Source organism: Chenopodium album, chromosome 1, assembly GCF_948465745.1.
Source record: "Chenopodium album chromosome 1, dcCheAlbu1.1, whole genome shotgun sequence".
Classification (NCBI taxonomy): domain Eukaryota; kingdom Viridiplantae; phylum Streptophyta; class Magnoliopsida; order Caryophyllales; family Amaranthaceae; genus Chenopodium; species Chenopodium album.
The window spans coordinates 83120212-83223987 of NC_137834.1; the positions used below are offsets into that span (position 1 = coordinate 83120212).

The 103776-nt window shown below is 34.4% G+C and overlaps 9 protein-coding genes and 1 non-coding gene across 17 annotated transcripts; 3 read left to right on the plus strand and 7 right to left on the minus strand.

Moving 5' to 3' along the window:
• Positions 1–868: 868 nt before the first annotated feature.
• On the minus strand, positions 869–5725 carry LOC145558857 (putative 6-phosphogluconolactonase 2). Of its 4 annotated transcripts, none has more exons than XM_081620216.1 (4): positions 5504–5725; positions 4296–4503; positions 4069–4204; positions 869–1668 (listed from the first exon to the last, which is right to left on the minus strand). In XM_081620216.1, the coding sequence occupies exons 2-4, from the start codon at positions 4466–4468 to the stop codon at positions 1174–1176; spliced, it is 804 nt and encodes a 267-aa protein (XP_081476342.1). In that variant the 5' UTR covers positions 4469–4503; positions 5504–5725; the 3' UTR covers positions 869–1173. The 4 variants fall into 4 exon arrangements, with proteins under 4 accessions (XP_081476342.1, XP_081476357.1, XP_081476333.1 ...); XM_081620231.1 differs by lacking the exon at positions 5504–5725 and adding an exon at positions 5258–5274; XM_081620207.1 differs by lacking the exon at positions 5504–5725 and adding an exon at positions 4877–4982.
• An 11702-nt stretch (positions 5726–17427) lies between these two features.
• LOC145637022 (uncharacterized) lies at positions 17428–22885 on the minus strand. The gene is made up of 5 exons (XM_081688541.1): positions 22630–22885; positions 19212–19273; positions 18956–19131; positions 18400–18508; positions 17428–17982 (listed from the first exon to the last, which is right to left on the minus strand). The coding sequence occupies exons 1-5, from the start codon at positions 22883–22885 to the stop codon at positions 17677–17679; spliced, it is 909 nt and encodes a 302-aa protein (XP_081544667.1). The 3' UTR covers positions 17428–17676.
• A 2171-nt stretch (positions 22886–25056) lies between these two features.
• On the minus strand, positions 25057–46475 carry LOC145558881 (serine/threonine-protein kinase 1-like). Of its 2 annotated transcripts, none has more exons than XM_081620251.1 (18): positions 45618–46475; positions 45051–45139; positions 44825–44932; positions 44631–44738; positions 44279–44369; positions 42123–42175; positions 40492–40554; positions 38686–38730; positions 37401–37436; positions 36268–36323; positions 30816–30897; positions 29925–30053; positions 29526–29676; positions 27855–27969; positions 27136–27352; positions 25836–26033; positions 25631–25719; positions 25057–25470 (listed from the first exon to the last, which is right to left on the minus strand). In XM_081620251.1, the coding sequence occupies exons 1-18, from the start codon at positions 46420–46422 to the stop codon at positions 25371–25373; spliced, it is 2535 nt and encodes an 844-aa protein (XP_081476377.1). In that variant the 5' UTR covers positions 46423–46475; the 3' UTR covers positions 25057–25370. The 2 variants fall into 2 exon arrangements, with proteins under 2 accessions (XP_081476377.1, XP_081476370.1); XM_081620244.1 differs by having other exon boundaries at positions 29526–29679.
• Positions 46476–55792: 9317 nt separating this feature from the next.
• On the plus strand, positions 55793–59199 carry LOC145558896 (ubiquinone biosynthesis protein COQ4 homolog, mitochondrial-like). The gene is made up of 4 exons (XM_081620264.1): positions 55793–55917; positions 56422–56642; positions 57664–58158; positions 58702–59199. The coding sequence occupies exons 2-4, from the start codon at positions 56460–56462 to the stop codon at positions 58726–58728; spliced, it is 705 nt and encodes a 234-aa protein (XP_081476390.1). The 5' UTR covers positions 55793–55917; positions 56422–56459; the 3' UTR covers positions 58729–59199.
• Positions 59200–59842: 643 nt separating this feature from the next.
• On the minus strand, positions 59843–62675 carry LOC145558906 (protein SPIRAL1-like 2). The gene is made up of 3 exons (XM_081620275.1): positions 62543–62675; positions 60799–61069; positions 59843–60175 (listed from the first exon to the last, which is right to left on the minus strand). Exons 2-3 carry the CDS (start codon positions 61054–61056, stop codon positions 60086–60088), a joined length of 348 nt encoding a protein of 115 aa, XP_081476401.1. The 5' UTR covers positions 61057–61069; positions 62543–62675; the 3' UTR covers positions 59843–60085.
• A 2289-nt stretch (positions 62676–64964) lies between these two features.
• Positions 64965–76030, minus strand: LOC145558914 (pre-mRNA-splicing factor ATP-dependent RNA helicase DEAH10-like). 2 transcript variants are annotated; one of them, XM_081620295.1, is made up of 13 exons: positions 75514–76028; positions 75391–75437; positions 75208–75288; positions 74612–74828; positions 72958–73369; positions 72496–72699; positions 71480–71640; positions 70335–70520; positions 68830–69061; positions 67747–67946; positions 67229–67363; positions 66087–66293; positions 64965–65434 (listed from the first exon to the last, which is right to left on the minus strand). In XM_081620295.1, the coding sequence occupies exons 1-12, from the start codon at positions 75576–75578 to the stop codon at positions 66110–66112; spliced, it is 2124 nt and encodes a 707-aa protein (XP_081476421.1). In that variant the 5' UTR covers positions 75579–76028; the 3' UTR covers positions 64965–65434; positions 66087–66109. The 2 variants fall into 2 exon arrangements, with proteins under 2 accessions (XP_081476421.1, XP_081476414.1); XM_081620288.1 differs by having other exon boundaries at positions 75391–76030.
• Positions 76031–77289: 1259 nt separating this feature from the next.
• On the minus strand, positions 77290–85153 carry LOC145558940 (cell division control protein 48 homolog B-like). Its single transcript, XM_081620321.1, has 12 exons — positions 84899–85153; positions 84760–84804; positions 83744–83799; positions 83514–83663; positions 82854–82958; positions 81625–81724; positions 81202–81486; positions 80292–80461; positions 79973–80101; positions 78984–79071; positions 78736–78813; positions 77290–77863 (listed from the first exon to the last, which is right to left on the minus strand). Exons 1-12 carry the CDS (start codon positions 85055–85057, stop codon positions 77387–77389), a joined length of 1842 nt encoding a protein of 613 aa, XP_081476447.1. The 5' UTR covers positions 85058–85153; the 3' UTR covers positions 77290–77386.
• Positions 85154–86832: 1679 nt separating this feature from the next.
• Positions 86833–96727, minus strand: LOC145558927 (uncharacterized). Of its 2 annotated transcripts, none has more exons than XM_081620310.1 (14): positions 96590–96727; positions 95682–96000; positions 94841–95019; positions 94605–94737; positions 93084–93344; positions 92805–92902; positions 90818–90929; positions 90597–90702; positions 89011–89104; positions 88346–88542; positions 87786–87885; positions 87568–87684; positions 87324–87380; positions 86833–87208 (listed from the first exon to the last, which is right to left on the minus strand). In XM_081620310.1, exons 1-14 carry the CDS (start codon positions 96683–96685, stop codon positions 87101–87103), a joined length of 1977 nt encoding a protein of 658 aa, XP_081476436.1. In that variant the 5' UTR covers positions 96686–96727; the 3' UTR covers positions 86833–87100. The 2 variants fall into 2 exon arrangements, with proteins under 2 accessions (XP_081476436.1, XP_081476428.1); XM_081620302.1 differs by having other exon boundaries at positions 90818–90932.
• Positions 96728–96833: 106 nt separating this feature from the next.
• TRNAT-CGU (transfer RNA threonine (anticodon CGU)) lies at positions 96834–96905 on the plus strand. The gene has a single exon. It is a non-coding gene; the product is annotated as a tRNA-Thr (tRNA).
• Positions 96906–98179: 1274 nt separating this feature from the next.
• Positions 98180–102311, plus strand: LOC145558951 (nuclear transport factor 2-like). Of its 2 annotated transcripts, none has more exons than XM_081620331.1 (9): positions 98180–98334; positions 98882–99069; positions 99393–99699; positions 99801–100012; positions 100093–100300; positions 100440–100561; positions 100681–100740; positions 101562–101625; positions 101747–102311. In XM_081620331.1, exons 2-9 carry the CDS (start codon positions 98884–98886, stop codon positions 101971–101973), a joined length of 1386 nt encoding a protein of 461 aa, XP_081476457.1. In that variant the 5' UTR covers positions 98180–98334; positions 98882–98883; the 3' UTR covers positions 101974–102311. The 2 variants fall into 2 exon arrangements, with proteins under 2 accessions (XP_081476457.1, XP_081476464.1); XM_081620338.1 differs by having other exon boundaries at positions 100093–100276.
• The last annotated feature ends 1465 nt before the right edge of the window (positions 102312–103776 follow it).

A 103776-nucleotide genomic window follows, 5' to 3' on the forward strand; every position in this document is an offset into this window, starting at 1 on the left:
GATTAAGATGCTAATTATTATGTAAGGTTCTTGGGGAGAAAAAGGGTAATGATATACAACCTCTGGTTATTATAACTCGCAACAAATGAATATTTTATGTCTCATAAATAATACCCCTTTGTTGCAAATAATAAGAACCGGAGGTAATAAAAAGGGTTAGAAATTGGAGTTTTCTTGTCATATGTGAGTATGTGTGATCATATGCGTACGAAGTAGGTACATGGAATGCGCACCTTATGAACTTGTGTAAACATAATCCTTATGTTTATGTTATTTGTTCTTGAGTACCTATGCAAGAGACTATTAAGTCTAAGAGTCGGAACTCTTTCATTCGCAACAACTTTCCAAGTTCTCAAATCTGAAAGAAGTGTGAATTAACCATACCTTTATGGTCATTCTTAGTATCAATTTTGTCAAAAGTCTTCCATAGACACTTAAAGTGAAATGAAGAGTCCGAGTAACATAGTTATCAAGCACACCTAATATGTATTGCTTGATAGATTTAGCTTTCACATATGCAATTAACGATGATTGCAAAATTAATGTGACACATATTATCTTTAACTTTTACACGTTAAAGGAATCTGAGATGCCTTTTGGTCAAGTGTTCTTAATCATAATGCATAAACTTCAATGGTAGGTTGGAATCTTCATCTTAAAAACAATCATTACTGGCTAAAAACAATCAACAAGGATATATTTGATTCCTTTTAATTTTTTTAAATCATTTTCTTAGGACTAACAAAGTTACAAAACAACCACCAAAAACTAGATTTTAGCATAGTTTTCGCATTGGTGTGACAGCAGAAGAATTCTGTAGGCTAAGGTTACCAGTTCATGTAAGATGACACTATAACAGATTAACAGCTGACAGTAAGAAACTAAATTTCTTGACAAAACTAAATTTGCTCCTCTTTGCTGCAAAAATATACACCAATGTCGAGGAAAGAGATGATGATGGTGACGATAAGTCGATAATGAGTGCAATTATACACTGTAAACCATCTAAAAGCTGCCTATTCACAAAACAACCAATCCTACCACTTGAGAAGCACAAAAAGAATTAAGAAACCAATCTGCAAGCCTCCAGTTATTACGCTCTTCTCAGCCAAAAAACAACTATCCAAAATGAGGGGTCGAAAGCATAGGTTAATCACACGAATGAGTTGATCACTACTTGGAAACTCCAACTCCGTCAAGTTTCAGGGCAGCTTGTTGATCCAAAAACCATACCAGCTTCCCTGTTGTTGGCTCCACCATCCTTGCTGGCAATACGGAGTTGGGTCCCACATCAGCCGCATTGATTGCCTGGCGTACAGCCTCTGCTTTCTGACCACCAGTCACCACCACAGCCACATTGGATGCTGAGTTGATGACAGGCAATGTAAAAGTGATCCTCTCAGGTGGAGGCTTGGGAGAGTCAGTGATGAAGGTAACCCATTCGTCCTTCACACCCAACACAGAGTGATCAGGGAAGAGAGAAGCCACATGTCCATCAGGTCCCATTCCAAGAAGAATGAGATCAAACTTAGGGCAATCATTGATATCAGAAACGCTAATCAACCGAGTTTTTACTAGCTGCCGGATACCGAATTCATACTCACTTGCAGCATCCTCTGCAGATAGAGAATCATTGATGGAGTGCACATGGCTAGGAATAACAGGCACCTGAATTTTACAAGGAAGAACAAATCATTAATTAAAAAGAAGAAAATTTCAGTACATATTATAGCCAGCTTAGATCATTTTTAGGTCATGATTTTCAACAAAGTATATGTCTCATCATGTAAAGAATTTTGATCCTTCAGGAGCTTTATAATCTTCATTTTCACAACCAAATGTATCGAGACTACGAGATTATGATACTAATTAAAACAATATCATCATCTATTCATCTACGATTATATTTAGATGTCACGAATACATATGTAACAAGCATTCAATTAGGATGATTCACTGTCAACAATTTTGCTCAGAAATATCAGCAAAGCCCTTGGAAGGATAGGTTTGGCAGCATATGGGAAACTGAACGAATGCAATGGAGAAATGTAGTAAATTCAAGAGGTCTCTCAGCTCCATTTCTAGAGTAACTCATAAAAATGAGGATAAGATCTGAAGACATGAAAGGGTCCAAGACTTAAACACTAATCTAAGCTTAAACTTCAGTCCCGTCATCTCAATATCCCATCAAGCGAGAGTAGTATGGACTGTGGTGTTTTGACAACATTTCGAAGACTTGACATATGATTTACAATAATCATATAATAATTTACTTAGTCTAACAATTGTTCAATTAATGTCACCATCTTCACTTAACCTAACCACTGTTCAAATTTCTCACCTAACATGTAGACCCATGATAGGAATCAAGTATACAAGTGGCTTACATGTTGCTGATGCAAGCATAGTACATTCTATAAATGATCTAGGTTAATTGGAATTCCTCTAATTAAGAAGGATTCAATAATCCTAAAGTCATCGATCATAGGAGCATCTAGCCAACCACCAGATCAGTGAATAAATTTAACTAAATGAAAACAATAAACAAACCACCTAAGGAATCTCATTTTTAGTGACCTTAAAACTAGTAATATAATAGGCCATCATTTTTTCTAAAGACGGATCAGGAGGCTTAAAAGAAAAGTAATAAAGAGTAAAAGACCCTCGAAAAAGCACATTCAGAAATAAATACAAGTAATTTAAAGGAGAGCGGGAAGGGAAAAAGTCACCTGCAAATGAAATGCCCTTTGAATTAGCAGAAACTATAACAAAACATACCTCATGACAACCAAAATCAGCCACATACAAGAGTAATGCAACAGTATACACTTTTACCAAAAAAATTGTAGCATATAAATTCATACATGGCCTTTTCCTTACCCTTTCATCTATTAAAGCGAACTATACCCAGATGGGTGTCATCGGGTCAAGCAATTAGTATTGTCTCATCTCATAAATTAAAAGTCAGAAAACAGCATCTACACATTAACTTGATAGGGGATACAAAACAAAATCTGTATTGACTAACAAGTAAAAATGTTGTTAATAACCTAAATGACAAGCTAACAAAGTACACAGAGTACAAGATAGTAAAGGAACCACAAATTAAGATAGGAAGTAATGGACAAGATAGGTATGCAGCAAGAACTTCAACTCAAAAACATAATTGTAAGTTTGTAACCAACAATAAACATTACATGCTCACGAAAGTAAACATGTCTGATGGGAACTTCCACTCGGGTGAAGTATAAAAACAGAAAATGGAAAACAAGTTTGACCTAAGAAGATTCACATGCTCAAAACATAATGCATACAAAAGAAAACACCCAATCAACTGTGTTTCAAAGAAGGCATTTTTTCCTGAGTCACAAGCTCGTATCCTTTCCTCTTTTAATCACTAATTTTGTTTGCAAGTTATTTGGATGTTTTGAATTACATATTTGGGTATAGCTAAATCAACAAAAGCACTGCCCACAAGGCCACAATCCCACAAACATAAAATAGGGAGAAATCACATCTATGAACAAAAGGCTCGTATAAAACAAACTTGTCACTAAGTTGACAGATAAAAGTCATAAAACCTACAGATCAGGGAACTTACAGTAACATTTTCCTAACTATATGTTAAAAATGCTTATAAATGAATAAAGGTGCCGAATCTGACATTTTTGTCAAGAATCATATAACCTTTCAGCATCAAGGAACTATAGATGTGAATAAGAACTGCAAATGACATCATAAGAAACCATCCTCTTCCTTTCTTGCCCCACCTTTCTTTTCTGATTTCAATCACATGCTAGCTAGCTGTTCTCTTCTTACCGCGAATATACTAAAATCAAGATATGTTAGGAGCATTCAATAACTTGCACAATTACTAGACACGAACGTAGAAATCATACAGGCAGGCTTCAAAATTCAAAATGAAGCTCCAAGGTCATAAAACAGATACAATAACAATAAAAGAAGACACCAAGGAAATTCATGAATCTGCTTCAAAACAGGGCAAAACACATTCAATTCAGAAAGTATAGAAGCTATAGACGAAAGTTAAGAGGCCGAAAAACGGACCTTGGTCAAGAGACCATCCTTTGCTAGCTTGTAATTACTGTCAGGATGGCTCTTTGCTACCACACGCTCATCAGTCCAAAAAATATACCACTTAACCCAATCAATAGTTTTGTTATAAGGTGCTTCAGAGAGCTTTCTGTTTTGACACAATGATACAAGTCAAGACACAAATCATTAACCAAAAGGCATGAATAATGTAAAAAATGAGCAATAAATAGATTGAATACCCCAATAAGCCAATGAGAGAACCACCAGATAAAGCAATGGTAAAAACGCCTCGCTCCTTTACTGATGCATCTGATAATTCAGATATATACTCTACCAAGTCAGTGCTTAGATCATCTAAACTCTCATGAATCCTTAACTCTCCTCTACTTGTCTGAACTCGAGGAAACGCCATGCTTTCCTTTACACAACAAATTTGATGAACAAGTTCTGTTTCAACAAGAAGATATACTCTTAAGTTTTAATCAACACCAATAAAGACTCAAGTAATACACCCAATATACAACAATGCAACTATACATGAAAAACAATAATCTCACAAACAAAAGTCCTACATTCAAAATTATAATATCAAACTTCTTCCCTACAGAATATACAACCGCGAGAAAGTCCAAGTTAACATACGATATTAATCAATCTCGCACACATGAACAGTAAAACCGCAAGTGAAGCATGAGATAACAACAAAAACCACCATGATTCTACCTTATAACATTTACACAGTAGACAAACAACATTAAGTCAACATTTCAGAATTCTACAAAACCAGAACACACCAAACATTCAGAAGTAAGAAAATTACCCAACATTTCATACAACATACATGCAACAAAGAAACAATGAATTCAAGTCAAAGAATCATCATCTCAACCATCCAAAAATAAAATAATAAACAAAAATACTTTAACAAAGATCAAAATAAGAGGACCCAATTGCAAAAAAAAAGCAAAATTATACAGTTATCCAAGTAATCTCCAATGTACACATGGCAAAAACCCAGATCATTCAACAACCCATAAACCCATTTATCATCATAACCAACAACAAAAGTCCAAGAACCCCAAGACATCTGGGTTCGACCCTGTGCAAGAATTTTTCGAAAGCGAAACCAAGAACTAAAAAATAAAATACAATTACTAACAAAAAAAAAAACATTTTTTATAGAGAAAGAAGAAATTCTTACAATAAAAAAAAAACCCAGAAGTTGAAGAGAGAGAAACAAGAAGAAGGGTGGCAATGGAAGCCGAAATAGACAAAGGTAGAAGATGGGTATCATAAGAAAATGATCAATTTATAATGGGTGAGTTCCAAAATTTCAATTTTTAAAGATTTTTTTTTTTTAATTTTTTTTATTTACTGATTATAATTATTTATAATAATAAATAAATAAAATGGTTCAAAACATTTTAACCATTGAGAGAGAAATTACCCTTTACACGTGCATTAATCGATCCACAAGAAAGTAGAAACGTCTTCTTTAAATTGATTTGTTAACTCTAAAATGTCGACATCTCCATTTTTATCTGTTTCTGAAATTCTTGGATAAACCCAAACAGATGAAATAAATACTGTAAAAAAAAAAAATGAAAATGAAATGGAGGTAGTCGTACTTATGGATAATTGCTAATTTATTGATAATAAATCATAGCACAAGACTGCCACAAGTCAAGTACACTCTTTGTCTTTATCCTGAATCTCCTGCTATTCCTTTTCTATCTGAAAAGGATTCATTGTTTATTTTATTTTGTTATAGGATGACAAACTTTTAAATAAGACGGGTGTACAATAATACGATAATAAAGCTCTGAGGGCATCTAATGTACAAACGGATACTTCCTCTCTTATTTTAGATGAAAAGTTTCTCTCAATTTAAAATAAATAAGGAGAGTATTTATAATTATTACAACACTGAGTAGGACACCCAATCTTGATGCAAATTAAAAGTCGCCTACTAGACTTAGACTTAAGGAATGTGGGAGTGAGAAGCAATATTAGTTATACACCATTACCTTAACCTCTATAAACTTTGTCATATTATCATGTGAAATATTAATCATCGGTATAAGACAGAGTATGTTATTTTATTTTTATCTATGTGCTCCTTTTATCTAGAAATGTATGTTCTTTTCTAGAGTGTTCATTATGTACCACCTTGTATGCGATTATATATTTAATGAAATATATATAAGACATAAACCCTACAGTAATGAGTACACAGTCTGCAAAATAATTTTTTAGGATGGTCTATGTATTTATTACTAGAATATGGTTTTTATTACTAGCATGTTTTGATTCAAAGAAGTTGGGAAAAACTATTCATGACTTTATAAATTATAGCATAAGGATCAAACTTCATTAGAGACACTTTGAGGTGATGATTCCTTTATCCTCCTTCCCCCCCCCCCCCCCCCCCCATTTTCAAAGGGTGTAACTCGCTAATTCGAGTCGGATTAACTTGTGAGAGGTTTCAACTCGATAGATATAATTTTTACCTGTTTATTTATCTTAACTTAACTAAACTAATATATTTTATTGAAGTCATACATTTACGAGTTTGAAGAAAAAAACATGTCAATCAATAAAGCGGAAAACATCATTCCTTAAACAATATTTCCTGTCAAACATTATGTGCTTGTTTTAGAACTTAATTTTCAAAAGAAGTTATATTTCAAATGTATTTGCATTTCTTGCCTAATTTTGTTTGGTTTAGTCATAGTAACTTAAACTTCCCACGAGAATTTTCACTTACCTTGATATCTAATTGTATATTTAGGCAACTTATTAACTTTTCTGTTTTGTGAGTGGTAGAGTTTCACATGAATACAGAGTTAATTTCAAATTTGGACCAAATTTTGAACAACTCCAATACTATTGTGAATTTGTGATATAGTTATCATCACTAACTTAGACTAGACAACAAATCAAGGCACTAAGATAGCAAAATTAGTAATGGCAGTAAGAGGTGCTTCTGCACCACTAGCCTCTCATTAGTCACTAATGTTGCATAATCACACCATTTAATTTTTAATACTAATTGAAATAGTATCAAACATTAATTAACAAAATCCATTGGATATGATAATGGTAGGGATCTTGTTCATTGTACACTTTGTTTATTTTCAATTTTTATTTTTTATTTTTTTACTTGTAGATTTTTTTGACACATACTTCAAAAAAGATAGAGTCAACATACATCTCTATAAATGATCCACAAGACATGTTTAGTAACTTAAATTGTCATCAATTGTATATATATAGCTATTACACTTTTTTAACTCGAGCAGCCGATCTAATTATTTATAACACACTATAATATAATATTTTCGAGATCAACCCTTTTTTCACTGTACGATTATATATTCGGCTATTTCACCAAATACTAGTGAGCAATTTAAAAATTCACCAAATGCCATCGGACTTTTCAGAATTCACCAAATGCCACCGAGTTTTTTAAAAATTCACAATGTGCCATTAATGACTAACGGCAGTTAACTACGTTAGTCATTTAGGCTAATTATGACTAACGGCAGTTAACTACGTTAGTCAATTTTGGGGTTTAAGTGAGGTGGTTCAGGGGGTGGAGATGGGAAGGGGAGGGGGGCGATTTGGGTTCGCCGGAGCGAGGATGGTTTATTGGTCACTAGCAATGGGGAGTGGAGGGGGCTTTGGTCGTCCGGCGGTGGGGAGGGGAACTGAGGGATTTTCGATGGAGAAAGAGAAGGTTGCGAATTGCAGGAAGGGTGGCTGGGTTGCGTCGTCGGCGCGGGCCGGCTAAGCTGGGTCGCCGGCGTGGTTGTTCAGGGCTGGGTCGCCGCGGTGGGGATAGGGTGGTGGCATTGTGGCAGTGACAGACGGTGGTTGGGGCTGGGTCATGGTAGGTGTTTTTTTTTTTAAGTAATTAATTTACTAATTTAATAATCAACCAATCATAAGCCACCACGTGGCATAATTAGCCTAAATGACTAACGGAGTTAACTGCCGTTAGTCATTAATGGCACTCGGTGAATTTTTTAAAAACTCGGTGGCATTTGGTGAATTCTGAAAAGTCCGATGACATTTGGTGAATTTTTAAATTGCTCAGTGGCATTTGATGAAATAATAGCCGTTATATATTTATCATTTAGTTAATGGGTTAATCACGTGATTGATAAGTAATGAGACTTTTTGACATGATATTTGAAAGGCTAATTTCTTTGCAAATCAACATCAAAAAAATGGCAAGAAAAAAGTAGACAAAAACAAAAAAGCAATGCTATTCTTAAAACTAATCAACACTTCCCCTTCAATCATGACAAATCAAGACTCTTTAGTCTTTACCCCCAATTTTCATGGTATCTTGAAACTACACTAATCAAAACATGACGCAATTGATTAGATTCCTTTTTTTTTTTTTTTAATTTTTTTATTATTATTATTTTGTTTTCTTAGTGCTATTTAGTACTAGGGTTAACCCTTAGCGCATAGCTCCTATTGATTTAGCAAATATATACGATAAAAATTGCACTATTACATGCATAATGAGTGACAGGTGATAAGTATTTTGGGGGGAAATATTCAACCAATAGGATGGTAAAAAGTAACACGACATGCGTAATAGTATATAAAAAGTATTATTCAGACAACTTATACTTTAATGGTACATTATACATGCATAAATGCATAATGGTACGTTATAATGTACCACTTTAGATTTGTTTTTTTCCAAAAGCTTGCCAAATTTACAATTTTGCCCTCTATATGTTTTGTAAATACATAGGAGCTTTGCACTGAGATACACTCTAGTACTGGTACCTCCTTTTGCTTTGTAAAACTTGCGGGAAGCATAAAAATCTTTTTTTCTTACTTTTGCTAAAAGACTATTGTGTTATTTGGTTGGTTAACTCAAACATAGAAGCTAGGTAAGAAGAATTATTTTCCATAAACAAGCTAAGACCAAGTTCTTTTGAACTTCTTTCCCATTACTTATAAAAATGTTACTGTACATTATACTTGAAGTTGATGAAGCGATAAACTCACATGTGTGGAAATTGCACCCTAAGTGTTGGGCCATGGCCCAAAAGGCAATTAGCCCAAAGGCTTGAAGCCCATTTTTATACACTTATATTAGGGGAGTGTTTTCTAATAACCCTCATTGATCATTGGCCAAGCAAAAGTGATCAAGTGGTTGGAAATAATTGGGTGTTTGGTAGGAGGGATGAGATTACGTACGATAAAAATGTGAAATTAATACGTGGAATAAGGATACAAATAATACTATTCTATTGTTTGATATAGATTGGGATTAGATTGTAATAACTAATAAAAGTATATAACTACTTTTACTATCCTTTCTTTACCTTCTCTTCTTTCATTAGGATATAAATGTCTTTTACCCATTTAATTTACAGAGGTTTTTCAGTGCGGCAAGCCACATGGTGTGGCACAGTTACTTGTATTTTAGGGTTACTTGTATTATGTGGTTATTTGTATGGGTTACTTGTAGGGTGTTACTTGTATTATGAGGTTACTTATATGGGTTACTTGTATCGTGGGGTATTGTGGGGTTACTTGTATGTGTTACTTGTATTCTGAGTAACTCCAGACTAAAATCCTATAACAAACCAGTAACACCCTACAAGTAACCCCTGATCAAAACCAATAACAGCCATACAAGTAACCCTAGAATACAAGTAACACCTGATAAAACCAGTAACACCCTACAAGTAACCCCGACCAAAACCAGTAACTCCCATACAAGTAACCCCAGAATACAAGTAACACCTACAAGTAACCCCGACCAAAACCAGTAACACCCTATAAGTAACCCCGACCAAAACCAGTAACACCCTATAAGTAACCCCGACCAAAACCAGTAACACCCATACAAGTAACCCCAGAATACAAGTAACGCCTATAAGTAACCCCTGATAAAACCAATAACACCCTACAAGTAACCCTTGCCACACCATGTGGCCAGTCACATACAAAAATTTGTATTTAACTTAATATCCATCCCTTATACCACCACCTTAGTTATTATTTTAGAGGTATAAAACCCTTTAATATCCCCTTCACAACCCTCATTCTTATCCTCATCCCTCTAAACAAAAGGAAAGACTAATCATATCCCTCCTCTTCCATCCCTCTAAACAAGCTATTAGGTTACATAAAGAATTGTTAAATCTCGGATGACCTATTACGGGGCGTTTGGCAACAGGGATAGGGATAGGGATAGTGAGGATAAGAAGGTAGGATAAGGATAGGGAATTAATAGGTGGGATAACTCTATTTTTTATCCCTATCCCTTTCATATGGGATAAAACAATTCCCATTAAACAAACAAGGGATTATTAATCCCTATCCCACCTATAATCCCTACAAACAAACAACCCCTTATTACTTTATAAATCTCAATTTTTTTAAGTCATACATACATTTTAATTTTTAACGTACATATAATTTTTATTAATTTTGCCAACCAAACAATATCAGATTTTTTTTTTTTGAATAGACCAAACAATATCAGATGATGTGCTTCTATTTCTTAAAAGTTAAACTTTTCACGATTCTTATAAAAGCAAGTAATGTTGTATTAACGTGTGATTAGTATCACCCCACTCTATATAAGTAGTATTTCCTAAATTCAACTACAACTACTCTTATTAGCTTTCATGACTCGACTCCATGTTCTTTATGAAAGGTACACCTTTTCCTTATTACTTCTATCATCAAATTTCCTTGATTTTCCTTTTCGTGATGAAACTAATTTATTCATTCCGAGTAACCTAATAAACTATATTTAGCAGGAATTTGCTCAGGTAAACTAAAGATTTGGCATCTATTTAATGTTGACGTAAATTCATTCTATGGGCTAATCCGGATTCCGGGATCAGTTTTGTCGTTTTGATTAGTTAGGTTTCAATCCTATCCCAAGTGTTATTACGGGGGATCGAACACACAGTCTTCCCTAACAAGTGTAGTCTCAATTACCACTACACTAATAACCAATTGGTATCCGATGTGAAGATTATAACGAGTGAATAGAATCGTTTAAGAATAATGTTGAATATAACACTACTTATAAAATAAGATTCTCGCATCTTTTCGTAAGGGTACGTTAGATGCTGTATTTGATAATCATTGGATATTCCACATTTAACCATATTGAAAAGGAAAAAAAAATAACAATTGTAAATACGTAAGTATAATCAGTAATGAGCTCTATATTACTTGTGAAAAATTCAATGACATTGATATATTTTCTTGTTTTGTTTTCCTTTTTTAACTTATTCAAATTTATCTTTATAAAAAAAAAAAAAAACCAAACAAATGATTGTAAGCGACTCATAACCATACGTCCTTACGGTAATGTTCTTTTCAGGATTACATTAACATAAAAAATTGTCATTTTCTATAATCCACAGATTAAATATAATAGTGTCAACAAATTTTTTAAAAAGTGCCTAAACATGCTTGTTCTAAAACAACTCTTAAAATAATTGCTACTCAGATTTTAGTATTTTACTTGGAAAAGTGCATGCATACTTGAGTAATTCTAGAATTTTTTACCATGTCCTGTAATAATATTTTATGATTTTTTTTTTTTTTTTTTTGACAAAATAGAATATATTGTTTGCAAGAGAGAGAAATTTGAGTCCAGTATATTCTTATCATCTTGCTAAATTCGTCTGGATTTGTTGTTTTTCAAGAATTAAACTTGTCTTTAATACTATCTCCGATTTTTTTTAGTTACAACATGCAAGTTTGAGATATTATTTGTGAAATATAAAGTATTGCAAAGTTGCAACTAAAAAAAATCGGAGGTAGTAGAAGTAATCCCTCTATACCTTTTTTTTTTTTACCCCATTTGGCTTTTCACGGTATTTTAGGTGCATCTTCAAACGTATATGTCTTCAACTCTATGCTGGTAAAAATTATAAAAGCTTGATATTAATAAATTATACAATAAGACGATTTTAACAAGATTCCACTTGAATATTTTAGCACTTATATATTAACAAGAATTAATAGTCAAAGTTGTAAAAGTTTGACCCATATATTTGCAATGGGGCAAAATATAAGGGACGAAGGGAGTATATATTTTCCTCTCAAATTCGTGATCATTTACTCTACTATTTGTCATGCATGATGCTGTTTACTTGTTTAATTTAATTCTCCCTTCTAACTTAGGGTAACTAAGCACATGTGTTGACTATATCACATGGAAATATGAAATTACGAGTCTGTTCTGAACTTCTGATTGACTAATTGAGCTGAATTGAACTGAGCTAAACTTACTAAATTGAATTGAACTGAATTTATTGAAGCCGAGCTGAACTAAACTGAACTAAAAATAATCTAGAGAACATGCCCTAAGTTACTAACAAGCTAAGTAAAGATGATTGCGTAAGCATGTGCCTTTATGCAGGTTGTTTAGAATGAGGGGTAGAGATACAAGGATTAAAAACGAATGATGATTGGTAATAATAGTAGGACGGTTCCATTCAAATAAATAAATAAAAAATTAATAAATAAATAAAAAAAATAAATAAATAAAATTAGTAAGATGGCTATTGGCAGCAAAGTTACTACGGAGTAACATTTCTGTATTAAGATTCCTATTCCTTCTTTAATCTCCTCCCCTCCATCGCCCAACCAAGGGTTAATGCCCTAATAACACCCCTCTCTAGATATAGAATTATAGGATAATTAAGGGGAGATTTTATCTCTATCTATACCCCCTCTAAAAGTCTAGTCAATTTCGCGCTCTTATCTCTATCCCTTCCTCCTTTTTCCCCTAGCCTAAACAAACACTTCATAAGTGGAATGATTTTCATGATTGGATGAAAATGGGCCTTGGCCTACTAGTAGTAAATTATGTAAAATGGTCTTGCATATCAAATTTACCTTACATTTTTTTAGCTAAAGAAACACGCACATACGTTTGAATAGTCTTCTATATATCAATATAATTAAAGCTAAAGCTATCGTACTGCCTTTACTTTTATCTATCATATAGACTAAATCTTTATATAATTTGCTAATTCTCAATATACTTTCTATTTAATTAAAACTATTACATTTATGTCTATTTATTGTCATCTTGTTATACAAAATTCTCTACTATGTAATTTGTCAACTTCTATTCTTGTGATTTGCTCAAAAATATGTGATGTAGATAAGATTTGCTCAAAATAGATATTGACTTCAAAACTTTACCAAAGTTGATATCCAACATCTATTCTATGACATGGCAAAGAGCCAATGTATTCTAGTATTAGAAATTGTAGTAACATAAAACTTGAACCTTGACTTTAAAAGGGCAACTAGTCAACTACTTATCTATTTGAATAATTAAATGTCTTAAAATATGTCACGAAGCTATAATAAGGCTGTATTGATTTCGTGCGGGACACATAACTTTCACCCAACTTTCCCATTTTCCAGATTCTAAGCCAAGCAATATTGCACCCCCAAAAAAATTTAAAACTTTAATTTATTATGAGTTTCAATGCTATTATTCAAAAACTCTGTGTCATGGTTGAAAATTGGAGATGTTTTAACATCTAACACGCCATATTTGATACATTTTTTTTTATTTGTTTGCAATTACATCATAGCTTGCATCATATCACTTGCTTTTCACTGTATTCCCCATTTAGAGCGGTCAATACGGGTATTCATATAGGTTTTCAGGTCGATTCAAATCAAGACTCTAGTCAAAGTTCGATTAATAATTTCAGTTCGTTCAATTTAACCTCTAAATTAGTTTTCGGTGTTTGATTTGATGGATGGTAAAAGTGTGAAGATAACAATTGAGTTGAATGATTGTATATCAAGTTATTTGACAATATTAGCTCATAATTAATAGTGTAGTATTTTAAAAAGTTGACTAAGAGATAATCCATAAAAAGTTACTCGTAGTTAATTGAGAAGTTATAGTCACTAGTTGAAATTGATAAATTAATTGATATTTGAAGCTAAAAAGTTAGTGAAAGCTGAAAAGTTTGCTCACCAAAATTTTCTAACTTGAAAAACTAGTTGTGTTTTTGCTTAGAAAACAAATCAAAATGCAAAGATCTAGCTTAATTAAATAAGGTGACTTGCTAAATCAAATCAACAATTCTATACAATATCATTTCAAGTTACAAGTCAACACACTTTGAAAAGTTCATCGTTAGAATATAATTGCAAGAAATTTTATTTATTTATTTAGCTCACATTACAAGTACCACACATTAATACAAGTACAAATCACCTCAAAACTAAGTACATCGCAGATTCGATCAACGATCACCTTAATAATAAACTTCATCTGAAGCAATACAATATGTGAGTTAGCACTAATTCGGCTTGAGATCCACGAATGAGTAGTTGTTTGGGTGAAGAAACTCATATGGCCTTCTAGATACGTTCGAACACGATGAAACTCTAAATCTTCAATCTTTAGCACACGAACAAAAAAAAAAAAAAAAAAAAGACTAATTGAATAAACCCCATCATAAAGATGGGATCCATATATTAAAAGCAATTAAAAAGTTTTTTTAGGGTTTATCACCGGTGAAAGTCCCTACAAAAATTTACAATTGAGATCAGAAGAAAAGAGATGAAAGAGAAGAGAAAAAAGAAGAGTAAAACCTTAAAAAAAAGTAGAAAAAAATCTAGCAACGGATGCTAGAAAAACCCTCCTAAGGGAAACACTAAAGGGAAAAAAAAAAAAAAACCCTCCTAATGAGAAAACCTACCGTTACAACACATTAGACTTTTTAAATACGTTTATCTTCTCTTCACAATAAACCAAAATTAGAAAATATCATCCCATCACTTCCACATAATTATCATTACTCATTATTTTGGGAGGTTGGAGGATTGGGTCATGTAAAGATAGAACCTAATGATGATTTAGTGAACCAATCTTATCATAAAATTACTATTCATATGCTCCTAAAATTGTTCAATTCATCTATCTAAAGGAAGAATGTATCCAATTGTAAATAAAACTAAACTATAAGTGGACCAAAATAAGTAGGAATTAGTAATGAATAGTATCTTAAAATGGTAGGACCTTTCCTACATAGCACATGTTAACCAATAATTAGAAGCATAAAGAGAGGAGGTTGTGAGTTGTGATTGTGCATTTGTGCCCATAGCTTTGTGGGCGCTACTTTCTTTTTTTTTGGCTTTTCTTAGAACTAGAAATTCAAGTACAATTTGAATAGCCTCTTTGTTTTTGCCCTTTATTTTCCTTATCAATTGCAACAAAATTTAGGTGTGGAGGAAAATTGGATAAATCAATATAATACTACATATATAAAAGAGGCAACAAAAGTAGGCAAAAACTAATCAACATGTTTGGTTTCTTATACAAATGAATAATTAGGATAATACTATAGAAGTAAAGAACCTACCATATTAGTAACTTGCTTAGACAAGTAATATAGTCTTAAGTATTTGATAATGATGTGTATACTACTAAGAGCTAAGGGCTTGTTTAACATTGCTTTTTTTTTTTTTTTTTTTTTTTTTTAATAAAAAACCAAAAATAGAAAACAAGAAAAAAAAAAATATATGTTTTCATTTCTATTTGTCAATTTTCAAAATTATTATGATTTTAATAAGTTTGACTAACTTTTTATTCTTTATATGATGTATATCATATGATTTTGAAAAACAAAAAACCAAAAAAAAAAAAAAAAACTGGGCTTATTTGGCATCGTTAATTTTTTTTTTTATTTTAAAAAAAAAACAAAAATAGGAAATAAGAAAAAGGTATTTTCACTTTTCTGTTGTCAGTTTTCAAAATTATCGTGATTTTAATAAATTTGACTAATTTTAAAATAAAAAACCGAAAAACAAAAAATTACAGCAATGACAAACAAACCCTTTAAATTAATGCTTAACGGATCATATTTAATTTTTGCCAAAGTGTCCTACGCATTAGAATCCCTTTGTTCATGATTTATTATGCAAAAGATTTTTTTAAAACAATATCGTGAAAAAAATAAGGACCAATTTATGAGTCAATTGAAACAGTTGTAATGAGTAGTTATGACGACAATGAGCAATAAGCAAAAGGCTACTAAAGCAACACCATGGAAAAACTTGTGCCAATCTCAATGAGTGTGATGATAATGAAGTTGCATATAGTTTTACAAGAAAGAATTTGTGCCAATCTCTATCGTATTGCAAATTTGCAATGCAATGTCCTCAAGTATCCCCTAAGAATTTTTATATTTTTTCCCTTTACCACTCTCATTCGGGCGGGCACAAAATCAAAATATGTCATTCTTTCTCTACCCACTTTCTCACTCCACTTTCATTTTTCTTCATGGACATTTTATTTTAACAACTCTTTAGTTTTCACACACTCATGGGCTAAAAAAAACCCACACCATTCTCTCCCCTCTATATTTCTTTCTCCTACACTAACTAATTATCTGATTTTAGAGCTAAGACCCATAGGTACTGTAGCGTTTTATTTTTGTCATTTCCAATGGGCACACTATCTCCTCATGGACATTTTCTTTTTTTTGGTCATGATTAGGATGTCATTTTTACCACTTTTATCATTATATTCTCCTTATGGACATTTTTTTGCCCATAAGTTAGAGTGCTCTTACCACCAATCCACCTCTAGAAGTGGTAAGAATGAAATGAATATTTGTAACTTATATCAAGAAAGAACTATCATTTTTTTACATCTAAATAACTTGCAAAAATATTGCCTACATCCCTAAAAAATGCATTGAACCTTCAATTTTACTCTTTTTTTTTCCTTCTTTTTATAAACTTATTGTACATGGATAAACACAATTATTGATGGGAAAAGAGATAAAAAAAAAAAAAAAAAGTGAAGTTGCAAGTGCAAAAAGTTATTAATTACAATATCAAGCAATCTTTTAGGGGCATTTATTTTTAGCGTATGAGACAATCTTTTAGGAATGGAGGGAGTACATATAAAAAGGGGAACACAAACATTGTCACACGACTTTCCATAAATATTCCATGTAAAGATTATAAACTCATTAACATTGAACAATCTTACAAGGGCATTCATTTTTAGTATGAGACAATATTTTTACTAATAAAGGGAGTACAAAAAGAAAGGGAAACATGAACATCGACATATTGATTTTCCATAAAATTTACGGAGTACATATAAAATCATTAACATTGTAATTATGTACCAAACGTGTTGTTTAGCCCATAGCCGTAGGTTATCAAATACACCAAGAAATGGCAATGCTTCAAGTCTTCAACACTGAAACTGCCTAATACAGTTGCAGTTGGGAAAAAAAAAAAAAAAAAACAAAACCTGCATAATATAGAAAAACGGAGAAATGTTGCAAAAAAGTTTACAATTTTACACGATATACCTATGATTCTATGAATAATTCTATCAAATAGATGTTTACATGAATCAAGTGAATTTAATCATCCACATTGACTATCAGGAAACTAGTGATATCTCATTTTTTTTAGCCTCAAAATTAACTATAGCAACATATCCTGAAATTTTTTCATCTACGACATAACTAAACTAAGTGTGCCATACTGCCATACATAATTTTAGGGTCAGAAAAAACTAGGCTACACTGCAAATATAATATTATGTTTCAGCAATTAATACTCAATGTATAATGTTACTCTATTCAGCTTTGAATATGGAAGCTTCAGTCTCCAATCCTTCCTTTTACGACTCATTGGCCTTCCTTTACTTGCAGGATCCCTATTTGCTCTAACGTCAGCCAGTTTCCAGACACAATGCTCTGTTTCTGTCTCGATAGAATCAAGCAAGAAAACCCCACTCTTCTCCTGAGATTTGGCTTCAGTACCTTCTTCAACATAAGATACCACCATAGGAAAATCTTTGAACCTAAGTAAGTCCTCCGGTATTCTTAGTAGGCGCTCTGCACCTGGAGAAGATACCTACAACATACAACAAAATGTACCATTAGATCTAAATTGTCATTCTCATACAGCACCTTATTTTGTTTAAAAATAATATGGACATGAATAATCCAAGTTTTTCCAATCTCAAATACTACTAAATCCAACACAATTTTTGAGGTTAATTTTTCAAGATATTCTTAAGTATTATTTTTTTGTTTTTCTTGTGTCTTTTTGATTGAGTACATCTACAGTATATACATCGGACTATATTGAGAAGATAAATAGATAACCCAAATAGTTGGGGTTATTTTTAAACTATCAAAAGGTGGAATTAAGATCAAACTTGCGATTGTTCATGTTTGCTTTTTTTTTTTTTTCCCTTCACAAGGGTAATTCTTGGACAAATGTTACTATAAAGAATCTTGTGTCATCAATTGGACAGCATTGATTTACCTCCAGAGCAAGATCATTTGGTATCTCTCCCTTAAATCCATCTTCCTCCAAACGTTTCTTGTATTCTCGGCTATAACTTTCAATTAGCTCTATGCTGGGGCAGCCATACCTATATGAATCACACCACAAATTGATACATGCAGCAAACTCAGACAAGCCAACATACAAAGATGCATATGGTAAAAAAGAATGTATGAGGGGTTTTTTTTTTAAAAAAAAATTACGAATCAAAATTCAAAGAAGCTAAGCTTCATGCAATTCATGCATACAATGATACAAGAGCTCAAAGGCCTCAAACTAACAAACTTGTTCTCAGTTCTCATATGCATAAGATACTTAAACTGACCCAAGCCTACAGTTAGTAGCCAGTTACAGCCTTACAGATCTCCTGGGGATATGTGATTCCATCATAATTACTATTTACCAGTAACAGGTTAAGTCATATTCATGACAAAATACTGTGTATAATTCTTTCGTAGGTGAAATATTGATATGGTATAGCCCGTACAGGATTCAAAAACAATTTAGATAAAATCCCACAACACAGAAAACATACTCATTGGAGAGTTTGTCGAGTCTGACATAAATATAGCCGCGAGGAGTAGTCTTGAAAGAGTACAACTTTACGTCATCGTCAAATTGTAGCAAAACTTCACGTGCTATAGATAGTACTTTTTCACCCCAGGGGACATTTTGGAGCACAATTCCACCTCCAGCCCCTCCATCACCGATCTGAAATTAATGGCATACGTACAAAAGGAATCAGCTGATTAAAAAAGTGGCATAAAAAATCTTAATAATGTTAAGAGCACCTCAGGATCAGTGTCATCCTCTTCCTCCCATTCCTCAATAACCAAATCTTGATCAGTTTCATCTGCAAAGAAGCAAAAATATAAGTTACAAGCAATCCTCAAAGAACTACGTAGATCCAAGCAAAGCACTCAAGTCTCCTAGTACACCTTAGTACCTTACAACAAGCACCATGAGAGCCCCATGAGAACATACAAAGATGCTAAAAACTCCACGGTAAACTGCTAGGAGACGCCCAATTAGGGAAGATTCAATCATTTTTTTCAACCAGATCAACCTACATAACTGTATAAACCGCTTAATACTACAGTATCTTGCTCCTGATTTGTCCAGGAAGCCACACAAGAAATTTACAAACATCCCAAATTAAAAGTGAAGCACGCTAGCCACACCCAACATACTCTAGCCAATATGTGCTCCGTACCATCAGCTCATCACAATTATTGATTGTTTTCAATAAACTTACATACAAAATCTTCTTCAACTAACTTTGGGACCTTATTACTCAAAGAAAAATTAGAGATAGTAAAAGGCTGTGGATTTGAAAATCTTCTTGGGTGACCATAAAAATTTTACAAGAAAAAGCTTCTCTAAATCATCCAACGAGTCTCGGTTATAACCAAAATTCATAATAGAAACTGGCTCAATATCAGTCAACACTCAACAGGTTACTAAGCTATCCCAGTTCCCAATTTAGGTGACCCCACCCCCACCCCCCCAAATCTTAAAGTGAAGTTTCACGAAAGAGATCCAACCCTTCCCACACTAACAATAGAGATATGAGCATTATCAACAGATTAAAGAAGGTTATACAGAACTACAGACATGAGACAAGAATTAGAACAGGCTGCTCCCCTGTCCAAGATATCTCCTAGAATGCAACAAAATACCAATATCAACCCAATGTTTGAAAAAGCGCGCCTAGGCTTAGAAGCATAAGGCGTCAGGGGTCATGCGCTTTGTGGCCTAGGCGAAGCTATTTTAATGACACGCAGCCAAAGGTGCACGGCAGATTTTTTAGGTTTTTTATAGTTTATTATATGTGCCTAGCTTCAACAAGGCGCGCGGAGGCACGACTTAGGCGCACGAAACTCTGAAACGCCTTGGTGCGCCTTGAGCATTTAATACGTTGTAAGGAAAATAAAGTTATGAAAGTACATTGGGAAAGATAAAACCCCAATAATTTGTAAGGAAAGTAGAGAGAGAAAGTAAGAATAAGTACATTGGGAAAGATTAAACCCCAATCATTATTGCAAAAATGAGGGTAAAGTAAGAACGAAGAACGAAAAACGAAAACTGAAGATTGAAGCTACGTATGTAGTCGCTAAGCCACGCTTTCGAAAAAATGGTGATCTTCTAAGAAAGAAAAAAAAAGAAAAAAGATAGAAAACCCTATATTAATAAAGCAACCAAAGAAAACTTAATAATGGGTTGTGATGATGCCAAATGTGAATCCTCAGTGTCAATCCGTATAAGCAAAGAAAATGAATGAAGAAGGTTTGAAGAAGTTAGTATAGTATATGCTAAGGAAGAACATTGAACCTTCGTTCTTCCACCATGTCGTACCAGGTAGTTGCAAGACTAAGGGTTGATAGAGACAATGCGGCGTCTCGTACTATAGAAGAGTTGTGTGTGGCTATCTTTGCCTTCCTAACTTTTATTGGGATAAACCCTATAAGGTTTTTCTTTGATAGCTACATATGACTCCTATAGTTTCTCTACTAAAATCCCTTAGTGAGGTTGTTCTTGTTGGATTAATTACCCTTTTTGAGTTAGAGCTACCTAGTATTAGCTCTTTATACCAAAATGTGCCTGAGCATAAAGTGTCTTGTTGTCTACTGCAGAGGTAGGAGCATTCTATATGTAGGATTTCCAATGGGGAAGGGCTAAAGGGGAGGGGGAGGTAGGAATAAGGCAGACACCTATGACGGCTATGAGACAAACTTCCGTGGGTTTTCACGGCCATGTTTGTAATTACAGCCTTCCTAAAAATTTATGTGGTTTTTTTTTTTTACTGTCATTTACAAACTGCATACTTAAAACAAAATTTTGCTGCAAAACTGTAAAAAGAAACAGCATATACTAACCTTTGTCAAATCCCATCTTAAAAAGTAATCTATTGTGAAAGCATTTAATAGGAATGATATTTTGTTTAGCTTAATATTAGAGATATAGATTTAGCTTTTAGGTGTAATACAGGAAATATAAACACTTGGGAGTTCAAGTGAGTTTTGGAATATAGGAAAACACAAAAAGACACACTAATATTGCAAACGACAATAGAGTATCATTTTTCTATATATATTCAACATATCAAAGCTAACAACAACTTTTCTGTGTAATTGGCCACACCGTATGACAGGGGTTACTTTTAGGGTTGGGTTACTAGTATGAGTTACTTATTCAGGGGATACTTGTACGGGTTATTTATTCAGGGGTACTTGTATGGGCCAATAGGGGTTACTTACTTAGTCAATTGAGTAACTCTGACCGACTAAGTAACCCTTGAATAAGTAACCCCTATAATTTACCCCTGATCAAATAACCCCTAAATAAGTAACCCATATAAATAACCCCTGAATAAGTATCCCCTAGAAGTAACCTCTGCCACACGATGTGACAATGTGACCAGCCACATATAAAAATTTGTCTAAAGCTAATAAGAACATATGCAAATCATGAACTTAGGAGTATATTACTCGAAAATATGCAACAAAGGATCTAAATAGCCATATACATTCTGTAAACAAAGAGGATTATGTATGATCTTCTAGTAAAGCTTTACATATCCACAATTCCACATGTCATGTCTTGTCAAAAAGAAGTCTTCAGTGGTGAAACTATTGCCTACTAATTAATCAGCATTCGAATTGGAGTTATAAACATGATAACCATGATTGCCATAATCATGAAGCTATTTCCATAATTATTGCGACAGCAAATCAACAAGTTTCATCATTATAAAAACAATTCAGAGTCAAAAATGGGAAACTGTCAATGCATATAGTACATTATACATATGAACTTACTTTTCTTAAAGCAAGCAAAATTATCTGAACACAACATATTACAAATGTACATGGAAGTTTTTACAAAGGAGTAATAAAGTCAGATGCTTCATAATTTGGTACTCAATTACCATCAAATTTAGTCAATCGTCCAATTCACACTAACATAGGCACATAGCAGTTATCTCTCTTAGACCTTTCATCAAACACCTGGAAGAGGTAATTCATAACTCACGAAATTTATCACACTAGGCATGAAAAATTATAACAAAAAAAACCCAGACATTCCAACAAAACATTGTAAGATTCAACAAATGTAATCAGTAAACCAATCATTCAAATGGGTATTTCAAAAAACATGAAGATAAACAAAACCCAGAATGATCACTAAAAAAGGAGAAACTTTGCTTACATGGGTCTTCTCCATTGTGATCAGAAGCTCCAGAAATGCTGAAAAAACGAAGAATTTGAGAAGAAAATGCGGAAACTTTGTGTTGTGATGACAGAAAAGGCAAATGTGGAGTAAAAATGGTGGAGGGTTTAAGGTAAGGGTTTAAGAGATTTAGGGGTTTAGGAGAGAGAAATGTTGAAGGGGAAAACAATGGTTTTTGAGAAGAAGGGAGTTGAGATTTTCTTGATAATTTTAGCAGAGTTTGAAGATTCCTCATCCTTTTTTTCTCAGAGACACTTTATACTCCTACTTTGCTACATAACAATATAACAGTATAACACCATGGATGACTTGATGTACAGAAATAGGCTTTTTTTTTTTTTTTTTTTTTTTATGGAATTTAAATTAATTGATGAAATAGTGAAGTTTTTTTTTTATTTTTTTATTTTATTTTTTTTAAACAAAATAGTGAAGTTTAATTTTATACAAAGAACTAAGGTAATTACTCCATCCGTTGGTCCGTTCGAGACAGGAGACTATAATAATTAGCTGGTTTTTTTTAAAAAAAAAAATTAGACGTGAGGTCAGAGGTCGAATCTCACCAAGCTCATTATAGGAGGGATTTTCTTAAAATCGTCCTTTCGTTACAAGAATGCTCCGAATTCTTTTCTCATCTCATTTCATCCTTTTGACGCATTAGTGCATTATTTTCTTTTATCTCACTTCCTATTAAGTATCAACTATTTTCTCTCTGCAAGTATTTGGCCTTGTTTGACAATTTGTTGTTGGCTACCAGGTGTTTAATTCGGTTGGTTGGAGTGACTGTTAACAAAAGCGGTTTATATTGGTTATTAATTTTTTTTTTATATTTATCAATTTTTTTTTTTATTCAAATGAAGATGGGATACATCCAGGATTATATTTATCATTGGTTGTATGTAAATAGATTTAGTTAAATTAGTGGTTGACAAACTGTTGTAATTATGCAAAACGACCTTAAAGGACATGATAATGTGTGTTTACTTATTAATCTATTAAGAGTACTAGTAACTTAATATAAAATATTACATTTAACCGCTACATTGATAGCTAACCTCAACCTACTACTAATTGACCGTTACTCGTTATTTTAACAGCTATTTGCTATTGGACCACTAATAGTAAATTAAATAGATTGTGCATATAAAGAACTTTAAATGATTTTATAGATGTCTTGGGTTGAATAAAGATTATTTTCAATATGAATAGAACTTGAAATTGGTTCCTACTTGATCCTTTTTTTTTTTACTACTCCTAATTGATTCTAAGAAACTAGAGTAGCATTACAATGTTAATTTTTGAAGTGTTTTTCACTACTTTTTCCTTTCCAAAACTATCATCCTATTTTGCCTTTTATGAGTGTTTTATCAATACTGTAACAACCTTAATTTTTAAGAGTAAATTTAAAACCAATTAAACCTAATTAAAAATTTGATTAAGTAATACTAACAATAAGTGTAGTAATTAAGATATTTTCGTTATGTGTTGATATATATGAATCAAATGTAATGCGTTAGGTAAGATTATGTGCTACACCCAAAAAAAAAAAAAAAATCATGTGAAATTCTTATTAAGCTTTGTGTAAGAATATCCAAGTTACTATTACTGAGTTTGTATCATGTGCACCATTAATTGATAATTCATCCTTCATTTGCAACGTCTAACCAGTAAGCACGGATCAAAATTTCTTTTTTTTTTTTTTTTTTGTGCAGCCAAAAAAGGCTGCCCAGTTACAAATTTCACACATCAACTGGTCTTCTTGTAATATTGAGCAACTTTTTTCAAAAATAATAATTTCAATGCCTTACAAGCTAACTCATCATCTTCTATTTCCTCACGTTTACTTCCATCTTCTTCAACCTTCTTTAACCTCCCTTCTTCCTATCTCACCATTATTTGCAGACAAACCTAAACCACCGCAACAAACACCATGCCTAACACCACCAACACCACAACAAACCCCAACCCCAACATTTCCGAAGTTAACGAAAAACATTAAGAAAAATATAAAAAAATTAAGGGCATAGTGAACCCCAAATGATAGGTTTTTGCTTCTACCATTGATTTCCTCGACCTCCATTGAAAAATTCAAGCTCCATTGTTGAGGAGAGAGATAGCGCCCGGTTAACGTCTTCCAAGACAAGTAAAAGACGTTTGTATCCCCAGCAGAGTGTACAAAAATACTAATATACCCCCTTGAGAAACAGATTGGTTGAGAAACTTGGATTTTCTCCAGCCAAAATACTCTCCAGTATCATAAAACACTTCCATCAAAGTAACTTTTTTGTGACAAATCAAATCAAGCAATAAAGACTCGTGTACATTTTGAAGTTCTCAACCAGGATTCGCAAAAAAAACATGCTGCCATAGTGCCATGCACAAAACCAGCAATAACCACAAAAACAAAGACGAAACAAAGAACATAAATCCAGGCTTTCATCAGCTGCATCTACTTCTTCTGTAAACAAAAGTTTCATATCTACATGTTTGTGTTCAGAAATAAATTTGATTGTTCCTGCACTAATAATAGCAAGCCAGAGCCTGTTCATCAGCAGTTCGAGAACAGAACCACCTCCAGTACTTGCTGGCATAAAAGTTTTCTTAATTGAAATAAAAGGCATCATAAATACAAAATGATGCACAGTATAGAAGCAGAGAAAGTTAAGGCAAAAGAAAGAGAGACACGCAAGTACGCAACTAAGGAATCATTTTGAGCTACTAGCCTACAAGCGCAGAATGGTTCTCAGAGTATCACTTAGATTTTGAATAGTCTGTTGTTCTTGTGCTACTTGCAGATCTTGAAGTGGCATCTCTTCATAGCACCTGTTTCAAATTAGACAATCCAGATGAAACCTTTCACAATTTGATTCACTGAAACAAAACCATTCTAGTATAGGGACGACACAATCAACATATCACAGAAAGCAAAAGGCTTTGTATATGCGGTATCAAAAGAAGTGACAACATACAAATAGTAACTTACATTTTGTGATAAGCCAGAGCTTGAGCCAGATTCATAAGTGTGGGACTTGAGGTAAGTCTTTGATAAACGCTTGGTGGAAGGGCCATCGGCTGCTTATGCAAAGAGAAAGGCAAAAGGAAGGGAAAAAAAGAGTTAAAAACATACTGAACCTAAAGGAAAATAAACCACATAACCCTAATCATAAAAACAGACTAAGCAATGAAACCTCATTTTGTCCCCGCCTCTTTTTTGATTGAGCATCCCCAGCAAAAAGTTCTTGCAATGCTTCCGCAGCCACCATCCCACTATTTTCTTTTTGCTTCCCCCCAAATACATTATCAGATAAGAGTGCAATAGGTGATATGTCAGTTGCCCTCAGAAAAGGAATAGGCACCGTATTTCCAGCTGCATATATTGACCAAAGCTACAACGACAATGCAATTCAGATAAGTGAATGCTATAAAATACCCAAAAAAAGATAAATGTAAAACAACATTCCAAAAAAATATTAATTTAAAACAACACTGATGTGATTCACTAACAATGTGCAAGTTACCTCAAAGAATGTGTAAGTTACCTCCATAAGCAGGCGGGTAAATGTTATTGATCTTGAGGAAATAGATCATGGAATTAGGCTAGATAATGACCTAGGGATCTTATATACAACCCCGTTACAAAAAAGGGAACATGTCCCATACATAGGCCCAAACAGAAAAATCATAACCCAAGATAACAGATACCATCATTTTGTTGGGGCAAACAGATTCAAGTATATTCAAATAATGAACAACATAAATATATTTGGTAACAGATAGAAAGATTGTCGATAAGGGGTCAAAGTATCTGATCTCATGGACCAACTTATGCAAAGTAACCATTCTAAACCTGTAATATCTTTGTTTGAGGCACTTCAGCAATGGTAATAGGTACAAAAGCAAATGAAAAAAAAGTGTAAATTGACATTATTGTTTCGTATAACTACATATCTGATTTCAGAGAAAAGTGTGCATGATATATATATTCAACTACTACAAGCAATAGACAATTTTAGCATAAGCTCTGTTCATTTTTTCGTTTGATGATTAATCTCAAGCAACTTTTACTTTTTCATCCCTAAGATTCTACGAAACTTAACCATTCCCCTCCAAATTTTTTGTGAATTTTAGTTCAAGTTAACAGAATACCTTGCCTCTACTGTGAATTTACTAATGTGCATAGATAGTTAAAACAAGTAAAATGAATAATTTGCAACAACTTCACTTTAAGCATAAGCCATGGGAGCTAGAAGATGACATCCTGTAGCTAATTTACCGGGACACACAATAATCATGGGTCAAAGTACTTAATACATAACAAGACATCCACAAAATCAGCTAAAATGACAATTTGTGGAGCAAATAGCAAAGCTTTGAGCACATCATTCCTGTTAAGAACCTACAATAGATCGAAGAACAAGAAATTGTACACCTAAAAAGTATCATTGTAATGATCACATCAAGAAGAGAGTCAAAATAAAAAAAAATAACCTTGTCTTGCGCTGAAAATGTTTTTCGACTGACAGTTTCACTCCTAGATTGGTCACCCAAACCACCACTGCCTCCAACCTTTGTCTGACATGTTTTGCTTGCCATACGGTTCTGTAAAGGAACGGTTGCTGCAATGGATTCTCGATTGACTCCACTAGCAACAAGCAATTCTTTCTCATGTATATTTGTGGCAGCACTGGTAAATGCTTTATTCCCCCTGAAAAAAATATACAACAAACTAGTCAACCTCCAAAACTACGTGAAGCATATAAACACCTAAAGTTAACCGCCGCAAAAGGTGAATAATTGAATAAAGCCATACTTCTAATGTTCAGGAGCTTATCAGTGCACAAAATGTAAGCAAAAGCAAATAAAAAATGGAGTACGAAAATTAGTTTATTTCTCATTTTCTCGTACAGATGATGGTTATAATTAATACGCTGATGAAAGATTTAGAGACTGATTCCAAATTTGAACCATGTTCTAATACTAAGCTAAAAACATCAGTTTCTCACGAGACATTTTAATTTTTCAAAAGTTTTAAAAGAGAATAAAGTGCAGGTCAGGTACTTAACGTTACTATTACCTAGATGACTTTAACATGATCGGTTCTCTCTTTAAGGCCTGGCTCAACCCATAAACATGATTTTGGAAATTTTCTTTCCAAAAGATACCATGGCACAAGAAAAGTATCAATTTGCTTGGGAAAAAACAAATACCTTTGATCAAATATTACATCTGATTTAACACTCAGTGAGGAAACTTCAGGACTGCCATAAAATGATGATGTCTTCTCTTCGTCCCCACCATGAACTACAAAAGTTCCAAAATCACCTGCACAGAGAAAAGACCACAAATGTTGTTTGCCAAAACATCACAATCCACAGCTAAAAAGAAAAGTTTCAAAAGGACCAGTTAAACCAGAAGACAGCAATCACAGGTAATTCCATCAAGTGTTGTTTCAGAGCACAAGGCTTGCACCAAAGAGGTTTCAGTGCCCTTATGATATTATTTGTGTGGTTTCAACAGCAACAAAGACCAAACATTAGTCTTGGTACAGGGAGGACGAATAGAGGCAGGCAGAGAAGAGAGAAAGAAGAGCTGTGTTTGGTTAGGCATCAGCAAGGGGTTGTCAATGGCCAGCAGTATAGAGGAGGCATTGTGATAGGTGAGTCTGGACGGTAGGGAGGGAGGTGCTTGCGGCGGTTCACTTAAGGGGGAGAAAGAGTTGTGAGAGGGAATGCGACAGAGTGGGTGAGGGAAGGGAATGAGCCAATGAGGTAAGCGTGGTGGTGGAAGACGAATGTTCTAGGCAGGGGGGTTTGAGGCGGTGGAATAATTGTGGTGCTCACAGTAGGTGAGAAAAACAGGAGGTTTATGGGCCGTGAAGATGCTGGGATTTGGTGCAGCGGTGGACGGTGAGTGATGGTGAGTTGAAATAGAGGAGAGAAAAAAGGGATAAAGAGGGTTAACCGTACAAATATTAACCATGGTCCATAGTAAATTATACCAAATAATATTTTTTATGTTTTAACCTTCATTAATGCCAACATCACCAATGCTATTAGTCAATAGAAAAGGGTTAACCGAGATAATAGCTTTTTTTTCATTTACCAAATAAAAAGTGCAGCTACATAGGACCAATGAGGATCCCCCCCCCCCCCCCCCCACCCCACCCCACCCCAAAAAAAAAAAAAAAAAAATGTTATTAACTAGTGCTCAAATGTCAAAATGTTTGATTGATACTAGACGAGTAGACAACAAGTACAGCTTCCTACAAGGGGACCTACCAGTATAATCTGTACCACATAGCAAGCTATGATGGAAGCTTACCAATTAGTGAATAACAGTTGGAAACTTTCATTACCTCCTCTGTTCTTTTAATGCTAACAACTGATGTTTCATGCATCCTAAACCATTACTTTAGCCATTAATATCTTCAATTATGTATGTGTAGAAATTATACTCCCTCTGTCCTCAAATAAAAGTCTCATTTCACCCAAAACTCTTGTCGCAAAAAATTCTCATTTAACCTTTATCAATTTATATTCATTTTCAAACAACCAAAGCCCACTATCTTGTGTTTAATATACATCTTTAATCAACCAAACCCCACTATCTTCTTATTTTTTTACCTTCCTAAAAAGTTGTGCAAAAGCCAAATGGGACTTCTATTTGGGGACAAAGGGAATAAAATGTCGATATTTTGAAAGTTTACACGTCGAGGCAAATCTAAAAAGACACCAAATTATTATTTATGTGAATAGTGTTGAATCCCAGTTGTTCTAATAAAAGAATGAAGTATATAGAGGATTATAAGAATAAAAAATTAATGTTATACTCAAAAGGAATAAGAAACCAGAGTTCAAACCATGAATGTAACAGAGTACCTTCTCCAATCAGTTCCGCATCCTGCAGAGCCTGCTGCTTTGCTGAGCCTGCAACCTTGGGTATCTCATTTTTATTTGTCAGCGCAACATTGATAGGTTTTGATGGAACAGTGTCACCAAAATCCTGATTCACTTTTGGCACCTCCACCTGCTGCTATTTTGCAAATTAAAAAAAAATAGGGATGAGTATGTCCAATTTTATCTTCCAAAAAAATTTGTGCCTATTTCTATTGATTTTGAAACATCATCAACACAAAATAGGACCATTTAATTTATTAGTGGATAAATTTTATACACAGAAAAGATACGTTGCAAAACAAACATTGAATGATACAAAGGATCTTCATCAGATCGAAGACAGACAAAACTATACAAAACAAATGAGTTCTACGCACATACCCCTGCCAACAAGGTTCCATCGGTAAGACTTTGAGCTTGAAGTACCATAGATTCCCTGGCTTTTTTAGCCTTCTCAATCTTTGGCAACATTGCAAATGCTCCTCCTTTGCACTTATCAATGAATTTATGCTGCGATTGGTAAATGGAGGCGACAAAGATATAAGTCGCCCAAAAGACTTGTAGGCTAGCCCTGCAATAACCTAACAATTCTTTCTAGCCTAAATATCTATCCTCCTTTGCATCTATAAATGAATTTTATGAATATTGATTTCCCATCAAGGGCTATATCTTATACGTAGTATGTAAATAAAAAGCAAAGCGTGATACACAATTTTTAAACTTTAAATAAAAAAAATAGATGGACAACAATCTTTTTAGTCTCTTTTCTTAAACAATAATTTAATATAAGCTTTCGTTAATTTAGTTTAAAAATTAAAAAAATCTACTAAACAAAAATATGAAGTCTGTCGAAAAAAATGCATTTAAAAGCAGAGACAACCAACGGAAAGTTGCAAAATTACGAAAATGTCAATAATGACAGGTAAGATCTTGAGCGTCATTTATGAAGATTTAAGGACCCAGATTGACTCTTTGTGCTCATAATAGGCTATGGTATTTGTGCTATACATAATTTCAAAATTTTTTTATTTATAAAAAAAAAAAAAAAAAAAAAAAAAAAAAAAAAAAAAAAAGGTGTGCACCTGATCAAAAGCCAGACATGAATAAATATTGAATTGAAACAAGAAGCTTACACTAGCTGTTTTTATGGTGGGAAAAAAAATTAACAAAAACATAGCAGGCACCCGGCAGAAGATATCGAAAGAAGTTTAAGGAGAAAATAAGACACCACCCACATTTCTGGCTGCTTTCAGCAAGCACATACTTAACTACCTTCAACATTTCAGGAGCAGTAGGACGCAAACGTGGATCCTTGGTTAGACATTTAGCTACGAAGTCATGAAATATAAGAGACCTGTGAAAAGTTAAAAATTTATGTCAAATATTTTAACGTTAACAATATGTACCAGTCCAATTATTGTTGTCTACACACTAAACTATCCGTATATCATCCCTATTATAAAAGCCGACTGTTAGGGACTCAATATCCAAATTTTGAACTACCTATAAATATAATGCCCTTCGAGTTGCTATCTTACAATTGAACAGCAATTAAATCAATAGGCTATGGAAACGATTATCAGTCAGCCAACTCACTAAAATTGATCATATAAATTTAATTATTATCAAATCTCAAAAAACAACTTCATATACGAAAAAAATATGATTATTTCCTTTTAAAAAAAGATTTTGCTACTTTACACTACCTTTGTTCCTTTTTGTTTGTCCCATCTAGAATATTCCATTGAAAAAGAAAAACTTTCACTATGAGTATTCATAATGATATACATAGAAAAAACATACTCATGTAAAATCTTGTTAGATTCATCTCAATGAGTAATTACAAAATATATTAATTTATAAAAAAAAAAAATTAAACTTGAAGTTGAAGAAAATATTGCGCACGGGTGTGCATTTAAAATTGATGCAAAATGTCAAATGGGACAAGGAAAAAGGAACAGAGGTAATACTATACTATCTTTGTTAAATGGTATACAAGATCAATCTTGCAAATACACAAGCAATCTTTATAATCTATACTAAAAGCGAATCCTTTCACGGCACTTGTCATTACCTTGTGAAAAATTTTCCCCGCCTTTTACGCTTCTTTCTTTACTTTCTTTTTTTTTTTTTTTTTTTCAAAATCTATAAGTAAACTATTTATACCTTATGATTTTATTTTTTTTCCAGTTTGACAATCATATTTCATATATACCCAAAAAAAATATTTCTAAATATCTTTTATGGCCTGTTTGGTTGGCCCAATTACATTGTTTGGATTTACTTTAAATTTGGGAATTGGATTTGACCCAATTCCAAGATTTTTAAAACATAAGTTAACTATGATTGAATTGAAATTCCAAACCTAAAGCTTTCATTTCAAATTCAACATTCAGTTAAAAAAAAAAAAAAAAAAAAAAAAAAAAAAAAAAAAAAAAGAGGCCCAACTTTCTCTCCTATGCCTAATTAGCCAAATTCTCTCTCCTAGGGCTGGGCTCCCTATCTCTCTCCTCCATTGAAGAAGATTGTGAGTTCTCTACTATAAAGCAGCGTGTTCTTCTCCATTAAAGGAACTAGTGAGATTTCTCTCCTCTCTCAAAGTGTATTGTCGAATCTCCGTTTAAGCGATATGTGAGCTTTCATGAGTACCTTAATCCTCCATTGTAGTGGCTTTCGAGATTTCTATTCACCATTAAAGAAGACCTTGAATCTTCCATTAAAGTGTACCTTAATCGTTCTTTGTAGTGGCTTTTGAATTTCTCTACTCTTCAAACCTCCTCATTTTTTTTTTATCAATTTTTAAGCAATTTTTAAGATGGAGGTTACGGAAATGCGCATGTTAAGGTGGATGTGTGGAAACACTTTAAGAGATAGAATCAGAAATGAGGTTATTCGCAAGAAAGTAGGTGTGGCGGGCATTGTAGATAAATTAAGGGAAAATCGTCTGCGTTGGTTTGGACATGTAAGACGGAGACCCGAGGGTGCACCGGTGCGAAGAGTGGAAGAGTGGGACCATGGAGGGATTAAACGAGGAAGAGGGAGACCAAAGATGACTTGGTTGGAAGGAGTGAGGAAGGATATGAAGTGCATGGATTTACGTGAGGATGAAGTTTTGGATCGTAAGGGATGGAGGAGAAAGATTTATGTTGATGACTACACGGAATAATCAAATTTGGTTCATGTTAGCCGACCCCACTTTTGGGATTAAGGCTTTGATTGATTGATTGATTGATTGATTCTGACCGATTATTGAAGCAATAACATTTGCAAAAACTAATTTGATTTTTTTTTTTAACCTTTCCCAAACTATACAGAATAAACGTGATCGGAGGTATCCAAGACTATAGTGAATTTGAAATGATTTATTTTGAAATCCTAAGTTTACCCAAATAGGAAATTTGTATTTGAAAGTCCGTATTTGAAATTCCGAATTTGAAATTCCAAATTTGAAATGAAATGTTCGTATCCAAACACTACACTATATACTTTATGTAGTATTTTGTAATATTATTGTCAAAAATATTTAAAAACCGTGCATTGCACAGGATTTTAACCTAGTGGTTGCATATATGACTAGTATCTCATGTTCCAAAGTATATAGCTAGATACATGCACCCTAATATCCGGTGTTTAAAAGAGTAAAAAAATTACAAATTTTGAACATGTTAGAACAAATGCTAAAGAACTAGACCTCTCAAACAAAAAGAGTAACAAGTTAGATTCTCTTATTAATGCAAAGTGTTGATTTATTTCTTTATGCCTTGTATGTTATATTCTCTTCCTTTTACATTATTACAGCAATGTAAAAGGAAAAAATTGAAGTTAAAAAATAAATAAATAAATAAATTAAATAAAATAAAAAAAAACTCGAATCACTAGAAAATAGTTTCGGTGGGGAAAAGGTTACCAAAAACTTCCATGGGGCCTGCATCTAAGTGATCCACTCCCCTCCCCACCCCCCCACCCCCCTCACTCCCTCCCTCCCTCCCTTTTTAGGAGTCACACTTTGACCGGCACATAGTTTTAGGCAATTAAATTGACTTAGATATAATAAGAGGTAAGTAAGGTAGTAGGAGTATTAAAAGATATTGTAAAACAAAGAATAGTGGACTTAATAATTTATTGAAAAGTAAATGATAAGAGAGGAAAGGAAAAAAAAAAAAAAAAAAAAAGTAGTAGTAGTGGGTTAGGGTGGGGACTAAACCTGTCAAAAGCTGATCCGACTCGAATAATTTACTCAAACCCGATTATTAAACAATCTGTTTGAACCAGGGAAAATTGTGACCCGACCTGAAACCAACCCTAGACCCGAGTTAACCCGAGTATTTGAGACCCAAATCCAAACATGAACTTACCTGAAGATGACGCAACCTGGATGTAACCCGTAAATTATTGACATGAACCAAACTCGACCTGAACCGAGATTAACCCAAATCCGTTTTAACCCGCCAAAACAGGAAATTTAACTCAACCTATTACTAACCCGACTCAAATTCAACCTGACCTATTACCTGTTACTTGACCCAACCCAAATTCAACCCGAAGTTCCTAACCCATTTTGTACTCAACGTAACCTGCTATTGACTTGACCCGATTTCAAATCACCTAAAATTCAATTTAGACCACCTTATCAATTTATAGTTCTATAGCTACGTAATCATTTCTAAATTATTTCTACTAAAAATATGATGTTCACCACGCAAAAAAGAATATAAGATTATATTATATGAAATTGATGACATCTTGTGTGTGTCACTTGTGTAGTTGTGTGCTTGTGCAAACGAGTTAGTTTGAGAAGTTCAATAGTCAGTAGTTCAATACATATGACTCCTTACATAAACTAATTATAGCTATTTGCTCATTTCTAAGTGTTAGCATATATTCACTAAATATTCTATATTTCTTTATTATTGTAAAAATAAAGTAGCTAAATAAAGATATATACAATAAATAGAGAATACATACTAAACACTTCCTCCGTTTTTTTTAGATGACATGTTTCTTTAGTCACATTTGTCAATGCACAAATTCAACCATTAATATCATTTATTACCAATAAGTAAAAATTATTAAAAGGTGATGTATTGAAAATATATATCATCACGAATCTAATAAGATCCCACATGACTATATTTTTCAATACATATAAAGCACAAAATACGGTGAAATAGGAGTGTGTGAATAGTGCTAAAGTCAAAACGTGACAACTTAAAAAAACGAAGGTAGTATGTTCTAAGTCGTTACTCATAAAGTCGTAACTTTGTAAGGCTAAAGCTACTCTATGTACCCGGACCCGATATGACCCTGAAATCAACCCAAGACATAAATTAACCCAATTTAACACCCGAACATGACCCGACTTGGAAATGACACGACCTGATTATAACCCACAAATTATTGACTCGAATTGAACCTAAGACAAACCTGATAATGACCTGACCTAATTATAATTCACAAATATTGACTTGAACCGAACCCGACTCGAACCCGAGAATGCCCCTAACTCATTTTAACCCGTTAAAACCCGAATTAAACCCGACCTGTTGTTGACTCGACCCAAACCCGAACCAAACTCGATAACTCGATAAGATGTTTGACCCGACGTGCCCCAACTCAAGCATGACCCAACTAGAACCCAACCCGCATAAGTTACGACATTAAACCAAATTAAACCCGACCCGAGTTGACCTGACCCACGCTAACCCAACCCGTTTACCCGAATTGGCAACTCTATTGGGGACCATGAGAGGAAAGAGATATAGTATTAAAATGCAGTTTTTAGTAGCAGCTTTACCTTGAGGGGCATTTGGTTCAAATAATTCAATATCTCTAATGTTTTAAGATATTTCAGACCCAAAAACTTATACCTAATATTATATGTTTATTTATATTCCGTAATAAAAGTCAAATCCATACTTTGCATTAAAAAAATTAGATCTTCCGCTCATTGTCTAGTATCCCTTTTCCTCATACATTCCACGGATACCATTTCTATTTCCTGATCTAATATGTTCCTCATAGGCTCCCTCTTCTGCTATGATGCTATATCTGCCACTCTCTGCTTAAATAATTAGCATAAGGCAGATGATCAATTTGGATATTAAATTGATAATCTTCACTAGCCGGAAGAAGAAGCCATAGAATAGACATCCCCAAGCTGACGAGCTGTATGAATCACCAAAATTCAACATCATCATCATCATATCATGCAGAAACATTTTTATGAATGCTAAAGTGTGTTGCCTCCACCTTCAAAACAGTAACTGTAACTAAATTAATCACAATTGATGATGACAGCCTTGGACAGGGGATAGAATTGACTGATTATATATATATATCTTTTTTGGGTTGACTCCAAGGGTGAGAATTTTGGCTGAAACCCTCCTCCTAGGGGTATGATAATCCCATACCCAGTTTCCCAGACATCAAGCATGGGAGTTGTTGATTGTAAACCCTTACCTGATTCCAAAATTGTTTCCCCTTCAAAGAGACTTACTTTGTAATAGAGAAGATAGGACTTGGGTAGTTTAGAAATTACTTCTCCGTTTAGCAACACTTTGACTTTAGCACTATTCACATATATAGTATTTTAACTACCTTTAATGATTTATAATTAAGAAAGAATATAGTCATGTGAGATGTTAAATTCGTCATGCAACTGCTATATGACAAGTCCAAAAACAAAATTGGGTAAACAGAATGCTACAGAAAAACAATATGATACCATTTTTCTTTGTCTTCGAGCATTGGAGCAGGTTCAATAGATATCATGAACAGAACCTACTAGAGCAAAGAGGAAAAATTAGAGAAATAATACAAAATTACAATACATATATAGCAAATTTTGGCACCACAAGGGTGGGAAGATCTGATGATAACTACTTTACACAGATAGCAAACTCAGGAATTAGACAAGTTGGAAGCTTTTGAAAGTTGTTGACCAATGTGTCCATAATCTCTCTCCCTTCTTAGAAGGGTAGCACTTAAAGTTTCTTGCAAAAGATATGTAAGCTCTTCAAGCTACTACATTAAATATACACTAGAATGTACCCGTGCTAATGCACGGGATATAAAATGTAGGGTTTTTTTTAAATAAAAAAGAAAATTAGGTGAGGATGTTACTGGTTTTTTTTTTTTTTTAAAAAAAAAAAGAACAAAAAAGAATACATATAAAGTAAGTATGATATTTTGGAGTGCTGTGGTGAAAAAACATTTTTATTATAATATAGATGTGAGACTGCTCAACATGGCAATATATATGTATATTCTTCAAACTACTACACTAAAGCTATGAACAGCATAATGCAATTCCATAGTCCACAGCTAACTTGAAAAGATGAGTAGTACCTAATCTAATTTCAATGCGGACAGAAATGATATTTGCATCAACCAAAATGCTGGATTCAGATATATCCTTTGCTTGGACCAAAGGGAGGCAGAAAATTTCCTTATCTAGCCATTCCAACATGTGCTTTTGCTATCAAGCTTTTGATAGAAACAAGACATCTATTATCTGGTGTTCCATTGTTTTAATTTCCAATTCCACATTGGTATCAAATTTTATAACTAAATAATGACATAATACTCTATATACACATGAAAGCAAAAACATATAATTGGGGGTTACTAAGCAACAAAAAAAGTCATTAGAGGTCAGAACTTGAGAGTGTAATATGCAATGGCCCCATACAATGCTATAACTAAAAAGGTAAAATAAATAAATAATTATTTCAAGAAAAATAAATAAATAATTAAAACTCTTTTTCTTAGAAAAAGTCATTAAACAGGAATGAAGCAAATACCCACACAAAAACAAAAAAAAAATAACACCACTGAGGAACTAATGATTGCACTAACCCGCATTGGATGCACCGATGATCTAGGAGGAAGCCCCTGTAACAAATTAAATAATTGAGTGTGTAAATTTGATAATTCCATAACTCCATATAGTGCAGGTAATCATAATTGAACAGAGGGGGTTTCTCAAGCTTAATACAAGTACTCTATTCTTCTCAGAAACATACAAAAAAATAATGTACCCTATTAAACTTTTGTCCTCCAATCTGCTATGCATTTCAACAAATATTAGATAGTGACAGCAGAATAACACATGTGAATATAAGATAGTGATGTAGCAACTGTTTCTTCTCTTTATCTATACTTATATATTTTTAGGCGTTCCTAAAGCAGAATATGTGCCACATGTCACCTTTTCAGAGCTCTATGAACACAACATGTCAGCAATATGTGTCACGACGTGACACATCTTTAAACACAATAAAGATGATATGTCACCTTCACAACATGTATTAGATTTGAACCATTTGACAGCTAAAAAATGCTTATACAAGGAATTGAACTTGAGACCAACAAGTATTTAGTTACAAGTCCTACCATCTTAGCTATTTATTAATTGTGCTTTTCTATCCAACATTACAGTTAACTTAAATAAGATAATTAGTGTTTAATTGTACTATTTGATTCCATTAGGTAAGATCATAAGACAATTTCACAACTTTAATTTTGAAGTTTGAAAAACTCTGTATTGTTTTCAATATGATGAAAAATAATAATTTTATTTTTCTGTTAAATATAACATATCAAATATTGAATATGATTTTCAATACTAATCTTATTGTAAGTTTTGAAATTTCAAGATAATTATGAAAACGCTAATAAAAAACAGTCGAACATGACTAGCAAATTAAACAAGTACAAACTAGTAACTTGGGGCATCACCCGGGCCACACACTAGTTCTATTATATAAAGCTGTTGATTCTCCCTATTCCCCCCACCCCCCACGTGAAAATAAATCACCGCCTCTGGCCTAAATTTTTTTTAAAAAAATCCAGCATAATTTTCATTTTTCAAGATCTGGTTTCAATATCTATGCATCACAGTGTCATTTACATAAACAATATCAATATATGTTGAATGCAACTGTGTAAGCCAATGCACTTTAATCAAATTTAATCTTTCGTATAATGTGTGAAAATGGCTAAAACAACATATTTTGGACCAGAGTGTTATTTTTCTCCTTTTCCTTCTTCACGTCTAGATAAACAGAATAGTAAAAATATGGAGGTTTCCAACTTTCCATCAAGGAGAGGAGATACAATTGTCAGAGACAAAGGATGTTACCTCTGCCATCTCAATAGCAGACACTCCAAGAGCCCAGACATCCACCTAAGAGGCAAAAGAGTAGAATATATATGTTAATTTTAACCACTTCTGCATATATATTGACTGCAAAGGATACAGTACAGAACTTAGAAAAATTATACCTTGCAAACTTGTAGATCTATATCATACATTATTGCCTTAAAGTTTATCTATTTCAGTTTATCAATATTAACATACTGCTTGGCCCTTAACTCACAAATAAATTGCAATGACAGTTGCCCCATTTTAACAGAAAAGTGACAATAAGATTAACATAGTCAATTTGAAAATAAAAGCCATAATAAAGATAATAGAACAAAAAAAATCAGCGACAGCAGATAATTTTTTTTTTTTTTTTTTTTTTTGATAACAAAAATAAATAACCAAACAAATTAGACATAAACATATCATTCGATCCACAAAACAAACATATGACCCATTAAGCTCTAAGACACAAGCAATAAGATTAATTCATTAAACTTCCACACAGTCCCACGGATAATTTTTCAAGGCAATCCTCCACAAAAAAGCTACAAAGCTGAACATCAGGCTGATATTGTACTTCCAAGATTTTCCATTTGAGTGCAGCCATGTGCTTCATTGTGAGCACTAGTCTTTCTACATATGTAGATAAGATTATTTTCACAAAATTAATAATTAATAAAAGCCTGAGGTTCTAGCCTGTCTCAACTGGTTCTATAAAATCTAAGAGATGAAAATATTTCTAAGCCCCTTTGTGCTTTCAGTATAAAGCATTCGATCATATCCCAACATCCTTTTCATCTTCTATTCTTTATGATACTCTCATAGTGAGTTAGTTTCCAGATAATGAAATCCTTAGCAGGAATTTCTATTTAAAAATCAAGATCATAAGATCATGAATCGAGGAAGCTAAAGAAATTTCTTGATTTGCGAGGAGCCTTTTTGTCTGTAACATGATATCTAAGAGTTAAATTGAGCAAGACTTTTCTTTCGCTAGCTTTTCATAAGTGCCTGAGCAATCCGATTTAGGTTATACTTAAAATTGGAAGAGAGAGAGAGGAGGAGCTTATAAATCATTCAATTAAAAAGAAAAAGAAAAAGGTGAAAATCATGTTTACATAGCATTGGACAAAGTAGAAGCCATCAAAGTTTTCACAAACTTTGGTAATACATAACTCATGTATCTTAAGAACTATAAAAATACAATACATGTCACACTTTCGTATATAACTAATATAACATTTGGAAACAGGCTCAAACACTGTACCAAGGTTGCTGCAATACAAGTATACAGCCCATAAGTAAGGATAACAAACTCAGGTAATATGAAAGTGAGAACTAACAATTCTCAACGGAAAAAAAAAAAAACCTCCTTCTGTATCTCAATGTCAGCATGAATTGCATATAAGGAATTATACTTGCAATCCAACACAAAAGCGTTCTAAATCAAAAAATAAATAAATAAATAAATAAAAAATAAAAACAGCCTAGGTAAATGACAAAACAGAACATGGAATAGATAATTACAGGATATTAAAGAGCAGATCCAGGATGAGGTATGAACTTGATATTAATGAAGACAGCTCAACACTTCAACACATAGTATATACAAGTATACAAAAGTTGCCTTAAGCAAATCAAAAACATATTCTGAAAATTTTTAAAAAGGAGTTGAGAAATTCATCAAACTAAATGTGATTTTGAATTACACGGAGTGTATGGCCATGACAATAATACATTTATAAGATAGAAGTAGCAGTATAAACATAAAGGAACAAAATCTGAAGAACACATCTTAAGTACCTTTCCATCATATCGACTTTCTTGAATAACTTCTGGAGCCATCCAATGTGGAGTACCAATGAACTGAAGAAATTTTTTTTTTAAAAAAAAAAAAAAAAAGGGAGAGAGAATATACACACATCAGCATATGAGATCCATTACAAAAAAATTATTAGAATCAAAGACTGTATCAAACATGAGGGCATGGTGTTAATCACACTGATGATACCATGGTAGTATATATCACTAAAAATATATCAATTTGCTTTTGTTAGGATAATCACACTTTCAAGTATCATTTTCTTACCTTCAGCAAAGGCCAGGAAATCACAACAATAAAGATATCTAATCTCAGATGAGATTATGAGAAAAATTAATAGCATGGAAAATTCATCCCTACCACATTGTTAAGCATCTTGGTTCATCAATTCAAGGACAAATGGAAATTACAGATCTCATTTTTAACGCAAGATATATAAATTGGAAGAAAAATCCTCCAATTCCACAATAGACAAGAGATACCAATAAATGCATACAGCTCTAGATATTTGGCCTGAATGGATCGCACTAAAAAAATCATAATGACATTACAAATAAGTTCAAACATAACTCAGTCACCCTTGTCAAAAATGTAAAAATGAAAAGCAGAGTGACTCTTTCATAAAATACTAAAGTGTAAATGACTAATTGATTGTTCTGTACCATACAATTTAAACTAGAAGTAATCATCCAATATAATCAAGCCATATAAAGAGATCGTCATAGAGGAGTTATCTTATAAAATCACACTAGCTTTCAAAACCATGCAATGAACAGGGTGAAAAATAAAGAGATAATAGAAGGGGGTCATTTCATAAAACTTAAATTTTATAGTGTTATAAAGAGAAATTATGATATTGTATTCAGAAACAATGAACTACCCACCTATAAACTGATCAAAACATATCGTGTAATAGTTTAAGTCCTCATTTTAAGGGGATGAATTAATCTACTAAGTTTATTCTTACTTCCTCCGTTCTTTTAATATTGCACCATAAGGGTTTGGCACAAATTTTTTGGTAGTGAAAAAAAGGAGGAGAGAGAAAGATAAAAGTACAAATTTGTCCATGCGATTGTAGACATAAACCATAGAATCAATTGTTAAAAAGTAAGGGTATGTAAGGTATTCGTAGTGTGAACACAAATACTTGTTTTCCAAAAATGGATATGGTGCAATATTTGTGAAACTTCATTAAAAGGAAAGTGGTGTAATATTTAGAAAACGGAGGAAGTATAAACTTCTATGGATCTTAAGTATTCTAATGTTCAAGCTAATTCTAATAGTACAAAAATAGTGAATTTTGAATTGTCTATCCATGACTATACGGGTAATCAATTTACTTAACTTAATCATCTCAGGTGGATTAACAAAAATTAATTCTGTTTTTCTTTTTTTCATAAAGCTTTTTTATTATAATTTTTTATTATTTTCTTGATTTAATTCATTTACCGTGACATGCAATGCTTATGTGGAACCCCGTATCCTCTTGAAATTTAAAAAGATCCTCAATTTATTACATTTGACTTGATGCCTCATATATCTCCAGTTGAAACATTGAAGTTGAAAAAACAAAGGAACAAATTAAAGACAGAGAAAAAAATGTAAGCTATACCGTATTGCGTTTGGACATGGTTCTTGTCAGCTGTGCTGCGACACCAAAATCACCTACACAAGATAAAGAGAACACATTAGCTAATAAATCCATAAGGGTCAACTATCTTTATTAATGTAAAAGTAATTTCATTCAACAGTAGAAAACACCAGCCAATATTCTTAGGTCATGCATAGGCCATGAAAATGTATACTACGTAGTACGTACAAGTGATGGGATCATGGGAACAGACAACCACATATGGTTTAAGGCTCATTAAAGTCTACTTTCTTTTTGGTCCACTATGGCCCCAACCTTGAGTCACAGCAGAACAGACAGACCAAGGAGCAAAGAGCAAATCTGAGAACAATTAATTCCAAGTTCAAATAAGAAGCTCTTGCCTAAAAGTAAAAGAGAGGACTTCAAGCCTAAACCTTGGCCACTTTGCTTCATTGCATATTAAACCAGACTGATAAGTGTTCAAGGATTGCACAATCATTCACATCAAAAATCTGTAAAGTACGTACAGATATAAATTCCTACAGCTAAATAGCAGGGATTTTGAGGCATGCCCTATTTCCAGCATATACTATCTAAGCACGTTAATAAATCCAGAAATCTTTTGTGGTTGCATTTTTTTTTTTTTTTTTACCTAACATGCTGGTAGCAGGACTTTAATTGCATAGGCTTGTGTTTGACGGAAAATCTTATCCCCTGGCATTTCTGATAACATTTCAGTTTACAGAAATTGATTAAAGAGTCAGGGGAGAAGGACGGTGACCTTTATGATAAGATCACAGGGAGCTTTAATCAAAACATATTCTACTTGGAAAAGAGATGGAAATAAATGGTTCCTGCAATCTTTAGCAAAAACAAGGCTTTCGGGTGAATCCTAACAAGGTTCAGTAGCAAATTGGGGCCAAGCATCTCAAGTTTCCTACCAGACTACCCCTCACCCTCCCACCCTCAAGATCACAAGTAAATATCTTGCCACTTTGCAGTCATGCCCCTTCAAGCAGCACAATATACAAAATTCTAAACCACGTACATGTCATATAAAAGCTAAGTGCCTAACAGAAACACGGTATGCGACGTGCCATAAAAGGAATAAAAGTAAGCTAGCTAGCAATTTGTTTTTGTTAAATTCCTTTAGTTAGAAGGGGTTGGGAAAAAAGGGGGGATGGGGTTTGGTAAATGTAGTAGTTACTTCTCATTGATTGCTACAGCTTGCTCATAAGGGAAACAAGATGAAATAGACAGTGAAGCAAAGTTATCATCAAGATATTACGTTGAAACATTCTAGATTCTGTTTCTTCGTAAAACGTTTGTGAGGCATTTCAACTAACTTCAATATATAGTAACATTGTATAACCCATAAGATGCATTAATCACTTATCAAGACTATGCGGACAAGGGATAAGACTTCTTCTCAGCAGAAACACTGCAGGTAAAACTTGTGCATTGTTATGGTTATACGAAATGAATTACCAAAAGATCAAATATAAATAGCAATATAAAAGCTTTAGATCGTAAAACAGTAAGAATGCTGAGAGGCGTGGTCTTAAAGCAAGATTTAGGAAGGGGCAAGCAACAGAGTGAAAAGAAACAAATCTTCCGTATTATCTCAATAAATTCTAGATGAGCACCCATTTTTTTTCCATCCAAAAGTGGAAGTCTCCACAATAACTAAACCGGCAGAACTGCCAAATCAGCAGGTAGTTAAAACAAACATATATATGAAAAATAAAGATTCATGAATTGTCCAAATAATGCAGCTTATAGGTAAAAATAGGAGAGCCAAACAATAAGTAAAGGAATTAAAGGCAACTGATATAGCTCCAGCATGTGTTTCAGACTAATTGCCAAATTATACAGAAATATGTCAGCCTGGGACCTAATGGAAAGCTGGAAACAATCTCTTATTTTTCTAGTAAGGTTGAATATAATTATAACCCAACCCCACCCTGACCAAGGCTGGGAGTTCATATAGAGGCATTGAGATATTGTTATTATTAAATCAGCTTGGTAGCTAGTTTGTGACAGAATAATGAAAAGAAAGGGAAGAAACAGAGCGAGAGGAAAGAGATCAAGCCAGCACGCTACAGAGGATGCTAGACAGTCATTTAACGTGGTGGTACATAAGAAATCGACAATTAAGTGAAAGGAAAGGTTTATACCCAACTTCACTTCTCCTTGTTCTGTCAATAGTATATTACCACCCTTAATATCTCGATGAACCTTGAAGATTGAATGCAAATAAGCTAAACCCTACAACCAATGAGGCAATAACCTTAGTCAATAAGCAAACAATAGGGTTCACAAAATAATATATGAAAATCTAGAAATGCTGAAATTATCTTTCGTTAAGTCATTTAATTCCTTGGAAAAGATCATATGACACTAAACACAGTTCTTAAAATCCACTAAACTTCTTTCCAAAGCCTTCAGCTATAAATTATATGCCCATTCGCCCAAATCTTTCACAGAGCCTTCAAATAGAAAGTCACGCCAATTTTGATGTCATGATACCTTCAATGCCTCCCTACAAGTGTAAGCAATTTGATTTTCATCTAGAGGTTCTTCAGTAACATTCATCAAGTCAGCAACACTTCCACCCCCACAGTACTCCATCACTATCTGCCACAATATGACGATATCAACAATCACAGATACAATTCAAAAGTTATTTGATATTACTAAATGAAATCGAAATCAAAATTTACCCAGAGATACTCTTCTCCTTGGTAGCTACCAAGGTAACGGACAACATTAGGATGACTACACTGCTGTAACATTTCAATCTCACCACGAATCTCCTCATAACCCTCCTCCTACACACCAAACACATGGACAATCAAACGCAGCAGCTCAAAAAAAACAACTCTCAAAATAAAAGACTGAATCTCAAAAAAAAAAAAAAAAAAAAAAAAAAAAAAAAAATAAACGCACCCCTTCACTCAATGATATAACTTTAATAGCAACTAACTCTGAAGTCTTTAAATCTCTAGCTTTATAAACTGCCCCATAAGAACCTTTCCCTGATTTCACAAAGACATAATGAAAACATCAGCACCAATAAATTCAACATACTATTAATCAAAATCATTTCAAATACACAAAAGCTCAGCTACTGTCGCAAAGTACGCATCTATGTTTCCATCTCCATTCCATCATTCTTAACTTCATTTCATAGCTCTATAACATGATTTTCGTAGATACGGAGTATATCTCTACATATCATAGTGTCAAGTTGTCAACTATATCTATCATCAATTCACCAAAGCTTCTGATAAACATACTCAAACCAATCGATGATCAAATCAAAAATCAATATTCATGTAATTACTGCATTCATCATTTACAAAGTTAAACTCACATGTTTCAACAAATCAAACCAAGTTCAATCCAAATAGTTTTCTCTACTTTTCTAACATATGATCAACATCTCCTAAGTTCTCAAAACTAAAACATGATCATCAATAACAAATACTGAATACCTAAAGTCAAAGAATTCACCTAATTCATGAAGCAACTCATACTTTGTACTAGGATCTTCCCTAGCAATACAATCTGGAATTGAACTGGATGACATTTTACTCTGCAACTGTCTCATTTGTCCAGCAACATCATCCGATTGACTGGAACCGCCACCGCCTCGCTTACTCCTCCCACCAAACCCTAACTCCCCTGCTGCCTGCATACTCGCAACCGCCCTACTCATCGCCGAACCACCACCACCACCACTCTTCCTCACTACTGTCCCAGAAACATCATCACTCTCCTTCTCCCTCTTCTTTTTCCCCGGCTTTCGCACCACGAATGTCCCGAACTCTTCCTCATCCTCATCATCCTCCTCCTCATCATCATCATCCTCCTCCTCATCATCATCATCATCATCATAATCATCATTTCTCCCTTTCTTCACCACAAAAGTACCAAAATCACCTTCACCATCATCATCCTCATCTTCTTCATCATCATCATTCAATTCGACTGTTCTCGGGACAAATTTAGGTTTCGAAGGAGACATAAATGTCGGATTGCGTGATTTTCTGACAGAATGCGGAGCTTCCGAATGACGTTGATCGGGCTTGACGATGAAAGTGCCGGAAATGTCGTCGGAAGTTTCGGCGTCGAAATCGAAGGAGCCGGCGCCGCCGAAGTCCTTAGGAAGACGCTTGAGAAGAGGAGGGAGAGAGTCGTCGTCCATTTCGTCGTCGGTGGTGTTGTGGACGACGAAGGTGGAGAAAGTGTTGTCGGAGGGTTTCGCCGGAATTGATGGTGTTGGAGGTTTCCGACCACGTCCAGGGGAGAATTCCATGGATTTACAAGTAACACAATGGGGAAGAGAAAAGTGTAATGTATGGTTGGTGCACCCGGTGCACCATGCGCATGGTGCACCCGAAAAGAACATAAGGTATATTTAAAAGAATATGGGCAAAAAAAGAACATTATATATTTATATATATTTATAAAAAAATGAGCATAATATGTTCTTTAAGTTTGATGATTATGTTCTTTGAGTTTGAACTATATGTTCTTTATATTATACAATATGTTCTTTATATTATACAATATATTCTTTAATGTATGTACATTAAAAAAAAAAAAAAAAATCAATCACTCGAGTAACCAGAAAAAAGAACATGTTCTTTAATGTATTATCATGTTCTTTTTGTAAAGACTTTATGTTCTTTGGCTAGAGGTGATCAAAGTTAGAACGGCCCGACCCGATTTTGGACGGGTTTTGGGCAGAATTTTTTCGCCCCCAAAATCAGGTCGGACCCGACCCTTAAATTTAATTTATTGGGCGGGTTTGGGAATGCGTTTTATGCATTTTAGTTGATTTTTTTACTCGACCCGAAAAGCCCGCATGGCCGGACAATTTTGGGCACGAAAACTTCGGCCCAAAATTTGGCCCGACCCGAAAAGTGAGCTAATTTTTTAACCTTGGCCCGGCCCACCCAATGATCACCTACATCTTTGTCAAACACGAACATGTTCTTTTTTGTCAAATATAATGTTCTTTTTCAAACACGTTCAACACCTAAATAACCATGAAAAATAACATGTTTTTTTTTTAAAGACTTTATGTTCTTTGTAATGTCATGTTCTTGTCAAACAGAAACATGTTCTTTTATCAAACATAGGGAGTATGTTCTTTTTCTAACACTAGCATGTTCTTTTTTTTGCCCATGTTCTTAAATAACCATGAAAAATAACATGTTTTTTTTGTAAAGACTTTATGTTCTTTGTAATGTCATGTTCTTGTCAAACAGAAACATGTTCTTTTATCAAACATAGGGAGTATGTTCTTTTTCTAACACTAGCATGTTCTTTTTTTCCCATGTTCTTTAAAATATGTCTAATGTTCTTTCCGGGTGCACCATGCGCATGGTGCACCCGGGTGCACTATACTATTTTCAAGAAAAGTGTATCAGTTATTTATTGATGGTAATGTTACATGTAGTCCTAACGGAAATTAGTAATTCAGGACAAAACACATGCGTAAATTAGTGGTATTAGTGTTTATATTTTGATAATTTCTTAACTTTTTACGATTTTAAGTATAAATTTAATGCTTGTAGCCCTAAGGACTATCTATAATATTTTCCTTTATTCAGTTATGTTTTTTTAATACCAAGGTGCTCCAATTACTCTTCGAGTCTCTCTAATAATCAAATTTTGTTTATCACAAATCAAAATTACTACTCGAATTTCGGTTTTGGAATAAATGGCAAGACCGCTACTTAAAGTAGCAGTTTAACGGTTCAAAATAATAGAGTAATGAAAATTAAATTCAACATACTAGGTGATAACGAATACATTTAATTTATTACGGATTACTCCCTCCGTTTTTAAATACTTGCTCCACTTTCCTTTTCCGGCCGTTTTTAAATACTTGCTCCATTTCCTTTTTTAGAAAGCTTTTACAATATTTAATTCATTTCTCACACTTAATGGACCCAACATAATACACTCTCTCCTCTTATTCTTCCACTACTTTTGCTTTTTACAATTTTTTATTTTCTCAACTACCCCACTACCTCCATATTTTATTACCTTCTCCAAAATCTCCTAAAACTCCGCGCATGGAGAAATGAAGCAAGTATTTAAAAACGGAGGGGGTATCAAATAATAAATGTGAATTTATTATAATACGGAGTAATTATCGAAAAAAAAAACTGACATATACTATCAAAAGATCTTATTACACCAGTAAATGTGAATTTATTGTAATACGGAGTAGGCAACAAATCAAATAATTCATAGGTATCAAATCAAATTATTGTAATATAGAGTAGGCAACAAATCAAATAATTAATAGGTAATCAAAACAAAATTATTGTAATAAATTATTTATTAATACCTACTAGCCCTAATAATTTTGAGATAATAATTGTGAGTTAATATTAATTAGTCATAATTAATTATTAGAATAATATTTTTAGACTTTATTAGTCCGAATAATTAAAATACTCGTAATATTTAGCGTGAGATGATTTGACCAAAATCTAATATTTGTAATGATTTGTACAATAATCTCATTCATCCATTCTAGTTTGTATTTCATGTAGGAGTGCTAATCAAGATAAGTAGGGCATCTAGAGCACTCATCAAGAAATTCAACTAGTATAAATAAGTCGGGGATTTACAAAAGTATTATTGTTCATTCAATGCTTATTTACCATTTTCTCGTGGAGTGGAACTTTAAAGGATGTGGAATATGATAAAATTGCTAATCTAAGTTCACTTTACTAAAAAAAAATATCTAACAAGTAAAACTTTTACAGTGTAAAATTAATTTCAATTTAGTAAAAATAATAATTTTAGTTAACTAACAATAAGATAAAGATAATTGGGCTAAGACTATGTTTGGTTCACCTTTATTTTTTTTATAGGATACTTATTTCAAATCAGATCAGAATTACTCAGTAATAATTGTTAAATATCTATAATTTTACTAACACTATAATGATTAAATAAAAATATTGTTTTTACATAAATAAGTTTTGATTTTTAAGGAGTCTAATATTTTTTAAATCGCACACGTGTTGATTAGAGTTTATAGCTTTGTGGTTTATTTATTTTATTTGTGAGCTTTTCATTCAAGATCGTGATAAAAAACTGATGGTGCTATGATTTCCATGAACAAGGTTTTTATTAAAAAATTGTATATACTCGGTGACAGCCCAACGGTATAATCTTTTTTTTTTTTTTTTTTTGCTCATTTTAAATTTTTTTTAAATGAGCAAAAACCTACTCTTAGATGCACCTATAAATACCTTGATCACATTAATCAAAAGACTATCAATCTTTTATCATGATCTTGAATAAAATATAGAAATATAATAACCTCAATTTATTTAAAGTTACCAAATAAAATACAAAGCTATGAACCCTAATCTACATGTGCATTATTTATAATTATATTAGTTTTCTTAAAAATCAAAATTTTATTTTTTAAAAACAATAATTTTATTTCATCATAAATGTTAACTTCAAATCATAAGAATAATAGTAGCAATACACATACACACACACACACACACTGGCACACACAAGCTTGCAGTAGCAAAGAGGAGGAAAGAGAAGTGGTGCATGGCACCTTGGCTAGTGGTAGACTGTGGAAGGAGGTGATGACGGTGGTGGCAGACGCGAGAGAGAAGAAGGAATTTGGGTGGCTTTAAGAGGAGAGAAGAGAGAATATTTTGGTGCAAATGATTTGTGAAGAGGGGAGGGTTATTTATAGTGGTTAAAGAGTAAAAAGAAAAATTTAAGGTGGACTAGGATTATTAGAAAATAAGATAGAATTAAAAGTAATTAAATTAATTGAATGGGAATATGTCTAGATTAATTTGTGTTGAAAATTTTAATGAAAAGATGTATAGATTAACAACAATTTCATTGGAGGAGGAATGACATAAATTAATTGGGATAGGTTAGAAGAAGGTTCTTAAAACTAAATAACTAGCCTTTCTAACAAGTATGCCTTGGCTCATTTTCGTGTAATATGTGACATTAAGAATAAAATTGATACCATGCATGTTTTCAAGTTATCAAATACTCATTTCTTGTGTCTATATATAAGTTCTAACGTGATATTATTAATTGATGATTGTGTAAATTGGGTTGTATCTTGTATGGCTTTGCCCCAGTTCAAATAATGGCTCAAAGACTTGGATTCACAAGAGAAAAGGATTGAACATGCATGCATGCAATCAACTTGGTATCATTATTGTCATAGTAATTTTTTACATGTGATTAAAACAAAGTCTCTTTTTACCTAAAAGTTGTATAGCCATTTGAACCTTGAGAATTCTTCAGTTAACAAATTTTTTGCTCTTAACCGTAAGGAAAGTGATGAATTTCTGAGTTAGGACCAAGTGAATACCTTATCAGACGTATGTATAATGCTCATTGAACTTTTATGTTCACTAGATGAAGGTGATGGAAACAAGGAGACTTTTTAATTAAGACCAATTTTTAGTTATGAATGATGTATATGAAATGTGCACTTTGATCATGTGTTTACTTTATTACAAGATATCAATTACGGAGTGCCAATTATACTTATCTGCGAAAAGGGGCGAATACAAGGGTTTTTTTTTTTTTTTTTTTTTTTTTTTTTTTTTTTTTTTGTGAGTTCATTGAACTCACAGATTTTTCGAAAATCATATTGATTGTGGCTAGCATAGAGGGTAATAGATGTATTCAATTCAATTTATTTTTTCTTTCTTTATTTATTTATTATATTATTGCATTTATATATGTAGGTTTGGAAACAAGTTTTTAAGAAATCAAATAAGTGCATAAAGGGAATGAGCATCAATGTATTGTCATTTTGAGCCTTTATATTTCCTTGTCGCACATAACATTATGTTTATTCATTTAATCTAAACAAACAGTGAATTTTGGTGTTGTGTAAGGGGTTCTTATGCCTATAGTAACTCATGCTATTTCACTTTCCTTTTGTTTGTTGAAAACTTATTATTTTTTTTTTTTTAGTTATTTGGAACCTTAATTTAATTTCAGCCATTTTCAAAATAATAAAAAGGCCAAAAAAAAACTTACCAAAAATTGTTCAGAAGCAAAGCCATTACTTTAGGGGTGTTTAATACTACTTGTATTGAGAATTTAGATCTCTTAAGGGATGATTATAAGTGCACCGAATGATGATTATTATTATTATTATTATTATTATTATTATTATTATTATTATTATTATTATTATTATTATTATTATTATTATTATTATTATTATTATTATTATTATTATCCCTTCCCCATTCCCAAAAAAAAAAATAATAAATAAATAAATAAACAATTTAGGAAAAATTAAAAATAATAATCTCAACTTTCATCAATTTTGGTAGATTATATTGTAATAATTCGAACTTTAGGGGTCATCTTTTTTCTTCAATCCCTAATCGTTCAAAAAAAGTCAATGACCTAATATATCAGGTCACTTGACACGTGTCAAGCCCTGATTCGTCCAAAAAAAACAAGAAAATCGGATAAAACCAATGACCAACCTCCCCTCCCCCACCGCCCCACCCACCACCACTGCCCAGTCCGCCAACACTCCTTCGATGACCGCCGAAAAGCTAACGCTGGACCGTTGCTCTTCCCATGCATCGCCGCTTTCCCTCTTCCCTGAAATCCCCTCTAACCCCCCCACCCCGCACAACGACCACAAAAAACCCCTTTCCCACTCCCGAAAAACCCCAAAAAATCCTCTTCTACCGCGAACCCTAGTGGCTAGGGTTTTTTATGGTGGTGGGAAGGGTGTTTGGTGGTTTTCAGGAGTTGGGGAGAGTTTTAAAGGGAGTTTTGAGTGGTGGTGGTCACTTAAAAAGGAGTTTTTGAGTGGTGGTTGCCGACAGAAAAGGAGGGGAGGAAGGTGGGTCGCATCACCGGCGTCGGGGGAGGGGGGAAACCGGCGTTGGGCGAGGGGAGAAATCGGCGCAAAGGGAAGGGGAGTAGCAGCAACCGCCGACGGCTAGGTTTGGGTGATCGAATTCTGGGTTAAGTTTTTTTTTAAATAATGCTTTTAACCAATTAACTCGTGACACATGTCACTTAAAAAAAAACCCATTCAACCGGTAACCAATATTTGGGAAATTTGGATTGAAACCCTCAAAGTTCGGATTATTGCAATACAATCCAAAGTTAGAGTAATTATTCTACTAAAATTGATGAAAGTTGGGTTTATTATTTCTATTTTTTCCAACAATTTATAAAATCTTTGATATTTGAGAAATGGAATGATAAAGAAAACGGATTTTTCACCAAATGCCGCGATTATTTTTTTATTCACCATATTCCCATGAAAATTTTCAAATTCACCGTATACACTTGAGTTTCACAAAAATGCCACCAAATGCCCTTAATGACTAACGACAGTTAATTCCGTTAGTCATTAAGGTTAATTATACCACGTGACAGCATGTTATTGGTTATTTTTAAATAAATAAATTAATTATTTTAAAAAGACTTAAGATTTTTTTTTTTAAAAAAATAACAACAAAAACCACCTGTAACCCCCCTACCAGCGAACCACCTTAGCCCAGCCACCTCCCCACAGCCGCCACCTAGACCAATTTCCCCACCGCTGGCGCCTACACCACCTCCTCACCGCGCCGGCACCGGAAATCCCCTCAACAATACCCTCTCCCTCCACTTCAACCGTAAAAACCCCTTCTCGATTTCCTACTTTAGCCAAATATCAAGAACCCACCCTGAAACATCATCCCCGGCAGCCAGCTAGTCCCCTCCCCCACGTTTGTCATTCGCCGCGCCGGAGCCCAGCCCCCTTTCCCCACGTCGTGCAGTCCACCTTAGCCACAAACAGCCACCCCGAAACCCTAAAAATCAAAATCAAGGGTTTTGATTTTGGGGTTTTTTATTTTAGGGTTTTGACAAGGTGGTTCACTGGATGGAGATGGCTAGGGAAGGGGCGGTTTGAGTTTGCCGATGTAGGGATGGTAGTTTGGACGACGGCGATGGGGAGGGGAGGAGTTTTCGAGGGAGAGAGGAAGGGATTTTAAGATTGGGGAATGGGTTATTAGTGGGAAGCCGACTAGTGGTGTGTCGAGTTAGCGATGTCGTCAACGTCGGCGTGGGAGTTCAGGCGAATTTTGCGTCGGCAAGGGTAGGGTGGCGGCTAGGGTTGGGCTGTGGTGGGTGGATTTTTTTATTTAATTTATTTTTATTTTTTGATAATTAATTAATTATTTATTTTAAAATTTAAATATTATAAATGACAGTCAATCATAAGCTGCCACGTGGCAAATTAAGCCTAAATGGGTGGAAAACATTTTTTGTAAATTCAGGGGTATATGATAAATTTGAAAATTTTCATTAGTATATAATGGATTTAAAAAATAACTCAGCATCATTTGGTGAAAAATCCGTAAAGAAAAGTAATACGCCCTGCTCCCCTGCCCATTATTGGACGATTGTATAAAATTCTGTCCATTTATTTATGGAAAAATTGTCATAAAAAATAAAACCTTTGGGCGATTGTTTTTAAACAAGACAACCTTTTGATTGTATCTGAATAATACAACCTTTGAGGGGTTGTAATTTTAAACAGGTCATAACCGGATATAACCCAATAAACAAGTTACAATGCTACATGTTGTCGTGTGATTGGCTTAAAAATTATTTCAATCATATATTTATTAGTTGAAGAAAAAATAAGAGGAAAAAAAAATTATCCTTCCCCTACCATGGCCACCAGTGTTCTCCTTCCACTACTCAACCATGTCCACCGCACCATCACTCCCCCACACCGCAGCACCACCATTGTCCTGCCACCACTTTACCCCACCTAGACTACTTGAAATCCCTCCTCATTCACCCAAAACCCAACCACAAAGACGGTGAGGTGGGTTTGTTATGGCTTCTTGGTTGCGTAGGGATGGTTTTTATACGGTGGTTGATAGGGGCGGCTGGCTATGGGCTAATGTGGGGGTTTCTTGGTGGTGAGATTGATGGTGTGAGGCAAGTGAGGGGGGGGGGGGGGAGGTGCAGCTTTGACTAATTATGGGGGAGGCGGTGGTACGGTGGTGCCATGAGAGGGGAGGTGAGAAAAATAAGTTTTTAATTGTAATTTTAAAAATCAAAGTTCAATTTTTTTTTTTTTAAAAAAAAATTAATTAATGTAGACAAATTATATGGAGACACATGTTATGAGCTACCTGTTTAACAAGTTATAAGTTTTTTAACTTGTTTAAAATACAACCCCTGAAAGTCTTTATTATTCAAGTATAATTAAAAGGTTGTCTTGTTTAAAAACAATCGTCCAAAGGTTGTATTATTAATGACAATCTAATATATATATATATAAGGAAAAATGGAAAAGAAAAATCCAACTTTTGCACTTTTTCCTTACAAAAATCCAACCTTCATTTTATTCCTCAAAAATCCAACCTTTTTTTTTTTTTTTTTTGAACGGCAAAATCCAACCTTTATACCCCTCATTCCCCAACAGGTCCCTGTTGATGACCAGTTTTTCTAAGTTATATGCCACGCGCAAGCTATTAATAGGTTAATTATATATTTAATTATTAAAAAAAAAAATTAAAAGAAAAAAAAAGAGCAAAATCCCTTTTCCACCACCACCACCTTCTCCTGCCACCACTCCCTCTCCCCTTCCCTCACCTGTGCGCCCAACGAAAACACAACACACACCACCACCACCTTCCCCTGCCACCAACACACACACCCAGCCACCAACAAAACCGCACAACCACCAACTCCACCGCCCATCCACCAACACACACGCCCAACCACCAACTCCACCGCCCAGCCACCACCTCCAAACCCAAACCCCGCTAACCGCCCAACCGCCAAAAAAAATCCAAAAACCCCCTTTTCCGTCACTACACCTCCCTTTTTCCGACACATCAGCCACCTAAATCAGCCACCTTCGATTCCCTTAACCTTGAAACCCTCCCTACCTGAAACCTAGCCCCTAAAAACCTTCTCGATCTGCCTGAATGTCACCCTTCGCACTTTTCCGATCCGTCACTACCACCACCACCTTCTCCTGCCACCAACACACTTGCCCATCCCACCCACACACTTGCCCATCCCACCCTTCGCAAATCGCAAGCCCTAACCCCATGGAGGAAGAGGTGAGAGAGAGATAGAGAGGGAGAATGAGAGTGAGGGAGGGGAGGAGAGGTGAAACGGCGGTGATGAGTGGTGGTGGCGGAGGTGGGGTTGGTGGTTTCAGTGTTTGAGGTGAGAGGAGAGAGAAAGAAGAGTGAGATGGAAAATGAGAGAATTAAAAAAAAAAAAAAAAAAAAATCTTTTTTAACCTGTTTATTAGGTCACAGGTAAAATGGACCTGTTGGGGAAAGAGAGGTATAAAGGTTGGATTTTTGAGGAATAAATTGAAGGTTGGATTTTTGTAAAGACTGGATTTTTCTTTTTCATTTTTCCTATATATAAAGGGGAGTTTTTTCCCGAGTTTTTAGAGACCCACATAGGATCTAATTTTTTTCAGCTCGCCATGTAGGATGATAAATTTTAGTGGTAACTAATTAAATATGAGATTATTAATTTCTTTTAGAATTAAATAATTTAAATGATACGTAAATAAAAGTGGCGAATGAGATTTTCCAATTTAAATTAATTAAATATAAAATATTATCATTTTATATTATGAATTTATCCAAATATATAACTGTGGCAGGTCATATGCCCCTACGGCCTTACCTCTCTCAACGTTCTCCATTGAAGCGCAGTCGACGTTCTCCGTTGAATCTAATACTTGTGTTCCCCCATTGAAGCAGCTTCTGAGGTAAGTTGTTTGTTTTTGTTATCATCATATCAATTTCTCAATCTAGGGTTTAATCTAATTTAATATTCAATGCATTAAGTGTAGGGTTCGAAAATTTCAACTATTGATGCTAAATTCCAAGATAACCAGCGATTATTTTACCAGAAAACAAAATTATGAGCCTAAAATTATGTGATTATTTGAGATAATTGAATCAAATTTGGTTGCTAATGTATTGCACAACCCTTTAATGTTAGGATTCAACTATGAAATTATTAGAAGTCACAAACTTATGGGACCTTTATTTTCTTTATCGATTCCAAACCCACATTTCGGAATTTCTGGATACGTCACTGTGAATGAATGAATGGCACGTAGTCAATGAGAACTTATGATCATGGACTGTTGAAGGAACTTATGTTGATTCATGTAATTATTTTGCCCCTTGTGAATCTGAGCAAGCAAAGAATTTTGGTGTTTCAGCTCCTCCTTCGTCGCCTAACAATGGATTCATTTTTATGGTAGGATCACATTTTGGACTTAGCATTAAGTGAGTTGCTGCCATGATAGGAAGTGCCTGTGTTCGGCTTAGTGGTTGGCAGCAGGCTGCAGTTGCTCTTGGTTCAGCTGTTGGTGCACTAGTTGATCCACGAAGAGCTGATCTCATAGCAGCCTTGGGAGAGACTACTGGAAAGCCTGCTTTTGAAAGGGTTCTTGAAAGAATGAAAACAAGTCAAGAGGGTAAAGTAAGTCTTGTGCTCTTTTTTTGAATTTCTATATTTCTATCAAATATGTACCTCTTTTAAAAATCATTATATCTTATATGGGCGAAACCATTAGTTGTGTTTATCGAGTTTTGTTGAATTATATTTATGTATGTACCTTAGTAGTAATATTATTACTTGATTTTTATGATCATAGTTTTTGCATTATAGCTGTATCATGTATGCCTTTGTGTAGACATTACAAACATGTCCTCTTCTTTGTTTGAAGTGTATAATAAGGATCTGTTGCAGTTCCATCTTGAACAACTCCTCAGGTAAATTGGTTTGCATCATATTCTCTAGATTTTATTTTAGAACAGTATTGGCAAGTAATACTGTAATAGCACCCTCCTTTGAAATTGACAAATTACCAAGCTTTATCGTGCTAAGAATATACTGAATTTTCTGCATGAAACATGCAGCAAAATGTTTTTCCATGGTTTGAACATTTAACTTATTGCTACTTTGAATTTCTGTGTAGCACCCTTGTTTGAATTTGACAAATTACCACTATAGAGATAATTTACTAACAATTTTCTGAATGTTATATACTTTTTCTCATATATTTATCGACGTTTGTGTAATATGATTGTAGAAGGTATTAATTTAGTTATCACACATATTTGACGACTTGGCGAGTCCCTAACTTTGTTGTTTTGTGAGTGTCTAACCTACTTGAGCTGTCGGGGGGTTTCTGTTTTCCTGTGTGCTGAAGTTCGGTTCATACTATGCAATTGAAGTATTGGCGGTGTTAGAACATTAAACCTGACAATTATTATATCATAGACCATCACATAGGCTCTGGCACCCAGCATATATCTGACCGTTCAGGCTTCAGCAGTTCAGCCTCATGATAAAATCAATGGTGTAGTAATTAATCCCTCATCTCCCCAACTTCGATGCCTTGGCTTTCATTGGAGGCTTAATAAGAAAGTTTCTATTTATTACTATTGGCAATGTATATGACTTGAACTTAATTTTGTTGATATGATTTTATTTACAGGCAGTTCTCTTGGAAAGGCCACGAGTTATATCTGCAAATGTTGGGCATGCATGGGACCTCCCTGAAAACACATTTGGGGCTGCATATGCCAAGTTCATGGGATCAAGGAATTTTTCACCAGATGATAGACCACCTGTACGGTTTTTGGACACTGAAGAGTTAGCATATGTGGCTATGCGGGCTCGAGAGGTGCATGACTTCTGGCACACTCTCTTTGATCTTCCCACAAACTTATTGGGTGAGTCAGCTCTGAAGGTAATAGAGTTCCAACAAATGCATCTTCCAATGTGCTTCATGTCAGTCATAGGAGGTACAGCAAGATTCAACTCTAAACAGAGATCACTTTTCTTTGAGCATTACTTACCCTGGGCCTTGCGTGCTGGAATGAACTGCACTGATTTGATGTGTATATATTATGAGCGCCACTTCGACGAGGATCTGGATGTTATTCGGAAAAAATGGGGGATCATTCCTGCTCCTCCCCTTGTTGCTAAGGTTTGAAATAATATATGGCCAAGAGTAACTTTTGTTTAAGACTTTTGATTTCCCCTCATATACCTATGTTAAATCCATCGCGCTGACATTGGCACTTGACAGTTGACAATTATTTAGGACCAAACCATGGAACAAACTTGTAATGTGTACCCAATACCCATGTCTGAGTGAATGTGTCCGGGCAAACATAGAAACAGAAAGCATGTGTAGTGTAGTGTTACCTGGAGTATGAATCTGAAGCTCAAAGGTTCATCTTTGGATTTGTAGTCATAGTAAGACAACTAGAAATCTTTGTTTTAGTATACTGAAGACAGCAACCTGAGAGTCCAGGAGTGGCCTTTTTCTCCCACTTTGCAGGGTATTATTAGCTACAAGTCCAGGAGACATGCAGTATCCATTTGATTAGCATTATGGATTAGCAGCCGCTTTAGGCCTCAATTTTTCAACAAGTGCTGCTATAAACAGTAAATTGAATTTTTGAGTGTTGTGTTTGTCCAATTTTTCTCTACTAAATTCAGAGTGATATAATTGTTACTTCATCAGGTTAAACGTTCTGCTCCGTTGATCTAAATGATAAGCGGCAAGACATGCCCATGATATTTGTTATTCATTCTTCAACATGTGGTCACCTGGTCAAGAAGGATCGATATGATGCAACTATGCAGGATATGCCAGGAAAAGAAGGTTTAACGGTTGTAGCTTATCTGGTAGATTTTGCCCAATATCTGCTTCTTGATTTGTTGGTCATCCTTTGTAGTTTGTAGGAGGGCCAACATCATGTGTACTTGCTTAGTTGCTTTAGTACGAGGAATTAAGATCTTCGGGATCAATTTAGATGAAATGGTTCACTACCACTTTTCTTTAAAGAATGGTAAGTACCAACTGCCATAATAAGGGTGGAACTTATCAAGGGAAGTTTACTTGTTATGTACTCCAATACTCCCTTAATTGAAGTATAGGAACTACGTATTGTAATTCTTAGGCATCGTGTTGGTTGCAGCAATAAATATATGAAGTAAATTTTTTTTTTTTTTTTTTTTTTTTTTTTTTTTTTTTTTTTTCATTTTATATCTTTGGAATAATACTTACCACTTTACTAGTGCTAGTCATCAAGTTATTGGAGCAAATCTTTTTTGGAAACAAGTTTTCCATTTTGAATTAAGTACGTACGTACAACGGTACAAGTATGAAATAATACGAAGTACAATGTATGAGAAGTAATTTTTTTAGTTATTGTAAATTTTCTTTTTAGAGAAGAAACCCTGTAGAATTACAAGGATTTAAGCACTCTGCCTTTTGAATCAACTCACTCTAACCTAGATAATCATTTTGGAGAATTTTAGTAACTTCAAATTTAGATATGTTAGAATTTGTTCGATTTATTTGGTTAATAATCTTGAATTTTAAAAGGCAAAAGCTAATGAACGCCCCCGAAGCGTTAGATAAGAGAATTAAAGTGCAAATATTAGAGTAAAATTACACCGAATGACGCGTGATTTTGTCAAAAATTTCCAACTTAATACCATTTCAACCAATATAATTTATCCTTATCTAACGCCCCGGGGCGCTCATTAGTAAGATCGATTTTAAAAGCAGGCTTTTAATTGTTCATTTTGAAAGTTAGAGTATAAGGTGCGAACTTTTGGAAGATCTACAATTGATAGGCTCACAAAAGTCACAAGAGTTAGCAATGTAAAAACCTTTGATTCTTGGCTACAATGAAGAGTAGGAACAGTAATTCCTTCTTTTAAAGCATTAACAGATTTAGTTTTCAATTGAAATTCTCAGAAAACCAGCAATCTCCAGCTTACATTACATATAATCCACATTTAATTTTAGCATCAACACAGCAGAAGAGAATAGCAACATCCTTTGAAGAAAGAACTCAACACTTGGATATCTATATTTGAATTGGCGGTCATTTTAGTTACTGTTTACTATCACCAGGTCCACCAAATAGATAACCTAAAGAAGATCCACCACCTGGGGCATTATGAACCTTGGTTGAAGGTCGGTCCTGCATCCAATAAACCAAGATTTCTTAATCACAGCTAATGCAAAGAGTTATGGTAAATTAACAAGATACACACCGCAAGAAAGGCGAATTCCAATCTGACTGTTTTACTCGATGCAAAGGTACTTGGTATTCATCAATCTTAATTTATACAACCAAACAAGTTCATTTCCAAGCTAGTGAGAATTCAGGCTAATTATATATTAAAATGTCCCAAAAACACAAGGCGGCCAATGCTAGTGACAAACAAGTATCTTCCAGTCTTTTCCAGCTAATCTTCGAACTATTCAAAGTCTTAAGAAATTAGTTTTTAACAATAGAAAAGCTCTCCAGTAGATTATTTCTTTTTCATTGTTTTAACAACCGACACTTCTAAATTGATTTTTTTTTTTTATATACATAATCCCTGTTTATATATCCCTAGTATATATGCTTATCATCAACTTTCTGCAGAATGCGCACAATTCAACAACAACAAAGAACAAACAAGGTATTCCCTTAACTTTTCGGATCACCAATCACATTCAAAGAGTTAAACAAGTAGATTGATAGTAAATTCCCAAGGCAAGTGGTTATTATATTTGCATAGAATTTTGGAAGGAAAATATCTATTGCAACAGTCATACCGTGATGAAATTGCCAGTATTCTGTCCATCAGCACGGTGGTAATTATTTATGTTACTATTAACTCCAGCAGGAACCTTCTTGACATTGGTAGGCTGGGAGTTAGAAGCAGCAGCAACAGGCTTTGGTGCTTCTTTCACAACCGGTTCTGCGCTAACATTGGCTGGAGCTTTAGCAGCAGCAGCCTTAGGAGCCTCTCCATTTCCAAACAGATAACCCAATGAACTCTGTCCACCTCCACTGCTGACACCACGTCCCATTAGAAATGAACTCCTACAGTGACCAATTGTTAATGAGTTAAGAATCAGAGTGGAATAAAATTGCTGCAACGTGATATCACAAGATGATACGTGAACAAATAAGAAAAGAAAACAACTAAACAAGCATAAGTACAGCAATAGAAAACAACAGTGGCTGAAATAGTCCAAATTCATAAACAACAAAAGACCTATGTATTCTTTGTTTTAACTCTACGCATCAGCCTTTAACATTGTGCTTGAAAATTGATAAATAAGTTGACTCTACTTACTGTGCCAAAGCATGTTATATCAAAAATTTTGTTCTGAATGATCGACAAGTATGCTCAAATCCTCCAAAGAGTGAAAAGGGTGTCAGTGGACAGGATACTAAAATACTATAGAACACTTGAACACAAATGAGTAGAAGACTATCATATTACTGCCAATTTATAAGACAGTAAAAATTTCCACCTCAATCAATTCTAAAGCACACTAACTCAAATAAGCAATCTATGAGAACAAATTGGTGTGTGATAATGGGTGGCCAGCGATTTAGTCCAAGTCTGAAATCAGCACAAAGTAACGCGTGTTCAAGAATCATTCCATCGTATCTGTAAACGACTCACTCCTCGTATTTGGGAAAATAAATCAATAGTAGATATCACCCCTTGTCCAAGAGTGAGGCTCTATTTGATTAAAAAGAGTGGCATAGGTAACAAATTAACACTAATAGTTTGAAATAGAAGTCTTTGGGATGATACCATGAACACCCAAATCGCGTCGAATAACACCCTCAATATCAAATATTTCAACCAATCCGAATACCTCACTGCACGCACCATCCACCTTCTCCGGTAACTCTATAGTAATCACTAATCACTAGTTCACTTAGCTAGCTAAGGCTATCACACTCGAGCACACGGTAAAGTATGCCGTACCAAACATCCATGACGGATCTACATTCTAGATCACACAAAACCACAAATGTATACCACAATAACCAAACAATGGCTATAATTAATATTCCAAAAATCAAATCAACTATGCATCGACCAGCAGTTTCATACTTCATCACAATCAAATTATACCAACAAATTAAAATTGCAAATTGATTTTCTTAACAACAACTCAATTCTCTCCAACAATCAGTAAAAAATATTAAAATGAAATTCGAGATCTGCCCATTTTCTTTGAAATTCTACAGAACAATGGGAATTTCAAGTCATTTTAGTTCCGTTATACATGAAATTCACTTTAACATATGAGATCAATAGGGTAAATTTTGTAGGTTAAAATCAACAAAAAAAAAAATAAAAAAAATCATACAAATTCAATTATACAAACTGATGACCAATTAAAATGAAATATAAAAATAATCAAAAAACATCCTCGGGAAATCTAAAATGAAGAACACTAACAACATTTCAAACAAAATTCAACAATGGGTATTACAAATCTGAGGAAAAAAGGGGAAATAATTGAAGAATTAGGGTTAGGAATGGAATACCTGAGGCAGATCTGAAATGGAAGGAGGTAAGAGAAAAGAGAGCACTTTGAAAAAAAGAGAAGGTTACCTGAGTCCAAAGATATTCAATTGGGGTTTTATATAACTTTTGTAACTCACCGAACCTAGTTTGTCTTTATTAAAGATTTATGGAATAAATTAAAAAGCGATTGTTATATATACTCGGATGTACAGTACATTTAAGTGTATATTTTTTTTTGTTACTCCATATTAGATGATATAAAATGAGCAATATTTATCAAAATGAGCAAAAAATACTCTTGGGTGTATAAATTAATTTTTATAAATTAAAGATTGACATTTAAAAATATTCGTCTGTTTCAAAATACTTTCTTCGTTTTTAAATACTTTGTTCTATTTCTCCATGCGCAGAGTTTTAGGAAAAATCGGAAAAAGTAATAAAATATGGAGGTAGCGGGGAAAATAAAAAATTGTACTCCGTAAAAAGCAATAGTAGTTGAGAGAATTGAAAAAAATATATACTACCTCCGTTACATATTATTTGCAACGATTTGGCATAAAGTAGAGAGGAAAAATGTCTAATCGTTGCACATAATATGTAACGGAGGTAGTATATAATTAAGGAATATAAACGAGTAATTGCAACACTAATATGTCCATATGCATTTTTCTTTTCAAGATCAATGTCTCTCTTTTGGTTTTTGCACTATTTAAATGCATTCATTACTCTTACTTTGTATAATTTGTAATTAGGTATGGAGTACTATGTTTATTATGATTTATGAGTGCAAATTTAATAACAATAATAACATTAATATTGTTATTAATACGAAATAAAGGGAAACAGGGAATGTTATTACTCATTAGTATTAGGTCGGGATTCTTATTTGTACTGTCACACATATATTATATGAACATATGTGTTTTTGTATTATTTAAATTGTATTTGTACACTTTGTATGTTAGAAACGTGAAATTAACAAGTGCAATCTTATTAAATATATCTTGATGTGTACATCTCAAAATATATATATATATATATTTTAAAAAAAAAACCCTTAATGTGTACACATACTTTAAAAGTATCAACTTTTTCATACAAAGTAACTATGATTGTAAGATTATTAAAAACATTAATGATATAGACCTTGCATCAACAAATACGAAGTATGAAACTTTAATTGATGTATAAAAAAAACTACTCCGTATAATACATTAATACACATATAATGATAAGAGTGATACAATTAATAACAAAAACTATTATTTTGCGCAGTTAATATTTAAAGTACCCATTTAAAAAGAATCAAAATAAAAATGATTGAGGTTGTTCAAAGATATTTTGTTTGTCCCATTTGTTCATTATAATAAAGTAGGGTAAAAAATGAGTCTTTAATAATATATTATTATTATAAAATATGTATATATATACAGATATACTAATATATCGGTACAACCACGTATAATGTACGCCGTATACATCTTGGTGGGTGGGTCCATAAAGTTTATAAAATGATAAAAGTGGGTGGGAAAATAAATAATTTGAATAATTAAAAGAGGAAAATGGAGGTGGAATGAGCAACAAGAACGTGATGGTAGTAACTGTGAATGTATTTTAGTGGTAAATAGCAACTTGTTGTCACGTCAGATGTTGTCAACGACAAATATAAGATGCTCGATTTGGAAAGATATTAGATTTGGAGCTGGATTAAACTGTTGTATTAAGTAAAAATGACACTAAAGATATTGTAATTTATTTTTCAAATATATAGAATTTTATTGAAATTTGACCAGATTCTTTTTTAATCTAATACTCGTAGTTGTTGGTTGGTTTATATAGGAATTATAGGATATTTGATCCACATTAACATTGACAAAACCTCTAAATAACTGTGGGTTAAACGATACGAGAGCTTATATGTACACCCGGGTGTACCGTACACTCGGAGTAATTTGTTCATTCAATCAACAAATAAGTAAATAATATTATTTGTTCATTTATTGATTAAATGAGCAAATGACCCCAGGTGTATATAACAAATTTTAAAATGAGACGGTTTGATTCTTTTTTAGGTTTAAAGTGACTATTATTCAAAAAGAGATATACTCCCATAGTCCCATTCCAACAAAACCAACATAAAGTTCTTCAACCATGATATTTTGTTTTAAATATTACAAATTTAAAATTTAAAAATTCAAAATTGAGTTTATCTAAAGTATGAAGCCACATAATAGTGGCCAACATACTGTCATGTCAAGTAACCTTGGATGTGTCGGCAACAATTCCTTTCAACTCAACGACCAGATGGTGACAATCCATTCAACTCACAATTTGCATTAGCATTTGCATTGCATGCATTTTAACTTATAGTAATGCTTAAATATTCAGATGCCCATTGCCCTTTAATCATGCACCTTTCAACTAGCACACCGCCAAAAAAACTGAGGAAAAAGACAATGCTCTTATAATTGTATGTATTTAGACCATATTGCATATTGTTACTGCATCATAGTTACAATACAAGGATAATCTTACTAAGTTAGCGATTCGTTGATGGTCTCGTCAAGGGAACCTACAATCCTTCCTGCAGTTTGAATTTTGAAGTCTTTCGTAGAGTGATCCAAGTGAATAAATCAATCACTGTCAATATACTGTCCTTTTGATCTGCTTTTCCATGTAACTGCACCATTGAACATACCATATGCCCTCAGCCCCTTGCAACAGAAAATAGCTTGAGAAATGTGCGACCTCACACTCCCATTGAGGCATTAACACTTGAACAAATTTGATTTCCACGAGCTATAAGTGAATGGGTCATGCAGTGTCCGACAAGTGCAAAAGCTGGCAAATTCTTGGGCAGAAGACACCTGTTGCCACTCTAGTTGTCTGATGCAGCATAATCCACTGCTTCTCTGTGAGGGGAATGAGAAACAAATGTACGTGAGTAATAAAAGTAATAGCTTGAGTATACACTATGATGAAGATTATCAATGCAGACTAACTGATTTAGAAGCGCCAGCAATGAATAAATCTCTCTCTCCCTAGTCCCAAAACTTTTGGCATGGGGATAGCTAGTATAAGAGAGATTAATTTCTAAGATTTTAGAATAGCCACACTTTCAGAACTGAGTTATTGCTAGTGAAAACATCGGAAAGGTGGATACAATGTTATAATAATCATTAATAGATACCTATATTTGCAAAGTTTAGCTTTATACTATGGATATACTAAAGCCAACCATCATAGATCGTCTATAGAAAGCTGAAAGCAATTCAATAAACAATCATAAAACATCTGCGCTGATCATAAGAAGTAACAGGCCCCTGGCTGATGGGCCTGTAATTGCAATAATCAGACTGAGTTGTTAATCAGCATAGAGGACAGTTGTACATCAAGCTTTGGATGAGTATAGGGAGAAAGCCCAGAAAGGTAAGTCCATTACCGTGAAGCTCAAGACCCAGAATTTAAATTAACATATTTCAGATCAGGCAAAGCTCAAAGAATCAATAACACAACAGCAGGGTAAAAAGGTATTCAATGTGCGATAATATTCATAGTTCTGACCTTTTCGTAATTTGGTACAAATGTTAATCTTGTCTGGCATAGAAATGAGGAGCCAGCTCTGTTAACCACATGGGGTCAATTCTCGTAACATCGCGGATATAGTTCTGATTCGTCCTGACCAATTCATTGAATATTATGCAGTCTGGTTTTGCCCGAAACAACACAGAAGTTGGGTGGATTTGCACCATCTGACTGCTTGCCAAAGCCCTATACCCAAAATGATATAAGAAGTAAGCTATCAATGCTCAGGATTGCTATATGGTATAAATAAGTAAAGCGAGATGATGGAAGACAAAGTCCACCATTTAAAAGACAATCTATAAAACTTTTTTTTTTTTTTAAAAGCTACCCTCCTGGTCCCATAATTAGTGCCTTTTTGGGTGTTATTCTAAAATCCTAACAATGTCCTCAATTTAATCTTTTTTTATTACCAAATTGCCCTCATAAACTAATGTCATCCTAACAATGTCTTCATTTTACTTTGAAAGTACAAATTATTAATATATTGATTTTTTTTTTCTTTATTAAACTAATGTTAGGAAGCATATGAAGTATATGGATTTGCATGAGGATGAAGCATTGGATCTTAAGGGATGGAGGAGGAGATTTTTGTTGATGACTACACAGAATAATCAACTTTGGTTCATGTAGCTGACTCCACTTATGGGATTAAGGCTTTGATTGATTGATTAATCTCAATATTATGCATGGTTAATTGTTCAACGTGCATTACCGAGTAACATCAATCTCAACAAGCTTTAATTATATTCCTAGGAAACAAATTAAAGATTTAACTAAATAAAACTGTTGCACTATTATCAGTTAGTTTTATAAATTACTCCGTATAATTTTATACTCCACTTTTTCTGATTCTGGCGCATAAGAAATTACCGGGGTACATCAATCTCAACAAGCTTTCATTAGATTCCTTGGAAACAGATTAAAGAGTTAAGTAACTACAACTGTTGCACTATTATCGGTTAATTTTTATAGATTATAATTTTATACTCCACTTTTCTTAATTCTCGTGAAAAATGAGAAAATGAGCACTATATTAGGGGAATAAGGGAGTAAAATATACTTCCAATTTTCCAAGAGAGTAAGACAAAGCGATAGGGCAAAATACTTGTCGAGAGATATACCTATATGTACCATCAGGCTGTTTCAAAGCAGCATTAAGAAAAAAGGAAGCTGCAAGGCATCTGCGAAACAGAAGCATATCCTCTCCACATGAAGCAATACGAAGACCCATTTGCTTGACATGGTCTCGAATTTGGCTGCATTCAATAACACAGTGTAAGAAGCCGAACCATGAAATTGAGAGCACAAGGTTGTGAAATGATGTCCATATATATCAGGCATTGAGACCACCAATTAGTTACTTGGAGACAATAGACACAATTAAATTGGTAAAAGTAAAGATGAGCATTCTCCTTATTGCAAAAGAGTATATACTATATAGCAAATGGTTTATGCACGTTATCGAATTCACAGCATGATCTCATGAGCTTCTACAGTTGACCAAATACAGAGAGAGGCAGTTTGGAAAAGTAACATCAATAAACTGATCTAATAATACCTCAAGCAGATTATTTTCAGATTATTGGACCCAGATAATGCATCTGTCCTCTCACAACATGTTTTGAGAGAAGAGCCATACCTGTGTACATCACGAGCATGTCTAAGCGAGCGACCATTTACAAAGTTCTCTTTGCACCATTTCTTCATATTCTTGAAAGTTTTCTCCTTGCTGCTGTTAGCATTGCCACTCTCCAAGAACTCATCACATGATTTATACACATTAATCAAGGTTATGTGGTCTCCTTCAGGACTTGAAAAACGTTTGATAGCAGTCCTAGCCTGGCCATGAGATCATCAGGATATAAAAGTTGATATAAATTTATATATGTAAAGAGATGCGTCAAAAGGAAACATTTAATACCAATAAAATAACATGAATATGTGTAGAACTTGTGTTGACTTTAAAACTCCATTACTAAGCAGCATTTTTAAGAAACTACAAATTTGGAAATTATTTTTGTTAAGTTTCATGCATGCTTTGTTTCAGATACAACCTTTTAAAGAGCTAAAGAGATAATGCACTCCACACCCCACCTCAGAAATAAGCCACACTGCGAATACCTTTTTTTTTTTAAAAAATAAAAATTAAAATTTGATGTCCATTATAGCGCTGTCGGTCAGTCAACGATTTCTAAGATTTAGTACCATAACTAGGGGTGATGATGAGCTGAACCGAGAATGAGTCAGAGCAGGCTCGATTCAATGATATCTATATTCTTTCTTTATGAAGTACATAAGCTATCGTTTCACTTTACTAAACCAATGCGGGACTTAAAGATTCAAGGAAAAAAAAACACCCGAGCCCATTCACGAGCTTTAGAGCCGAGCCAAGGATAGATTGGGCTTTGCTAATAAAGATCCGAGCTAAGCCTTGACTGAACTTAGAGCTAAGCTTCATTAGTTCATGGCCAGGCTCCTAACGATAATAATAAGTTACAAGCTCCAGTAGTTGATGGCCAGACTCCTAACAATAATAATTATCTGAGCTATACGTTACAATAACTGCCAAGGAATAATGGACAAGCCAGCAATTCAGTATATCAGCATAAAGCCTCTACAACCACCACAGTAGAGCCATTCACTATGCCACACTTGAATTATTATACTCTGTATTAAAATACAATATATACAATAATGTTCCAAACTGATTTAACATCCATACCTCTTCTTGCTTTTCACGTGGTGTAAAAAAAATTGATTCAACAGAGAGCATTGAGACAGCTATCAACATTTCTTCCAAGCAGTTGAATTGGCTAGACAAAATGAGAGCCTTAGAATAAATTGGATCCAATGGAAGTTTAGCCATCTGGTTCCCAATAGGATCTGAAAGCTTATACTCCTCTGTTAGAGCCCCAAGCAAGAATAATTCTTCCAGAGACTTCACAATTGCCATCCTGCCCAGATGTACAAGGACCATCCAAAATCATAAGGCTCCATGATTCCTCAAAGAACACAAGTCATACATTCCATTTTGACTTTCCCCAGAGAGAAAAAGAGGGAGGGGGGGGGGGGGAGGGGGGGAGAGTTTAGAGATTCTGATTGCTAAAATCTTAACATAAATAAAGAACCATAATGTAGAAAAAAATAAAGCATTGTAAGATTTATACCAAACTATTTTGTTAACAGTATATTTTGTATAAGATATGTTTACAAGGACCAGCCAAAGTTAGTGTTGAACTGTTGATTACAAATTACTGCAGGAAGTCTAATGGGGCGGCAAGTTAGCCCTTTGGCTTAAAAAAATTAAGGAGTTGAAGATCCTCATGTATGTAAACATATCAAATTAAACAATCCAGCTAAGATAACCAATGAGTATAAACTCGAAGAGTTCACTTTTGTTCTGTTATAGAAGAATAGAAAGCAATACCAAGAAAGCCAAGTGACACTTTTTACAAACCATGCACAACCAAATCAATTTCCATAAGAAACTAATAACATTTATTCAGTTAATCAATAACAGAAACATAAGAACCATTAGAAAATAATTGTGAAGTACATATTGGCAAAATACTCACAAGAACAAGGATACTCATAAAAGTAACCCTTTTAACTGATACCATAGCATAAAAGTAAGAGAGAGTTGAAAGGTGGCTGGTCGTATGAAAAAGTAAGAGAAACAATGTACTCCCTCCGTCCCATAATCACAGGCAAATATACTATTTTGGGTGTCCCAAAATGTTCCTCCTATTACTAAAAATAACACCCAATCATTACTTACTTTTTACCTTTTCCATACAAATTACACACATACCTAAAAAATCATTACCTACTTTTTCACTTTTTCATACAAAATACACACATACCTAAAAAATCATTACTTACTTTTTAACTTTTCCATACAATATTCTCTACTTTTTATCAACATTCTTCACTTTTTAGCTATTTCATACAATATTCCTCTATTTTTCCATCCTCCTTAAAAACCGTACTTTTTAGAGTTATTTGCCTGTAATTATGGGACGGAGGGAGTAGATAGGAGTAAATATTGAGGGGTAAGACCGTAAGAATTATAGGATAGTAAAGGGGGTGAGCCAAAATAGGACAAAGTAGAAGCAAGTAGAATATTAATTAAATAAAAAAGAAAGGAAAGAAAAAGAGACCTAAACAGAAAGTGAGTAGAACAAAAAAAAGGTAGCATAATACACACATATATATATCGGTCCTTACCGTGAAGGTTTTTCCATGAAGTCAAAGCCAATAATATCGTCAATGCCTAGAGCTTTGAGCTGTAAAATGACATTTGAGAGGTTGCATCGCTTGATTTCTGGCACCGTGGAGTCAGCAAGTTTCTCAAATTCTCTCTCTGTATACAGGCGGAAACATTTACCCGGTCCTTCCCGCCCTGCACGTCCACTGGGAAAGTAAAATTACCAGTTCAGAACTTCAGATAACTGTTCAAAAAATTCCGTTACCGACATGACCTAGCTTTAAATACTCTATCTTCCTAAGAAGAAGAAGGAGCTTTCACAAGATAAAAGAAAAAGAACCCCACCCCGAACAAAGGCCAGTTGGCTAGATAGTAGATACTGACATTTAGTCACCAATAAACGCATTACAGCCAACGGAAACTAAGAGCTTAGCTGCTTAGTAATGAAAGAAATCAATTTTTTTAATAGAAAAGGAAACTAACATAGGTTGGTCCTTATCAGGCTTAGCTGTGATGGCATGGTTTGGTCTTGGTAAGGTGTGGGCATTTGGGGATACCCTGATATGAGGCCCACCAGTGTAGGCTGTGAATAGGCTAGGGTTTCGGGTAGGACTGTAGGAGGCATGACATAACCCAAAGCCCCAAACTTAGCAAGAACAGGTAAACTGATTTGGACAATGCACAGCCCAACATGGTGTAGGCTGTGCTTGTGGCCCACATCTGACCAACCTCCAGACACAAAAGGCCTGACAAAGTCCACTGCCATGCAGCACTGCTATCCAGCATGTATCCAAGTGCCCAACAACACTATATGCATACTAGAATATGATGCTTGGAATAATAGATTCCGGGCACAAGTATTTAGAAAGATTGTGGACCCAACTCAGAAGGAGAATTGGGGGAGCTTTATTCGGAGACAAACATTTTGTGAGAAATGAGAACTTTACTTAGGGGAGGGAGGATATTAGCAGGTGGAATTTATTCAGAAGCCAGAATGACATTAAATGATGATAATTTCAATTAATCTTATTGCAATAAATAAGACAGTAACAACACTAGGGTTCTGAGAAGCAATCATCTCTGATGATGGAACTAAAAACACAATTTCAATGTCAAAATCACAGTAACTGCTTGACCAAGGCAACATTCATCTTGGTGGCCTTACCTCCTTTGAAGAGCTTGTGCTTTTGAAGTAGGAATAATGCTTAATGATTCTATCCCTGTACGTGGATTATAGTTCCGGGCTTTGACCACTCCAGGGTCTACAACATACTTAATTCCCGGTATTGTGACTGACGTCTCAGCAATGTTTGTTGCTAGAATTACCTAGATAAGAAAAGGTAAATTAGGATTTTGAACACAAGGTGTCATGTTGGTATAAACAGGAGTTGCACAATCAGCACAAACTATGCATAATTAAAGATACAAACATGACCACTTCATTATTCATTATTTATAAAGTATTGAAGCTAGAGTCTACACCTCTATGGAGTAAATTTCTGGGCTAACTTTGCAGCCTGACCAGATCATCCTACAGCAATAAATGCAATAATAGTGATTTTAACAGTAACAGAAACTGATGTTGGACTGAATCATAGTGGCTTTTAAGTCCAAAACTTCGGAGAATTGTGATATATTCTGCAGCAGATCCATGAGAATCACAGCAAAGTGTATTCCTTAAGAAACGTAACTACACAAGTCAGCAGCAAAGTGTCTTGTTATATTTTTTCCAGGAATACTTCATCACCTAAGCCTTAAACAGCAGAATGCTGCCTCACAATTAAATTAAATTAAGTTGAATGCGTTACAAGTTACAACAAATTCTTCTTTTATTTCCATACCTGTGCCAATACAAGACACTCAGACATGGGTAAAGCACCTAGACACTTCATTTCGGGCCACATATATTACTCAAACCAATCGTAAATGGCTGTATCTGACAGTTATAACAGAGCAAAGTAACACAGCCTACAACTAAAACTGTGCAGCACAAGATTAAAACCGCGCTGTAACTATAAGAGCTTGGAAAAGCTTTATCAGTTTACTAACACACACTTCAATAGACATGCTTTAATTAAATCCAGCACAAGTTCTTTTAAATTTTTTACATTAAAGTTATAAATGGTTCTATCCTCTATGAATAAAATTGTAGAGGGAATTCTAAGAGTCAGCTTAATGTACCTTTCGAAATCCGTCTGGCGCAGGCATAAAAGCTTTCATTTGCTGTTCTGAGGGAAGAGACGCATATATAGGAACAGTTACCATATTTCGATTGCCTTCAGGTAATTGTGGCAATTTGTCCCTCACAAGTCCTTCTACGGATTCAATCTCTTCTTGACCAGTCAAAAATACAAGTATATCACCAGGAGCCTCCTCTAAATGAATCTAAATATATAAAAGACATGATCCAATGAAATACATAGCAACAAACAGAACATATGGGGTTAAAATCAATGTGCAGAAATAAGTAGAATGTGGCAAGCTCAAAGTTGGCCCAAATGTATAAAAAGGCTCAAGGCGCACCATGGCGAAAAGGATTTCCCTGCGCCTTAGGCACGCCTCAGTGCGTCTCATTGAATTGAGGCACACTTATAAAATAGTGAGAGAAAAAACAGGCAAACAAATTATCAGTATATACGCTACCTGAAATATTGTCACCATTGCGGCCTCAACATAATCTGTCTCAGCATGTAGTGTATAAAATACATCAACAGGGAACTGTCTTCCCTGAACATGAACAGCCTTTGCGCCACCAAAGTACTCAGAGAATATACGTGCGTCTAAACTGGCAGACATAATTATCAGCCTTAGAGGAGGAAGTTTTGCAACTTGGCCTTGCTTGAGTGGGCTAGCCATTTGAACCCCATTGGCTTTTTCCAAATTAGTGTCATTATTTGAGTTTGCTCTACCAACCGACTCATTTGCAGATTGAGATCTAGCTTTCTGAACATTTTTTAGCAAGCCCAGTAACACATCAGTGTGAACTGTTCTCTCATGAGCTTCATCAACAACAATGACTGAATACCTAGATAGACGAGGATCCAATAATGCTTCCCTGAACGTAAGCAAGGATCACATCATTTAATAGGAAGACATATCTGGGCAACAATTTTGCATAATCTATAAGCAGATGGACCATTCGAAGCTATCTCAAAAATGTGATTACATGACATTTCAATGCTAGACTGCACAAAGAAATTTACTTATAATCTACTTGACCATCTATTTCTTTTTCTTTAATCTTTGATCAGTAGGAGATTTTTTAAACTTTTTAGCAGAGGTGTTGCCATCAATAGGACTTGCACCTTATAGATATTCAAATCTCAGTCTGACTTGTTAAATATAGACATTGAAGTATTGAACCCATATTCAGCCCCTGATTTTCAATATTTTTTTTTTTCCTCCTTAAAAAAAAAAAAAAAAAAACTTAGCTTTATTACTTGAATACATGTGCAACTATACCCATATCATATCAAACTATTCCCTCCAATTATATCATCAGTTTACTCAACTTTCTCATTCCATATTATTAGTCCTTATTGTATTGTAACTAATTAGTTTTAAATATTAAAGCAATAATGAATAACTTTTTTTTTTGAAACAATAATGAATAACTTCATAATATGTGTGCATATCCTATAATCCTTAAGAGAGAAATTAAAGTGGAGTGAGTATTATCCAATTCTTCTAGGGAGACAACCTTAAGGATAAGAGAGATCAACATTCAACATCTGCAACCTTAACCCTGAGACTAGAAAGTAGCTTTTTACATCATATACATTCACTATGAAGGCTCCTCCAATTTGAACATGATTGAGACTACTCTGAGAGTCACTAGTAGCAAATTTATACAATGTTGGATTACAACAGACTATATTAGGCATCTCCTACATGTGCTAATCACTTCTTTGTGAAGTTGCATGAAATTGAAATGTAATCTAGAGGCAACTTTATAGCCAAGGCATGAGCCTCAATGGGGGCAATTGGTAAAAGTAAGGCATAGCTTGCTCTTGATATTCTGATAAGGAAAGGTTATCTACAGGGAGTTCCTTTCTATTCTCCTTGTATCTCTTTCTCACAATCTTTCCCTTTCCCTTTCATGAACCAAATGCTCCCTAAAGTCATTCTCAATAATCGACACATTAAGGCTACGTTCAAATTGACTTATTTTGTCTATAATTACCTTACTCAAGTTATTCAGTCTAAATTAAGTCAAGATAAGTCAAAGAGAATAGGATCTAAATAGCACACACAAATGACAAACCAGTAAGTTAATTAGATAGAAAATTAAAATTACCTTAATAATAACCCATCCGTCATGTACTTGATCCTCGTTGATCCACAAGTCATGTCATCAAATCTAACTGAATATCCAACTCTTTGTCCTAATTGCACACCAGACTCCTCAGCCACTCTTTTCGCCACAGTAACAGCAGCAACACGCCTAGGTTGAGTAACCCCAACCAACTTTCCATCACGGCAGAACCCAGCTTTGAACAAATATTGTGGCAATTCTACAATAACAACACAAATTCATCTACAAACAATCACAAAGTATAACTCTTTACACTCCATTCTCCAAACACAATTATAACTTTCAATACTGCAATATATATTATACAACTATTTCAGTCAAAAGTAAGTAATTTTTCACAAATTTCTCTAATTCTCTTTACAATGGCCTAATCCATGAAAACCTAACATACATTCTAATTCCTTGTTTCTTTATTTAAGTCACTGTTTCCATATTACACCGCGTGTAACATTACAACCTCTCACATCGTGTGTGGAGCATGTGAGCTTTTAACGACTGTAATTTCACACCCGAATGTACAATCGAAACTATTTTTTCGACATCAAAGACAGGAATAAAGGGTAAACAAAAAAACATACGGGTAGTTTTGCCGCTTCCAGTTTCACCAACAATAATCAAAGTATGATTATTACGAACTTCCTCCACTAGCCTTTTCTCAACTACAACCACAAATTAATCAATTTCTTAGTAAATTTTCAATCTTTACTCAACAAATTAAAAAAAAAAAAAAAAATCAAAACAAATTAAAATTAAAAGGGTACCAGCAGCAATAGGAAGAGATTTTCTCTGCTCCAAAATCTTTTGCCTCCTGCATAAAATTGAATTAGAACTCAAAGAAATCAAAATTAGAAAAAGAGTGAAAAAAAGGGAGGAATAAGAAGAACCTGGAATCATTGTTAGAAATAGTGCCATTAGTTTGTTTGTAGTGTGAATTAGCCATTGACGGCATCTTCGACCACCACCGCCGCAACTACCGCCTGAAACGGGCGTTGATCAGCGAGTGTTACGGTGTTTTACAGGCGGGAGCGGCGCAGTAGCAGTAGCAGTAGCAATAGCGCCTCTTTCAATTTTGTAGAGAAAAAAAATTAAGGATTGAAAATTTTAAACAGCAGACTAATAAATGAGTATTTACAGAGTGCCAAAGACAATTAAATATTGATGAGATTTGAACTCTGATTTATTGAGGCGAACTGAAATGAACTTAAGCTGAAAAGAACAAATCTAATATAACGGGGATTCTCCTCTTATGATAGGAAGGGAGATGAGGAGCTGAACCCAGGTCACATCTAGGGGAGATGGAGGTACTAATCATCCCTTCATTCCTCACTTGTGTTTTAAATTAGGGAAATTGAAAACCACATAGGATAAGCATAACAAAGACTTGATAAACACACAACTAATTTTATAGTGTAAAGAGAGGCACAAACGTGACAAGGGCAGTGATGTGAAAGAAATTTAATCTATGTTCTTGGGTATCGCTTGTAAAATTTTAACCAATTAAGCTAGTTGACATCTACATATTGTGTTAAAAACAAAATTATACTAAGTATAAAAAATAATAAATTACAATTATTGTCCGTTATAATGGGTAAGTATCTCAAAGGGGTATTGTTGTCATTTTAAGTAGGTAAGTGAGGTCAATTTGTAATTTCAGCGATAACAAAAGTTTTTACTAAATTAATGGATACATGAGAAATTTCAATAGAGATTTCAGATGGATGGTGGACAATTCAGTGAAGACGAAGAAGATGAAGGTGTCGATGAAATGGTGGGAATGGTTTGTATCGGTGAAAGGTGAGTGAGGATGAAGAATATGAAGGTGGTGGAAAGCTTGAGATCCTTCAATGGAGTTGCCATGGGAAGGATGAAGAAAAAGTAAAGAAGATGAAGGTGGATGAGAAGAGGAGGAAGAAGAAGGAACAAAGAAGATGACATGACGTTAATGTAGCGAAAGATATAAAAAATATTAATAAACGTACTTCTATTCACATGTGAGAAACTTAGCCTCACTTTATACTAACTTAAGGCGTCAATTGAACCCAAATGTAATTAAAAGGCATCAAATTTTAGCACGTCGTGAAAGTATATCTTATGATTAACTTAATTGACAATTTTATGTCGCTTGTTTTAGGTGTATTAGACAATTAGCTATTAAAGCAAACCAAGTTTTTTCTCTCATCATCATGGGATGTGAACATAATTATCATAATACTATTTTTTATTTTTAATTTATTCCGAAGATTTTACTTGTAACAAAACCTCACAAGTCACAAATGGCGTGGAAGAAAAAAATTAGAAGCTTGTTGAAACTACTGTCGCTATTGCTATTGCTATTACAAGACTTCCCTTTGTTTGAAAATGAAAGGCACACAGTTCAGGTTTACAACGGAGTGTTGTTGACAAAATTGCGCTGTAGGTTTCAGAGTGCGTTCATTAGACGATGACTATCTAACAATGAAGCTTAGAGAGTAGTATAGAGGGAAGAAGGTTGCTATAGCCTATAGGTAGGGAAGAGTAGAGACCAATATAAAACACTGCTAAATTGGGTAACTGATGGAATCAACATCTTCCAATGGATCTCGATCCTTTTATAAACAGTAAAACACATGTATTACTATGAAATTTTTACGAGTTAAAAGGCAAACAGGACAAAAAAAGGCTGCAAATAGATTTGAAGATTTTATCAGCCTTCAGATTTTCACTTGAACAAAGTTAACAGGGTAATGGTGTAAGATACTTCGTATGATGCTATAGTTTTCAAGAAGCTGCTGTTTTAGGCAGACTTTGGTCTGTACTCCAGGGAAAATACTTTGCAGCAGCAACTACCAACAAGCTTACAACACTAATTGTAATTGTACTAATAGACACAGGAACATAGCTTTTTCCTGAGCTTTTGCTGGTTTTTTCGGTGCTGGACTGAACTTGGTGCAATTGCAAAGCAGAACTTTTTGTGAATCTGGAGTATGAATCAATTTCTTTCCTTGTTAATGCAGGTTTTAGGGAATTCTTCACTGTCTGGAAATGTCGATCACTCACAATGGTTGCAGATATATCCTCCCTCAAAGCTACAATTCCAGCTTCTCTACAAAGGCCCTCCAGCTCAGCACCTGTAAATAGATCAGTGCCATCTGCTATTTGTTGAAGATTGACATCAGCTCCTAGTTTCATATTTCTTGTATGCACACGTAGTATCTCATATCGACCTTCCAAATCTGGAGGTGGAACATAGAGTACCTGCAGAGCAGAAAAGTTCAGGAGAAACGAACATAAAATTCTACAGTAGAGAAATAAATTTATATTCCAGTTGCTAAGTGAAAGATGTCCTGTCTACAATTACTTATCCAATTTGGAGACAACTGCAAATGTATATCAAATTGAACAGGACATTTCACTTTGTTCAGAGGGCCTTCTGACAGTCTATCAATTAGGCCATCTGAAAGTTTGGCTAATCGAGTAATGAGCTGAAGAACGAACTTTTTTTTTTTTTGAGTAAGCTGAAGAAAGAATTGATGCAATGTAAAGCTGACTTTTATACACATATTCTACCAATTTGTTTCCGGCTTCTGGAAAAAATATTAGCTCACAAATTCTGCAATTGCACATACCAGCCACGCCCCACAGTTTATACCCTCCCATGAGATACTCAACAACAATTTCACAGCTTATCCAAAGCCAATTTGCCGACACCTGTAATATGCCACTTGACTATATCATTTTCCAGTCACTTCTCTAGTAATGACTAGTGTATTCCATCGTAAGATCAGCTCTGATACACCCAGAAAAGATATATATATACTATATAATAAAAGCAGGTAATGATTTACCATACAGGTAAAACCCTCGCAAATTCATGGATATAGCCAAGACTTGGTTCAGTTGAGAAGGGGAGATGGAAATAAAAAATCTGACCAAAAGCTTGAAAGGAACATATTGCACAACCTAAACCATGGCCCCCTCCCCCTTTCCACGTGGATCTCTTCATCTCAGTGAAAATTCAGAAACCCTTTTAAATTTGCAGGACTTGTTATATTATAAATGAATTACTCAAGTGGTATCATCTGTCAAGAGTTTAGCTTTTTATGGAACTGTCTGCGAAATATATTTACCAAATCAAATCGCCCTGGACGCATAAGTGCAGGATCAATTGCATGAGGTCGATTTGTGGCAGCCAATACAAGTATTCCCTGAACAAGATAAAATGGAAAGTTCATCAAGTCAACAGCTCAGAAGAAATGAACAATATACAAGAAAACATCAAGTGAACATGCTTGCAAGGAAATGAATGCTGGAATGAGCTTTGCTGAGTTGTAAGCAGTAAATGCACATATTGATATATTTCAAGACCATATCATACTTTTGCCAGCTCCAAACCATCCATTTCAGTCAGCAATGTTGACAGAAGCCTCTCTCCAACAGATATATTGCCACTTGAACCCCCACCTCTGGAAATGAATCATCATAAAAAAAAATTCTAACGGTTAATATTAAACCACACTTAAGTTTTTAATAAGCTGATATAATGCCACAAACACATGTACCAAACAGATTTTTTGAGGGCCAAATCACAGTTTAAAAGGCGATTATTGTCAGGAGAGAATAAGAGTCATCTATCAAAACAGAATGAGTCCACACTTAGCTGTTACTTCTTTAAGAGTTACAGTATAATAACCTTTCTCTAGTTTGCATTAGGCAACACAGTAAGATAAGGAAGGTCAAGGCAAATATTTTACAAAAGCTTCTTTCAATCACCAAAATAAATAAATAAAAATAGATACATCACATGGTAAGAACTTCAGATGGCAATTTTTAGTTAGGTAACCATATCATCATACTCGCTGCATCATTTAGATAAAAAAGAGACAGAAGATAGCCCCTGAAGTTAACCATAAAATCCTCTCATTTTTGGACCTGCATTGTTTTACACTTGTAGGCTTGTAGCTCATTTAGGAAATTGACCCTAAAACAGAAAGGATGGAACCTATGGCCCATATGGTAGGCAGAAATAATGGTATATGAAAATATGTAAGGGAAGCCCCATGTCAATGTCCACTGTAATGCCTGTCCTTCCAAAACAACTATTTTCTTTCATAAATTCTCAATACCACCTCATAAGAGGTGATGGATGATAATTGGAACTTGTAAAGAACAACACATACAACATATTTTAAAAAGTTATAAAATGAGAAGGGAAAATCTTTCTTTTAATGCTAAATAGCCTCATCTATATTGACAAGAGAATGAAAGTCATATATAGTGGATACTCCAGGTACTATATATAGTGGATGCTGACAAAGCAATAAGTAGACACAAATTTCAAGCAAACCCCAGAGACAGTATAACAACCTCCTTGCAGCAATGACATCAGCTTCGTCAAAGAATAAAATGCTAGGTGCTGCTAGCCGTGCTCTCCGAAATGTGTTCCGCAACAAAGCCTCACCTTCACCAACATACATTGAATATAGCTCTGCACCACTATGTGAAACAATTATATAAATGAGAACCTGTTTTGGTATAAATGTTCAACATCAATTTAGAATTTTGCAATTAGTACTCAAGAAATGTGAAATTATACAAAGGAGAAATGCTCTAGGTTAGCTGTCTGATAAATGGTATCACATAACAATTTACAAATGTGAGATTGGCATATTGAAGATAACCATACCTCAAGGAGAAAAAAGAAGCTTGTGCTGCATGAGCTGCAGCTTTAGCAAGGGTGGTTTTTGAGCATCCAGGAGGTCCATGCAGAAGAATCCCTCGAATAGGAGATACACCCATCCTTGAAAAAGCACCAGCATGTTTAATAGGCCACTCCACTGCCTGCCGAAGCTTTTTCTGCAAGGCAGCATCACCAGAAGAGAGTAAGAGACTACAAGAAAATCCAACAAAATCTAACCTATAATATCCTGATAGCATCCGTCTCAATATTAAAGTCAAGCAAGCAGTTACTGATCTTCCTAGCACTAGAAAATCTTTTTTGATGCCAAAAAATTCCGAAAAGTCATCAGGCCTAATAAACTATCCAGATATTATCATGCAGAGTAACTTGGAAGTCTTAAACCAACATTTAGTTTTAAGGGAAACTTTATCTTGTCTATCCACCATTCTACAACCCTTTCTGACGCATATAGCTTAAATTTACAATTCTCATGTCTCTTAGATATAGTCTATCACAAAATGTTGATTCAATATATAAAAACCAGATTTAAGCAAGACACCTTCATAAGTTGCTGTTTGTTTGATCAATGGATTTTGCATATTCGTAAGGTACTTTCCTGAGTAGCATCCTCAATTATGATCCAAATTGCCTAAACAAGTACGCTGAGGGTCATTAAGAGCAACAGCTACAAGTAATATTAAGACATATTAGATTGTCTTTAGCTTAAGTTAATTTATTCCACATATAATTTCCTCAGCAAAATCTGTTCCAATGTCTGCAATGAAATTAGCTAAAACTAAATTTGTGCTTCTTCTACATCCCTTGCTTCCCCATACTGTGTTAAATTCAATCCACCTCTAAACATAATAAAATTTTCCTGCCAAGCAGAAAGTAAAAGTTCATCCAGTATACCGACCTTCAGCTCATTTAGTCCCCCGATATCATCCCAAGACACCTTAGGGATTTCTACAGTGACACCTCTTGTTATGCTTGGACCAACTATAGATCTTGCAAGCTTCCAATCATCCATTGTGATGCACCACATATCATCATTTTCCACGATAGCTTTTGATCTCTGCACAGCAGACATGGCTGCCTCACGACATAAAGCTTCCAAATCAGCCCCAACATATCCGTTACATGACGCAGCTATTGCTTGTAAGTCAGTACTGGGATCAAGTGGAAGCTTCCTGGTATACAACTGCCAAAAAAAAAAAAAAAAAAACGTAAACAACATCTGTGGCCAAAGCATCCAAAGAAGTGATCGCGATAGATAGTCAGCTGTCTATTGATCTAGCAAATGTAGATAGGAAGGATAGAAGGTCTTATTAGAGCTTACCATCAATATTTGAAGGCGCTCATACTCATTAGGGGTTGTCACCTCAATTTCAGCATCAAATCGTCCTGATCTTCTCAGTGCTGGATCAATAGCATCAATCCTTTAGATATTAGCAACTTAGTATTAGTAAGTATATGTAAATTAACTGAAATGCTAAAGTAAAAAAGACCCTGGTGATAATGGTGTTCATCTTACTACAGCTCCATCGTGAAATAACAATATGTATCAAGTAGTAAACCACATCAGTAAATACCAATTTCCAATATCAATAGAGCATGTAATTTATACATCAATCCTTTAGATATAAGCAACTTAGTTTTAGTAAGTATATGTGAATTAACTGAAATGCTACAGTATAAAAGACCCTGGTGATGATGGTGTTCGTCTTACTACAGCTCCATCATGAAAGAACAATATGTATCAAGTTGTAAACCACATCAGTAAATACCAATTTCCAATATCAATAGAGCATGTAATCTATGCAGACACAAGAAAAAAAAAATCCAAGCCAACATATCCATCGTAAGGTTCTTATCAGCTTCTTTTGTGTTTCCAAAAACAGTTGCCTAACAAATACAAGGTGCAAACTACAAGTCTACAATCCAGCTCTATATGGAGGGGATAATAATATGTAGACAGTTAAAAGATAGACGAACAACATCCATAGTCCATACTGAGCTAAATATGTGGCAACATAGAGCATAATATTATGTTTCATAGAGTTCACACAAACTACAGTTAAAACAAATGTACCATATTGGTTGAACACTTGAGGTAATATATGATAGGAGATAATACCCCAAAATTTGCCAGACCATATGACGGTATGGCGACTTTGACCCAAGCCAAGAGAGGTTTAACTAAGAAGAAGAGAATTCAGGATATGTGCAAGAGATTGGACAAATATACTTGTTTTTACTGCACTCCAGTTTGTAATATGACAACTAGTCAACCAATGCTCTGAACATAGTATTCCTTGAAAACAAAAACTGTAATTATTGCGATAATATTCAGTATATAATCTCCACCCAGCAATATAATCTTAAGCAATGATCCCAACACCAGAATGATCAAAGAGATTATTTACAATCAATTTTTTGGACAGTTTTTAGCTACTTGCCAGGAATAACCGAATAAGACTGAAATGGTGGAGCAAGGAAATAAAAAATAGCATATAGGAAGATTTAAATACACAGCATGATAGTATAGATATCGAAGTAAGGGATAACCTGTTAGTTGATGCTACAACAACAAACTGAGGTGCAGTTGAGGTGGGTCCATTTGAATCCATAAGCGTAAATAGTTGGGAGGCCAATCGAGTATCTTGCTCTCTTCTGCATTTAGTTATTTATTGGATAATAATCAAAGTGTGCAGCAAAATAAAACTATCACTCTGAGCAATCACAGGACAGACATGACTTTAAAGTTTATGCTAAATGGTATCTTTAAACTCAGTCTATTAATCACATCACATCAGCATTCTTTTATAACACTATATATGTCCTATCAATAAACCTTCCAATTATCCACAGAAGAGCATAATACAAACAGATATTCCCACTGCGCAGCTACATGACGTTCTCGATAATGGATGAGAAACATAGTAGAAGAAAGACTACTTTTTTGGTGACATAAATCAAAGTAGGCTTTTCATTTGCATATAGTTATCCAGCTTTCCAGAATTAAAATAATTACTCACATTGAAAACAAGTAGCTTATAGATAGAGGACTTAGAGGCTCACATGTCTCTCATTTAATTCCTCTATTATTTTTATCTATTAGAAAAGAGTACTTATTTAGGGAAAATAGTTGTAATAAGTATCAATACTAGCTGAATGCTACAAGCTAGGTTTAAGTTTATAAAAATTGTATTCTTTTGTTTCACATACCTGGAAGCACGACGAGGACAGAGAGCATCAATCTCATCAATAAAAATGACAGAAGGCTTGCCTGACTTTGCATGAGATGACGCTTCTGAGAAAGCCTCACGAAGGACTTTCTCACTTTCTCCAACATGAGCTCTATGAACAGTATGTGGACTGCAACAAAAACAAGAGCAAATTAGAACCCTTTTTATGAAAAACAATAAAATATACATGAGAGAACACACTTTCACTACCTAATAACGATTAGCTTGGCATCACATTCCTTGACCACTGCACGTACCAAGCTTGTCTGGCAATGCAAACGAAACACATCAGTGGCCAAATATATCAATGAAGTTGATCGCTTGTTTAGAGCTTCAAAATTAATTTGAAAAATTCTCACTAGCATATACTACTATAGGGTCACTTAAGCAAGAACATCTATGGATGCAGCTACATCAAAATCTCATTATAACCTTTCCCTACCAGTTGGTCAAACCCAATGACCTCAAATCTTTTTCATTTATCTTTCACTAAGGCTCTGCTTTTTTCAACGGAAAGCATTTTCTAGAGATTTTTTTTTTTTTTTTCATTTTTTTATCGTTTGTTTATAAAGGGTGGAAAACAATTTTCCCAAAAGGTAGAACATAGTTTTTCCACAAATGGAAAACATTTTTCTTACATAAAGTAATGCTATATTTTCCACCCTACTCCTAACATCCGTTTCCTCTCCTCCCAACCATCTTCTCCCTTACTATCTTATTTTCCTCTTCGGCTCTTCCTCTCTTAATTTTTTTTAAGGGAGGAAAACTAGTATTACAATTATGTTTTTCCTTTAAATTTTTTTCTATGGAAAATCATTTTTCCCAAAACTGTTATCCATCACAACAAATGGAGCCTAAGCAACATTTTTTTCATTTCTGCTAGAATCATGCACTTCCCTCAAATCCAAAATTAGAACTATGCCAACCCCATAGAAGGATTCCCATCACCCTATCATTTGCTTAGGTGACAACACCAATGAGTACATCGGCTACCCACAATTCATTCAAAAATCCCCTCAAAACAAGACTTTCGACGTAATTCCGTCAATACATACAAATAATTTCAATGCCCTCTTTCATAACAATCTTAATTTACAAACTCTCATTACCAAGAAAATGAAACACACAACTTTCACAATAACAATCACACACCAAAATCAAAATTCGGGTGAAACCGCGAAAAAGAATTCAATCAATTGAGGGAAAAGGGGGTTAGATTAACTCACCTTACCGGTGCCCGGAGGACCATAGAGCAACAAGCCGCGACGCCACTAAAAAAAAAAAAATCAAAAATTAAAATTAAAAAATTGCAAAAACATAGAAAATAATCTGAAATATAATTGAGAAAGAAAGAAAGAGAAATACTTTGAGACCAAGGAGTTGAGCATGAGAAGAGTAAAGCAGAGGAAAAGCGATGAGTTCACGAAGAGCTTGGAGTGCTTCAGAATTTCCAGCGATTGATTGTTCTGCTTTCCAAACTTCATTTTTGATTGATTCATTGCTGGATTTGGTACTTTCCTCCATTGATGTTCTTCAGAGGAGAGAGTGAGTAAAGTTTGAAGTTTTGGCGCAGGGTTTAAAGGCTTGTGAATTGTGATGGGGTTTGAGGGTTTAAGAGCACAGTGACATTGGTCACTGATAAGTCGTGCGACTAGTGGTCTTGTAGGCCGATGTCCCGTATTCTTATCGGTTTTTCGTTTAGGTCTTGTTTGGTTTGATATAAAATGTTTTCATGGAAAACCAAACAGAGTCTAAACTCGTTTGAAATATTAATAGTCAATTGTGTAAAATATTGCAATTATTATTAATTGCAGGGAGTATTTCAAGTTTGAAAATGATAAATAAAAAATAAATTAAAAAGAAAAAAAACACTTAGGGGATGTTTGGTATGGAACTTTTAAGCCATGGTAACGGATTCAAATAATTCACTCCATTACTACTTGTTTGGTAAGGCTAGAAAGTAACATAAACCGTTACCTAGGTGTAACAAATCCCCCCAGTTTGATTCCACTCGTTGACCCAAGGAAACAAATTCCGTTTCCGGCATTCAATAATGTTAACTTCTCTCATTGACTCTCTCTTCCAAAACTCTTACTCACCCAATCTCTCTCTTCCGAATTCGATTTCCCAGCATGTCATTTTCAAGATCTTGCTTCATTATTCAAGACTTGTCAAATTTGGGTCAAGTAAATCACTCAACAACCCATCATTCTCACATCTAACCCACCAAAAAAAAAAAAAAAAAAAATGAATGAGCTTTCATAATGATCAATGATGAAGATTGATCTACCTTTGCAATAATCTGATAATCTGATTTGGGGTTGATAATATTGATTTTTGATGGTCTGCTAAGATTTCAATCTAGTGTATTTGAGATTTAATGATCAATAAAAGAAAAAGTGATCTAGTCATCTGATTTTTGATGATTTGAATTACTAAATTAGAGTAATTAAATTGGAGTAAAAAAAAAAAAAAAAAAAAAAAAAAAAAAAAAAAAAAGAGTAAGTTGAAGTCTTGAAGCAATTTTGCAGCCTGTGAATGTGAATTGCGATAAATGTCGCCTACTAAATATTAATTTTGTTTTTCCTTATTTTTTAAAAAAATAAATAAATTTGTTTTCCCTTTTTTTATGCCAAAGAAAAGGAAATAGATTGGTTGTAATCGTTTACGTTTCCTTAGTAATACCAAACAACTAGTAAGGGTAACACTATATATTACCCTTTCCCCTCCTAATTTGTTTCCATTCCGTTACCAATACTAAGTTGATACCAAACACCCCCTTAAGATGTTTACAAAGCTCGTTGGTTAGAGGTCTAAGACCATCTCCATTTGTGAGACTCAACTTTGAGTATTGAAATACAAAATGAGTTGTTTTTTTTTACCTTCAATGGCGACACTCAACCCACTTCTCAATTTAGCAACTCATGTAAAGTCTTAATTTCCCAATGCTGAGCCGCGAGACAGTTAAACCGATTTCAAACCGACCCGATTTAATACCGAACCGATTTCAAACCGAACCGAATCCGAACTGTCAAACCGTTTTGACAGTACTATCTCTCACACATATGCTTAATCAAAGAAGACCTAATTCTCTTTTCCCGAAAAGAAAAGAAAAAAAAAAAAAAACCTAATACTCTCATAGGGATTAAATTTAACTTAATCTTTTAATTAATTTGAGTGCTTTGATTCTTTGTGTATGCACAAGCATATGTTTGTCACTTAACGATCACTTGAGAATATGGCAAAAAAAAATCCACCAAATGGAATTTGCAACAATATGAGGCATTGAGGCCACCATGTAGAATTTTCCAAAATGATTTTGATACTAATTGAATATGGTCACATTGTTCAACTAATCAATGGAAGTTGGAACCTTTGAAAATACAAAATTCAAGGGCTATAAAAACCATTGAAGCAAAAATTTGTCATGCTCCACAAAATTTGATGGCTGGAAAATCACTATGCATCTACACTCGTATGCAAATCTTCAATGGGAACCAAACAGAGAACATCTGCTGCCAATCATTCACCAACGCCATCAGCACGCTCACCAGGTAACACGAGATCTTAGCTCGATGACTTGTGGAAGGCTACACTGCCAGCAGATGCTTGATTTGCTGCACGGTTGCTGCCAAAATTCTTACGATTTGATTCTTGTGCTATTCTGGAGCCAAACTGAAGCAGCACAGAAAGATATTAGTTCATCTACCACTCTACCAGTGCTGAAATTACATTAGTTCCACCTTTGAAACTAGGTAGATTTATGCAGTCTGTGGTATACTTGCATTACCTGAATAGCTCGTTTTGGCTGAACTGCTGCTTTATGTAAACCAAGCAATCTAGCAACCTTAACACGGAGAAAAAAGATGGTTTAGTAGGATAATACTTAGATTCAACTAGATTGTGAAAGGCTACACCATGTTAACAACTTAACAAAACATGAAAAGTCCAAGCAATTGGACTACTAATTGATACAAAAAAGCATATTAATAGACAGCACTAGGGATTCAGTTCAGCATAAAAAAGGCATGCACCTCTCTCAAAATTTTTTTATCACCCTTGCCACTTGGCTGATTGAGGTCAGCGATCTCCCATAGTGGAAAGTCAAGCAAAATCCTTATGACGTCCTCATCCAAGAACGGAAATCTTGCCTGAGGAGAATAGAAAAGAAAATGCTGGTTGATAGTTATCAAACGACAATTATTTCACGTGAAAACTGAGAAGTTGGAACTCGGAAGCAGACTAGCATTACCTCTTTTCCATTGTCAGCAATACATCTATCATCTCTCCCAAGATTTCTTTTCCAGATTCTCTGCATGTCCAACTTCATTTCTTCATGTAGGCCAAGCCAACTGATCATAGCATAAAATTAAGTAATACAACAATAAGACAACTGGAAAAGAAAGGAAAAGCATAGAGTCTGCTTCTCTAATTCACGTACTTAAGGAAGAGGAAGGAGATAGGAGATGAAGAGATCTAGATTCTAGATTTTAACTTGTTTTATTTTCAAACTAAAAATACTTGGGGACAATAAACCCTAAGTAGAGGAGCCATTGCACTTTACTTGCTTTTACAAAATTGAGGAGACTTATGCAGATGTTCAAAATTAGAAGCCAATAGAGCATCATTTTTTCCACTCTTGTGTTTCTTACTTATTACTCCTCCAATTAATCAGATCACCGAAAGAAAATGCCAGAAAATATTTGCACCACTCCTAATACGAGGGTATTTTCTTGGTAGCAGGGGGGGGGGGGGGGGGGTTGCTAATAAGAGTAAGAGACATACACATGAAAAGACGGGAAATAAGACTACCTGCTATTTCTGTATTTTGTTCTATGCCTACCATATCCAGCACATTGCTCATCAGCACCAGAACCAACTAGTAATATTCTTGCTTCAGATTTGTATCTGAAGCGCTGATAGCCTTCATGCGGAGCAGAAGTATCTAGTTCATGCACCCAACCATCACCACCAGAAGCCAACCATAGTGCTATACCAATATTCAGGTCCTGATCATTAACCCAGACAGGGGGTTAAAAAAAACAGGTAATTAATAAAGTTAATGAAATTAATTAAATTTACGTACAAAAAAAGACAAGACACTTGCACCACATAAAATAATGGTCCAGCTCCAGCATATAAACAAATAAGGCTTTCATCCATATAATAGTAGACTAGAAAATTCTAAAGAAGCCAGCAAGGTGCGTTTTATTTACCTAATTTTCACTAATCTGAACTTATCCAAACTTATAGTATACTATATGAACTTATCATAACTTATTATAGATGTAAATTGAAATTAGGCAACCCTTATCAGAACTTAATTTTCCTAAACTTATCTTATCTAAACTTATTTGTCGAAAAATAAATGAAAATTAGGTGAACAGAATAGGACCTAAATACATAAATTGTAGACTCAGAACAAAAATAGTCTTTAAAAGTTCTATATATAGATAAAACTGATAAAAATAGAGTACCATGTAAGTTTTTGCAGGGTTGATTAGAGCCATAACTTGCTTCATCTCCATGGTTAGATTTGAGAGATCGGCATCAATCTCCACAAGTCTCCACCTGTGTTCTCCAAACAATTGAATATTACGAACATTTCTCTCAAAGTAAATGTAGGAAAGTTAAATACAATTACCAATATTGTAAAGAGAGAAGAATCAAGTAACCAATGGACTCAAACAATCAATTATGTGGGCAATGTGGCTTTATTTGACGTCAATGGAATGTACATCTTAAATGAATGATCATGCAAATAAACTCAATTATTCTGCTAATCTTACAAGATGACCCAAACCATCAGAATTAACAGGAATAATACCCCTTTAATGATTTGTACAGAGTAATAAAATTTACAGTGGATCCTAGTAGAAGAATCTACCTTGAGAATGGCTGATGTAGCTTTTATATGGTTTCTACGGAACAAACATACGCGAACACCATTATGTTATTCGATAATGATCATATCCCAAGGTAGGGAAATAAAAAAGGCCAAGTATTAATATCATAATGCTCAAAACCTTATTTTATAAATAAAACAAAAACATGATGTGATTATATAATTCTGTCAAACAAAATAAATTTGCCATGTCAGCTGTTCTACAACGAAGATTTTCAAGCCAAGGACCTTCATCTTACTTTTCTTTGTTGCTATTAATCTACTTATAAATGTGCATTCAACTTTGTGATTGTTACTTTTTGAAAAAGGTACAAGAAGAGAGTTAGCAGATCCTAATCTGTCAACACAAGTGAAAGAATAATGTAATAGACTAGGATTTTCAGGTTATAAGTTCTATTGAACAAGAAATGTAAAGATAAAAGCTTGAGTCTTTGATTGATAATGGCAGAAATTTGGATACCAAAAGTGATAGGTTAATAGCTTTAGGCTATTAATCTCTTGATAACTTTAAGCAATCACTCTCTTAGTAACTTGAGGTTACCATTCTCTCAACATATTTCCTCACAATTCACATAATGTCCTACTGCCTTCACTACTAGTCTACTACACTTTATATACTAAAGCCACATTACAAAACATTAACCTAATATTAATTGTTCTTGTCCTCTACTGCTTGCATTCCACATTACAAAACATTAACCAAGAACATTTATATAGAATGAAGATAGTAGGATGCAAGTCCTACTACCACAAACAATACAGAGAAAGCCAAAAGGATTGTGATGGAAATAATTTCTACAATCTACATACAATGAATTGTGGTCTTCTCTCCCTTTTGTTTAAAGGCCCGGGGTCTTGCTAGGTAAAATGAATAGTGTCTACTGCTTTAAAAAACTAAGTGCAATCGCTGCAGAGAGCAGTCTCAGAATACTCCATTTATATATCCCCTCTCAGCCCTCCAACTCACCTTGCCTGGTTCCAAGAAGGTAATTATTCAAACTTTTTCAATTTAATTTCATTGCAGATAAGAGTTTGTTACAATACGAAGCAGCTACTAGATAAAACAATGCATTCTAGAGAAGCTAAATAGGAAAAAGAAAAAAAAAAAAAAAAAAAAAAGGGATGGTATCTTCATTTCCTATCAGGCTATCATTATACCTTCTCAAAGGTGCAATTCTTTCCAGTTCTTTCAGTCCTGCTCTAGAAGTAATTCGATCAGGAGCTGCTTCACCATTGAAGCTGACATTTAGCAAATCAATGTCATCTGCCATCAAAGCACTAGATAATCAATCAGACATCCAAACTAAAATCCACAAATCATAATTACAATAAAGGCATTGTAGTTTAATGACGCCTTCTAAGATAGACTAGCCGCTTACATCCGGCATCTAAGCATTCATGCAGTATTGCAGCCAGTATCATGGAATCTAACCCTCCTGAAAATAGAATAGCCACAGGAACAGAGTTCTCTCGTCCATCATGCAAAGCTTCCTGCTGATTAAAATTTAATAAAAAAAAGAGCTAGAGTTAAACACTGCTGTCTTCAAAAGTTAAAAAAAAATAACTAAGTAAAAAATTAAATAAAAGGAAAAATAATGCTGCACCATAAAAGTAAAAGCCGTCATCTCTGCAAGTACGTACTGCATACCAAAGTATTTTAGTTCATTTGCGACCAACTTCCTTCATCGTAGCTATCTAAATACTCCCTACATTTGACTGTGATTTCCCTCCTCTTTGTTTGACAACTTTCAACAATTCTAATTATCAATTAACTTACATCCATGATTTATTCCTCTGATAGTGGTTATGAGCTACTGATATTATTTCAAATGTATAAATCCACTTTTCTTATTCATTTTAAAAGACCAACTTGGACAACAAGTGTGAAACAGCATAAATATTCTTATTAGCTGGCTTGTCTGCAAAGCCATGACTGATAACAACCCACTTAAGGCATTAATGATCTAAGAGAAAACCAGCTACCGGTATTTCACTCGATACTCTGGAGCATATGTTCGATATGTAGTGGCTATACTATAATTTATTATCATCCAAATCTTCCTATCTGCCACAAATTACATCGACAGTGCCACAATTTATCCTTCCTAAAGAGCCCTGCGGTTCATAATCCTCAGAGCCTGGTCTCTTAACAAAAACAATTTGCATATTAGAGAGCACAAAAAATGAGAAATTGGCAAGAATAGTTACATGAAATATGGAATCTGATCATTTCCAGTTTTGTAATTGTTCATCTAGCTATCTTTTTAACTTCCCAATTACATGCAAAACAATGCAATGTATGAAGGAAACATAAATGTCCCAAGTGGCACACATAGCTGAATTGCCAGAAACCAAACATCAAGAACCGTCTAATGATACAACCAAAGCATCAGAAAATTTAGGTAAAACTCAGTGCATGTAAATGTTCTAGATTTCAAACTTCAAAGTGAATTCAATCCTTCTTGATCTATGATGTCCAAAGTCCAAACAATTGTATCTAGTTAGAAGCCAAACATAAGGGCCTCATTAACTTTCAAGTTTCAACAGCTAGATAGAATTGAATGAAACATTCATAAGTATAAACCGCGATGCAAATTATAGTGCCTTTCCACAACCATGAAAAAGTCCAGCAGACCCTAGGAAGATGTGACACTATGGGAAACTGAATACAAAAGCATGGCCAAAGAACTCAGATCATGTAGGTCAAACCTTAATTTTGAAAGAGGATATTATTAAATACTTGATCAGAATGCCATTTTAGAGAACAGTAATTGGATATTCAAAGCCTGAAAATGTGTCAGATAGTCCATGATTGCCTAAGTTCCTTTTTTAAGCTATCTCAAATTTATTGTTTACTACAAGTACTACGTATAACTTGCGGTAGGAGTATTTCTTACTCTTAGATAACTGTTCTAGAGACATTCCGAATTGTGTTAAGTCAAAGATAAGTATATAACTCATTGTGGGAAAGTAGTATATTTCTGACATTATTTAAAGTGGACAAAAGAGCTTGCTCGTGATAATTTATTTATTATTTGGCAACAGGATGAGTGAACAGGGATTGTCACCAGAATGGCCACTAAGAACGAATGAGCAAAAATTCCACCACAACTTCAAAGTAAAACATCTATATTGCATCAGCAAAATATGCCACTTTTCAAATGATTATTGTCTACTAATAACTGAAAATTTTATGTTCTGATTAAAGTCACCTAGCCACATAACTACATGATTACTACAAACAGAAACATCTGCAAGGTACATTCATAGCACGTCAAGAGCGGAAGATTTCACAAATAAGTAAATAGACAATGTCAAAGAGAAATTTCTTTAAGGCAAAGAACTAGAAATCTAACAGTTTAGCACCTTATAAATTGTATTTTGGGTAGAACGTCGTGTGATGGATTTTCTCAGGGCAGCCAAGACCCTGTCAGCTGGTGAAATAGATGAAGAGTGCAATGTTCCTGTAGTTATCCACAAACAGTATAAAGAGACAACAACGTTAAGAGTCAGTATCTAAACAACACCACAAAAAATCAAGCAAGAAAAGAACAAAATTAAATTGTTTTAGTTTTAATGTCATTTATCAGTTTTCACAGGCAAGATTGAACACTTTGTCCTGAAATCCAAATACTAATTACATACCATTGCAAGATGCTGAATGGATGTCTGAGTTCCCTAAAAGTGACGAGCAATTGGAAGAATTAAACTCCATAAGCTTAGGTTCAATCAGCTTTCTTTCCCACTTGATCAGATCTTTTAGCATATAGTTCATCCATTCATGTTTTCTGATTTTTCCAGCTAGACAGGCACCAGCTTCTGTTGCATCAACAGCAATACTGTACACCCCACAGGGAAGCTCTTCCCAGTATGTAATGTTACTAGCTCTACCTTCAACTTCAGAATCTAGAAAACGGATTATATCAGCATAGTGCAGCACAAGTGGAGATGCAGAGGATAAAAGAGCTACTCAGCAGAATCAACCAAATGCCAAATGTGAAAAACAACTAGTATGGAATGCATTATTAAGGAGTAGAAATTATGTAGATTGATGTACTAAACAGCCTACAGGAGGGGCATTATGGGTAGTCTAATATCATTCTGTTAATAGTCATCAGATTTAGTATAGATAAGGGAAAGAAGCCATAGGGAAAAGGCATGCTGAATATTGCTAAAAAGTGGAGAGCTCCAAACTCTCGAATGCTGGTTAGAAAGAGAACAAGCCTCTCGAAAGCTTCTACTATCTTTCTTATATACAAATTTTAATGCAAACTTCATCTTCTTCTTCCTCTGAAATTCTTCTTAATTTTTCCAGTTCAAAGCTTAATTAATCAAAATAATCATTTTTCATCTCTTTGGAACCATCCGTGTATGCCAGTTCATTACAGTTGATCAATAAGATACAATCCAAATGACAGACAAATTGGAAAACTTAGATTTAAGGCCCTCATATACAGTAGATAATCATTCATAGAATAGACTCCTACAATCTCTTTTGAGTATCTGGTGATAGTATCTTAACAATCCTATTGGTAAAATCATCATTTTCCTTTTAATTTAAAAATCCCATGAATCCTGGAGCATTTTACGCCCCTTTTCTTCCTTTAAATATTAAAGAAATTATCAAACCATTGGAACGTTGGTTGTCCTAATAAATCCCTGTGACTAAAGCATAAAATGGCTCCATCAAATTATCTTCTGACATAACATAAGATGGATCATCAAACAATTCATCAATAGCATATTAGATGAATTCAGAGGACAACGATTACATGGATTGAAGTGGATTTGAATTCAGATACACGTGAATTTTAATGACATTCAAGAAACAGAAAAGGATTAAAAAGTAATTACACATCTGTGCTCAACTTGTAAAGATATAAATAGGTTTTTAATTAGATTTAACACAAGGTCACATAGGATATTAAAATTAATGCATTTTTTATACTCCACATCTTGGACATAAATTGCACCCTCAATCCAGACAACAGTAGTTATGCTGTTATGCAGACACCACTCAAAATTGAAGATCTACTTCTAGAAGGAAAAATAATCCATAAACAGCACAGCTATTACAATTTGTGCTTAAAGCAATCCTAATCAAGTGGTAATGTCGTAATGTCTTCCAAGGAGGTAACAGAAAAGAGAATCAAGAAGCAACATTACCAGGCTCCTGGGAAGTAGATGCTGGTGATACAGAAGATAGAACAAGCCGAGAATCTTCTGAAGTGGGCCAATGAACAAGAAGACTCCTCCTCCCTAATGCATCCCTGCCAAACCACAAAGTCCTGGAGGCAGCCTAAGACCGATGGGCATGATTCAAAAATGTAACATTTAAAAAGGGAAAAAGCAGCATGACTCCAGGAAACTGCCAAAAGGAACTTACCAGTCCAAGAGGATACCTGCCAATATATTGCGGCCCATGGCCCCTTAATAGATGAAAGAAGTTCGGGGATTGGTTTTCCGCTACAGCTGCTCACATTTTCATGGGATTGGCAACAGCAACAGTCTTCCAAAGACTGCAGAAGGACATTAGTATCGTTGCTGTCACAGCTCACATAAAGCCCATCATATATTTCACCTTCAAAATGGATACACGCATAAGTCAGAACACACATATTCATTGCATATAATAGGAAATGAAAGCAATTCATCTTTCAATTGAAATAGAACAAAGCTTTGCACTTTGAGTTTACAGAATGCAAGCATCTTATCGCTATACTCCCTCACCAAAAGATGAATTTACCAAATTATAAGCATATAATTATGTAATTGATTTTTTCTATCAAAATCAATATAGAAAACTCAGAACACTGCTGCAAGACCACTTATTTTGCCATCGAGGACAACAAAAGAAGCACATAAAGGTCAGTGGACAAGAGAAGGGTACAAGCAAGTTTGAAAAAGAATATAAAAGGAAAACGTCTTCACTATCTCATCCAAAATTTAATAGTTCATCCTCAGTAAAATTGATGAAACGAAGGCAATAATAATTGACAAACTCAATCTTATCATCAAAATGACTTAAGAGTTTAGACCTACAAGACATATGGCAAGACTTGAAATTTTCAAATAAGCTACCCACCAAACATCAATATCTACTCAATATTAGTTTAGACAAGTGAACAACCATGATTGTGTTTGCTTAATCATTGATGTTCACTCGTCTACACTAATAAAGATTTTGTCTATCATTGCTCGAGCCCTTTAATCTACAACAACAATACATAAAGTTGAAATTACCATTATATATGAGGACATTCCCAGTTGCACTGACTAATGGCTGCACAACTGGCTTTGTTCCCCTCAACTGTAATACAGCACCAACAAAGCACATCTCTGCAACAGACTGCTGCATTCCACTCCCACTGTCTCCATCAGAAAAGGGTTTACAATCACGCATAGCACGCAAACAAGAGATTTCCCTTTCAGTTTCCTTGTCCCTGGCAACATAAGAATGTACTTCTGCATCCTTCACTTCAAGGATAACCTTTTTGGTCCCCAAACTATCAGGACCTCGTCTCCGTAAACCGGCTTTCAAGTCATCAATTGCAAATGTATACTGCATCCAGTACAGCAAGTAGTCCTCCCATTAGTACAATATTTTTCCACATAACCAATAAGGGCAGCAATCTACCATACGGTTCATTCATATAGCATTACCATAAACAAAATATGCCCCGCCCCAACCCGGCCCATGATCACCAATACTCGATCAACAAAATAATTATTCCACCAAACACCATACTAAATTCACAATTAAAACCCCAATTCGATATCTTTTCATATAACTAATATAAGGGCAGCAATCTACCATACTGTTCATTCATACAGCATTATCATTATCAAATTGTGCCCCGCCCCAACCCGGCCCATGATCACCTCTACTCAATCAACAAACTACATATTCCCTCAAACACCATACTAAATTCACAACTAAAACCCCAATTCAGCAAATATGTCGAGAACAACAAGAAATAATAATATTTTGAACAGCAACAACAAGTCAACAACCCCATCAAATTTCCCTAACTAAATGGGTTTTTTCTATGATATGCAGAATTATTAGTGCAAATTGAAGCAGAAACAATTCAGTTCAAAATTACCCACCAATAAAATATAAGAAAGAAAGGGAGTAGAAATAACTTAACTTGTTCAAAAGTAGCATCTGAAGATGATTGTTGAATGGTATTAATGGAGGATAAATCAAAGCAAATGCCATCTATTATCAATGAAATTCCACACATTTTCTCTTCCTTTCTTCTCTCTCTCCTCTTCCGCCTTCTCCTTTCTACTTGCCTTGCTAAACGCAGTGAGCTAAAAACACGCTATTTTACAAAAAATGTAATAATGATAATTATATAATTTGTATTTGAAGAAAAACTATCAACAAATGCCTCCATAGCATAGTGGTAGTGCGTTCGCTTCGTAAGCGAGAGGTCGCGAGTTCGATCCTCGCTGGGGGCTCTGTTTTTCGGATTGAATACGGATTAGAAATTTTTTTTCGAAATTTTCAACAACCCGATAAAAAAACGCATCGACATTTTTTTGTTATTGACACTAACTAGTAAAGCGTTTTGTTCAATAACGAAAATAGCAAAGCGTATTCTTCTATAATGAAGATAGTGATCATACTTACAAGTATTTTATGCATTTAAACATAGTGAGTTGAGACTTAGAGAATAAAGAATACACGAAACTTCCTCCACGTAATTAAAAAAAAAAAAAATACAAGTATTTTGGGCCTGTTCATATTTACTGAACTGAACTGATTGGAACTGAACTGAACTGAACTGATTGGAAATGAACTGAATTGAAATGAATATTTTATGAGAGAGGGAAATTAAGAGCTGAACTGAACTGAACTGATTGGAGCTGAACTGAACTGAAAATAAGTAAATATGAACAGGCCCTTTATGCATTTAAACATAGTGAGTTGATACTTAAATGCTAAAGAATACACGAAAATTCCTCTACGTAATTCAAAATAAATTATAAAAAAAAAATTTCATTTAAATAAATTTCATATGTTTTTTCCACCGACTAAATAAATTGAAAACGCGCTTTTTAAAGCAAAATTGTTTTTGATATGTTTTTTGGAATTCTCTCTAGTATATTTGGAAAAAAAAAACAAAAAAAACACCATGGTTTTCTTCCTCCTCTGTTGAATATAATCAATGACTTGTTTTATCTTGGTGTAAGACATGACCATCTTATGAAGTGTAATGCGATGTTTCACGAGCATATAAACCCTATTGAGGTTAATTGTTACTTTGTTTAAGATAAGATCAAATTAGACAACATTGTTACCCTTACATCTATCATTAAATGGCTAGTCAATTAATGAACATTCTACCAAGATTCACTTAAAAATCGCAATTCTTAACACACTCACAAGCAGCGCATTCAGGAATCTAGAGGTGATCAACAATGGTCCAACTCACCCCAATCCAAAATGTATGAGTTGAACACGCGTAAAAACACAATCTTAGCTCAACATCTAAGTCCAACCCAAGTAAAATCTAATTTGGCCCGATAAATCCGATACTATACATATTTAAAAACACAATTTTTATACCCAGGCTCAACCCGACCCAACTTTTTTTGTATTCACCACCTCTCCTCGAACTCGAGGGTAGGGTAGTATCAAGATTGGTACGACGAGTAGGAGTAATATCTTTTGTACTTGGTATAAAAAATTTCCTTGTTAAACTTAGTTTCTAAAATTAAGTGAGGCTTTAACCTAGTAGCTCTTGCATATATATATCGAGCAGCCTCGTCTCGTGGCAAGTCGCTAGGCAATACACTCCGAAAATACGGAAACAACGTTTTCTCGTCGCTTCATTGTGTTCTTGAATCTACCATTCTACTCTGAAATTCTTAGCAGCTTCTTCAGGTTTGATTTATACTTTTTACTAATCGAATATCAATTTCTCAATCTTGGGTTCTAATTCAATTTGATTCTTGAACTGTTGTTTGTAATTTTGATTTTTTTTTTTTTTTAATTTTCTATTGAAATCTTTAAGCGAGAAGAATTTGATTTGGTAATTGAGTGAAATTTGGTTGTTAATGTGATGTAAAACCCTAATTTGTTAATGTTAGGACGGAACTATGATAGTGATCTTGGTTTAGACTTTAGAGTTCGGCCTGATTGAATCTAGGGTTTAGTTGTAGTTCGTGTTCTTTAGTCCACAATGTAAGTAGATGATAGTTAACAAATCTGTGTCGGTGTTGCTTATTGTATTGTTTGTAGATCTTGTGTTTTCTGTTTGAAATACATATTCAATAGGTGTGTACTTGAGTGCTAAAACCCTAATTCATCAAGAGATATGATTTTGATTCATGAATATGAGATTGGGTTTTGATTGACGATTCCGATACTGGGTTTTGTGTATGTAATGTATTGTTTTGATTGATTGTGTACATTTGATTGGATTTTCCAGAGATGGCTGCACAAACGGATGCCCCTTCCTCGGATTTCAGTGCTGAAACGGTGGGTAATGCCTTTGTCGGTCAGTTTTACAAAATTTTGCATCAGTCGCCGGAGCTTGTCTACCGGTTTTATCAAGATTCAAGCACAATGAGTCGACCAGGCCCCGATGGAACATTGGCGACTGTCACTGCCATGGAAGTAAGCCTCTCTTATTATATCTTCTTGGATCAACCAGTTATCTGAAATGCATAAGTAATAGGTCTTGTAATGACTTTTATTGTATAATATTGATTGATAGATAAAATTCATTGAATTAATACTTATGATGTATAATCATCTAATGTTGGTTTAGAAAACTAGAAATTCTGTTATTTTTGCACTTTTTTCTCCTTGACTTATTATATACTATATGGTTATAGTACTATCTTTGTGGCTTGGTTATTGTTCCATTAAAACTTAGGGGTGTTTGGGGGTATTTTGTTTTCATTGGGCAATATGATCTAATGCAATTTATGTTACAGGGAATTAAGGGTCTTATCCTCTCCTTAGATTGCACCGATTACAAAGTAGAGATATTAACAGCTGATGCACAAGCTTCTTACATGAATGGAGTGATTGTATTAGTGACTGGATGTTTGACGGGAAAGGACAATGTGAGGAGGAACTTCACTGAGTCATTCTTTCTAGCTCCTCAAAACAAAGGTGGTTTTTTCGTACTCAATGATACTTTTAGGTTTATTGAAGAAGACAGCACGCCAGAGGTTAATTCAGTGGAAGAGAAGGATGTTGATAAAAGTGCACCAGCCTCTCCTGTGATTCCTGTTGAAGGTAAGCTTTTATTTCATCACTGTCATAATTTTCTTGCCTTTTTGCTTTTATGGAGAGGTTGTTTCTGGTTTCTGCAATGCTAATGTTGTGCTTCATTACAGACACTACCGAAACCTCAAACGCTACTGTAAATCATGCTCCAGTTACAGAGGATGTGGCAAAAACCAACATCTCCGAAGTTGAACCTAAATTGACTGTCACTCAGAAGGCTGTTCCTCAGGCCTCTGTTGACTCTGGTCTTAAAGTCCAACCAGTGGCCGAGACTTTGTCTAATGGTCATGTGGATGCTCCTAAGAAGTCATATGCATCACTTGTAAGTTTTTGTTTCTATGTGATTATGTTGGGTCTTTATTAGTGATGATGATCACTTGTTAATTTTATGAATTAATTCAGCTTAAAAATGGGAACGAGGGTGCAACTAAGGCACCTGTGCACAGACCTACTATTGCTGCTAAGGCTCCAACTTCAAAGGCACCACAGAAGAATGTAGCCCCCTCTCCTGCGGCACAACCAACTCGTCCTGCTGCTCCAGTGTCTGCAACTGTATCTGAATCTTCTGCTCCTAATGGAAGCAATGGTAATGCCACTGTCCAATCCGAAGGTACTACCGTTAAAGTGTCAATTATTTAAACTTTACTATGTTTTCCCATTTTTGTCTAATATTATAAAATAGAATAGTAATTAAGATATGATTAATCCTTAACTCTCCATAATTTAAATTTTCCTTGAATATTGTGCAGAAAAGGGGCATTCTGTATATATTGGAGATTTGCCTTTCGATGCAACTCCGACTCAAATTGAGCAGGAGTTCAAAAAATTTGGACGTATTAAACGCAATGGCATTCAAGTACGATCAAATAAGGTATGTAATTATGAAGGCGTATTTTCTTCCTTATAAGCACCTAATCACGATGTACTTTTAGCTATTTTAAGCACGTTATTGATGAAATCTCTTTCCTTCCGTGCTTCTGCTTGATACAGGGTTATTGTTTTGGATTTGTTGAGTACGAAGATGCCGCTGCGAAACAGAAGGCAATAGAAGTATATTCTCAACTCTGGACTCTGTTTGTCCTTGTTTCTTTTTGCACTGCCATTCTTTGCTTATAATTAAATAACTGTTCATGAACTAGCTGTTGGATATTAAAATTTCCAGCATTACTTACCAGCTTGTATAATGTATACCACTGCTGCTCTAATAGCTTCCCATGTTACGTCTTTTATTAAACCAAATACGTGGGTTTTTTCCTATTGCTTTTCCCCCTCTTTTGCTTATAAATAAATATCTTTTGGGGTATTTATGAATTAGCTATTGGATTACTTGGAATATTAAAATTTCCAGCATGAAATACACATACAGATCGGATACCTGCATGATTACTTGCCTGCTTGTTTACCCATGCAACCCCTGTATTTACGCTTTTGTTTAAGCTTTTTTCCCCATTTGTTGGGAGAGAGAGGGGGGGGGGGGTTGAGATACATGTACATAGTTTTTTTTTTTTTTTTGGGGGGGGGGGGGGGGGGGGGGCTGCCTTGTTTTCAGAAGTTTTAATGTTCTCCTTGGTATCTAACTTATCTAAGTAATCTTCTCTACGGATAACCTTCCTAGAACAATTCAATTATGCAAGGCTTAATTAAATGAGCAAATGAACTTAGTTGGGTCTTTAGGCTGTAGTGCTGTTCCTTGTTCCATTTTCTTTATTTGATGCAAATCTATCTCTTTTTTTAAAAAAATTTATTATTTTATATGAATATTCTAATCATTATGTGTGGATTCATGTACTTCTGCAGTTTCTGCTATTAGCAGCTGCAGAGATTCCTTGTTATGTATCGTCTAATTCTGATATGTTGATTTAATTTTTCAGTTGGGCTACATCAATATTGGTGGGAAAGAAGCTTTCATTGAAGAGAAAAAAACGAGTACTAAAGGTAAGCACATCTTGCTACATTTTTGTGTACTTTGATATGTAGTATACAATTTTTGCTGTTGGGGATTTTACCAAGTTAACAAAATTTGGTTGTTAATCTGATGTTCTATTGTTCTTTGTAGTTGTCAATGGTGTGAGCACGTATCCCTCTGGGCGAAATGGCTTCAGGAATGACGGTTTCAGGGGTCGTGGCAACTTTTCAAATGGTGGTCGTGGATATGTAAGAAGTGACAATGGCAGGCGCAATGGGGAAGTTCCTTCTCGAGGAAACCGTAATGGGGATGGATTTGTTTACCAGAATGGTGGTGGAAGAGGCGGCCGCCAAGGGGCTGCACCAGCACCCAAGTAGGAGTGATTTTTGTACCATATCCCCTTTCGGTGTTGGTGATACATAGAGAGATTTTTGTAGTGAGTAGGACGAGTCTCCTCTTGATTCTCTTTCCTTCATTAGATCTACGACATTTTCAAATAGGCAAAAGTTTCTCTGGAGTTTTAGAGGGAAAGCTAGAAAAATCAATTGTTATTACTAATATTTTTATCACTATTATTATAACATTATTTTTTCAGAGGATAGGTAGGCTCGTAGAAAACGTTGATGGGCAATTGTCTGAGTTTGGTCTTATGTGAATTGCTATATTATCAGCATTCTTGTTCGTATTTACGTAATCTGTATTATTTTTCTCTTAAGTTTGTTACTTGATTTATTGTGCTACTTTGTAATTCTTAAGTTTAGGCTTTGTTAGGCAAATAATAATTACTCTGTTTCACTGAAATCGCAACAGAGTTTTAGAACCAATATGTAGAGAGGAGACGCAATTTCACTTGCTACCATTAAAGGGTTATGAGCTTATGATCCATATAATAAAACCCCTCTACTTATCTGTCGTAGCAACCCAGGCTACCACAATCCGTGGCTACTCGAGCCAGTCACTAGTCAGCCGTCGCCAACTGTCACTCTCTTAATAAGTGAACAACTAACACCACCAAAACCCCTGGGCATCAAATGATTCCACTATCATACTTCCTATGTTAAGGAGGAAATTACGCATGCTAATTATCTATAATTGTGTAAGAGTAAAAATTATAAAAAGTTGATATTGTGAAAGTATTTTATGAGACGAATCCAACAAGATCCCACTTAACTATATTTTGCTTAACGTATAACTCATATTATATGGCCAAACAAGAGTGATGAATAGTGCAAAAAGTCCATTATTGCAATATTAATAGAACGGAGGAAGTATAAGTTTTTAACCTAACGACTACAATTATCATCAAGTGATCCAACTATCAATTACTAGTATGAATTTTGGTATGGATGGTCATACACTCATATACTCAAATTTGACAATTGAAGTCCAGATTTGGAGTTTTAGGAGTCGGATATGACTATTACTCGTATAATCCACTGTAACATTTGCTAACAGATTAGATCCCTATAAATTCAAAAATGGCCGATAAAATGAACATATTACATTCATAACAAAACATAAAATATCAATTTTTGTGTAATTTTTAATGTATTTGTTCGTAACTTCAAATATAAATAGTCAAAATGAGTAAGTGGCTACACTTGATGAAATCTTAGTTATTTAGACTTATATGTAACTTCAATCCAATGAAACAATAATAAGTACAATAGATCAATAGCTAATATGATAGGGTTACAGGGACCATGCCTCCAATTTCATATTTATGAGCCTAGGAGGTGAGAGCCATACCATTAACATTAAGGCCCTATTCAATTTTTATTCTCTTATGGCATTAAAACTTAAACGTTTAAAACTCTTAAATAAATAAAATAATGAATATTTGAAAAATAAAAAGGAGAAATTGATAGTGGAAAAAATCAAAAAAAGAGTTAAAGCCAGTCATGCCTCATGCTTGCCTGCTTGGCATAGTGCATTGATAAGAGTTACATTTCATAACCTTAAGAATTGTTCCAACTTCCAGTACATTCACTAAATGTGTAATTTATTTAGTATCATCTCAACTAAGGGCTTGGGCTTCATATACTAGGCCTTCAAAACATAGTGAGGTTGGACGAGCCCTTATTAGATGAGCTATCAAAATTGACCATAATTGTCACAAGCTATTATACTCCATACCTTTTCTCAAAAGATTTTTTTTTTTTTTTTTTTTTTTTTTTTTT

Coding starts and splice junctions, on each gene's coding strand:
- LOC145558857 (XM_081620207.1), bottom strand. Junction 4,205..4,295: donor TCTCTCATTGGCTTATTGGG/GTATTCAATCTA, acceptor GTGTCAAAACAG/AAAGCTCTCTGAAGCACCTT. Junction 1,669..4,068: donor AGGATGGTCTCTTGACCAAG/GTCCGTTTTTCG, acceptor TGTAAAATTCAG/GTGCCTGTTATTCCTAGCCA.
- LOC145637022 (XM_081688541.1), bottom strand. CDS start 22,885: ATGAGGAATCTTCAAACTCTGCTAAAATTATCAAGAAAATCTCAACTC. Junction 19,132..19,211: donor AGGATGACACTGATCCTGAG/GTGCTCTTAACA, acceptor CATTAATTTCAG/ATCGGTGATGGAGGGGCTGG. Junction 18,509..18,955: donor CTCGACAAACTCTCCAATGA/GTATGTTTTCTG, acceptor TGATTCATATAG/GTATGGCTGCCCCAGCATAG.
- LOC145558881 (XM_081620244.1), bottom strand. CDS start 46,422: ATGGAATTCTCCCCTGGACGTGGTCGGAAACCTCCAACACCATCAATT. Junction 42,176..44,278: donor ACAAGGAGAAGTGAAGTTGG/GTATAAACCTTT, acceptor TATCTTGTGTAG/GTGATTTTGGTGTCGCAGCA. Junction 40,555..42,122: donor CCATGTCCAAACGCAATACG/GTATAGCTTACA, acceptor AAATTTCTTCAG/TTCATTGGTACTCCACATTG.
- LOC145558896 (XM_081620264.1), top strand. CDS start 56,460: ATGATAGGAAGTGCCTGTGTTCGGCTTAGTGGTTGGCAGCAGGCTGCA. Junction 56,643..57,663: donor AAACAAGTCAAGAGGGTAAA/GTAAGTCTTGTG, acceptor TTTTATTTACAG/GCAGTTCTCTTGGAAAGGCC. Junction 58,159..58,701: donor CTCCTCCCCTTGTTGCTAAG/GTTTGAAATAAT, acceptor TTACTTCATCAG/GTTAAACGTTCTGCTCCGTT.
- LOC145558906 (XM_081620275.1), bottom strand. CDS start 61,056: ATGGGACGTGGTGTCAGCAGTGGAGGTGGACAGAGTTCATTGGGTTAT. Junction 60,176..60,798: donor ATACTGGCAATTTCATCACG/GTATGACTGTTG, acceptor TATTGGATGCAG/GACCGACCTTCAACCAAGGT.
- LOC145558914 (XM_081620288.1), bottom strand. CDS start 75,541: ATGGCACTATTTCTAACAATGATTCCAGGTTCTTCTTATTCCTCCCTT. Junction 73,370..74,611: donor ACGGATGGGTTATTATTAAG/GTAATTTTAATT, acceptor GCTTACGTTCAG/GGAAGCATTATTGGATCCTC. Junction 72,700..72,957: donor CAATGGTGACAATATTTCAG/GTAGCGTATATA, acceptor TTATATATTTAG/ATTCATTTAGAGGAGGCTCC.
- LOC145558940 (XM_081620321.1), bottom strand. CDS start 85,057: ATGGAGGAAAGTACCAAATCCAGCAATGAATCAATCAAAAATGAAGTT. Junction 83,664..83,743: donor GCCAAGCTAATCGTTATTAG/GTAGTGAAAGTG, acceptor TTTTTGTTGCAG/TCCACATACTGTTCATAGAG. Junction 77,864..78,735: donor GTCCAGGGCGATTTGATTTG/GTAAATATATTT, acceptor TCTGCTCTGCAG/GTACTCTATGTTCCACCTCC.
- LOC145558927 (XM_081620302.1), bottom strand. CDS start 96,685: ATGTGTGGAATTTCATTGATAATAGATGGCATTTGCTTTGATTTATCC. Junction 94,738..94,840: donor GGGCCGCAATATATTGGCAG/GTATCCTCTTGG, acceptor CATCGGTCTTAG/GCTGCCTCCAGGACTTTGTG. Junction 92,903..93,083: donor CCATTCAGCATCTTGCAATG/GTATGTAATTAG, acceptor GGATAACTACAG/GAACATTGCACTCTTCATCT.
- LOC145558951 (XM_081620331.1), top strand. CDS start 98,884: ATGGCTGCACAAACGGATGCCCCTTCCTCGGATTTCAGTGCTGAAACG. Junction 100,013..100,092: donor AGAAGTCATATGCATCACTT/GTAAGTTTTTGT, acceptor GAATTAATTCAG/CTTAAAAATGGGAACGAGGG. Junction 100,301..100,439: donor TGCCACTGTCCAATCCGAAG/GTACTACCGTTA, acceptor AATATTGTGCAG/AAAAGGGGCATTCTGTATAT.